General features: G+C 32.7%; 14 protein-coding genes and 1 pseudogene across 27 annotated transcripts; 10 read left to right on the forward strand and 5 right to left on the reverse strand.

Annotated features, from left to right (window-relative positions):
- Positions 1-5,255: 5,255 nt before the first annotated feature.
- LOC7486817 (autophagy-related protein 8f) lies at positions 5,256-7,767 on the forward strand. Of its 5 annotated transcripts, none has more exons than XM_052447260.1 (6): positions 5,256-5,455; positions 5,586-5,639; positions 5,723-5,773; positions 6,446-6,498; positions 6,740-6,858; positions 7,454-7,767. In XM_052447260.1, exons 2-6 carry the CDS (start codon positions 5,631-5,633, stop codon positions 7,555-7,557), a joined length of 336 nt encoding a protein of 111 aa, XP_052303220.1. In that variant the 5' UTR covers positions 5,256-5,455; positions 5,586-5,630; the 3' UTR covers positions 7,558-7,767. The 5 variants fall into 5 exon arrangements, with proteins under 5 accessions (XP_052303220.1, XP_052303219.1, XP_024440223.1 ...); XM_052447259.1 differs by having other exon boundaries at positions 5,265-5,455; positions 5,565-5,639; positions 5,718-5,773; XM_024584455.2 differs by having other exon boundaries at positions 5,267-5,455; positions 5,718-5,773.
- A 6,089-nt stretch (positions 7,768-13,856) lies between these two features.
- LOC18105186 (root meristem growth factor 10) lies at positions 13,857-15,046 on the forward strand. Its single transcript, XM_006375225.3, has 2 exons — positions 13,857-14,325; positions 14,429-15,046. The coding sequence occupies exons 1-2, from the start codon at positions 14,194-14,196 to the stop codon at positions 14,741-14,743; spliced, it is 447 nt and encodes a 148-aa protein (XP_006375287.2). The 5' UTR covers positions 13,857-14,193; the 3' UTR covers positions 14,744-15,046.
- Positions 15,047-24,372: 9,326 nt separating this feature from the next.
- Positions 24,373-27,539, forward strand: LOC18105187 (scarecrow-like protein 6). Of its 2 annotated transcripts, none has more exons than XM_024585456.2 (3): positions 24,373-24,719; positions 24,917-25,638; positions 25,729-27,539. In XM_024585456.2, the coding sequence occupies exons 2-3, from the start codon at positions 25,041-25,043 to the stop codon at positions 27,228-27,230; spliced, it is 2,100 nt and encodes a 699-aa protein (XP_024441224.1). In that variant the 5' UTR covers positions 24,373-24,719; positions 24,917-25,040; the 3' UTR covers positions 27,231-27,539. The 2 variants fall into 2 exon arrangements, with proteins under 2 accessions (XP_024441224.1, XP_024441223.1); XM_024585455.2 differs by having other exon boundaries at positions 24,373-24,662.
- Positions 27,540-43,618: 16,079 nt separating this feature from the next.
- Positions 43,619-47,985, forward strand: LOC18105189 (uncharacterized). Of its 3 annotated transcripts, XR_002977602.2 has the most exons (7): positions 43,788-44,442; positions 46,074-46,169; positions 46,276-46,383; positions 46,483-46,543; positions 46,916-47,040; positions 47,629-47,794; positions 47,869-47,985. XR_002977602.2 is itself a non-coding variant. In XM_024584515.2 (6 exons), the coding sequence occupies exons 1-6, from the start codon at positions 44,092-44,094 to the stop codon at positions 47,165-47,167; spliced, it is 801 nt and encodes a 266-aa protein (XP_024440283.2). In that variant the 5' UTR covers positions 43,619-44,091; the 3' UTR covers positions 47,168-47,557. The 3 variants fall into 3 exon arrangements, 2 of the variants coding, with proteins under 2 accessions (XP_024440283.2, XP_024440282.2); XM_024584515.2 differs by lacking the exons at positions 47,629-47,794; positions 47,869-47,985 and adding an exon at positions 47,108-47,557 and having other exon boundaries at positions 43,619-44,442; XM_024584514.2 differs by having other exon boundaries at positions 43,790-44,442; positions 47,629-47,985.
- Positions 47,986-50,431: 2,446 nt separating this feature from the next.
- LOC18105190 (probable plastidic glucose transporter 1) lies at positions 50,432-55,892 on the forward strand. The gene is made up of 12 exons (XM_024585084.2): positions 50,432-50,828; positions 51,229-51,429; positions 51,582-51,681; positions 51,996-52,108; positions 52,445-52,538; positions 52,628-52,784; positions 53,044-53,190; positions 53,285-53,358; positions 53,568-53,656; positions 54,873-54,987; positions 55,259-55,493; positions 55,565-55,892. The coding sequence occupies exons 1-11, from the start codon at positions 50,560-50,562 to the stop codon at positions 55,454-55,456; spliced, it is 1,557 nt and encodes a 518-aa protein (XP_024440852.2). The 5' UTR covers positions 50,432-50,559; the 3' UTR covers positions 55,457-55,493; positions 55,565-55,892.
- A 611-nt stretch (positions 55,893-56,503) lies between these two features.
- Positions 56,504-60,014, reverse strand: LOC18105191 (vesicle-associated protein 1-2). The gene is made up of 8 exons (XM_006375230.3): positions 59,587-60,014; positions 59,429-59,499; positions 59,264-59,345; positions 59,037-59,152; positions 58,775-58,939; positions 58,613-58,663; positions 57,574-57,651; positions 56,504-56,865 (listed from the first exon to the last, which is right to left on the reverse strand). The coding sequence occupies exons 1-8, from the start codon at positions 59,636-59,638 to the stop codon at positions 56,755-56,757; spliced, it is 726 nt and encodes a 241-aa protein (XP_006375292.3). The 5' UTR covers positions 59,639-60,014; the 3' UTR covers positions 56,504-56,754.
- Positions 60,015-62,793: 2,779 nt separating this feature from the next.
- Positions 62,794-64,926, reverse strand: LOC18105192 (uncharacterized). Of its 2 annotated transcripts, XM_024585382.2 has the most exons (3): positions 64,766-64,925; positions 64,548-64,621; positions 62,794-64,152 (listed from the first exon to the last, which is right to left on the reverse strand). In XM_024585382.2, the coding sequence occupies exons 2-3, from the start codon at positions 64,548-64,550 to the stop codon at positions 63,097-63,099; spliced, it is 1,059 nt and encodes a 352-aa protein (XP_024441150.2). In that variant the 5' UTR covers positions 64,551-64,621; positions 64,766-64,925; the 3' UTR covers positions 62,794-63,096. The 2 variants fall into 2 exon arrangements, with proteins under 2 accessions (XP_024441150.2, XP_024441151.2); XM_024585383.2 differs by lacking the exon at positions 64,548-64,621 and having other exon boundaries at positions 64,766-64,926.
- An 11,568-nt stretch (positions 64,927-76,494) lies between these two features.
- Positions 76,495-77,466, forward strand: LOC127904276 (uncharacterized). Its single transcript, XM_052447019.1, has 2 exons — positions 76,495-76,631; positions 76,742-77,466. The coding sequence occupies exons 1-2, from the start codon at positions 76,495-76,497 to the stop codon at positions 77,454-77,456; spliced, it is 852 nt and encodes a 283-aa protein (XP_052302979.1). The 3' UTR covers positions 77,457-77,466.
- Positions 77,467-78,127: 661 nt separating this feature from the next.
- On the reverse strand, positions 78,128-86,700 carry LOC18110175 (SPX domain-containing protein 3). Of its 5 annotated transcripts, none has more exons than XM_052446772.1 (4): positions 86,331-86,700; positions 84,791-84,956; positions 84,269-84,339; positions 78,128-78,453 (listed from the first exon to the last, which is right to left on the reverse strand). In XM_052446772.1, the coding sequence occupies exons 1-4, from the start codon at positions 86,574-86,576 to the stop codon at positions 78,262-78,264; spliced, it is 675 nt and encodes a 224-aa protein (XP_052302732.1). In that variant the 5' UTR covers positions 86,577-86,700; the 3' UTR covers positions 78,128-78,261. The 5 variants fall into 5 exon arrangements, with proteins under 5 accessions (XP_052302732.1, XP_052302730.1, XP_052302729.1 ...); XM_052446769.1 differs by lacking the exon at positions 78,128-78,453 and adding an exon at positions 79,573-79,910 and having other exon boundaries at positions 86,331-86,699; XM_052446771.1 differs by lacking the exon at positions 78,128-78,453 and adding an exon at positions 79,594-79,897 and having other exon boundaries at positions 84,255-84,339; positions 86,331-86,699.
- A 1,909-nt stretch (positions 86,701-88,609) lies between these two features.
- On the reverse strand, positions 88,610-91,530 carry LOC18104755 (protein ALP1-like). Of its 2 annotated transcripts, XM_052447184.1 has the most exons (4): positions 91,459-91,530; positions 89,735-90,399; positions 89,392-89,623; positions 88,610-89,301 (listed from the first exon to the last, which is right to left on the reverse strand). In XM_052447184.1, exons 2-4 carry the CDS (start codon positions 90,395-90,397, stop codon positions 88,847-88,849), a joined length of 1,350 nt encoding a protein of 449 aa, XP_052303144.1. In that variant the 5' UTR covers positions 90,398-90,399; positions 91,459-91,530; the 3' UTR covers positions 88,610-88,846. The 2 variants fall into 2 exon arrangements, with proteins under 2 accessions (XP_052303144.1, XP_052303143.1); XM_052447183.1 differs by lacking the exon at positions 91,459-91,530 and having other exon boundaries at positions 89,735-90,512.
- A 624-nt stretch (positions 91,531-92,154) lies between these two features.
- LOC127904277 (L10-interacting MYB domain-containing protein-like) lies at positions 92,155-93,225 on the reverse strand (annotated as a pseudogene).
- Positions 93,226-98,511: 5,286 nt separating this feature from the next.
- On the forward strand, positions 98,512-99,353 carry LOC7455377 (uncharacterized). The gene is made up of 2 exons (XM_002320209.4): positions 98,512-98,606; positions 98,789-99,353. The coding sequence occupies exons 1-2, from the start codon at positions 98,563-98,565 to the stop codon at positions 99,237-99,239; spliced, it is 495 nt and encodes a 164-aa protein (XP_002320245.2). The 5' UTR covers positions 98,512-98,562; the 3' UTR covers positions 99,240-99,353.
- Positions 99,354-106,673: 7,320 nt separating this feature from the next.
- Positions 106,674-107,571, forward strand: LOC112323984 (uncharacterized). The gene is made up of 2 exons (XM_024584262.2): positions 106,674-106,778; positions 106,914-107,571. The coding sequence occupies exons 1-2, from the start codon at positions 106,735-106,737 to the stop codon at positions 107,338-107,340; spliced, it is 471 nt and encodes a 156-aa protein (XP_024440030.2). The 5' UTR covers positions 106,674-106,734; the 3' UTR covers positions 107,341-107,571.
- A 4,918-nt stretch (positions 107,572-112,489) lies between these two features.
- LOC18105198 (uncharacterized) lies at positions 112,490-113,425 on the forward strand. Its single transcript, XM_024584223.2, has 2 exons — positions 112,490-112,621; positions 112,809-113,425. Exons 1-2 carry the CDS (start codon positions 112,578-112,580, stop codon positions 113,089-113,091), a joined length of 327 nt encoding a protein of 108 aa, XP_024439991.1. The 5' UTR covers positions 112,490-112,577; the 3' UTR covers positions 113,092-113,425.
- An 11,255-nt stretch (positions 113,426-124,680) lies between these two features.
- LOC18105197 (uncharacterized) lies at positions 124,681-125,609 on the forward strand. The gene is made up of 2 exons (XM_006375237.3): positions 124,681-124,788; positions 124,924-125,609. Exons 1-2 carry the CDS (start codon positions 124,745-124,747, stop codon positions 125,381-125,383), a joined length of 504 nt encoding a protein of 167 aa, XP_006375299.3. The 5' UTR covers positions 124,681-124,744; the 3' UTR covers positions 125,384-125,609.
- Positions 125,610-132,173: the final 6,564 nt, after the last annotated feature.

Raw genomic sequence — 132,173 nt, forward strand, 5'->3', positions numbered from 1 at the left:
TCTAGAGGCAAAATCCAGACTAGAAAACTAATCCCACCTTAGAACAATTCACACTGCTAGCAAGAATTCAAACCGCGTTCGTCTGACGAGAAGAACTAAGCAGTTGCTGCTAGACCCAACCCTCGCTCGTCCTCAAGGGGCAAATTAATACGTGACCCTGTGAACAGGCAGTGCAGTGGTCAACATGTGGGTCAAATAATATAATGAAGAAACAGTCCTTTTATAGGGTGGGACATAATTCAGAGCACAGGTAGACTTTGAATGTTTTCTGTATCTTTTTCTAGAACCATGCTTCGACACATTATAGCTAGCCTCATCAACATGTTAATTTTCATCTCAGCGTTGTTTTCAATTTTCTATGTTTACTCATTTTCACTCCCTCCAGAATTCAGAATAGGTCTGGTCCAAATTTGTAAAAAGGGGCACGTTCAATCAATATAGTGTCACTTTCCTCATCCACCCATGTACTTAATTGATAGTTCCACACGTATACAGATCATGAACATGAAGGAGGGCATGATCACGCTGAGACAATAATAGGAACCAGTACTGCGGGCATTAAAGGAACTCGAAGAATTAAGGGAGTAGTTTTATTGTCTGGAGAAGATTGCAGTATTTGGGTGATGAATTGGGAAGATAGAGGGGGGCATGCTTAGGTTTGTCAAGAATTTTTTAGGGCAACCATGATTTGGACATGTCAGGAAGAAGGCTTAGTTTATCCTTTCCATCCCATGTGAAGGCTCAACAACAACCTCTCTTCTTCCTGTTATGAAGTGTAAAGTGACCCCTCAACTCACTTTGCTTGCCTCTCTCTTCCCTCGTCTTAGTTTTCTATTCAAAATTTTAAAATTTTTTATATCCCTCTCTTTATCTTTCTCTACAAATTTTGTTTCTTTGTTTGCCAAAAAGGAAGGTGGTCGCAAGTTCTCTCTCTTGTCAGGACACCCCACGCCTCAAGCAAGCGAAAACACACAAGAATATTTGCCTGCCCTAATCCACCACATATAGCAGAGCTAAAAGAGCACTTTAAAGTTCAAAGCCCGATACTTTTTCATTGAGCAATATTAAGAACTTGTTACTATTGTTTCATCGAAGGCTCCTCGTCGTCGTCATGCTAAAATCATATATATGTAACAAACGTATTTGTTAGGCTAGCCACATGCTTGGTTGATCAGATTGCTTTGAAGTCTAACCAGCCTGGGTCAGCACGCAAGGGTTGGGCACAGTGGTCCTGACTGGGTACGAGGGCCTTGTTGTTCCAGGCTCTCCTGGCGTGGTGGAAAATCAATACCTCGCTATCTTATCAAACAAGAGAAAAACCAAGATCAAATTGGCAAGATGTATTTTTAAAAAAATCTAAATAAAGAGAATTAGCAGTGCAAATGGTATAACTTTCATATTTCAATCTAAAAAACCCCATAAATCTCAGAATCAATTTGAGCTATAGAGGGCACTGTAAATGAATGCCTCCTCAGTTCGAACAAGATTTATTTCAGGGACATGAAATTAGGTGCACCCAAGAATATCATTTACCTTATTTAACACTAATACCAATGTTTTTTCTTACCAATTTTTAATTCTATAGTTGGCAGGCCATGATTAGAGAACAAAATTTAGATGGCCGGCGGCACTCATAGGCCACGAGATCGATTAAGTGTAACTGCTCAATAAAATAGAAATCGAACCATATATATACACAATGCATGCATGCATTTGCAAATGCATATATATATTATTAGATGTGCGTTGTCTTTTGACTTCTATTTCTCCATTACTCTTATTATGGACAAAGTCTTTTATCAGCAGCTGTTTGTATATATTCTATACTGGTAAACGGTGCTTTGCATTTATTTTTTTTGGTGATGGTTTCTATTAAAGAAACTTAAACTTGAGGTCTCCATGTCTCCATGTCTTCGTGTTTTTGCTCAATTAAAATATTAAGCAAGTAGAGTTCAGGACGGCGAGAAAATGTAGCCCTGCTATATAGCTAGAAGTATTCGGTTTTATCTTTGATTGCAGGTCCAAATTTCAATAATGATTTTAATGAGCTTTCAAAATCATTTCACCCTACATATTTAAGTAATAATAATAAAAATCCAATCAGTGCTCTAGTAATAAAAACGTGAGATTAAAAGATTTGCTTCTTTTATAATTTTAGGTTCGAGCCCTGTAGTTGCTAATATAATGGTCACTGGAGGTTTATATGGTCGTTAACTTCAGGATTCGTGGGATTAGTCGAAGTATGCACAAACTGACCCAGATATTTATGTTAATAAAAAAAAAATCTATAAAATCAATATTAATAAATTTGACGTAGCTTGATGGGTCAATTTCAAAACTCCATCCAGCCAAGATTGAATCTAAAATATTAGAGTTATTCAATTAAACTTATATAGTTGGATGGGAATTTAGTTTGATTTTTAAAAATAAAAATAATATTATTTTATTTTTTAAATAAATTTTTGAATGACATTGTTTTGTTTTGAATGGTTACCGGCAAACTTAATTAACTCACCCAACTCATAATTCAAAAATTATATCAGATCATGTTTAATAATTTTATGGAGTGAAAAAAAAACGACAGTCATTTTTGCTTATTGATGGTCTTTCAAAGCCCAGTTTGGCGCTCAATCTGGTCGGGCACGTGCCAAGCTGATGGGCCAGACTTAATTAGCCCTTTTACGAGAAATTGTAGGCCTGGGTTCATAATACATGGGCCGCCTGCAAGATTGAGTGTAAACTCACAATACATGCCCTGATTTGTTTTGAATTCCAAGACAACCAGTGAGGTGGAAAAATGGATTAAAATTTTGAAACGTTGTAGCAATTTTGTGAGTTTAATCCCATGTACAACGTTACAGTGAATACAAGCAAGAATTCAGTTCAATCATCTAGGTGGTAGTACAATAACAAGAGCTTGAGATTAAGAGGTTTAATTTTTTTATGGTTTCAGGTTCGAGCCCTGTGGTTGCTCATATGATGACCACTAGAGGCTTACATGGTCGTTAACTTCAGGGCTAGTGGGATTAGTCAAGATGCGCGCAAGCTGTCCCGGACACTCACGTTAAACTAAAAAAAAAAATGCAGTTATTTTACAAGAAGATATAGCAGTCAAATTTTAAATTTATTTTCTAGAGGTTATCAGTTCGAGTCTCATAAATCTCAGGACCACTAAAATCTTATAGAATAATTAATTTTAGAGTCTGTGAGATTAATTAAGGTACACGCAAATTAGTTCATACATCTATATTAATGATAAAAAAAAAAACAATCTTTTTAGCTATATTTCATTTCCAGCTGTTTTCAACAGTTGATTTTTATTTTATTACGAGATTGACGTGACATAATCCCATAAACTTCCAATTCTTATGTTGAAAATGACACTATTTCAACCTCTTCCTGGATAATGACATCGCCCATAAAAGATTAAAGATTATACGTGTATTTAGAAATGTGATATATATGATATTTTTTTTTTATAATATCAACACGTGAAAATCATCTAAAACAATTAATTTTGATTTTTTTTTAATCAAAAAACATAGAAACAAATACTCGCTTCCTTGGATGTTACGCGGATATTAATCATACATGTAGTTCAACTCAAATTCTTAATAGCTTCATGATTGTTAGCCTACAACTTCAAGCACTAATCCAGGGAAAAGAAAAATTATATACCTAAAAAGACAGGGTGATTTAATAGGGTTCCATTGTTATTAAACATGAACCGGACTGGTCCGTCTAATTATAGGTTTGATGGCCTAGTCATCCATAATAAATTCAAAAAATTTAAATTTTTTAAGAACATGATTTACAAAACGCATTTCCAAACAATTTCTAAATATTAGAACCCTATGAACTGGTTCGGGAAAAAAAGGTTATGCCTTGCTAGGTTTGACCTCGATACCTCCATTTTTTAAAAATATATGCTTATCACTTCACCACTTCTTATTTATATTATATATGTCGTAATGCATATAACCAATCCAATTATTTAATTCGGTGATTTAATAGCTTGACTAATTTGTTATCAAAGTCGAGCTTCAAAATATTGAATAGAAGCAGCGATCGGCAACACTGGAGATGGCTGGAAAGGAGATCTGGCGCCATTCAAGGATAGAGATCTGGCGCCATTCAAGGACAGAGATCTTTCTTCTTCTTCTTCTTTTAAAATGCTATATGGCTTAAACATACATGTGATGAGAACATAAAGAGTCCCTGCATTTTTTTCAAGACTTAATTTGATATTGTAGTAATATTTATTTTTTAAATACAAAAATATTTAGAACATATTTATTTTTGTAATGGATTTAAAAAGTATTTGGCAGTGTGGTTGCGGTTGCTTTTCAAATAACTTTTCGTGTCGAAATGCATGCTAATGATTTTTTTTATTTTTTTTAAAATTATTTTTAAAATCAGTACATCAAAACGATCTAAAACCTACAAAATATATTAAATTTAAAAAAAAAATTTAAATTTTTTTAAGAACAAGATTTGCACGCGTTCCCAAAAGTATTCTTAATGTTTTGAATGCACCACAGTTTTGGTAGAACTGGTGGGATTCATCTTGAGTTCCAACATGAGATTCACAAAAAAAAAAAAAAAAACATCTAATACCATTTTACTATGAAGTTCACGTGTTAATCTTTTTATTTTTTTTTAAATTATTAATAAGGTTTTTTTAAGAGTGTGGTTCAGTGATTGTAATTGTTTTTTAAAGTGTTTATCACTTGGAAATTTATCAAAATAATTTTTTTTATTTTTAAAAAATTATTTTTGACACTAACACATTAAAACGATCTAAAAACATCAAAAAATATTAATTTGAAATAAAAAAAATAAAAAAAAATAAATTTTTTTTTAAAATATTTTTAAAATATAAAAACAATATAGTTGTTACATATTTTTATATTTTTAAAATATAAAAATATTTCAAATTAATATTTTTAAAATATTAATTTAAAATAAAGAAAAAAAATCTCAATATAGTTGTTACATAGAAGAGAGAGCAATAAAACACTCAAACTAGATCTGTTGTAGAGCACAAAACAAGATACACCACAATTATTCTGTTTCTGATAATTTGTTAATAGATATCGTTTCACGTTTATAAAGTCATGAATACTAACTTCAGGAAGAAAACAGCTGGCCACATTATTCTACCCCTTCTCTCTACGGTGATTGGCTCTCAAGTTCCTTCACTCAACCAAACACACAAGACCACGTATCCAAAACTCTACTTCCCCCTCCATCTTATTCACGTGGCAATCACTCATCGGCATACCTTTCCTTCACTCAACCAAACACACAATACCACGTATCCAAAACTCTACTTCCCCCTCCACTTTATTCACGTGGCAATCACTCATTGGCATACCTGACACAAATTAATTGGAGAGGAACCGAAATTAAATAAAATCATCACTTCAAACTCCAAACAACAAAATCGGTTTGTGTAAGTCTTCGTCAACTTCTGTTTGGTTGCCGAGGAAATTTAATTACTTCTTGGATTTTGATATTCTCGTCCTTTTGATTCTATTGATCGATTTTAGTTTCGTAATCAGCGGATAATCTTGTGTTTGCAGAATTTCTGATAAAAATTATGACTAAGAGCCGTTTCAAGCAAGAGCATGATTTCGGTATTTTTCTTGTTTTTTTTAATCATGCCTGATTCTGTGTTATTACGAAACCCTAATTTTCGATTTCTTTTTCTCTAGAGAAGAGGAGGGCTGAAACTGCGCGAATCAGGGAGAAATACCCGGACAGGATTCCGGTAAGGATGTTTTTTTAATTGTTGCTCATTAGTTGACGGAGTTCGGGCTAGAGTTATTTTTGCTGGTGCTGAATTTTTTTTTTTTGATGAATATTGGCATTGTTGTCAACGGGGCTTGAGTTGTTCTCGCTACTTAGACATGATGATTTATGATGGTTGTTTTTGCATCTAGCGATTGATTGAAGCTTCTATCTCTACTCTGTGACTGTTGATAATAAATGTGGGCTAGGTCGATTTATTAATCTGATTGAACTTCCTAAAATTTTGCTGTTCATTCTGGAAAGCAGAACACAAGATCTTGCTTGCCTTTTATTTCTCTTGTTGAAAGAAGCTTTTTGCATTTTGAAACAATTTAGGTGGTAGAACATGCTTTAATTTTGTACATATTGTATCTGTTTCGATGTGGGTTTTATGGTGCTTTAATAATGCGAGCTTGCTTGTTGCATTGGGCTGAAATCCATGATCATCACACCATTTACCCATTCAATTTTAATTACATGTGTTCAGGATTGATGCATGGTGCTCCATTTGCACGTTGAATGATATTATTTCCTTGAATTTTGTTACTGTTTAAGTTATATATGTTCTACAATGGATAACCTAATTTCAATAAGGGGTAAAGTCTTTTGGCACCTTTCTCATCCCAGTTAGCCTCTATTACTTACCAACTAGGTCATTGTGGAGAAGGCTGAGAGAAGCGATATTCCCAACATTGACAAGATAAAGTAAGAATCGCTTTCATACTGCAAATGTTTTCTCCCTTGGTTTCGTACATGATATGGTTCGGGTCTTCCTTTAGTATTGTTAGTTAGAGAATGCATCTTTCTTGTCCTCCAAAAATTCAGCTGATGGGTTTTTTCCCTTACAATTCAAATTGCATCATATGGTTGTTTATGTCCCGTACTTCTGTTTATTTATACATTTTGAAGTGCAAAAGATAATATTTATTTGGTTTGAGTTTTACAGGTACCTAGTCCCGGCTGACCTGACAGTCGGTCAATTTGTTTATGTGATCCGGAAGAGAATTAAACTGAGTGCAGAAAAGGCAATTTTTATATTTGTGGACAATGTCCTCCCACCAACTGGTATCAATCACTTTCTCTCTTCCCCCTCCTAATGAAATGTGCATAATACATCTATGAACTCATCAAAAATAGCTTGAATCTCAAACTAGTCAGGTTCACTGATACAGATATGTATATTTATTTTATATATATAATAATGACTGTGGGTGTGAAATGGTTTTTAGATACTGCTATTAAACTGATTTTTTGACAATGAATCTCTACTGCATGGAATAACTTTTCCTTTAAAACTAACCAATTGAACTAGTCCATCACAAATTAAATGGATCAAGGAAATGTTTTTTCAACCAAAACTAAATTATCAATTAAAGCATCCAATGATCATTTTGTTTACTGAAATTGTTAAGTTGCTCATTGAAAATGCACGTTCATGAAGATGCACGAACATTAATTTCTATAGAAATCTAAACTTTGTTTAGCACAAATTAGTTCATATGCAGGGCAACTGGTGTGTATTTAATCTCCGTGTTTGCTTGTTGTATAACTGGCGTGTTCCCTTTAAAATTGTGGATAGTTTTATAATAGCGGGCAAAAGTGTTTTAACATTTTTCAGAAACCTGGGAGTAATAATTGTGTAAATTCAAACATATCGCAGGAGCAATAATGTCGTCAATCTATGATGAAAAGAAGGATGAGGATGCATTTCTCTATGTCACATACAGTGGGGAAAACACATTTGGGTGCCAGATGTTGCCATAGCCAAGTTCTTTCAGTGTCTTCCATTCTTTGTCATTACGAGTTAAAATCTATCTCTCGTTTCCTAGGACTTGAACAGTCCTGGTATTATGCCCTGTGATTTATGGCCTTGTTGTCTTTCTTGTACATGTGTATAGCTCTTCGGAAATTGAAATGGTGTCAACTACTGAAAGTAATTAAAAATTTCGAAACATGTTTTCTTTTCCTCGCTTACTACTTGTCTATTAATTGGTTCTAGTTTTTGCCTCCACATAAATGCGGAGCAGGCGTCTTGGTTTACTTTGGAGTAAATCTTGAAGCTTGCCTAGAAATATTACTGTAAAGTGAATGCAGTGGTAACAAAATGGGAGAGAGTGAGGATTGGGTATATCTGGAGAAAAGGTTGAATTGGCTCCCAATGTGGGACACCGCCCATCTCAGGTTTGGAGAGTGAGAAGCTCTCAGTAGTAAAGGAAAAGGGGAGAAGAGGGAGATCCATCGAAGTGGTATCAACGGATTTGAAATTCTCTCAGGTTTAGAGAAGCAGCCTTGAAAGAAAAACTGCATCTACGGCACACAGGGAGGGTAAAATCAATCCATAGTTTATATCAAAAGAAAAACATTTCTAACGAGGTGATTGCTCAATCAGAACAATAGACAGTCAAGCCAACCCCATGAAATCTCTATCAAGGCTCTTGACTTTCTAAGTGGTGGTTTTGTTGAGAAATCAATTTAGACCTCAATTATTTTTATACTTCACATTCCATTTATCGAAAAGGCATCTCTTTGATTATGTAAAGGCTATTATAAGGTGTTGAAAAATGTTGAATCTAAAACTTTACAGATATGAAATTTCAAATTTCACCATCAAACCACCTAAGCCTCAGCCCTCTACAGTTCGAAATGGTCTTCAGAATTTAATAATTCTTTCACATAAGCTTTATCTTTTTCTATACAAAAGCCCCTTTTAGATAAAAGAAAGTGACATTAGTTCAAAATATACAGCCATTTTATACATTTTTTTGTGTGTGAATAATTTTTCATTGATAGAATATGAATTCATTTAACATGATAGTTGTAAAATCCAAAAGAAATCGACTTGGAATAAAACCGGTTACGGGTTAAAATAATTAATCTTTAATTTTTTCTAAAAATAAAAAAAATAATATTGTTTTGATAAATATTTTTTTTAAAAAAAATCAACAATAAAAGCTGGATCCTGATCAAATTAGACTCGATCAACCTGAATTTTTAATAAAATTAAGCAAGGTTTGTTTTTTTTTTAAATCCGGATGGATTCAGGATTAACTGTATAATTAAGTGGCATTGACACGGGAATGATGGGGCATTTGATTTCAGATACAGAGAAGAAGTCAAACTGGACTGTTTATGTTGGAAGTCTCAACATAGAAACCATTAGTAGCTTTCAGTATTAACTTCTACAACCGACCGACATGGTCTAACCGAACTTACTCTGACATTATTAATTCTCGTAGATATTGGACCGCCTTCACTTCGATAAGCCGATGATGCGCAGATTAAGCGAGGATGCCGTGGGGACAACTGAGCGAGCCGACCGAGACTGCTCTGCTTTTACAGGACACAACCAGTTGAGCTGGCTGTCAACGCCAAGCCCGAATCCCTAGCCATTTTTGATAGCCGAGCCTGTCGCGCCGTCGATCATATCCACCATAAACACTCCACGTGAGGAGGCCATCAACGCCTACAAATTTACACGGGGAAGCTACAACTCGCCAAACCAACATACAAACAAACAGGAGAGTCGAGTTCGTGCTTGTGATCTTCTTCCCATTTCATTTTAATATATTTTTTTTAGAAAAAGCATATATTTCCGAATCAATTTTTATATATTATAATTGCTTAACGAAAATCTTTATTAAAATTAAATTTTAAAAATACAAGTGACAAATCTTTTGATAAATTTTACTAGATTTTAAAAATACATCGAAAACATCATGTCCGATAACCCATACATATTAGATAAATTTTAATTTAAATTGGGTAGAAATAGGAATTAAATCCAAGACAAACATTTGGTCCCAAGTACATTTTGTACAATCTCTTGATTATCGTATAAACGGTTGGATGATTGTAATCCATAGCCTAAAATTATTGGTTCAAGAGACCATGAAGAAATCACTACATTTAGTCCAGAATCAATCAGAACACATTTAGTCAATTTTTGTCAATTTCAATAAAATCATTGCATGTAGTCTAGAATCAAATATATGAACTGTTTTCATAGTCTATAAAATTAATTAAAACTATATAAACTGCCCCGAACATCTCTCTCTCTCTCTCTCTATATATATATATATATATGAACTGTTACATAAACTTCATGGAGCATGGAGTTTAGTGATTTAAAAATCGGTACTTTGCAAACATTTTATTGTGCTAAAAACTAATTTAAAAGAAGGGAAGAAAAATGCTACAAACCATTTTAGAGAGTCCAAAACAATTCCTTCATTCAAAATCTCTCCCATTTCCATTTTTTGTCGTCAGATTGAGTCACCATCAACGGTCATCCTGGGCCTTGGCGATCACAATGCCCGCACCTGACCTATGGCGTGTTTTTCTTGGACCACCGGGGCATCAATATGGGCAAGCCTTTGGCGGACATGGTTGTAAAATCTGGAGGGACTTCATGGGTTGACTTGAAATCCAGATAATTTAAGATCTTCGCGGAGTTTTACACATCAAAAAATCAAATCTATAATTAAATTATTTAAACCTAGATAATCGAGTAATTACATAACCTAAATGATCTTGTTCGTTTGTTTTTTTCTCTGTTTTTTTTTTCAGTAACTTTCATGGCACCTTGTGCCTTCTCATTTTCAGTAATATTTTTAGGTTTTGGTATCTTTGAATATATATATGTCTATTTCCAGCAAGGTCCTTGGTGATAAAGATACATCTTTGCATCTTGATCAGATCTACTTCTTAAAACAAACAAGAGTAAATGGAGTAATTAAGAAGAATACTACCCATGAATTAAATTGAAAAGAGGAGGCGATGAAGTGGATACAGAAAAAAGAGTTCTGATATGCCTTGGAGACAGTGGCGGAGCCAGAATTTTTTAAATGAGGGGGCAAATTACTAACAAATATTATATTATGCAAATATATATTAAAAATCAATTCAAAATATATATAGTAATTTATATGTAAAATTAATTTAAAAATACTTTAAAATGAAAAAACTTACATTATAATTGTTCTCTTCGAGTTTTCATATTTTGAAACCGCTTTATAAAACTTACATATCTATATGCATATAATAAGTATGTTAATTAAATTATACTTGATCATTTCTAGACATTTAGTTAAGGAACAATGTCTAGTGTCTCTGTAAGAGGAACAATGCTTGAAAAACATGTTTTCTACTTGATATTTTACTTACAAACAAATCATGTGAAAATATTAAATTTCAATAAACTACTCTACCAATGCAAAAGATGCCAAGAATAGTGATTTTGCATGAATATTAATTTATTTTTTTATAATAAGAAAAAAAATATTTAATTGATTAAACTAGCATATTTAAATATTTATTTTGAACATATTCATATCAAAACCTTTAAATTATCATAAACCCTAATATTTTTAATAACTAATTATAAAAAAATAAAATTAAAATTAGACAATAAAACAAATAAAAAAATGAAGAAAATTTACCTAAAATATAAAGCAAAAAGTTAAAAAAATTAATTATTTAATTGTACTGAAAAAAAAATTGTATATTGAAGAAAGCCAAGTAACGAGCTGGACACACACACACACGAGAGAAAGGCAGGGAAAGCAAAAGAAAAATTTGTATAACTAGGGTAAGAAAAAGAAAAAAATGAAATATCAACCATTCACTACATTATTATATTAATATAAAAGTATTAAAAAAAATATTAAGGGGGCAATTGCCCCCTTTTGTACCCATGTGGCTCCGCCACTGCTTGGAGAAGGTAGCTGGTACTGTGCCGAAGATTTTCCTTCTCTTGTAATGGTGAACCAGGGTTTAATTACCATGTTGGGATACAGGTGCATCGGACATTTTCCACGTGGCAGTTGAATGAATCACATGGGTGTTCTCCACGTGTCCTGTATGGCCGGTGTTGACGGTTAGGACACTCTTACCTGTTCCTTGTGAAAGGTACAGAGAAGGGGCGAGTTCATGCACCAGTGTCCCCTCCTGTCTCTCTCTCCTTCGTGTCCCTGCTTTTCATAGGGCCCACCTATGTTTGGCTGATCATGTGGCTACTAGTCAACGATCGATGATCAGCCGATTAAACTGTTTTAGGATTTATTCGTGTTTTAACTTTTAAGATTTCATAGAGAGAAAATCAATTCTTCGTCTGCAACATGTACAATATCCTAATCAAAGATCCAAAAAACTCACATGAATTTTCTGATTTTAATTTTTTTAAAAAAATTCACGAAATATTTTTTTTCAAATTGAATTTCTCAATAAAAATGCACACAATATATAATTATAGTTCTCTATAATCAAATGGAATTTAATTCTGAAAACATAAATAAGAGAGTTCTTGTAGTTCTGATAAAAATTAGATTATTCCAAATCGAAATCTAACTTCATTCCTTTTTTCATTTAGAAGAGTACTCTCATTGGATTTAAAAAGATTTTTATATTACTTTTGAAATAATTTATTTTATTAATAAACACATATTTACATTTCTCTGTTTAGTTCTTTATTTGGATTTGAAACCTTTAGGCGTTTCATATGTCAATTTTTTATGACTGGGATAAGACAAGTTCTTAACCAATTTCACAAAATAGATTCTGAATTATTATTATTATTATCACCATTGATTAGAATATTTATATTGGGAACATTTTGATTTCTCGACAAAGACTTTAAAGTATTTGAAATCGTGGTGCATAATAGTTTTTTTAAATAATTTTTTATTTTAAAATATATTAAAATAATTTTTTAATTTTTTTTTATATTTTTAATACCAACACATCAAAACTATAAAAAAATACTAAAAAAAATTAATTTAATATTTTTTTAAAATAAAAACACCTAAAAATAAATATAAAAATCATGTCAAACATCCTTTTTTAAAAATTACACAACCAAGAAGCCTAGCTCACGTGGTCAAAGCCCAACAACTCCTTTTTGTGTATTTTTATATATATATTGTTATTATTTTTTTCTTCAATATTTTTTAAAGTACTCCTTATACACAATAAATTTTATTATACAATTCAATATATAAAATATTTAAACCTACACTTTTGAATGGACGAATAACCCGCCAATCAAGCATTTTTTAATTCACAAGGTAAGGATTTGTTTAGCATAGAAATCACTTTGCTGGGTAAGCTATAAATAGCCTTTAGCCCTCTAAATCTGACCTTTGTCTCGGAAAAGTTTAAGTCTTTTATAAGACTTAATCACTATCAAGAGGTAAAAAGACTCTCATTTCCTGACCACACATTAAAAAAAAAAAATCATCTATTTCACCAACTAAAATAATTTGGAACTTGCTTTTCCCTTCAATAATAAAAACTTAAAAACTGAGAATTATTTTGCAGATGATCCACCATCACAACTCTCGTCAGGACAACCCCATCCATTATTAGCAGCCATTGAGATTTTTAACCCACTTCGTAAGACTTGTGAAGAAATATGAGTGGAATATTCCCATCCCGGTGCCCACCTATTTCTCATCGGAAAACTACTGAAAAGACATGTATCAAAAGGCACATTGCGTTTACCAAGACTTTCGAGGACTGATATTTCACGGTTCTTCAAATTTAATTGATTCTTGGTACTTCAAAAAATGGTGCACGCATCGAACAATGTCATGCATGTGCTTCTACCTTCTTCTTCTTCTTCTTTTTTCCCCTATATATTAAGGTAATATAAAGTATAATACACAGATTGACAAACAAGGAGAGAAAATATAAGAAACACAAGCTAAAAAGGTAACCTACTTTCAATAATATATGACTCATAAAATATTCATAACTAGTTTTTCAAGGTGAAAAAAGGCAGGGAAGGCCCAGGGGCAAGAAACAAGGAAGCAGAAACTATGCAATAATATATGACTTCTTCATTGAGTTTTTCCTCACTTGACACACAAGTGAAGATTTAACACAGACAAAGAATGGAGTTCTTCGGTAGAAACAATGAGGGGTGCGCGCACTTTCTCGAATTTGTTTAATGTTAATTTAACGTTGCATATTAATTCCAGCACCCCTGCTTCCATTTGCTTCGTAATTATATATTGTGATATATTTTAAGGAAAATCTCTCCTTTGGACTCTCTCTCTTCTTCTCTCCCCCATATATATATCTACAGGAAGAGTTCTAAGCTTCTTCTCTTTCCCTGGTGGGGACTGTGTCATCCAATCGATTGAATTGTGAAAGAGAAGGGACAAAAAAACAAACCATTTCTTTTCACTTTCCCCTTTCTTTTCCCCACCCATACACTTGCATGTTCTGCAATACAAAGACTTTATACTTGCATTTAATGCTCTTCCTACAAATAACACCATTGCTACTGCCCTAACCACTACCACGCTACTCTCCAAATCTCCAAGGAAGCTTTTTTTTTTTTTGTTATTTTTGAAACCTTAAAACACTCTTTCTAGCTAGCTAAAGCTTGTCTTCCTTAATATGTCAGTGATCACATATTCTTGCTATTTTCTGCTTTCAATTTTATGCATTTCCTTGCATGCATGTAATGCCAGACCACTTGCTGATATTGATAAGAAACCTGAGAAGAAATTTCAGATAATTTCTAATCAGGTTGGTGCACCCAGTTGCTAGTTTTTCTTGTATTTTTAAATTCCATTTGCTTGGTATAACATGGTAGTTGTTTTTAATAACATATTTCCTGGGTTTTGTACAGACTAGTGATCAGAAGGAGATTTCAGTTACCATAGTATCCAAGGCCGATTCCTCTTCGTCAAATGAATTTGGAGCGGCAAAAGAAGATAGCATTGCAAAGACTGATCAGTTGGATGATAATGCTCAGAAGCTGAAGGACTCGAGAGCCAAACAGAAGTCAATGAGTGACGAGAAAGTAAAAGATTCAGGTGCTGCTCTCAAAGAGTCTCTTGTTTCAGTTTCTTGGCCTGTGCCTCAAAAGAAACGTGGCGAAACGCATCCTGGTTTCAACTTGGATTATTCTCCACCAAAGACACACCCTCCTTCCCATAACTGAATACTTACCTTTTTCTAGGTTATCTTGTGAACGTATTTCTCTTCTTGTTTCTCTAATCCTTGAGCGCTTCAACCAAAAAAAATAATTTAATTGCCATATATAGAGCAATGAAGAATATGAAGTCAGATGGAGTATTCATGACTATCAGAACCCTAGGGTTCTAACAATCGCTGCATTTTGCATAGCTATAAAGTCATATATTATATCACATGGCACAGGCTGCTAGATTTACTGTACTGGCAAGAGCCTCTCTCTATCTTTGTAGCTGTTGTACAATATCAAAATGTAAATTTGCTTCACTAACTTACAATGTCATGATCATGGCTGGCCATCTCTTCTTATATTAGACATGTTATTTTTTTTTTTGTCTTTTTATCATTTTCATGCTAGCATCTCCTGCGCGGGGTAATTATTGCACCGACTTATTTGGTCAGCTAAGTTAGATTAGTTTGGTGTTGTAATTTAAGTGTCTAATTAATTCATATATGCCAATTATATATCTAGGTGATGGATGATCAGTAATTCACTGCAACATACATATATTTACTTTGTCGTCATTGATCAATTAATGTCTTCATCTTTATGCACGCAATCACTGAGGTTTCAGTGGTTTGGTGTAGTAGCTTGATATATAATTATTAATATGTGCAAAAAATGTTATGATCGGAGATTCATATGATCACCAGGGAGCACAAACACAAACATCAAAATGGTTCATCTCTAATTTCACACCAATTAGATCTTAATTCGGCGACTGTCACGATTCATCGCATGCAATCCAAACATGCATCTGTAGCTAAATGTAAATGCAGTGTGTTTGTTTAGATAGTAGCGAGATATAGCTAGAATATATTGGACAGAGATATGATTTCTTGTTCATTTTCATCCAAGTCAATTTCTATGCATATGAATTTACAAGTTCAAGGGTATTTTAAACGAACCATTGATATAAGGGTAAGTAACCAGACGAGGTATCATATTTGTGAGGAATGGTAGTTGATCTCTTCATAAATGAGCGGCGGCTGGTTTATCTTCAGTCGCTACAGTTACAATCAATGTTTGAAATTCTCCCCTCACATGGTATTTGGTATTTTGGTCGCAAGCAAACGAATTTCTTTATCTTCGCAATGAATGAGGGGATTTAATGTTTTTGTATGACTGACTGCTTTTTGGAAACCTTGGCAAGTCATGCGAAGTTAAATTGACTTCTTTGATCCATTAGACCAACCTTGGCTAGTCCCCTCACTTGTTTTCTTTTTACACAGCAATTTAGTTCGTATGGACATGGATATGAATTTGTTTCGTGAAAAGTATTTCTCATATATATGGTGAAGAATTAATTTATGCTCATCACTCGTCACCAAAAAGAATTCCCTGCCCTTAAAACTTGGATTCATACTCAGAAAACTCCCACAGGCAAAAGAAGATACAGTCAAAATACATGAACTAAATGTCGTTTATTTATTTAATCATGTCTTTAATGACGGTTGACCAAGTCGTTTCTTGTTCTTAGAGTAATTTTGACATGCATGTCAAAGCAAAGCCAATAGGTATCTTCATTCCCATTTTCATGTTCTTTATGAGAAACTATCCCAGACTGCATTCCTTCCTAGCAGATAGATTTGGGTTAATTAATTAGCAACAAGCTAAATGTAGGCGGGTTCACGTACGGAGGCAGGCAGGCTCGGGACCTAACAAGAGACATAAGATGCATCAATTCCTAGATTGTTCCCAAAAGAAATAGACTCCACACTAGTAATTTGGACCTTACTTTAAAATCCCAATAAAGAAGATTTAGAAAAACAACATAAATTTTCTTGCTGTAATGGAAACAACAAACATCCCATAGTTGAAACTTTAGCATGAGCAATATTGTGCCGGCGAATGAAACATTTTCTCATGCAATCGAAGGGATGGAATTGCACTCCAACTAGTTCCCACTTCCCAATTGACAGCCATGTAAGGCTCGGTTTTCTTTGATTTTAGTTTAAGATGGAAAGGGCGACCCTCATTTCAAAATGGTTAAAAAATATCCTAATTGGTCCCTCTAGGATCGTATTTTTGTTGATCCAGCCCCTCATCAATTTAATATGTTAAATGCAACCCTCGTATTAATTTCATGATTTTTTTGTGACATGATCCTTCTATCCATTTCAATCGAAGTCAAAGATAATTTTGATTAAATCTGTCCACATATATATCAATAAATTGCGCAAGCGAGTTTTTGGCCGATACAAAGAGATGTGAAATTAATTAAAGATGGAAGGGATTAATAAGAAAAATGGAGGGTTGCCGTTTATTAATTATAAAAGCCACGTGAATCTCTTAACGCACATATTTCAAGTAGTTCTTCCAATAAACCTCCCTCATAATATCGAATCTTCTTTCTGTAATTTATGCTCGATGTAGCTTAATTACATGCATGAAAATGTTCCTGGAAGAATCTTATTATGTGATTAATTATATACGTTGATGATCATATATAAGTTGTTGCTGATTGATTAAGGCAGATCATTGGCTGTTCATATAGAACAGAAAAATAAAACATACAATAACATGCCGAAACAACATAATATACACCAACAACAACTTGATTAAGGTTTGGGTTGTCAGGTTTTTGACAAATTGATTTGATTTGTTTTTAGTGAAAGAAAAATTATAAATCTGTTTAGTTAAAAAAATTCTACGTACTTACATAAAAAGTAGTTACAAATTTGTGTTAGAATTTTGCTTTAATGAAAAAATTAAAGTTTTTAACCTTTAACTTTCTCATTATAACTTACACTCTCTTTTTTTTTAAAAAAAAAAACTTTATGAGATAGGTTTGGTTGTAAAGAGGATTCATTGCTTGTTTAACTTTTTTAAATCTAATTTAAATCTTGAGATCAATATTCGAGAGAATTTGTTTTAAAAATGCATTAAAGAATGTAACTTTAATTAACATACAAGCAGATCAAATGATACTACAAACACTAGATATCAAAAAAAGAAAAAAAAACCTACCTTCCTTTTATACATAGAGAAAAAGGGTTGCTTGAGTTAGGTTTTGCCAATATATATCCTCCTAATTTATTTTATTATCATAAAATATGATGAAAAATAAGTTTTGAAATATAATATCAAGTAATAAATGACCCATCACATTCAGGGACGTGGTAATGAAAATTAATTACTAACCCACGTTTTATTCATTCATCTTTAATTTGGGCATAGAGTACGTATAGTCCTGCTTAAACTTGATCATAGTAGTAACCTTGCAAAATGTTGATTATTGGAGCCCAATAAAAGTCCAGTCTCTCTTTCCTGATGATCTGTTGAACTTCTAAAAACCATATTGGCTGCACTCAACTCGGAAGGATTCCGTTGGGATTCTGGAGGTTCAAGTCTAATCATGAGACAATAGAGCCACCTTCATCGTACCCCGCTGCAATCGGCATTAATTCTGTTGCTTGCTGTCAAGATGTAATAAACTTCTCCTCTTCTGACAAATTTGAATTAGCTTCTCCTCTGGTACCCTATAGGTTTTCATGGTCTGGTTTAATTTACGCCTACAAATCCAACTAAACTGAGAGTAACAATTTCTAGAAATTTGATGATGATTGAACCGAAAATTGGTTCAAACTGAAACAGTTCGGTTTAATCTGGGTTATGTTTTTGCTTCAAAAACCAATAACTCCAATAAAATTACACAATTACCCCAGAAGATAACTTGGTCCATTATAAGGAATAGATGCAGGGAGAGAAGATAGCAACAAGAAAACAAAAATTGCAGATAACTTGGTCTAGTAGAGCAAATCGAATAAACACCAGCACCAGGCTTTGGATTACCCGGAAGTTCTCGCTATTGATCGAAGCAGAAACTCAAAAATCAACACTTTGTACTCTTAAATCCAACACTAAATATTAAATAATTACAAGCAAGTCATTAGAATTTGGTATTCATTTAAACATTTTAAGAAACAAAAACATTTTTACAAAGCGGGGAAAATCCGAAAACGCCTAAAAATTCAACGAAAAAAATCCAAAACGAAGACCAAAACAACAAATGATTTCTTACTTTGAAATCCTAAACTCGTTTTGTTATTAAAACAAAAAGTTAAATCATTGAACCCACCTTTTGACTTTGCAAGAGAGCAAAGACTACGAAGGGGAAGAGTGAGGAGAGAAACGAGCCATGACAACTATTAAGAGAGAAGAATTACATGAAATAATTATGTTAGCCGTGAATCACAAGAGAGACAGAGAGAGAAAGATGTTATATTAAACATGTTTTAGGGTTAAATTAAGGTTCTATGTATATATATTTTTTACTCCTTTTAAATTTGATTCAATCAGTTTTAGTTTTCTGAAATGGAATCTGGATGATTTTGATTTTTAAATCAATTTTTTTTTTAATTTTTTTCTCCCATTTTTTCAGTTTTTATATATATATATATCCTTTTCAGTTGGTCAATTTTTTGTAAACTCTCAGGTACCACTTGTTATATTATTTAAAGCAACCCAAATTTCAGTTACATTTTTTTTTTTCAATTTCATTTCTTTTTATGTTATCTGCTGTCCAAGAAAGATGCAAAAATTTCTGCCTCGTTTGCTTCCAGGCCTTTGAACCACAGGCCCACAACCTTAAGGCTCTGTTACAGAGGACCTCTGAAACGACAGCAAATCGGCCATCTTTGCTTAACCCACCTGGTAACCTGATTTCGTAGCAATACCGTTACTTGTTTTGCTTCTTGAACCATATTATAACGGCCTTCTAGTCGTGTCTCCGACGAGGAATGCTTCATTGAATTGTCTGCAAACAAAGAATTTAAACATAGACATATTTGATGTGTACATCAAATGAATATGTCGACTGTCAAGTTCACCTAATTATTATTCTAAGAACAAGAAAACCATCTGGTTATTACATAAATGAGGTTTAATTATGTGTGGTTAATTTGTCATAGAATTACTCTACAAGGGACTGAAGGGGTAATCATACGGATAATTACTTTAAATTATTAAAAATAAAAAATCATTACCCGACCTAATCTTCTTCTCTTTTACCTAAATCTGCTTTATCTAATTGGCTAATTAATCTGGATATCTTATTCTTTGTATGGTAGTATTAGACAAACGAGATAAGATATGAGATAGTTGATTTGTCCCATCCATGCACCAATTGTATCATTCAATCATATCTAATTTCTTATATTAAAAGGGTACTGTTTGTCTAATAAATATTCAAAAAACATGTATTATATAATTTCTGTGGCGTAACTCATAAACAAATACTCTTTTAATGCTATTTTAATATTACTTTTTTTTAAGATAATTTGCAATATATATCTTGCTGATTAAGAGGTGAGTGAAGAATCAATTAGACTAGCAAGATAAGAGCTATGATAATGATTCTATCCGATATACAAACGTACTGAACATCAATATAAAGGAAATTGTTCTAATCCAGCATATCAAATGTTATCTTAGTGTCTCTTTTTTATGATAATTTGATTATTAATTGTTGATTATATGCAGCGTCTTGGAGGGAACTCATATTCTTGTAGTTAGCATATTTACTGCTGGTGTGTTTCTTGGAAGCACGGCATGAGGTTGCTTAGGAAGCTAAACTTGGATGCCGTCCCACATCTCATCTTGAAACACATAAATTGTTTGAGTTTTGTTAAAAAAAATTATTATATTAATGCTTTATATTTATAAATTATTAAAAAAAAAACATAACATCAACGTTTTAGATTTAAGATTTTTTAAAAATAAAACAATCAAAGTTTTTATTTATAATATATTGCTAAATAATATCACGGGATTATAAAAAATATAAAGAAATTGTTGAGCAGTGCAGTCCTATTTTTATGTTTATTGAATTGACTATAAAAAATTAAAAACAATAATTTACAAATTTTATGAATTGTTTTTTCTCTATGGTGTTTTGGTGTACATTTAAAATTAAATGTTCTTCTGTAGTGATGTTTGAAAAAGAAAGAGTTTATAAATACTATATATATATATATATATATATATATATATATATATATATATATATATATATATATATATATATATATAAAAAGTTAGATAGAAAACGCGTGTTTAATATATTATATAGAAAGCACAATTTTGAGTATTGAATCAGAAAAAAAGGAAAAAGATAGAAAAATTAGTACAATAAGAAAAAGGAAAAAGAAAACTCCACAAAAAGCACATACTAGAGAAAGTGAAAAAAAAGTTAAAAGGGAAACACGTATTCAAAACAATTATATTAAAAATATATAAAAAACATACATTTATTAATTAGCACGAAGCTGTTAATGAAGCGGGGAGGGAACGCGCGCTTTGGTTTTTTCTTTGCTTTATGCAACGAAGCTGTTATTTAAATGAAATAATAAACAGGAATGAAGCATTTAGGCTCAAATAAATTGAATAAAATACAATTTCATAATGCTTAAACTCTCGTCTAAATCCTAAAAACTCTATAAAAAGTTGAAAACGAGATACGAACCTGTACTGATATTAACATAACGAGTTCGTCGCAATCCAGGCGTGTTGGTCTTCTTCAACCATCCCAACATTCTTAATTTTTTCTGGTATCCGTCTTCCTTGTCCTTCAGCCCTCAGAATCGCTTCACTTAAGGAGGGAGAGAGGAAAGAGAAACAAGATCTCCACTGTGCTGGATACAACTATATATACACACCCTCTAACAATCCCCTTGTGACCAACGTTCGCTCACCTTGATTACTCATTGAAGCTTGTAGTGCATTGAGTTTTTACCTTATGGTTTTTTTGTGGGGTGTGGCGCTAGCAGCATGAAGATATTCGGCTGACAACAGCTCCCAAGCCCAAATCCAAATCCTTTTGCTGATCATCGAATTCACTCGTCATCATATGTTTTATACGTTGAACCAGCAAAATACAGGTTCATTGGAGACCTTTTGTCAGATTGGGGACATGTCTCGGAATCATGCATTGCATCAGAGCTCCTCATGTGTAGCTGATCCACACTAGGGATTAGGGGCGTTCTTTTCAGTTTTCCTCGATGTTGCTCGGCCTGGGTTAACCCACATTCCTGAAGCGGATCACGCAAGGTTCAAGCTATATGTACGTAGTTTTGATATTTAAAATACATATAGTTATTTTCATGTCAACTCTTGTATTTCCAGTCCAGTTATAAATAAACTATTGATAAAGAAGTAGAGAAATCATGATTTTTTTTAAAAAAAACAAACAGAAAACAGTATACTCTTTTTAAGTGCTTTAACCATTAGAGAAACCCTCCCACCGAGCTTGATTTGCCAATTGCCAATCATTTCACAGAGTCGTTTCTAAGGACTTGATTGCGTTATTAGAAAAGCCATTTTGTTTCTCGGATATGAAAAATCATTTGTTGAATTGACCAGACATAATAATTTTTCCTGCGTAGTTCCAAGCTTTTTTTAACATTTTTACCAGCAACAAGAAAGGGACAGTCCATCAAGAAGCCATCGCTAAATCAACTCAGTGTGCTGGTACTGCATTTTTTTAAAAAAAAATTTGAAAAAATTTAAATTTAAATTTTTTATATTTTTTTTTGTTTTAAATGGTCTAATATCAGTAAAAAAATATTTTAAAAACTTTAAAGAAACATCCCAGAACTCGGAACCCGAAAACTGATTTTTCTTCTGTCTTGTTCCTATTTGAGCCAAAAACAAGTAAAAAGAAAAAAGAACAGAAAGTAAGATCACAGCCACCCATTTTTAATTCCAACAAAAGATCATGACCGTTGAGCTTGTCTCGATATCTTCCAAACCCCACACAGAGCCTTCACTCATTATCTCGCGACGTCAGATTCAGTTTAAGAAATCCTGGCCAGAAGAACCTGTTTTGTCATGGTTACTTAAATACCCCTGTACATGCCTATCTGTCCTCGTAACAAAAAGATTCAGGAAAGGGTACTATTGGAAACTATAATAAATTACAGAAACAATCTAGCTAGATTACCTTTCTCTATCTCACTGGTCGCTGTAAAAGGAAATTGTTAACGAAGGAGCACTCAGAATGAGAATCTCACGCGCTTCCATTGAGCGTATAAACATGCAATACCTACTACCAATATCAGTACAAAAAAATTAATTTAACTGTCAATCTAATTTTGTTTTTGCTGGTGTTGTTGTCTTAATGGTTATATTTTCTCTTATAATTTTCATACATAAGAAATTTAAACCAAAATATATTAAAACTAGACAGTAAATTTAAATCATTACCGGGTGTTCTTCGTTATAATTTTAGCCGTGTTGTTTACATTAAATTATTCTATTTATAAGAATTTTTTTTCATTGTCACGTATATTTAAATCTATAATAATAATGTGTTGCGTTTATCACCCAAATAAATATGTTAAAAATAAAAGATAGAAATACATACTGCAGCAAAATATATTAAAACTAATAAATAAATGTAAATATATCAGGAATTTATTTAGTTATATAAATATATCAACAACAACATGAGTTATTGAATCATTTTTTAACATTCATGTTATTATTTTGAATGAATAATCAAAATGCTAGAAAGATAGTAATTATAATAACATGTATCTTTTTTTTTTTGCATTGATTACCGTGGTTTTCCTTTTAACTGATGAATACATCTCTAAGAATTTGATTAGTTATTTAGTTAGTATTTTACTGTGAGTCGGATAATACAAAAAAATAATAATATTAACATATTTATTTGACTCATTTAATTGCAAATCTAGTAAATTTTTTCTAACATGAATAAATTAATTTATAGATGTTATTAATATATTTTTTGACAGTGAGTAAAAAAAATACAACTGTAAATAACAAGAATGATATTTACATATAATAAAAAGTATAAAGAAAAAAATTTAAAAAGAATAACGATAAGAACAAAAAAGAATAATATAAATAGGTCAAATGTATAGTAATAAATAATGCTTATTTATTACAAGAAACTAGATAATTTTTTCTAGAAATAAATAAAATCAATTTATCTTCCTACAGGTGCTAAAAATAATTATTTTATAATCTTTGAGATATATACAAGATTATATTCTTTGTTTTATTCTATGTTTTTTTTTTATTAAAAAATATAACTTCATTGATACGTAAAAAGAGTGAAACAACATCACAATTTTCATGCTATACGAAACAATAATGAAAATTGAGCCTAATTGAAAGAAAAAAGACTTGACAATTATAAATAGCCTTCCAAATAGCAAATATTTCTTCACTTTATATATTTTAAAACATTTAAATTCCCTTTATTGAGAACTATAACATGTTACCACAAATCAATGAAGAAATAAGCTTCGTTATTGTATTTTATTGTTAGAAGAAACAAAGATTTAATTCGTTTAATAGAATATAAATTCAACTATGTCAAAAATAAATTCTTAATATTTAGAAAATAGAATAGATTGTATCACGTGGCAACCAAACCGGTACTAGTTTTTTTTTTTTCCATGCAGTCATATATTCATTTTTGTTTTTTTTTTTTTGGGAAAACTAACATTCTTCTTTCACACCCGCCATGGAAGTGAGAGTGGGATAGCGATCAACAAAAGAAAACCCTCCAAGAGAGATAACTCCGTCTACAGACAAAAGCCACATAAAAAAAAATACAATTATAAAATTGAAACAAAAAAGAAACTATAGAGAGAGAAAAAAAGTGGGGAGAGAGAAAGAGAGACAGCAAGACGAGAGAGAGAGGATTGAAGAGAACTTCACCACTTTTACATTCTGCACGCATCAACAGCAGACACATAGGAGGAGGACAGGGTACTGCAAAGCCACAATAAGAAGGCAAGAGTAGAAGAAGAAGAGAAGACGCTGAGAGAGAGAAAACACACACAAAAAAAAACTGAACGAAGTTAACTAGCTTGGAAGAACCATGGAGATAAAAGTTGGTACAAAAAATGAGGTAGCTAGCTAGATGAGTACCCAAGAAGAAGAAGAAGAGCTCTTTTATAAGCTTTCTGTGTGTTCTAAAATGGGATTTTTTCCCTTTTTGCCAGACCTCTCTCTTTGTGCATTTAACAACTTGTCTCCCTCTGAAAATAAAATTGATTTTGATTTTGGAAGGGTTTTTTTTTTTTTTTTTGTCTCTTGTTGGAAGTGCCAACTTCTTGTTTTGTTATATATTCAAACTAACCCCGTAAATATTTTGTCTTTCAGTTACTTGCTTCTGCAAAGCATTAAACCTTGACGGGGGTAGTGGTGGAGGTGGTTTCTTGATTTTCTTTAAAATCAACTGGAGATATTCGGGTTTCTTGAATTCTTAGTTTCTTGATTTTGTTAAATGAAGGCCATGCCCCTACCCTTCGAGAACTTTCAAGGGAAGGGGGTGTTAGATTTCTCTTCGTCTACTACTTCCTCTCCAGATTCACTGCATCTACACCACCAGAAGTGGCAGAACAACAACAGCAAAGAAAGTTGTGGTTTTTTTTTGGGCAGTACTGAGCCCACATCTGTGCTTGATACAATAAGCAGACAAAGCCCACCAACATCGTCCTCAACACTGTCTTCTTCTCAAGGCGGAGGTGGTGGCGGCGGAGGAGCCTCCACCGACACCACCAACGGTGTGGCAGCAGCTGGTGGAAGCAACCCTTGTGTAGATGAAAAATGTGGACAGCAACTTGGAATGGAGGATTGGGAGAGTGTGTTGCCAGGTTCTCCTAGTCAAGAGCAGTCAATTTTAAGGCTAATTATGGGTGATATTGAGGACCCATCCGTGGGACTTCACAAACTGTTACAAAGTGGAAGTAGGTCTGAAGATATGGAGCATGCGTCGGGTTTTGGTGTTGTAGATCAAGTTTTTGGCTTTGATGTATCCAGTATGAGTTCTGCAAGTGCCAATTTGGTTGCCAACAACAGCATTGATCCTTCTTCAATCCATGGTATTTAGCCTGATTTCCCTCTTGTTAACCACAATGTTACTGGAATTTCTAATATGTGCACTGAACCAAATCCTGTTTTGTTTAATTCAGGGATCAATCTTTTACCAGGGTTGTTTCAGCAACAACAGCAGCAGGCAGCATTTGATCAAGATGAGAAGCCGCAGATTTTGAATCCAGTGATGATAAGCAACCAAAATCAACATCAGTTTGTGCAAAATCCAGCTACGCCTTTTCCATTCTCATATTCGCAATTACAAGAGCATCATAATAACCAGCATTTCTTATCACCACCGCCGTCGAAAAGGCTTAATTCTGGGCCTGTTGGAGTCAATTATGTGCCAAAAGTCTTTGATTCGAGGCCTCCAGAGTTGTTTCTTCCACGACAACATCAACAGCAGCAGCAGAATCATCAGTTTCGAATGTTGCAGCAGCTGCAGCAGAGGCAGGGAATGATCACGAATCAGAAAATTGCAAGCGATGAATTGGCAAACCAGCAGCAGCTTCAACAGGCAATAATAAACCCGATATGTCAAGCAGCAGAGCTGATCGAAACTGGGAATCCGGTACTTGCGCAAGGGATATTGGCGCGGCTCAATCACCAGCTCTCTCTTCCAATCGGTAAGCCTTACCAAAGGACAGCTTTTTACTTCAAGGATGCCTTGCAGTTACTTCTCCATACGAGCAACAACAACTCAATTGATAATGCTTGTAGCCTGATTTTCAAGATCGGTGCTTATAAATCTTTCTCTGAGATCTCACCAATCCTTCAGTTTGCGAATTTTACTTGCAACCAAGTTCTTCTCGAGGCTTCTGAGGGTTTTGAGAGAATTCATATTGTTGATTTTGATATTGGATATGGTGGACAATGGGCTTCTCTTATGCAAGAACTGGCTTTGAGGACTGGAGGTGCCCCTTCTCTTAAAATCACAGCTTTTGCTTCTCCTTCCTCACATGATGAGCTCGAGCTTGGTTTCACTCGAGAAAATTTAAGAATCTTTGCAAGTGAAATCAACATGCCATTCGAGCTTGAAATTTTAAGCCTTGAATCCTTGGGTTCTGGTTCTTGGCCAATGCCTCTTCGCATGCCGGAAAAGGAAGTAACTGCTGTGAATCTTCCAATTGGCTCCTTTTCAAATGACACATCAACTCTTCCTTTGGCGCTTCGCTTTGTAAAGCATCTCTCACCCAAAGTCGTGGTCTCTTTGGACAGAGGCTGTGACCGAAGCGACCTCCCATTTGCGCACCATGTAAATCATGCCATTCAATCTTATTCAACCCTGCTGGAATCACTGGATGCCGTGAATGTGAACCTAGATGCATTGCAAAAGATTGAGAGTTTTTTGGTGCAGCCAGGTATTGAGAAAATTGTATTGGGTCGTCATCGTTGCCCTGATAGGACTTCTCCTTGGAGGAGTCTCTTTTTACAGTCTGGTTTCACTCCATTGCCTTTCAGTAACTTTACCGAGTCACAAGCCGAGTATTTGGTGCATCGTACTCCAGTTAGGGGTTTCCATGTCGAAAAGAGGCAATCTTCGCTTGTTCTTTGCTGGCAACGGAAGGACCTCATAGCAGCTTCTGCTTGGAGGTGTTAAGAAACGAGAACTAACATTTTGGATAAGGTGCGCCATGCTCCTAACACCGGGTTTAATTTCTGATCTTTTTGACTTTTGTATTGGCTCAGGTTCTCTTTCGCTAATTGTCTATGTGCTCTAGGCTTATTATTTCCAATCAAGAAACTGAACATTCTTGTAACCGGATGGGTGTACAGTTCTTATTTTCTGTCACTTTAGTTATTGCTGTGGTAATTGTTTGTTGTACACCTCACAACAAGGCAAAACAAGATGTGGAACACATGATTAACCCTTTTCAAATCAAGCCTCTGGGCTAATTTGCTGGCTTAAGTTTTTTTCCTCGTTAGTTTTAACAATCTGTCCCAAGTTTCCTGATACAAGCAGTTCTACTTGCAGCTACTCTTGTTTCTGATGTTCATAATTATTATATTCTTACATGCCTTGTTTTGAGGAAGCATTGAGAGTTGAGACACCGATTCTTGATCTCTATAGCTTATACACTTCATTTGCGTTGTAGTACCATGCCACATAATAATCAGCTCTGCTCTCAAACTACCACCAGAATCTCTGGTTAATGCTATAGAATCTTCCATGATCTTTAGTTAATGTTATCAGAATCTGAATGTTTTTTTTTTTCATATGGTATGCATCAAATCTCCACTTTTGATTAGAGATTTCACTGGACCGGACATCTTTTCATGTTGTGGTTAACGGTGACCTTAGCCTTCTTATAATTTAATGCAAGGCGGATGTGCATGTAAATTAGTTTCCATGTGTATTTATACAGCTTACCAATATGATATTTAGTTGATAAAATTATGTACCAGGTTCATAGATTTGTGTCATTGAAGGCCACAGAGGTTGGATGGTGGCCTAAATTCTCTCCAATGGATGCTTAACACAACTTTATCAATGAGTATTATATTATTCACCAAATGTCTGTTGTGACGGTGCAATTCATACTTAATTTAGTATTAAGGGCTATGATTTTTATTTTTTTATCATGATATTTATGTAATCATCCTAACACTTATTATTATACACTGAATTTGCCCTTGGTTTTTTATTCCCACCCCTCATGAAGTCACATGGGTCTTGTACCATTGGACCATTGCTTGATTATTTTAAGTCCGTTTCTTTTTCGTCATCTTCATTAACACGCAAGTTATTAACCACACTTTTTGTTGAACACCAATCACATTGCATGTTGCATTTGAAAAGGAGTGAGGGAGATGGTTGGACCCATTATTAATTTGGTATGTTACATTGAATTTTGTAGTTGAGAATGACATTAGTGTGCGTTGTATTTTTTTTTGTACATCATAAAAAAAAGTGACATCATAGATGTAATTTTATCATTTTATTAAATTACTTACAATCTCATCATATACATAATCCATTCAAGGCCTTCAGTCTTCTTGCCTTTGCGAACGTGGAACGATGTTGGTTAAAAAATCACTACGATATTGATTAAAAAATCACTGGAAATAAAATTATGATATTGGTTAAAAAATCACTGGAAATAAAATTAGGATTGCGATCCTATTCTATAAATGTCACATCTTCTTATAACTTCCTCCTAATATAATAGTATTGTGCAATTGATGTCACTACAATCTGAATTTGCGATTTGTAAGAATACGCTAGTGTGTTCTATAAAATTCTTCATTTTTGTTTTCATACTCCAAAGGCACATTCAATCACATTACATAGTGACAAGTGTGCATGATTGAATCGTTCTTCTTCCTGACTTGTTGATTGTCCTCGACGCTGAAAATCTTGTAAGTGATATCCCTCACCTTTATATGGACTTAGATATTCATACTCATTCGGGTATCCAATATCAACCAAATAATATTTCCCTTCGATAACAAGTAAAAAAATTGTAAGTAATTTTAAATAAACTTAATTTTAGTTAAAATAACACTTAATTAGTGTCATTTATTTACCTTCAGGTGGTTTCAAAAAATCTTATATGTTAATAAGCTTCATAAAAATATGAGTATCACGAACTATCTTCCCATCCTACCCAAACAAACCTGAATTGCATGTTAAAGTTATATGCAACCATTACATTTTACGTTGGTACATTTTTTTTATTGGCAAATTTTATTTGATTTTCTTGAGATACACAAGCACGCATGTGTGTGCCATCAATCGTACCAACAAAACTTTACTTGACAAAACAATAAACAACAGATCATAAATAAGAAATAAAATTTTCAAAATAATTTTTATTTGTCACTAATGACTCAAAACATCATTTTGTTGACCTTAAAATGAGGTATATATCTTGGATTTATCAATATTTCTCATGGAGTGTTTATAAACTCAGGGTCTTCTAGTTCAATAATATCCACTGCAAGTGAACAAATCGTCTTCAACACTTCATTTAAAGATCTATTAACATTTTTGCTGAAATGTTAAAATCTTTCATGAACTTGCCTATTTGAAGCATCTAAATGGACACTTTTTCAATAACATTCATCTTTTTTATGCTTTCAACCCATATTGCGTTTCTAAATCATAATATAGGTTTCGTAATGCTGATGTATCCATCTTAAACATGTCAAGACATCGTTTCTAGTATCCTCCTAATACTTCAGTAAACCATCTCATTCATGTGTTATAAGAAACTATACAAGTTTTTTTATGCATATAACTAACATAATACACGTGTAAAGCTCCAACTATGCTTACAAATAGTTTTTTACGATCAAACTCTCATTACCAAGATCAATCAACATCATCATCACTAGTCATCATTATCATCATAATTTCTATCATCATCATCATTTTCATTAGCACCATCTACATCATCACCAACACTGCCATCTCCACCATTACTACTAGCACCATCATAATTAATATGATCAACAACATGATTCAATACGACATCATAATTCTCATCATAATTTTCACCTAACATAGCATTAACTCATTCATTTTTCGTATCTACATGAAAAAATTCAATAAAAAAATATATAATCTATTATGATGTTGCTAATAAAAAAACCTTAAAGGTTACCACAACAAAGATTGTATATAATAATAACTTGTTTAAACAATTATTATAAAAAGAAAAGAGTAACAATATTTTTTTAATATAGGAGCTCCCAAGTCTAAATTTTGCCTGTAATAGTTTATGAAAACGTTCTTAAAAGTGATTGTTATATTAGAGTTACAACATGTGTTGTATAGGAATTTGAAAATAATAATATTACAAAATAAGTGGTATGTGCAAGTTTTGGCAAATTATTATAACCAAACAAATGACATATGAATTAAAGCCTGCCAACACTTGGCGTAAAAATATTTTTCATAAATGACAAAAGATACCCATACCATATGCGAGCTCCATTATGGAACTAACTTGACAATAATGCATATATATATATATATATATATGTTTTTTTGTTATCTTTTCATGCACTTAGTATACTGTTTTAAGGCCACTCTTCCCGTGTGTGTACAAGTCATCCCCTTGGAATTTAGTTATGTACAATCACCTTATTTTGATGCTTTGATGGGGTTATAAGGAATGCATTATCATTTTTTTATTCTTTCATTATTATTTTCATGACCTAAAAATAAAGGTTTCTAGCCAATGAGCTATAATTCAATTAATGTTCCTTTTTATTTGTTTGTGTAATTGGATGATGTCCTGAACTAGTAAAAGAAAGTTAATGGTTCATGTAGCTACAACAATGGTTCTAGTAAGCTAGTATGTAGATTTTTCTATTTTCAAGAAAGTTAATTAGTATCAAACACAAACATAATCATCAAACCTTTTTTTTATTTGCAACAACATTGGTCTTTATACTTTAACACCTCTACCTCAAGAGTTGGTGTCTAATTAGTCCAAACAAGTACTCTATTTGGCACCACCACAACACACCCATAACATTCATATGTTAGGGCAAATGTATATATAAAAAAAGATCAGTAAAAAGTTAGATAAACCATGAAATAAATGTTTTAAACATAACAATCATTAGAAGCATCAATAAAACAATATAAACCTCTCGGTCTAAGGTTTTTGATTTTGTATTACATTCTTTGAAGCCAAAGAAACTTCCTATCAATATCTTCAATTGATGCCCACATCTCTCTTACTCTTCAAAGACAAGTACTTAGTAGCAAAACAATAAGTCATCACAAAAAATAATTCTAGCCATAGAATGAAACTCCTCCATCATCTCACAAATGCTATACCCTTTCTTATCTTTACTACTAGAGGTGGAATCGCTCCTGGTCAAAATATTATCAACTAGTTGATCCTAACATGAAAGTAATTGAGCTCCAAATCCAGAAGGGTTTTTTTCTTTTCTTTCTACCTTGTCCCATCACATTAATTGTTCTCTTGTTTTTCTCTTTCCACTACTGTGTATGGTACTATTGTTTGACATATTAACTCCAACAACCAAGTTACAAACATCCTATGTATAATTAGTAATGTCATCCTCCTTTGTATCACCACTTTTTTCCTTCAAATTTTCATCACCATCAACATTACCATCTTGAGTGTCATGAACCCCAGTATCATCATCGAATAACACTTTTAAAGATGGAGTCCAGACGTACTATCTAGTGGCCACTGAATTGCTGAATATTCTTTCAAATTTAATACAAAGTGATGGTTTGATGCCAGCACGCCTAAACTTTTTGGACCCTCTCATAGGGGTGTGCAAAAAAACCAGAAAACCGAATAAACCGATAAAACCGAAAAAAATTAATCAAAAAAACCGAACTGAGAAAAAAAACTGATTAAACCGATTAGAATAGTTAGAAAAAATCCCGGTTTGGTTTGGTTTTTGGTTTTGTAATGCAAGAACCGGTTAACCCGGACCGAACCGAACCGGTTCAAAAAAAGGCTATAAATAGAAAAATTTATCCCCCCAGTAACCCTAGCCACCAGCAGCCCCCTCTCCCACTCCCTCTCCCTCTCCCTCCCCCTAGACTTAGAAGCAACCCCTCTCGCCTCTTTCTTTCCCTCTCCCTCCCCCTAGACTTAGAAGCAGCCCCCTCTCGCCTCTTGATCCTAGGATGAATCCGGGTGTAGAGGATCTTGATAGGCTTGGGTGCGAGAGGATGTTGATCTTTGTAGCTGAGGAAGACTATTTGACTGTTGCAGCTAAGAATTATTATGAGAAGTTGAAAAGGAGTAGATGGAAGGGAACTGTTGAACTTGTCGAGAATGAAAAGGAAGACCATTGCTTCCATTTGCTTCTGGGTATTCTTTAAAATGCAGGGAAGATAAGATTTATCTATATAAGAAGATTTGGGGTTTTGATTTTAAAAAATCGGGTTTGGATTTTTGGCATTTGGGTATTTGAAAAATATAGGAAAAACCATGTTTATTTTACAAGAAATTTAGGATTTTGATTTATAGCAGAGTTTTGGATTTGGGATGTTGATTTTATTGTTATTTTTTAATTGAAATCAGTGGTGTTGATTTTTGGCTTTTGGTTGTTTGTAGTTTGCACAATGCAGGGAAACAATATTTGTGAAAAGGCTACTGGCGAGTTTGAGAAGAAATATGAGCGTATAGGTTTTCTTGGTTTTTTGAAATCAAGAACCGAACCGGACCGGACCGAAACCGATCGGTTTGACTCAGTTTCGGTTCGGTTTCAGTTTTTTTTCAAAAAAAAACCGGCTTGGTTGTTTTTTATAGGTAAAAACCGAACCGAACCGAAAATGATCACCCCTACCCTCTCATTCCCTACATAAAAGAAATAGTAAATATCAAATAAAGATATCATATGAAACATGCTCAATCTTTAAAGAACCTAGATAAGACAATTAGGATTTTAAACAAATAATTTCTCAATAACTAACCTGAACTTTTTATTTTTCCACCATTCATCACTAGGATAAATAGTTCCCTGTTCACTATTCCACCCTACACCAGTTTCAGAAATCACTTTTTTCCCAAATCCTCAAGTTCTTTTTCGCACCATCCTAATTGTTTTTAAGTTAGGTCTTAGTGAAGGCATGAACGGTTTTATCTTTGAAGGCAACCATAACAAATTTTCAACCAAATTTATCAAAATGAGTGTTTGGTCTTCTTCATTTATCAATAGCTACGATACAAATATCACAAAATATATGCAACATGTCTTTAGTCTAAGGTGCTTTATCCTAGCTTTTAGGACCTTCCATTGGTTTGTTTCCTATCCTTATTCATAAACCATAAAGAGGCACATGAGCATTTAAGAGTGACAATAAATATTAAAGATGTGCATAATACACATCAAAAGATTGATACTAGTTAATATAACCAAATGAAAATCATGTTATTGTATTGGTACCATCTATATCCCTAATTGGTTTTTGAACAACCTTATGCTTTACATTTGGTTATTATGCAATCGGATATGTAACCGGATATGTAACCATGATCATGACATAAATCTGATTTTGGTACAACTATCCATAAAAATTAAAGATGATCAAGATGACCAAAACAAACACATATTATTATCTATATCCAATTTAAATAATGTCCTTATTATATGAAACCACAAAATGAGGCGATCAAGGTTGGTTTTGATAGCCAAAAGAAAAAAGAAACTAAAAACCTAGCATTTAGGAACGTAACTGATCCAATATAAACAAGGGATCCATCGATTTTGATGGTCATCAACAAGGTCTTCACAATTATAAGAGATACTAAACGGTAAGTAAGATCTATAGAAAAACTTCAAAACAATTTTTCTTCTTTATTGTCAAAATAGTTAGAAAAGCCCACCCATTCCTAAATACAAGTTTATCACCTAAATTATGCAATATGAATAAAGTGTATAAACTGAATTGTAGTTCTAATAGAAATACACATAAGCACACATGAAAGAAATCTTAATTTATAATTAATTTCTTAGAGTTCTGCAACATACAAAGAAGAAATGACAACCATTTACAACCATATTAGCAAGCATACAAAAAAAGATCCACATTAGCAAGTAATAAAAGTAAAAAAAAAAAAAAAAGAACTATAGATTAAAGGCATTCCAGCTTTGATGTAGAGGTTGTGCCCACAAAATCAAAATTGGTTGGTATCAGTCTTTAACACTTGATTACAAATGCAGAACAAGTGCTGGAAAAAATATAAAGCAAAACTGAAACCTAGAAATCTCTTAAACTACTACCCCAAAATTAGTTGGTGTATTAAGTGCACGGTTCACCATTTTTTCACATGAAAAGCAACTCAAAGATGCTTCTCATTAACGTAGACCAGACCTCAATCATGAGGTTCACTTGTTAGAAAATAATATAAATTATATCTTGTGACCTCACCTAATAGCTTAAGCTTTTGGGTTGAATTGGTCCTTTGACATGGTATTAGAGCTTTAATAATCAAACAGTCACGAGTTCAAATCTCATCATCCCTATTTATTTGATAAAAATCAAGCACAAGGTAGTGTGAGCCTGTGTAAGTTTCAAGCCTAAAAGACTATCACTTGAGGGGGTGCGTTAGAGAATAATATAAATCATATATTGAGACCTCACTTAACAACTTAAACTTTTGGGTTGAATTAGTTCTTTGACACTTCTCGATGAACCTGTGATTCAAGTTGTAACTAAACAATTAATGATAACTTATAGGTGGAAGAAAACACATAAGTCATCACTCTTCCAAACACCATTTTAATTGTGCACTTTGGTCAAATGTTCGAGGAAAGAGGTGTTCCAATTGGGAAAGCATGACTACCATTTCACCATAACAAGAGGGCACCCTATTATTAAAAAAGTTATGGGGTAGCCAGAAAAATCGACATAATTGCAATTTGCAAATATATAAGAGCACGCAACACAATTATACTAGAGAACATCCATACAAGTTCTGTTGTCTTTATTAATTATGAAAATGATCGAGACTGTTGTTTATCCACGTTATTAGCTGTTATGTGTGGCATGATAACTACACAATTGCTCTGGACAGAAGGCAATTCCTTTTCCAATTCCTTTAAAAAAACCAGAAACAATACTATAATTTGTGGAGCAATAAAATATTAAATGTCGTTTTTTTTAATCAAATGCTATAATGTATTTCCTTTCATCCAACCTTTCAGTTGATGGGAAACTATAATTTTTGTTATGTTATAAATTGAAATGAGTAAATGGAGAATTCAAAAGGACAGTTAAATTCCAAAAATATTAGTATACTTGCCTTCCAGAGTAAACTGAGCCAAACGAATGGCTTTAATAGATAGATTTATTCCTTGCGTAGCAAAGGCTGCCAAGTTACCTTCCATGCATCTAGCAAATTAGGGCCCGCTTTGAGCTAACATCGCCGCCCTATAAAAAAAAAAAGGGTTTTTCCTGTTCCAATCATCAATTAAGTATAGCCATCAGCCAACAATTTTAGAGTTTCCAAGATGGCTGTCTCCATTCTCCAACACTAACAATGCTTCCATTGCCAAGAACTTCAGAGTCTTCCTTCTTCTTTTTTGGCTAAAAAAAAGTACCTGAAATAGCTGGAATTGTCGAGGGGGTGTCTCCAACGGGCTCGGCTAACATGTGATATGCAAACAACACAAGCCTCTCCTAACAACCATCATTCTTACATGGCAAGCTTGTAGCAAAATAAAATCTAAAAACAAATAATACTTGTCTACGCATTTTCTGAATAAAATTAATCATTGATGGGGTGAAAGGAAAAGAAATCCACCACCACACCACCACCTAGATCTCGTATAATTAAAAGAAAATGACCATAGTCCTTCGAGAGTACCAAACATGGATCCAACGATTGTGACTCGTTGTCTCATGCATTGCCATTGCTAGGGGACAATGACATTGAAAAATGACAAGTGGGAAAGACACCTCCTTCGGTGAGCAAATCGGGACCCGGAAAAAGAAGAACGAATGGTCACAATCCTACGGGTGCCACGTGGACGGTGAAGAGTACATATGCTTTGATCATTAAAATCCAAAATCTACGGAGAAAAAAAAAGAAGGAACAGATTGTGGCTTCCCCATGTGCCTGTCCACCATAGTAGATTGAAGATGGATACATGTTCATTTTACAGTCCGACTACAGCTTTACCCCTCCATGGTGAAAGGTCACGATCAAGTGATCCTGACCAAATGATCTCTGCTGCTCTGGGATGGTTTTTGAAGGATTTTTTTCAAAAAAAAAGAAAGGGAGTTATGATAAATGCTATAAATAAATTTTGGACCAGAACCTCTCTGCTCCCATCTGTTAAAACTATGATTTTCAATCCCATTTCGGATACCATTCTAATTTCTGTTTTTCTTATTGATATACGATATCTCGTTGCCAGAGCATCTCGATGTTTTGTTTCGAGCTAGTTCTTATATATAACGTATAAAAAAATTATTAAAATAATATTTCAAGATATATAGTTTTCAACTCAGATCTAAAAGTAAACTAGTTTTGAATAACGAAACACAAACAAAATAATAATCATCTAAAAATAAAATTTAAAGTTTACAACATTCCTAAATGTTTAATAAAAATTAACATGTGGTCATACCGATTTGAATAAACAGTGTACTGAATAGTTAAAAAAGTTCATTAATTTTTTTTATATTTTGTGAGTTTGATAATCTAGAAGTAAAAATCAAGATTTAAAACAATTTATTCTTCTAAATATATCATACCGATTTGAAATATATTTTTGTTCAAAAAAGATATCTTAGTATGAATTGACATATACAAGATGGTTCAAGAAATAAAAAAAAATTAAGAATTATAACTTTATTTTTTTTCCAAAATATATAATTATAATTAAAGAATTATAAGTTTATTGTTTTATGTTAAGAATCTAGCCACCCGAATGCAACCCCCGTTTAGATAGCGGCTGGTTTGCAATTGAACACAGATTTGTTTTGTCCTTTTATTTTTCATTTGTCAATGTCAGGTGATAACAGCAGACACAGTCCAGCCATGTTTAAGCGTACAAGGTGACCTTTTTCCCTTTAGAAGTGGAAGGTTTGTGCTTCAGACAAGGATAATGGCCCTGACAATTTAATTTCCATAATTTCTCTTGTCCTCTTCATGCCCCATACGAACAAGAATGAGTTGGTTTCCTCTATGTTTATGTGGTGTACTATTTCCTACTAAATTCAAGTTTGTGGGTTTTTTGTTTTTTTTTGCTTTCTTCATGTCTTTGATCTTGTTTAAGTTAAACTAGGCGGTGTTTTCTAGCAACGTTCTCTTTTAGAGATTCCAATTTCTATACTTGGAAAAACTTTTAAGGAGCGGGTTTGGCCATTTGGTGCGTGTGATGATTTTTCTTTTGACATTTCTTCTTTCATCAACTCTGCTCGGTCCCAGTCCCAGTTTATTTCTACTGGCTATTCCCAAAAGTCCAAGCAAATGCTGAAGAAGATGGCTATCATTTTTCTCGTTTAAATTATTTTAAGTTTCTAATGTGACTAGTTAATTAGTTGACTTACAAACAGGTGGGGATAAATACATAGTTATTTGATGGATGGCATACTCAAGTGTATACTCTATGACTCATGATCAATATTCGATGACAGACATATATTACTTAATTAATTTCAATACCTATGTGTATACTCTTCCGATCACATACGAACGAGATTTATTTGTATTGATGATTTCCTACAAACATAAATTCGAGGGATGATCGTAAGGATATATGTGTGTGGTATCTCATAATTATCCAAGTTCTATCAGAAATTAAAACCAAGACAAATTATGTTAATTAATTTGGGGAATAATTGTTTAATTATGGCCGTAGCTAGCAACAAAGGGAATCATAATCCTGATAACTATATATCAGCAGGCGTTTAAAAGGCAATGTAGATTTTAGAGTTCGACTTCTTCCCAAAAAAGAAAAAGATTTTAGAGTCACTATCAGATTAAATAATGCCTTTAAATAGAGTGCTCGAAACAGCAGGAACCATCTCCCTCCGCACAATTCTTGCGCATCCCACACGAATTTTGATCCTAATTAGTAGAGTTTGATCATACGCAAAGCAAAGACAAGAACTTGTCCATCTTGTCCAATTAAACATTGATTAATTAAGTTTCCAACAAAAAAATTAAATAAAAAACAGTGATTAAGTTCAAGAAAAAAAATCATAATAAGTGGTTTTGTGAAGAGTCATGGTGGGAGAAAAATAAAATATCATATCATGCTCGAGAGAGTTCGATCAAAAGCTTAGAAATATCGAATCTATTTGTTATGTTTGGGTTAATTACTTTTGAAAGATTTTACAAGTTTTCTATACTACTACATATGTGGTGGTAATACATTCTCAATATTTCATTTTATGCTACAAAGATCTTTTAATAAATTAATAAAAAAATATTAATATAAGTTGAGCTACAACAGGAAAGCAGATGTCTTATAATCTTTGCTTGTATTTATGTTTTATTTGATGTGATATATATTATTTTCCATCAAGAAATGCTTGCTCTCTTCGTCAATTAGAAAGGTGGCAACGGCTCGTCCTCAAGTAGTAAGTGCAGCATGAGCTTTATGCATTGTTTTTTCGAGGCGTACGTGGCCCATTCAAGAGCAGAAGGGGAAAGAACATGGGAAAACGTCTATAAAAAAGGCTTTGCCCCTGTCATTCTCTCACAAAACCAAATTCAAAGTCCCCTTACATGGACCTCTTAAGCAGTGTTGTGTCTCGGGTCACTTCAGGAGCTGAAAGCAGATTCGGAGGCCAAGGGAGAGAGCACCATGAGAGCATCTTTTAGATATGGAAGCCTAAAAAAGCAGCAGGCTTTTTCGAAGTTCTAAATAAAAAGGAGAGAAAAGAAAAACACCCTTCCTATAATGAAAAACAACTTTTCATTAAGGAATTGAGGTAAGCACTTTCGTCTTCAAGAAGCATCCTCGGAGGTGAGAGAATGATCAGCTAATAAATTTGAAGAACAAAAATATGCCAAAGACACGAACACAAACAACTTTTGTTCTCCTAAAAAATTGTTTGGTGGGTCATTAACCAAACCCTCATTGGACATCCATTTTTGATTCATCTAAAAGCACAATCAGCATAACCCTTTATGCCCAACAAAAATCACAAAAAAAAAGGATCCCATATATGAAATTATTATAATTAAGTACAAAAACACGGTTTCAGTTGAATCACAAATCATAATTATAATTACTCATAGATCTACCCCTTTAGAAATGCATTCTCATCCCTTGTAGATTTTTTGGGTATTTATACATAATTAGTGAAGGCTCTAAAATTTCCTAAATTTATTTTTTCCTCTAGAATCAAAGTTACGATTATGATCTTTACTTTCTTAACCTCTTTTTTTCACAGAGGTTCCTTGAGCTAGAGCTGCACTACCTGAATCTTATCCTTCTCCCTATCTATCTAATTGATCGAGAACTTATTATCATTATTTTCTTGGGGGTGCTGATGAGTATCTGTTAATGGTACCACTAGATTGTTCCGTTTTGCATCCGGCCAAACGTTTATCGACTGATGAACTGTATATACACAGAATGCATAACATTAATATTCTGGCTTAAAAAATTTCACAAAGGAATTCATTGTCATATATTCCTTATCGGGCATAATAATAATTGCAGCCTTTATTCATATATCTAGCTAGTAATACTATTTGTTACAATCATCACTATATTTCCGAGACAATTTTCAAACAATCATTTGCGTTTAAATAAGGATATATATATTCACGAGAAATGTTTAATCACATCCTTTCCCTCTAGTCGAGTTCAAAATCCATTTGGCCTATACTAGTTTTATCTCTTGCCAGCTAGTGTAGTTATGTTGGGATTGAGCTCCCCAAAATGAATAGCATGATAAATCATGTTATAGCTGAAAATCTCATCAAGCACGCGGCAATTTATTAAATTCGTTGGATAAATCCAAGACCTCTCTATAGAATTTCTCCGTTTTATTTACGAGTCTTGAGGTGCGTATGGGTGTGCGTGTGCAAGAAAAGTTCATGCAATTTTTTCCTTGTCTTTGATCTCTTTCTATACTTTTATAGATGCTTGCCAACCATATCTTCCCAAACTCTCCTTTAAGTTTCCTTCGCTGTTTTTATTTTCACTCTTTCTATCCTTTTCTTTGTGCAGCTTAGAAACAACGCATTCTTTGAATCCCACACATTTTCTTGTTATATTTTCTTTTTCTTTTTCTATCCAAAACCCTAAAGTAAGCACTCATACTTGGTAGGCCCTCCAATAACAGAAACCCAAATGATCTTATTGGTCTCCCACCTCTCTTCATGCTCAAGGCTCTCTGTCTCATATATTTGGTGGAGATTTGGCTCCACGGGGACTTTTGCATGGATTTGTTGGCTAGTTTCAAAACCAAGGGTTTTAGTTTTTCTTTCTATCCCTATCTTCTTCTCTTGTGGCCGTCCTTTTGATTTATGGTTGTCTCATCAAGGTCAACTCAACATCACTTCTCATGTCTTTTTCATAATTTCTTGCTTTTTTTCTCCTCCTCCTTGCCGTTTGTCATTCTTAATTTCTCCTAAAAAATAAAACTTGGTCAAGTATGGTTCGTTCTAATTGTTTCTTCCTTGTTTTTGCCAATGCCTTAATAAAATCAAAGGGAAATGTACGTTTTAAACATTGGCGAGGTCGTCTGCATGCATCCAAACAAAACTTTTGTCCATTGCGATTCGTAAGCTTGCTTCCGGGATTTCTTTTTTATTCTTTATTTTTGTGAAGTGAATGCACATTTTTTTTCTTTTCAAATACATGACTGGAGCTTTGGAAATTAGTTAGCTATATGTCAATCCCTTAAATCAATGCAAATTGCCACGCCCACTATCAAATCTTGTCAGGTCTCTTTTAATAAAAATAAAGAAAAAATTGAGAACATATAAAGAAAAAAAAAGTATCATGAGGATTCAGTACTAAAACATGCATGTGTGACAATTCTTCCAATATCTCAAAAGAGTTGATAAATTGAGTCCATAAAAAACTAACAGGAGCGTAAGCCAGCTAGTGCAATGAACCACTGGGTTTTGGAAGTCTTTTGTTTTGTGGCCAAGTTTTAAAAGTAAAAAAAGAGAAAGAGAAAGGAAATAAAAGGATGCAGACGACCATGCATACCGTGGGTTAGACATTCCAGGCATGCCGTGTGTTATCTATTATTGGATAGAAGATTAAAAGCAGAAGCATCCAAAAGGCCAAGAAGGAGAAATTACACAAACAAGTCCACATGAAATCACAAGAACTTGCAAGTACTCTCAAACCTCTTTGGACCATGTCTTTATGTGGTGGTTGCCCTTGAGAAATAATTGGATAACTATGGATTATTATACAATTTGAACTCTTTCGGCTATGGGATAAGAGATCAAGTCATCATGACTTGGTTTTCCTCACTTTTATGATAGTTCGGACGGCACTAAAAGGTTGAAGTAGCAATGATATTGACTGCATTTTGCCACTGAAAACCACTAAACAAGTGCTGGTTGGTGGGTTTAATTTCTTTTTGCGTTTGTCGTTCCTGGGCCTCTTTAATTTCTTCCTGGACTAGTTAAGTTTGGCGTTGTTGAGGCCATATTCTTTAAAAGAGAAATGTACAGCATAACAAAAAATTGATGGCCAACAGCTCGAAGCTGAGTGACAGTGTGATATAACTGGTGTAATTGAGGATGGGGCCGACGCCATAGTCGAATGGACGGCATGGCCTTGTTCTGTTTTGTCAAAGTCATTATCAAAACCATCTAGATAAGAAAGAGATATGTGCATTAATTAAACCATAATTATTATTACTATAATAGGTATAAGATAGTTACATAAGACCATACTTTTAGGGTTTGGAGCATGCCCAATGTATTCTTAGACCAGTTTTCTCACGTTAATATTAAATTCCATCACAGTGAGCTTTAATCATTTACATAGCTGTATTTATGAGGATTTGTTTTTTACCATCTCTTTTTAGGTTTGAATCCTAAGACAAAAGGACGGACATAAGAGAAGTGAGAAGTGATTACACCATTCTTTTACATGTCAAATATTGTCAAAGGTAGAAATAAGTACTGGTTAGGTATGGATTGAAATAATTAGACCCATGAGAGTGAAATGTTTAAATTCAAAGAACGACAACGCAATTTCTTGACAAATGAAAACTAGTAGGTTTATTTTATTTTTTTAGATTTGATATTCCATCAACGTTATACCCACATTATTAATTACCAATGAAAATAAAAATATCGATAGACAATAAATCCTGAATAAAATCTTGTTTGACGATGTGTTTCCATCAATAAATTCATATTATCAATATAATGATGTTTACTTGCCGACGAGATATTCCATCAATATGTTCTAGTAATGTGTTGGACCATCCCGCGGTGTAGAGAAGTGAGAGAGTCATCTGAATATCATCTTCACAATAATTACTTGAATTCAACATATTACCTTATCCGAATTTTTATTGATTATCATCTGGATTAATTGATGTATTTCATATGACATAATTTCTAAGCTCCTGGTAAACTAGTGCAGGAGTAATGAACAAGAGAATTGAAATTCGATTTTTCAGCTGGAATATCCCCTTGAGTTCAGATATGGACACCATTTTGCAGGCTTCCAGTTCATTATTTTAAAGAACATCAAATTAAAACCAATCAGCAGATGAGTTCACTGTTCATATGAGTATGAATGGGGATGTTGATAATTTGAAAATGCAGCATAAATTAACGTAGCATCATGTCAAATGGCAATGGTGTTGGGCCTACAAGATTGAGTGGACTATGAACTTCATCGTTGCAAAGCAACACCAGTAAGGCCTGACATGGGCCTTGCATGAAAAAATATAAATTCCCAAGTCCAAAAATGACTCTTTTCCTCAATTAACTTGCTCTCCGCTGAAGCTGTACTGATCTGGGGAACAGAATCCTTTTTTCCAATTGAAATATAATAACTTTTCTTGATTCCCCACAACATAACCATTTCAACAATTCCATTTCACCTCTCACATACAAGCAAAATAAGAACAAAATAAATAAGGGTAAATTTGCAAATTTACTTTCAAGTATCTTGAAATTCTGACTTCACTAGTTTCTTCTTAATCCCAATACATCATCATCTGAGTTTAATCAAATTAATTGGATGGAGATTTTAATTAGATTAATATTTCAATTGATTTAATTAAATTTTTATCTTGGATTAGAACTCGAATCTTGAAATTATCAAGTTAACACATTGGGATAAACTGAGCTTGAGGATTAAATCATACTTATTCATTGCAATGCTAAGTCATGATGAACAAGAATAAAAAAATCAGGTAAAAAATTGAGAAGAATGCTGATATTTTTGGAATTTTTTGAGAGAGAATGATAGCAGATGGAGAACTTTTTTGGTTTTTATACGTGTTGGATTGTTTGGTAGAGATGGCGGGTCGAAAATGCTTTCCGTGCCCGCGTGCCGAGTAAAATCCAAAGTTTAGTTCTTGGGCAAACCTAAACAAGAACCCCCCAACTATAGAGATGGTATTAACTGAGTCTTCAGATGATTATTTCTTTCAATTGAGTTCCCAAGGTATTCAGACATCATGAGTTTTGAGTTTTCCGTCTATACTCTTCACAATTTCGTAAGAGATAACCTCAAGTTTCCCAAAAACGATGTTGTTAAATTGGATTGATTTATGTTCTTTGGCAGGATTGAATGGCAGACTCAACTAAAGTATTTACAAAAACCTTTTGAGAGACTAAAAATCCTTTTAGGAACTTAAGCGAGACCTTTTCTATAATTGGGGGACTTGTTTAAGCTTTGCCTCGCGGCAAGTTCGAAAATATCGTTAACGAGTTGCCAAAACGGCGGTTTTTTTAGGGCAATTTTTGTCAATGGGAAAAAAACTTCAGCAAGTGCACCCTAAATAAACCCTCGCTACGCCTGTGGCTGAGATCTTTAACAGAGAGTTGAAAATCAGAATGGCGAAGCGAGATTTGTCGGGTTCGGAGCCCGATGAAAGCGAGAATTCAAGTTCGGAAGAAGAAGGAGAAGAAGTGGGGAAGCTGAAGGGGATAACGGAGTATGAGAAACAGAGACTATCGAGAATCGCGGAGAATAAAGCTAGAATGGAGGCTCTGGGTCTTAATAAAATGGCAACTTCTTTGATGGGTTCGGTTCAGAAGTCAAGGCAGCGAAAAGGGAAACAAAAATTTGTTGATGACGAGGAATATAGGCCAATTGATGAGACTGCTAGTGATGACGATGGCGATGATTTTGATGACGAAGATTTTGTGGGAGGTCAATCTTCTTCGAAGTCTCGGAGAAGTAAGGTATTGTGAATTTCCCTTGATAAGAATCGTTTCAAGTTTTTATTCACATTTTCTTGATTTTAATGTTAATGTATGATATTGGGACCGTGGAGGGTGAAAATGGGAGCTGTCCTTTTTCTCATTGATAGTAAGAGAAATGCAAAATGGGCCATTTAACCAGAAGTGAACACCAACTCGAGTAGAAGAGGAATGCACACTACTTGTTTGAGAAAAGTCTTAAAAAATGAGTGAAAATGGTAACAAAATTTAGAAGAAAAAATTATTCTACAAGGAAAATGAGTTGATGCAGAGACTGAATAATGAGACCTACAACTGACTGACAGAGTAAACGGGTCAACATCTTATTATCACTCGACTTTTAAAGTGATGGAGGGTGAGAAACCAAAAAAAGGGAAGGGGTGACTAACACAAGATTAGTCACGTGGTGGCATATCAAGTGCGTGTTGAATTATTAGGTACGAGGTAATCATAAACATGTGTGGCACTTGTGAAAAGAGGCTCCGGGAATGCATGTTTGGGCTTATGCATACTCTGTGCAGTGATGAGATGCCTTGGTGCTCAATGAGTTCCAATAAATTGGATGGATCATCATATGTTAAACCATCTTGTAATTTTGTTTAATCTGTGCATGTTTGTGGAACAATCTATTTTTTGTTTGAGACATGCAGGCAATACATTGGTGCCTCACAAGTGATTCTATTTCTTATGCATTCTTAGCAGTACGTTGATATTGTATGAAGTGGATCCATTTTTGCCTCCTTTTAATAACAAGGCTAGTGTGATGCCACCCTCTATTTTCATTTTTTGATTGTACACCCTTGGAAGAAAAAATCTACGAATTTAAGAATGTTCTAATACACCCTTGAAAAAACACAGCTTACATATCTCATTTAAGAAATGAAGAGCACATCACCTTGTGAGACATGCACCCACATGTCTCATTTTGAGGTATGAACTTCTCAACTTGAGATGAGCAGTGGTAGGTCTTTATGCTTTCGGTGTGTGCCTCACTTCATTTATCTTAAGTACATTTTTTTCTACGTTTTGCTACTACCTACACTTACCTTTGGAGGCTTTTCTCCGACAGATGACATGTACTCCTCCTCTAGTAAACATGGTGTGTATCTTTTTTCCCACATGTAACCTCCCTCTTTCCTTACAATAATAATCTATAAGTTAAAATGAAATGGTCTTACATTTAACTCTCTCTTCATATCAAAATAGTTTTGATGTCACAACATCCTATATTTATTTGTTTTTTTTCTTACTCCCAAGATCGATCATTTCAAAATTTATTTGCTTACAACCATCCGTGCGCTTTGTCCTTCCCATTCAAGTACATCCAATCCCAATAACAATTAATATTGTCCACTTCTCATCTCACTCCTCGTACTAATCTATCTGCCTCTCTATCTGAGAGTTGTTTGTACACAACTCTACCTCAGTACCTCACCCTAATATACATAAAAGAACCTGCATACATTTCATTTTTCACCCTTGTCAGAAACTATTTGATTGTGTTGTCTAGCGTGTTTCAGGTTTAGATATGCAAGGCCATGACCTTTGAGCTTTCCCTTGAAATACTTTGATTCATATGTTGGGAACTCTATTTGCTTATCTTTTTTATTCAGGATAAGAGGAAAAGTTCAAAACCTAAAAAAATTCCTGTTCAGAAGCATGTTAGTGGTGCAGATTACATTTATGGGGATGATGATGAATTAATGCAGGTAAATTTTGATGAGTATGGTGGACTTTTATTGCCAGGTTATACTATTTCTGCTTCACATTATTGTAGAGATGGTGGTAAATTAACTCTTCAGCGCTCTTATACAGGCAATTGCTCTGTCATTGCATGATTCTGCAAATGATGCAACTCCCAAAGAGAGAAAGGTAGATGCTCAGGTTCAAGAAGATGCAGGAAGGAAGAAGAGGAAAAAAGCGGTTTGTTTTCACTCGGATTGTTGTTTATGATGAGCAGATTTTTTTACTTATTTCTCTTTCCTCTTATGTTTCTTCTTTATTTCTCTTTCGTGTCAGCAGTTCAGTAGTCGGGTGCAGATGACTGAGGATGACCTTATCTTGCATTTCTTTCAGTTTGATGGTAATTTTGCGAACCTGTCTTCTGTGTGTGTGGATTGTAGGGGAAGGGAGAGGGATAAACCGAAAGTTGGGAATTTTATTTCTTTGTGAGTTTTGACATTAGCTTTGGAAGAAAGGGGATTGAGATAGAGAGGAACAATCTGGTTTAGCAAGTGTTTACATTATCATCACTCCAGAAGGCTTGATTTTACAAAGATGCCTCACTCCTTGTAAGATGACTAAGCTTCTGGACCTTAAATCTTTTATCAGGCCACCCTTGTTTAAACTTTAAAGCTTTATCACTTTAATGTTTTGAAAGCAATATTCTGTCTGTATTATTTCTTGATATTCTGAAAGAGTCTTGGAGTGATTTAGGTGGATAATGTTATTGCAGAGGCAGGAAAAGGGGCAATAACGATGAGAGATCTCCGAAGAGTAGCAATTGCTCATGATTTTACATGGACAGACAAGGAATTGGCTGATATGATACATTGCTTTGATGGTGATGGAGATGGGAAGGTCAGTTCTTGCAGTCTTCATTCTTTTTGTTGTGAAAAGGGGCTTAAAAGTATGTGGTTGTGGGCAGGCACAAGGACTCTTTCCAAATGCCGTGGCACTTTTTGAGTGTTTTAGTTTGGAACTTTGAACAGTTTGCTGATCTGTTGCTCTAAGTGGATGCATTGTGAGCCAAGGATATTCATGTAATTGGAAACTTGTCTTATTATCAAGTACTCTTATGCCGCTCACTTTAATCTTGAATCAATGATCAAAGAACTTCTTTCCCTTATTTGTTAATTACATTATCTAGGCCTAGCGAATCACTTGATAACTTTCTACACATTCCAAGATTGCATTTTGCATGTGACTATTTCCAGAGCTTGATTCTCCATCTGTTCAACACTTGCTTCAAAGTGAATTATACTTTGCTGTCATGGCTTTCTTATCATTGTTTCATCAAAACTGCCCAATACATTGGTGGATGAGGTCTCAATTCATATGTTAAACTTTCCATATTTACTTGTAATGTTCTCATGCTAATCGATGTTGTTTGAAGATTTCCAATTGAGTAGCATGATGCTTATCTATTGTTAACTGGCTCCATTGCAGCTAAGTCTTGATGATTTTCGAAAGATTGCTGGTCGATGCAACATGATTCAGAGTTCTGAAAATCAATGATGGATACAATATTGGCATCACATTCATTGTGGAGATATGTGAGGAAGTGCATCTCTGACTCTTCATAACTTTCTGAGTTCTTTATTGTGTTTCTAAGGTACTTTCTGTTTTCTTTTTTGTCTTTGTAAGTGATGGCTACTTTAAGAATTTGTTCTGATTGGCCTTTTGCAGATACAATCTGCATCTGGGCTATGTATTAAAATGTGAAGAATTACCGTAGCTTCCCGCAATGTTGTATATATATGATGGTATAAATTTTCTCTAAAAGCACGTTGTTTATATTTTCAATTTTCTCTGTAAGCAAAGTAGATGGAGTGAGTTTTCCAGTTCGGTAGGCGTTTTAGCGTTTTGGTAGACTGACTTTTGGCAGCTAAGAGTGCAAGCATTCTCCTTCTGTATACAACAGCATCAGCTGCAAACCTATAATACAAAGCTGATCCTTGACAATCTGCACGCTGTGCGTGGCCCTTTCAGAATATAGTGCCTAAGCTTATCTGAGGAAACAATCTCATGCTAATCACTTTTGGGGACCTTGTTTATTGTGAATGTGCTGTCCTTGATTGAATGGTTTCGATATTAGCTTTATGAAAATAGCCATAGGTGTTTTAGGGTGGTGCTGGTTTTATCTGCAACAGCTAGGTTAAGCTGTCAAATGCTGCTGCTCTAAAGCCAAGCCAGTGCAACCGCACCAGGTTTATCTGGTTATTTAACAACTCAGGAATAACCCCATTTCACGATCCAATGAATGAGCTCCTTGGAACCGAAGGAGGCATGTACAAGTGATTCTGTCATTACTGTTTCAGGTGTTTCAGTGGTGTCGTTCGTAGCTCCAGTAACTTGCAATGACATTAGGGCCGTGTTTGATTGCAGGAAAGTGAATTCCTGGAATTCACTTTCCTTGTTTTCCCATGTTTGGCAGCAATATAAGAAAATAGTCAACGGAAACTGAATTCTGGTCAACACAGAAAACATAACTTTAACAAAGGAAAGTGTTTTCCTTTTGAAAAGAACCGGAAAACACTTTCCTTTTCTTTTATTACACATATTTTTCTCTTCTCACGTTCTCTTTCTTTTCATTAGAAGCAGCAACAAGTATTTATCAACCAACCCAAATTTATCAACCAAGCCATAAAAGCACATGTTTTCCATTCTTCCTCCTGCAGAACCGGCAGAACCAAACAAACCATTTCATCAAATCAAAGCAAAATCCCTACCCTTAAGATTACTGTGAATCAATCAAAGCAAACTGCCCAAATTTATCAAGGAATTAATCAACCATATCAAGGAATGAATCAACCCTTGCTCTTTTTTTTCAAGTCCCAGTAGAAGTAGTCGGGGGAGAGAGAGAGGAGAACTGGGAAGGAGGAGCGGGAAGGGGAAGGGGATGGCAGAAACCTGGAGAACCCGAACAGTGGAAGGGGAAGGGGATGGGAGAAACCGAACAAGGAGAAACCGAAACCAAACAGGGGAAGGGGAAGGGGATGACAGGGGAAGAGAGAAACCGAAACCGAAACCGAAACCCAACAGGGGAAGGGGAAAGGGAAGGGGATGAGGGAAACCGAAACCGAACAGGGGAAGGGGAAGGGGAAGGGGATGATAGGGGAAGAGAGAAACCAAAACCAAAACGGGGATGACAGGGGAAGAGAGAAACCAAAACTGAAATCGAAGGAGGGGAAGGGGAAGGGGATAAACCGAAACCGAAGAAGGGGAAGGGGATGACAGGGGAAAAGAGAAAAAACTGAAACCGAAGAAGGGAAAGGGGAAGGGGATGACAGGGGAAGGGGAGAAACCGATACAGGGGAAGAGAGAAAAAACCGAAGAAGGGGATGGGAAGGGGATGACAGGAGAAGAGAGAAAAAACCGAAACCGAAGAGGAAAACTCAGCACAATTGATAACACTAAAAATTGTTTAATAAGGGGAATTAACATAATCAAATACAAAAATGTTGATAACACTAAAAAGTATGATTTTTTTGCCACAATTATTGTTTTATTTTGCTATATTTATACATGCTTGTTTTATTTTGCTTTGATTAATTCATGATTAGTGTTTGATTATAAGTTCTTAAAATTGAAAAAAAAATATAGTAATAGGTTTTACTTAAAAAATATTTCACAAGCTTATTTCTATATAATATGATATTACATATATAGTTATATTTTATAAAATAAGCTATGTATGCATATATATATTATAATAAAAAAATTCATCATTATATTTTTTAGATTTTATTCTTTTATTGTAAGTGATTAAATATTTATATTAAATATTTTTTATATATTAGATAAACTTGAGAAAAAAATTAATTCATTAATAAATTATTTTCCAGTTTATTTTTCATAACACAACCAAACACTGGAAAGTGTTTTCCAGTTCATTTTTTATAATATTACCAAATACTGGAAAGTGTTTTCTAGGAATTCACTTTCCCCGAAATTCACTTTCCAAAAAAAAACAATTTTCCTGCAAACAAACGGAGTCTAGATTCATGACTTGGTAAACCCCCCGGGTCAGGCCCAACACATAAAATTAGCTCATATTAAATGCATAATAATAATAATAATAATAATAATAATAATAATTCCAAAAGTTATTATTTTTCAAATAATATTCAACTAGTTGGTGGTTGGCGATGATTTACTACAACGACCAAGATATTATTGAGAAATTAATTTTTTATTAGGATATTTATGATAGATGAATGAGTATCTTGAAAGCTACAAAATTGGCACACATTTCAACTTTTCATCCAAAAAAAGCCACAGAGATTTAAAAAAAAAAAATCTGAAAAGAAGAGGAGTAACCCCGTCCTCACACTCACTCTCTAATCCTATGTGGGTGGCTACGGTGCTTCCTAACCTATGTGGGTGGCTACGGTACTTCCTAAACCGGTTCCTCCGGTTCTTTCCGTTCTCACTTCTTCAAGAAACCCTAAACAAAGTTCTTTTCATTTCCGGTTCTCGTATCGACCTTTAAACCTTAAAGTTTCAGCAACAAAGCAGCAGCAGCAGCTTCCCGAGCCGAAGGCTGATAAAAAAAACCCAAGTAGTTCTGATTTAGGATGGCTCCCTGCTTTTCCTCACGTCTTGATTGCCTCTATGTCAAATTTTCTATTTGGTTATCATATAGGGTTTGTATCTCTCTCTTATCATGTTTTACAATATTTATGCTCAAATTATCTTGATGATGGGACTAGACTGGATGAGACAGCACAAGAGACGGGGCAGTTGTTCCGTTCCATTTGCAACCAAACACTAGTACAAATGAAATTTGCTTGTCCGTTCATGTCCAGTTCCTTGTGCCAAATCGTCTTGTTGATCAAGAGGTGACTGAAGATTGGACAAGACGGGACAGGATAGGATAGGAGAGTTAGGACAGTGGTTCTATCCAATGTACACACCAAACACCAACACAAAGAATGAAAATGTTCCAGTCTAGTCCCGTGTGCCAAATGTTATCTTAATCTCGCTTTTTGTGATGATTTGCATTATATATGATCAACGGTCTTGATTGTTGTTGATTACATGCAGGGTAATGAATGGTCCTATTGTTTCTGTTGCAAAAGAGTTGGGTTTTGAAGGAAATTCAACTCTTGAGGGTCTTGTGGTTAGCATTTTTATTGCTGGTGCATTTCTTGGAAGCGTGGCATCAGGTTCACTAGTTGATAAACTTGGATGTCGTCGCACGTTTCAGCTTGACACAATACCATTAATTCTGGGTGCACTTGTCAGGTAATGATTTGTATGTGCAAATAATTTGATGATGAAGATATGACTACCATTTGCAGATTGTGTCATGCTCGAAGGTTGTAGATTTTCTGATCTTATAATGTACATAATTCTAAAACTTAGTCTAATCTATGACACTTTGCATGATGTGACAGTGCGCAAGCGCACTCTTTGGATGAAATACTCTGGGGAAGATTTCTTGTTGGGCTTGGGATTGGTGTGAACACTGTTCTTGTTCCAATCTATATTTCGGAGGTACTTTACTTTCAATGCGCTACATTTACTGATTTCATTTGTTAAACTCCCAGTTTTTTATGTTAGTTACAAGGGTTGGTCAATTCAAAGGTGTTGAAGAAGTGAGAGGAAAGACTTGGGATTTATCTCTTTATCCAATCTTGAGAATATGAGAACAATGTTCTTTCAAATTTATTTATTCATTCATTGAAGCTTGTAATATATTGAATTTTTCTATTATGGTTTGTAGGATGTGGCAAGAAGATATGTTATTGGTGTTGACAGTAACTCCCAATCATTGTTGCTCATCTAACTCCTCATTATATATGTTATAGGTTGCGCCAACAAAATACAGAGGTTCATTGGGAACCTTGTGTCAGATTGGGACATGTCTTGGAATCATTGCATCATTGTTCCTTGATATTCCTTCTGAAACTGATCCACACTGGTGAGTTTCTTTTCCTCTTTGGTCCTTGTTGGTTCCCGGCCGGGGTTTGATTGATGATCTACTTTCATATGCTTGCTCTCTCTCTTAATTTCATGTGCAGGTTTTCTTTTAGCGGATGTCATTCTTTAGAATTAAGTTTTATGATATAAAGTAGGAAGCCAATGAAAGTCAGTTTTGCATGATTTAGCAGGACTTGGCGTCTGCAGTTTGCTTTTTAGCCTTGCATTCATAGGCATCTGCTTGTCTCATAGATTTTCAAAGGAGGCATTATTATTCTTTTACTTGATATGGAGGAGGCTTTGATCTTTCTTGCTTAACAAAATATCTTTTTTTCAGGTGGAGGACAATACTCTACATTGCAAGTGCTCCTGGATTTATTCTTGCACTCGGTATGCAGTTTGCTGTGGAAAGCCCCCGCTGGCTATGTAAAGTAGGGGTCTCTTTCTTTTCTGTGCAAACATCTTTAGATGTTGCTTCTTGTCATTTCATTCCTGAAGCTTTTATGATTTGTTTGTGTAGGTAGGGAGGCTAGATGATGCTAAAACAGTTATTCGTAATATTTGGGGATCATCTGAAGTTGAAACGGCAATCCAAGATTTCCAATCAGTCATCAAGAATAATGGCGTTAATGTGGGTAGTGGATGGTTGGAACTCCTGGAGGAACCACATTCTAGAGGTTGTATGACTATGAAGGTTGTTCTTGGATATCTCATTCAGTTATATTTATAGTGAAATACAATATGGGTCATAGGACTTGTTGTGTTAGTGTTACAGTTTGTGTGATATACTTTCTCTAGAAACATTTCAATAACATTTGTACTTCATGCATTTTCTCTTCCGCATTATTAAATAGCTAGATCATTTCATATTTCAATTGTGAGTCTGTGACACACAAAATTCAGTCTGTAGACATTGATGTAGTTGTGTTGTTGCAGTTGCATTTATCGGAGGTGCCCTTTTTGTACTGCAACAGTTTGCTGGGATAAATGGAGTCCTTTATTTTTCATCGTTGACTTTTAAAGATGTCGGTATAACAAGTAGCAGTTTAGCAAGCTTATTTGTTGGACTTGCCAACTTTGCAGGTTTGAAATCTAAGGCTATTTGTCTTTGTCTTTTGTATATTGAGACATGTTTCTCATTTGAGTCTGAAGTTTTTGAGTTGGTGGTCATCTTCAGGTGCACTTTGTGCTGTATACCTAATGGATAAGGAAGGGAGACAAAAGCTCCTGATTGGCAGTTACTTGGGAATGGTGAGTGTGGATGATATATGCCTGTACAAAAGCTAGTGACTGGAAAAAATAATATCATCATGATCATTGTTCTTTATCTTCTTTTGAGGTTTGAAATTTCAGCTATATTATGGTATTATTAGTTTGTTGGTCCACTGATGCACCAAAACTTACAAAAAAAAGATAGCAGCATGGATTATCTAAGTTATGAATTATTTTTCTTTATGCAGGCAGTTTCAATGTTTCTTATTGCTTGTGCTATCGGTTTTCCAGTAGATGAAGAACTCAGTCACAATTTGTCAATACTAGGAACTCTGATGTAAGTAACTTTTCCCTAGAATCCCCACATAATTTTAAAATCTGGGAAGAGATTAGACAAAGGTTTAGCCCATGGTAGTTTTGCAAGGAGAAAACAGTTCCATTTAACTGACTCCAATTAATTTAAAGTTCTTTGAACGGAGCAACATAGAGAGCTGCCTCGCTGTTTACTTTTGCTGCCTCTCCATATTTAGCAGTTTCATCTTGTTGGTCAACAGGCTGTGAGTTTTGAAAGCCATTGCATTTAGTACTTAGTACTACCCAATTAATTGAAGATTTAGCCTTTGCTTGGTTTATTTGTCACTTTCTAAATTAGTTAATAAGTTTGGCATATGAAGTGAACTTGGGCCACCTATGACCAGCAATGCTAGATTGATATGACTCAAGAAAAGGCACTTTTGTGGCTTACAGATATGACCTGATGAGAGAAAAAGATTCCACCTGATTGCTGGTTATTCAGCGTGACTTTTATTTAGCAATTTTCTTATTTCAAAAGCTCATTATTCTACCTTAATGAAACTATGAAAAAACCCACTGCATATTTGAAACCCTGCATTTTGTTTGCATGCCTTTTCAACATGATATTGTGATCCAAATAAAAGCTGAGCTACAAGTGAGACATATAGAACTATGCTGAACAGCCATATATTGCTTGCATCACTATCAACCTATCAACAAGTGAATGTTATATTAATAAGGCTATGTCATGGTTATCTTATCCATACATATAAGCATTTGGAACATGTTATAACCTTTTCCAGTACATGCAGTATCTTTTTTCGATGTGCAATTGTTCTGGATGCTTTGCTTCATAGCATCATATAGTATGGATATGCATATGTAATAATTCATGCATAAAATATCTACTTGTATTCCCTTTTAACAGACATCCCAAGTGAATCTGTTGTCCTCCAGAATACAACTCTACCTTCAGGGTTTGCTGCATTCATTTCTAGGTCGATTTTTGCAATAGTGAGTGAAAACTTGAAATGAATCTTGCATTGATTGCTTTTGAACATGTACTGCCCTTTTCTCTTGAGAATTAGAAATGAATCGCTACGCGACGATGTCAAAGCATGACATATAGCACCATCCTGATATTGCTAGACACTAGGGTGTTTTAAGGTGTGCAAAATCCTTTCCTACTAATCTGGAATATAGGAGTATTATGCATTAATGAGATCTTCATTGATAACTCTTTTGGCTCTTGCATATAGGTACATTTTCACATTTGCCATCGGAGCTGGCCCTGTAACTGGTCTCATCATACCAGAACTGAGCAGCGCCAAGATGCGAGGGAAGATTATGGGGTTCAGTTTTTCTGTTCATTGGGTAGGTACTCAAATCATTTTCCATAATTTATTCCCCAGAGAAAGGAAAAGGCAAGTTCTGCCAAGTCTTGTTGATGTTTTGGTCAAATATCTAGCATTTGTACTGTCTGGCCATTTCCCATGTTTCTAATTGGATTTGGAAGAGAGAATGGGAAAGATATAGCACCATTGCTGTTTCCATTCTTATATATTTTGATCTTCGAATCATGTAATTTCAGCTTCTTTACACCCCTTGTGAATTCACCTTGGTCATTTGATTTACCTTCTTTCAGGTTTGCAATTTCCTGGTGGGTCTATTATTTCTCGACTTGGTGGAGATTTTTGGAGTTGCTCCTGTTTATACCGGCTTTGGCAGTGTGTCCTTGTTAGCAGCAATATATGCCAAGTATTTCTTAGTTGAAACTAAAGGACGCTCTCTTGAAGAGATTGAAATGTCTCTGAACCCCGATTTCTCTGTCAGAGACAAGTGACCATAAATTGATTTCAAAGCTAGGACAGACGGCAGAAGACGGGATTGTAATGCTAGGACGGGATTGTAATGCTTGGACAGACGGCAGAAGACGGGATTGTAATGCTAGGACGGGATTGTAATGCTAGGACAATTGCACAGATGTTTCTTTGGAAGGTTGTGATTGGTGATCCTTGATGCTAAGGTAGTGTAGTTGTGTTCGAGTAAACTCTAATTTCTGTGTACGCAACAGTTTTACGCACCACAAGTGACCAGAAGAAAAATCATCTGGTTTTCTTCTTTCACATTTTGCCAATTTTGTGCAGGGAGCTCGTTCATGTAACATCAATCAAATTTCATTTGATGCCAACTTCAGTTTGCTTAATGTATCACTTCTAAACTGAAAGTGTATGAAACCTCTACCTGTCCTATTAGTAAACCTTTCTCCTTGTATGATTTATGATTCCAAATTGCATATAACATGTAGATGGCAATCGCATGTTCTTGAGCATATAACGAGTTTATGCATAATATATAACGGGAAAAAAACGGTACCCAACTTTATTTCTTTCTGGACAATTTCGACCTGTTAAGGGCATATGAAAAAACAGTTATAACTAGTTCAGCTTTAATTCTCTACGAGCTCTTAGATTTATGGTGTTTGAAAAATTGTGCAAATCGTACTTTTTTAAAATTTTAAAAAAAAATTATTTTTTTTTTATTTAAAATAAAAAAAAATTTTGTTTTAAAATTGTTTTATTGTAAAAAATAATTTAAAAAAATAAAAAAACTTCACAAGATGTAAATCACGTTTCATATGTTAAAATAATATTAAAAATATATATTTTAAATTTAATTTTTTAAAATAATATTATTTTAATATATTTCTAGAAGCTACCTCATCGTAACCAGACTGTTTTGGAGCAGTCTGAAAAGTCGAGGATCAATATTATCTCGGCTTTACTCATGTTTAAAACCCAAAGCATTTACCTCTAATTCTTTGTGTTTTTATGCACCGATGATTGTGGTATGGGAGAGAGTTTCCCATGAGGTTCCTCGAGACAGAAGCTGGTCACACAATCGAGCAATCTAGGAGTCGGCAATTACAATCAATTCCTTAATGTCAATTTCTGGTGCGGGTAATTAAAGGAACAGCAGCTCCCTCTCACCAGTCACATTTGACATGTGCTCCCTAGGGTTTGATACAACCAATAAAATAAAAAGGAGTAACATCCTATCAATCACACATCTAATGTCTTCAATATTCTACATTTCAACCCAGGTACGCGAGGCGGAAGGATTGACAGGCTGATCCACTGGTCATGTCCTTTTCATGAGGTACCCCAAAATGATGCCTACCAAGGCAACAAGAATGGTGTATATGAAAGGGATACCTCCTCGACTTCTGCTGGAATGATGCCTCAACAGCTCCTGCATACAATTGCGCACACATTCATTTTTAACACGGGCTCCGCTGATACCGCTACTAATGTCATCCTGCAAGGTAATCTATTTTCTATAACAGAAACTATTGCCTGTGATTTTGTTTGTTTTAGTTTTTTCATTTCTATATTGGGTTGGGGGGGGGTAGATATAATGATGATAAACAGGAGAATACAAACTTTATCATGTTTGTTGCCTTTCATATAACATTTCACAGGTTGAATGTGAGATAGAATAAAAAGTGTTGGATTATGCAGATATTTCCTCACACAAGAAATGACGAGGTATCATGCTTAAGTACGAAATTGTTTACATAATGAGAAAAGTGCATGAAAAGCAACAAGATCAAGCATAACCACTTAAAAAAACTCACTTATAATAGCCAGGCATGATTGAACACTATATTCACCGTCTCCTTTTAAATAAAATTTACCTAGCAAATAGCAGCTCAGGTAATCAAGTGATAAAGGTCATGAAACTATTTTTTATTATTGTATAATTTGTAGCATTTGCCAGATATGTTTCCTCTTACTTTCCCCGACTGCATTCATCTAAGAATATGGATTTCTTATAGTATATTTTTTTCTCAGCTCCTAATATTTCTTGCAGTGAGAGCTGATCTAAAAGTAAAGGGTAGCTCTAAAAGCATTCCAGCACACACACTAACATGCTATATTCACATACTGAATGCCTTACCAGTTCTTTCTGAAGTTGCCTATTTTGCTGAACAGCGGAATTTTTCTCCTCAGTCAGCTTGGAAATGAGAGCCTTTGCCTGAAATCAGAATTATCATTTCAAGAATATGACCAAGTGTCCCAATCAAATATCTTAACAAGAAACTCTAAAGTCTAGTCAATGTCAAGGAAACAAAATTACAAACTTATATAAAATTTTGATTTTTGTGCATGTGATGCTGAGATAACACCCAAGAAGAGGGTGTCTCTGTGATATATCCCATGATGTGGTGAGTCTTAAGTGTGCAAACTCACCAAAATCATCCAGAGGTTGTGTAAGAAATCAAGAATAGTGGCCAAATCCTAGTTACATAATTGTCAATGAGTGGGGAACATAAGCAGCTGAGAAGTTGACTTTCATAAATGGCTTGGCTGAACATCTGATGGCTAGGTGTTTTAGAATCTAATTCGAGGTAGGACTACGTAATTATTAAAAAGGTTCGAACTGGCTTGGCTGAACATCTAATGTCATGCTTTTAGAATCTAATGAGGCAGGACTACCTCATTATCAAAACTGGTTCGAACTACAGAATAGATGGGGAATCTGAGTGGCTCCGACATTCATAGGGATTCACCAATCAGCCAAAATAAGAGGATTCTCTCCCCCTATCAAAAGGAAGTAGAGTCCCCCTTTCTAATAACAGCAACATTTTTTCATCCTAACACATCCACCCCCAGTCGGGAGATACTTGAAAGTTGATGCAATTGAAAAACAAAACAAAAAAAAAAATTCAAGAATTGGGATTAAATAGGAAAACAACAGTCAGGGTAGGAATGCTGCCAAAAATAGCTGCTTCATAAATAAAGGAATCTATTTTTTAAATATAATGACACTCGTCAAACAGAAAAATAAGAAAAGTGACCTTATTAGTCTAACAGTGCTTGATAAACAAATGAAGCCAGGGATTGCACATTTAGTATGTCCAACCAACCATTCATCACTAAGTTTTTCCAACAATTTGGGTTCAAAATTTATTGACAGAAGAAAAAGAATGACATACCTCAGGTGAGTTATCTTCAGGCTGTGGTCTCTGGACATTAGACCTTGAAACCTACAAAAATGATCACATGATAGAGAAACAATCTATTAAACCTAAGAGGGCAAACATAAAGACAAAACCTGAACATAATTCAATTCAAAGACCAGGGCATCAGACACTCACAGCTGACTGTTCGGAAGTGCTAAAATTCCCATTATCTGACACGGAAGCTCTAGGAGAAGAACCTTCCTCTGATTCTTCACGCACCGGTGACGGTGGTCCAGCTGGAGCAACATAAACAACCCTCAACTTGCACTCTTCAACTGCATGCCCCGCCTCCTTATTAAACTGCAAAACACAATACATTGAAAACCCATTTGCATAACCCATAAAATTAAACCAATTAAACCAGAAACAGGAATACTCAGCAAAATTATATCACTACCATCTCTGGAGTAATATCCTTGGCTGTAGCTCCAGGACTTGTAATTACACTCTGAAGTAAAAACTTGTCCTTGCATTGCATATCAAGTGGCATCTCCTTTTGTGCTTGCATCGTGACTAACATGAACAAACAGCCCGTCATTAAATTAACACAAATTTAGCAAGATACGAAAAGCGAAATTAATAATAATTAAAGCACAAGAATTGAAGAGAGAAAGAGAGAGAAACCTATAACATCACAGGAAAGCCTTGGCAACACAACTCCTGTGTTAGGCCTAACACAATACTTCTTTGGATTTGTTGTCTTGACCTATAATAATTAAACATGCAAATCAATTTTATTATACAAACCCAGTTATTATAAAAAAAAAATTGAGATTAACTAATCATTACCTTAAAAGCAACATAATTGTCACTTTTATTTCGCAACTGTAGAGAACACGAGATCTGCTTCTTTAATTCAACTACAAAAATCATAAAAAAGTTAGAAGAAAAAAAAGATCTTCAAAGAAAAGGAAAGAAATATAATTTCTTTCCAAGACGATACGTACAAGGGAATTGGAGCTCTTGAGGCTCGATGCTGAGAAGTTCGTCGGCAATCATTTTGATGGGATCGGCGAGAGTGTCACCGGAGATAGAAGCAAGAGTTAGTGGTTTACCGTGACCTAGAGGGGGGGGGGGGAACAAATGAGAGCGAGAAAGAGATTAGAAGACCAGAAGTAGAAATAGTAAAGTAACAGCGTTTTTTTACTTTCCCTGTTGCTTACAGCCGGTGGGTGTTTGGTAACGCCAAATGGGAGTAATTTTCCTCGGAAATACATAAATTTGGTGTTTGTTTTTTTTAACTTGCATGCACTTTGAAAAACATTTGCCGTTACGCCATACCAAACGTTGCCGTTAGGTTATTGCTACCGATGGATACAACTCCAATGCGTCTGCCATTCTGCATTGTATATATCATTATTGTAATGGCGGATTCGGATATTCATCCTGAAAAGGGTATGAATTATGGATCAACTAACTTGTATATATCATGTTAATTATTATTTTTAAATAATTTTATTTCAAAAAAAAAATTTATGTTAACTTAAACAAGTTTGGATTGAGTTTGATAAAATTAAACCAAATTATTAAAAATTTAATCAGATTTTATCAAATTAATATTTTATAAAATCCAATTAAAAGCACGATCTAAGTTAGATTTTGAAACTGAACTCTTTGTAAAGTTGATAAAACCAAGTCCAGTTTAACAATTATGTTATATATTCAAGTAAAATGTAATTTAATAGGTTATTTATAATTGAAAAATAATATTATGGTTTTTTTAATAAAATTGTCTGTGTTTGTCTGGTATTTAGGTGTATTATACATTTATACTTTTTAAAAATATATTTTTGATTAAAAATATTTTAAAATATTATTTTTAAAAATATATATATTATTATTTTTACATCAAGGCATGAAAACATAAAATAAAACTCAAAATAATATCACTTTAATATCTTTCATTCCAAAAATACTTTTTTTAAATAAAAAAAACAAGATAATGCATTACCAAAAGGTTCCTCTATAAAAGATTCAAAAAGCCTTGGGAAAAGTTTTTCTTATCGATAAAGGAGAATGGTTGGTGAAATAGTAAACAAGCTCAAGAGCCCCTTTAGTCCTTTACTTCTTCGATTCAGCTGAGGGTGACAGAACACCCGTATCTAACCAGCCTGCCTGGAAAAATATCCTCAGCTTTGAAGTGAATTTGAGCAAACCTCCTCTGAGGAGTATTCTAAACTTGGAGGCAAAATATTCTGTTTTCAGAATTCCATCCTTGTTATTTTTATTCTTGTATTTTTAATTTGATCAATTAATTTTTATGTATTTTTTTTAATTTACCTAGTTGATTCTTGTATTCTCATGCTTTACTTTGTTAATTTAATAACTAACTTCTATCAAGTATAATTTTGAAACATGACCCGGCCTGGTAGGTCGATCCGGGGCTGGAATTGAACCGGGTTAAAAAAAGTAAAAAAAGTCATGACTCGGTGTAACCCGGCCGACCCGGCAAGTTGACCCGGCAAAACCTAAACGTCTTGATTTATATATATCTTTAATGTCTCAAGATAATTTATTTGATGGTATAAACCCTGTTTATCATCTCATAAATAAAAAAAAGATATTTAATAATGCCACTTTAGCATGCATAATTACTATTAAGATTAAAAGTTAACTACTTGATTAACTAAACAGATTTAGAAAACACAATGGTTATCTTGACAAATTTTTAAAACACGCCTATTAATTAATCAAATTAAAAAATACAGGATTGTAAATAAATATTTTTTAATAATATTTGAAATAAATAAATGACACCAGAGGATAGGTAAATTTAGTTTTATTGCCTTGAAGAAAGCGTCGTTTTGGTCCTACCCTCTAGCTAGTCTTTAAGTTGATTGCGGATGTGGACCTAAAAGAATGGTATGTTATTAATAATACATGCCTCGTTGCCTTCCCCATTTTATTTTATTTTTATTCCGGAAACTGGAACAATAAAGACAATAATATAAAGTTGAAAATCATCTCTATCAACACAGTGAAAATAAAAGGGAATCATCACAATTAAAAAATAAATAAATGTTGAGAATCATTGCTCAGGGATGATGGCGTAGGTGTGTGTGTTCCGGATAGCGTGCAAGTTTTATAAAATTTTGAATTTTTTTATTTTTTTTATTTTAATATGATGTTAAAAATAAATTTTTAAAAAAATAAATTAAATTATTTTAATATATTTTTAAATAAAAAATATTTTAAAATACAATTTTTATCACTACCACATGCACCAATAGTAAAAGCATGTGAATCCTGCGAATATACAGGACCCACACGCATATATCTCTCGCCTGTACCATAGTTTCATAAATTTGAGTTAATTCTCAAACCAACGCGACGAAGGAACCTTAGTTTTAGCTGGACCTCACCTAAAAATTTTAATTTTTTTTAGGTGCTTTATACCTTTATTTTCCCAACATACATAATGTTAATGTAGAGGCATCGGCTTTTAAAATTGTCTGATAATTTTTAAAAAAAAAAATTGGGAAATTATCTATAACTTTTTCATAAACCCTTCTTGTAAGAGAAAAATAGAAATTATGAATTTGACTCGAGTAGAAAACTACAATTGAAATTAATTCCAACATTTAGGAGGAAAACGCGGCTATATTCCTGAAAGAAGATGACCAATTATGTAAAAGTTACTCCATCTAATACCTACTTAGTTAGCGATGAGTCAGTAAATATTTTAATATTGTTATTTTTATTGTTTTCCAAAGTATTTTTTATTTAAAATAATATATTTTTTATTTTTTAAAAAAGTTATTTTTACATTTAAAATCAAAATCAAAAAACACTAAAAAGTAAAAAAAAATTAATTTTTTTAAAAAATATTTTTAAAATGCAAAACAAACATATCCTAAAAATAATGCCATCAAGCATAAAAATCCTAGAAACTCGAGCTCAAGGAAAAACAACATAGAGCATCTGTAGCGAGCCATATGAACATGGAATGAATAACAAGAGCTGTTGGGTATCTCGGGTACGAGTGGAGGTGGAAACAATGTCCTGCTGAGAATTGCTTGTCCCATCCCAAGTTCACTGCTCCAATATCTCGAATCCCTATTTACAGCTGAACTTGTTTGTCCCGAGTCCATTACTCCAAATATACAAATCTCCCTATCCATGTCAATATCTAATTACTAATCATGTCAAGCATCTAGAAAGTGGAACATCGCCTACATAGATATCCTCTGTATTTATTTAGTTCTGAACGATTGACATCTTACAACTAATGTATTCACATATTTGGCAAACAGTTATAAGTTGAGTGTAAAATTAGCAGCCCATATTAAGCTGCCAGAGCTAGGAGCTCAAATGTACATAGCTCGCTACAGATAAGAACACACATTTACTGTGAACAGAGAAGAAAACGATGCCATTATACCAGGAATTATTTGGTCATGTATGCTCCCAAATACGTATTTGAAGCCACTAAGAGTCTTCGGTGGCAGTGAATGATTCTAACCACCAGAAGCAGCAGGAGAGTGTTGCTGCTGAGATCGAGCAGCGAAACCGGCAAACCAAGCAACACTCATGAGCTGAACACCAAGGATTAGAATCCACCAAGATACCAGCCCCCTAATCATATGCAACATCCATGTTGGAGCACTGAGCTCAGCCCCAAGCTTCAACCCCCTCATCAGCTGTAACAGCCGATAAGACTCATACACAACTGGGGTTACCAACCATACTGGTGACTGCCAGTGCCAGGTCAGCAGCTCAGTCAGAATTTGTACAGATAAAAGCAGCATGTAAGGACCCAATAGAACTGCAAATGGGATAAATGGCAGCTGGGGTAGGAGGGTGCCCTTTTGAGATCCCAATAACGCCATCAAGGGAATCACAAAACCAGATACAGTTGCAACCACGTTCCAAAATTTGTAACTCAAAGGAGGCTTGCTATTGCAGGTTTGTGCCTGGTTTTTGGACCGAGAACAAGAATCAGCCATTAGAAGAAAAAGGGTAGCACCAAGATTGAAGATGCAATCCAGTCCAATCAAGGAAAGAAGGCTGGCTATATTGGGACCAAGGAATACAGAAGATAGAGGCAGCCATAATGTTGGTACCATGCCTGTAGTCAGGAGAAGAGAAGGGCCCAGAAGCCACATCGGCCATTTAAGAAACTGAAATTGCACCAATGACCGATTCTTTGTATCTGTAAGCTCTTCACTGTTGGTTGCTGGTGCTTCAGCTGTGTCTTCAGACTTCAAGGTTTCAAATATGTTGCTAGTTTTCTTCAATAAGTTACCAGAAGCATCAATGGTAGGAGCATATGTGACAGGTGAAGGTTCCCATGGAGTCAATTTAGCGCAGCAAACAGTGGTGTGATTAACATGAATTCTAGGAAATCTGAGACCATGATGCATGTTTAGGTTGCTTAGCAATTTTAGCTTCCTGAGATGGACTTGGTGAGCATTAATAGTAGACATTGTAGGAGGAGCTTTAACTAGTGATGCCATAGCTTGATTTGCAATCGAAGCTTTACCAAGTTTACATATACGATATGGTCTCAATCTCTGAAACACGGAAACAAAGGCCATAAGAACATTTGCCAGATCAAAGAAGATCACAATTCACAAACCAGTGAGTTCTTTGTGGTTTAAACTAACTGCATATTTGTTTACAAAAATTTCCTATACAGCCACCATAACTTCTTCCAGATAACAAATTATTTTAACATCTCCAAGCAGCTTAATCACACAGCAACCATATACTCCAGACACCACAGCAATTGACTCTCGAGAATTTTACAAGACAGTAACAGATTACTCATTACAGTGAGTTAATATAGAATCATTTGAAAATAAAACATTGCCAAAATTTACAAAACAGTACCACCATCAAGCTCATCACAACTTGAGCTATTAAACTTCAAAATCAGAAATTAATGACAAAATTCAACGATACCCACCATAAAAGTTAGAGAATTGAAAGCCCAATAAGAAAACAGCTTCCATATCTCAACTCACCAACTTCAACTACACTCTACAATACAACTACCATAAGCGCTCTAAAAACTAGAAAGAAACAGATTTTATCGAATAATAAGCAATCGTTGAAAAAAGAGACATCTAAAAAGTAAAAACATGTAATCAAGATAAAGAAAAAGAAAAGAAACTTGAGGTTTACCTTCTGAGAGAAAGGAAGAAAAACCTTGCTGTGCTGATTATGTAAATGTGCAGTAGAGTTTTTTTTTTTTATGAGCTCAAATCTCTGAAGGACCGAGTTTCTGGCCTGACTAACTCGTGAAATGAAACTTGGCCGAGACAGGGTTGATGAAAAAATCCGATTTTGGTTCGCATGTAATTTCAGATTTTTTTAAACAAAAAAAAAAAAATTAGTTTGGGTCAGCCCACTTGACTTACGACCCAAATCTTCATTCGGATAGATTGTGGTTTCACGGAGTTATACCATGCTTTGCTTCTATTTTGAATAAATATAGCCTACATGTAGAAGTTATTGAAAAAATATTATTATGTAATGCTTGGCGATCATATCGGTACTTTTTGAAAAGAGGGATGATAACGTCAAGAAATTTTGAACTGTAAGATAGAAGGCGAATATTGATAAATATTTATAAGAAAAAAAAATTAAGTTCACTCTTTTTCACTTTCATCCCTGTATTCGATAAGCCGACTTTAATTACATTGCTTTGGTCAGTTTCATGAAATTTATACACAACTAGTTAGTTGGCTTTTAACAGGAAAAAATGAACGTGCAAGCAATTACATAGCTTTTTTATATTAGAAATTCAAATTGAGAAGTTGATGTATATATTTAATTGATTTATTTTAAATAATCTCAAATAAAATTAAATATTTGCTACGCTACGAGTCGGATAATCTTTTTTATAACCATAAAAAAATGATAATACAAAGCCCAAAATTTGATACATTCTAGCCAACAAACTTTAAAACACTAAAAATATCCTATATTTAATGATATAATTTTAAAAAGTTATTGAAATAACAACATATTATATATATGTTAAGATTAATTTTGGTTAACTTGCAAAACTTGTGACTCAAATAATTAAACTATAATAATCTTATAAAACACAAATCAAAAAAAATTATGAAAGCTAGTTCTGATCAACGAAATACCAAAGAACAAGAATGAAAATAAAAGAAAAAATTAATTTAAAAAAAACATTTAAAAAACATGAGTCAACTTAAATGAACTAGTCAAATTCACAATATAAATTATGATACTATGATGACTCGATACAGGATAAATTAAAAAAATAAAAAAGAAGCTTCTTTTAAATAAAGCCAGTTGATGAAAAAAGAAGAAATTCTATCCCAAAATAAATTTTTTGGTGTATAGGTTTTTTTAAGAAAAAAAACAAATTCTTTTATTTTATTTAGATGAAATTTTTAAAAGAATAAAGGAAAGCCATTTTAAGACAACGCTAAGAGTTCGGATATGGTGGATCTATTATGAGGCCTAGAATCAGGGACGAGCCAGTGAACCTGTCATTTTAATTTTTCGTCCTCCTGACAATTTTTTTTTCCAAATGACGTGTACATCAAATCTCTTGTGAACATTCTCTTCGGCAACTACAGCCTCGTTGAAAATTTATGGTAAAGGTGTTTGATGTTTAAAAATTAATTTTTAATTTTTTTTTAAGCTAAAGCTCTTGAAAAAAAAATATAGAAATCTTGATAAACTTGTTTTTAACCTTAAACAACTCAAAAATCAATTCAAAATTAGCTCAAATCCAAAAACTCACCAAGTTCAAATCTACAATCTCATGCAAAAAAAAAAACCTTAGATAAAACTCTTTTCATCGAATGAAACTAATTAACACCAAGATCAATATTTTTCATGGATACCATTAGTATCAATTGGAACTTTCTTTTCTTATAACCGGAATTCAAAAACTCTCTCTTTTCTTTTTCAAACTAAAAATCTAAAAATAAAACAATTAAAGTTTTGAGTCAATATTAAATTTTAAAAAATTTAAGGAACAATAAGTTTATAACTTGAAAATCAAAGGGATGAAAGTAAAAATTTCTCTCCAATTTTAAAATCACCACCCATTTCCTTCATTTTTTCTACTATGATCATTTGTCTTTCAATCTTTCCTTTTCTCAACAAATTTACTTAATTTTGCTTTTAATTTGGTCTTACAGAGGCAAGTTAAAAAAAATGAAAATTAGGATGGAAAAAAAATAGCATTGTAATTTTAGTCCACATTGCTTTTTACATCATTGAGCTTAATGTTTTGTATAATAGTCCACACTATTTTTGGTGTATAAATTGAGCAAGCAACACACAAAATAAAAACAAATGGTGAATTAACATAGCAACAAAAATTTTTATTGAAATAACATATTTTTAGATGTCGTGGTTCTAAACTGCAACATCGATTAAATCCAGAATTAATTGGTCGATCAGTTTGTAATGATCAGTTAAACCGGTCAACTAATTTAAAAAAACAATAAATAAAATCACAAAACTATCAAAATTGGTGCCCGAGATGATTTTTGAAATCTAAATATTTGATGGTCGGAGTAGAATATTTGATGATCGAAATAGCGATTTCATGTTTATTCTAAGGAAAACGGTATTCGAAAACTCCTGTAAAAATTTAAGCATAATTCAATGATCAGATTAAAAGTTATGACTCTTTAGAGTCATTATTATGATATAGCGCAATTAAACTTTCTCTTACGTTTGGACTTGTTCTACTGGTTCACATATTCATTTTTTAATCCATCCACGTAACATATATGTAGCATATCCACATATAGTTGTGTTAGACTCAAATATAATTGTTCAGAATCATCCGTTGTCACAAACTCAATTACATCATTAACACTTATAAGACATGTTTGAAAAAAATAATTCACAAAATCATAGTTTTTGTATTCAACGATCGATCGGTTCACATAATTAGATCAACGAGGCTACATGTTAAATTATTACTGTTTTTAAATGCAATAATTATATTGTCTCGCCTATGAATAACGACATTTAGTAAATGTCATGTTTTTTAAGGGCAACAATGTAAAAATATGTTATTTTATGTTTTTTTTAAATAATATTATTATGCCAAAACTTTCAAATATATGTTAATACAAAAAAACCTGCATTTTACACTACACAGCACCATGTTTTCTATAATTAATAAGTGGTATGTATATTACATACCAAAAAAGAGGTTGGTGTCTTAGGGGTTGGTGATGTGTTGGCCATGGGCTTCCAAGTGCGTGTGTCGTGTGTGTATTTGGAATTAATGATGTATTTGGTCCCTCACCTCCCATTTCACAACTCATTTTTATTATCCTACTGCACTCAATTTTTATCCCCCACTTTATTTTTTTTATTACCGACAGTGTCAAACCCCCCGGTCAAAGACCACCATATTCCTTCTTCGCAGGACCAAGCCACTTGTTCCCGACCCAGCAACTAAAAATCTTGGGTTTTGAAGCAGGATTTAAGTGAAATGAATTTAGATCGGTTTGATTTAAAATAAAAAAAGTGAATTTCAGAAAAGTATTTTCTGATGTTTGATAATAATGAAAAATAAGTTGGAAAATACTTTCCAGTGTTTGGTTATGTTATAGAAAATAAACTGGAAAATAACTTATTAATGTTTTATTTTTTTCAAGTTTATTAAATAATGAAGAACAAATCTTACAAATTAAAAAGTTGAATGGGAATGAAATTGAAAAAAAATATAATTTTATAAATTATCTCAGATAAAATAAATAATAATCAAAATAATAGAGATCAAATAAAAAATAAAAAAATTAAAAGATGAAGAAATTAAAATAATAATAATTAACATTTCATAAATTATTTCAAATAAAATAAGTAACAATCAAAAGAATGAGAACCAAATTTGATAGATAAAAAATTTCAATAAAAAAATGATAAGAAAAAAACAAATAGCAATTATAAAAATAAGGACCAAAGTTAATATAAAAATTAAATTTTAAGAGATTAAATTAAAAAAAAATATATTCAAAAAAAAATATATATATATAGCAATCAAAAGTTTGAGGATCAAATTTGATATAATCAGCAAATAATAACATTTCTAAATTTTTCACAACTTTCAGAAAGTGTTTTCCGCCCAAATTTTAGGAAAACACTTTCCTGAAAACCAAGCCAAATTTTCCTTTGACTGGAAAGTGTTTTCCGTTGACCAACTTTTCTATTGGCAAACAAACACATGAAAGTTTGGAAAGTGGTTTCCCATAAACGACTTTCTGAGAAACAAACATGGCCATACAAGATTCAAAACCAATTGATTCAGTACTTAAGAGAATTATAATTTAAATAGTAATATTTATATCATAAATAATAATATTTTTTATTAATACTTTAAATTATAATAAAAATAATTATATTTATAACACAAATAATTATATTTAAAAACCCAACAATATTTTTAACACAAACAATAATATTTTTTAGATGAATATTTAGAATAATAATAATAATAATAATAATTATATTGAGAATTTCAAAAATATTTATAACACAGATAATAATATTTTTTATATTAATACTTCGAATTGTAATAAAAATAATAATATTTATAACACAAATAGTATTACTTTTTATATTAATACTTTTAATTATAATAAAAAATAATATTTATAACACAAATAATAATATTTTTTATATTAATACTTTTAATTACAATAAAAAAATATTTTTAATACAAATAATAATAATTTTAATATTAATAATAATAAAATTTAAAATATTTATAATACAAATAATAATATCATTGTATATGGCTGCACAGTCATACCTAAAAATATTGGATCCAGTTGCCCAGTCAAACCCAAGAACGGTGGGTCTGGCTGGGCAGCTAGACCCAACATCTTTTTGTAGTGTTTGGGGTTTGGTCGAGTGACACTCAACATTATTGGGTTCTGTTGGGTAGCAAGACCCAACACTGGTGGTTCCTTTTAAAAATATTTTGGGTTTAGCTTGGCAGTCACATTTAATTTTTTTTTTTTATGAAAATAATAGGAATAATTCTTAATCATTGGGATGGCTTTGATGACATCAAATAAATTTATTTGTACTTGAAAAATCATAATTTCATTTTTTTTTCACATGAAAAAATCACATGGATCATTGAAATTTCATTTCCATCTATAAAACATATTTTAACTAGGCTAAAAATTTAAAATCAAATTAAATATATATTGTTTCAAGCCTCGATCTACTCATACAATATTATTAAAGGTGGAAACACCTCCATTAAATTTCTTTATTAAACATGAATTCATATACACCAAAAATAGAGTTATTAATTGTTTATCTTTGAATCACATATGAATATTTATATATATTTTGATGATAACAAATAAATAAAAGTGAACTAATGATATACTTGATTGAGAATAAATTTAAATAGGTTTCATATGAAGTCAACATCAACAAGCATGAAGAATTGAATAAAAAAATTTGATCAACAAGTCCAAGACGCAAAATAAATGAAGACGTAATTTTTCAATATTCATTTTATTGTTGATTATGTAAATTTACGTATCTCACTTGATAGCACAAATTAAAATGAACTCACACACTTCACATTACATACATTACAGGATTCATATATATTTAAACGGTTCAAGATTCACCAAGTTTAAAACTGTCAAATTTGGGTCTTAAGGTGAACTGGTCGACCACTTGGCTATACCAAGTAAACCCGATCAACTGCTTGTTTATTAGGGATGAAATTCTGGGAATCTGTAGGAATCGGTCGATCGATCGATTGGCTTGACCTATTTAAACCAATCAACTGTTTAAGTTGTCAATGGGGTTCCAAAAACTAATTTTTTTTTAGAAACTTATGAACAACTCTCATTTTTGCAAAAATAAAAGAGGGATTCTGAACATATAATATATAAATACCATTTCAAGAACAAAACTAAATAGAAATCATTAATCCTAACATGTTCTAAAATTGTGCTAAATTGAACTTTTATAACCAGCATAGGGTTATAATTATCACACTCAGCACACTAACACTCTTTCAAACATCCGAAGTCCTTTGAGCGAGTTATAGAAATATAAGATTTAATTGTATTATCTAATAATATAAAAAGTATTGTTTAATTTCAAATAATTATAAATCTTAAAAAGTTTATAAGATATATCATTAAGATGAAAAATCTTGAAAAAAATATTTATTCAAATGGCAAAAAAAAAAAATTGACAAGGATTCATCAAATATATTATAATAATGAATTTGAATTATTAAAAAATACAATACTTAAGTATAGTTGATATTTAAAATGTTAATGTAGACTTACTAAACCATATTAAAAATCAAGTTTATAAATTTTTTATCTATTTAATTTAAATATTTTATCATATTATCAGTTACTGGTAAAAGCAGCCCAAGTCAGCAATGTGAAACGAGAAGGAAGAGGTAGGAAGTTATCACGTAAGGACCTTCGAGGCTAGGAAAATATTTGACAACTGCTTTTTTTTTTTAAAAAAAAACATCGAAACTCAAAACCCAAAAACTGATTTTTCTTCTGTCTTATCCTATTAGAGGCAAAAACATGTAAAAGGAAAATAGAGGAGAAAGTAAGATCACAGCCACCCATTTTTAATTCCAACAAGAGATCATGACCGTTGAGCTTGTCTCGATTTCTTCAAAAGCCCACACAATGCGGTCAGTCATTATCTCGCGACGTCTGATTCGGTTTAAGGGTGTTTTTGACTGTTTGGGTGGTATTGTTTTTTTAAGGTATACCTTTTAAAATATACACCACACCTCCTTAAAATACATACTTTTTTATTGAAGAAAAGCCACTACACCTCCCACGGAAACACTAAAAAATCCGTGCGAGAAGAACCTGTTTTGTCATGGTTACTTAAATACCCCTGCACACGCCTATCTGTCCTCGTAACAAAAAGATTCAGGAAAGGATAATCCGAGAAACTAACTATAACAACTAACCAGACCAGATGGAAGTCATCACGAAAGTACCTTCATCCTGGAATATTTGACACCTAGACAGCGGATTGAATGAATAGGGATTTACGATAAGGGGTATAAGCAGGGGCGGAGCAAGAAAAAAAATTAAAGGGGTCAAATTAAAATAATTATTTTAAAAGGATAAAAATTTTAATTATTTTACTACTAAAATTATAAATATTATCAAGAAAGAGGCTGGAAAAAAGCATTTGGACCGGAAAAAAAACATTTCCTTGCAGCCCACCCTTCAGGAGTAGGAAACATTTCAATGCCCTCAGGAGGAGGAAACTAGGGGTGATCATTTTTGGTTCGGTTTGATTTTTATCAAAAAAAAATAACCAAACCGAATTTTATTTTTTTGAAAAAAAAACCGAAACCGGGTCAAACCGACTGGTTTCGGTTCGGTTCGGTTTTTTTAGGGCAAAAACCGGTTCAAACCGGTTTGGCTCGGTTTTTTCGGTTTTGGCTCGGTTTTCTTGATTTTGGCTCTGTTTTTTCCGGTTTTGGCTCGGTTTTTTCGGTTTGGCTCGGGTTTTTTTCCGGTTTTTTGTCGGTTTCGGTTCGGTTCGTTTTTTCGGTTATAAAACCAAACCGAACCGGCCGGTTTTTTCAAAAATTTAATCGGTTTAATCGGTTTTTTTTTGCGGTTCGGTTTTTTTGATTATTTTTTTTTCAGTTTTCTCGGTTTAATCGGTTTCCCGGTTTTTTTGCTCATCCCTAAAGGAAACATTTCCTTGCAGGGCCCACCCCACCCCTCAGTGCACAAAAAAACATTTCCTTGCCCACAAAAAACCACAAAAAACAAAATTAGCATCTCCTTGCAGGGACACCCTTCAAATATAGGGGCCCACCCCACCCCTCAGTGCGCAAAAAAACATTTCCTTGCCCACAAAAAACCACAAAAAACAAAATAACATTCCCCCCCCGGCCCGGGTCACTGTATACCCTCTTTTAGTTTATAATTAATTTGCTCTCGTGGAGAAGAGGCATTATACACTGAGATGAGGAAACAGCGGGGCTCTGGCTATCTAGTTGGAAGACCTGGCAAATCCTCCCAAAGAACTCGCAAAAGAAAAGAACAAGGCAAGCAAAACTTCGGCTGTAACTCTGATGCTAATCTTTGCCGCTGTGAGGAAAGGTTACATGCACCTTTACTAATCTTTCTTCCACTTTTATCGCTTCATACGGCAAGATGTCGATGTGCATTAAGATTGTAAGACATTTTGATAGATAAGATTCTTCGGCTTGCAAACCCAAACAAAAAGCATCGTGACGTTTAACATCCAGGAAATGGGTCCCCAAATCTACTTCGCAAAAGAGATGTCAAGGGGGCCAAATCCCCACCAAACCAAGTCCTCTTTGCAAAAAGTCCTCTCAAAGTTCTACATGACATCGCATTGGCAACTTCATCAAGGTTAATTATATAAACATGTGGTCTCGAAACATTATTTACAATCGTGGAGAAGAGGCATACTACATTGAGATGAGGAAACAGCGGGACTCTGGCTATCCAGTTGGAAGACTTGGCAAGTCGTCCCAAAGAACTCGCAAAAGAAAAGGACAAGGCAGGCAAAACTTCGGCTGTCACTGTGATGCTAATCTTTGCCGCTGTGAGGAAAGGTTATATACATCTTTACTAATCTTTCATCCACTTTTATCGCTTCCTAAGGCAATATGTTGATGTGCATTAACATTGTAAGACATTTTGATGAGGTTACGTTGTTTTGCAGTTTGCAAGGGTTTATTTTCTCAGCACCATGCCATGCTGTCTTTGCCTTTCTCAATCCCTTGCTAATTGCTGTCATTCAAGTTAAGTTCCAAGGCACAAATCAGTCTCCATTTCAAACAAGCTTTCCTTCATCTAATGATTTCGGGAGACATAAAACCATCCATAGGGAGTGATGAAGGCCTTTTTCATATGGGAGAAAATATAAATGTAAAAGGATAAATTCACTAAAAAGACATGGAAAAAAACACTCGATATATCTCGATAAATAGATTAATTAACCCTAATCAAGATAAGAAAAATGGTTAATAATAATCTAACCAAACATTCTTTGAACGCTAAATGATTGAGATCAGAATTTATATTGAGCCAACTCTAGCACCCTAACACGTTGACACTGGACTGGTGGTTCACTGTTCATATATATGAGCAGTGACCGCCATTCTTTTTTTTTTTTTTTTTTAATGTTCTATGAATCATTTGCCAAGAAACTTTTCTTGCCGTATGAGTCATTTTAGTTCCGATCAGCATGCCCGCTTGACATCGCTGGACCATTTTCAAAAAACTTTTTTTTTTAAAGTAATTAAATAAATATTCTTAAGAACTCTAATGATTTAAATTATATATAGAAACGTATTTATTCCATCAAAATCTTTTTACTTTTTCATCATTTTCTTTTTTAATTTTGGTAGAAGAATGATTTTTTTAATTGAAAGAGTGGTTATTTGAACAAAAACTTAAAAATTTTAAAATAAATACCCTTGAAAACGCAGATAATTTAAATGAAGCTTGAAAATATGTACTTATTTAGCAAAAACTTCATTTTCTTTATCCATTAAGTTCTTTTTTAATTTTTGAAAAATTTCTATCAGAAACATGGTTATTCAATAAAAAAACATATCATGAGTTGTAAAGCAATTTAAAAACAAGAAACAAAAATAAATTTTCAATTATTTTTATGCACCCATATAAAAAATAACAAAATAATCACTTCGTTGAGGTTGAAGGAAGGACAAAGGAAGCGCATTTGAAAAGGTATCTAAGGATTAGGCAGAAATGGAAACACTTTGAAGAGGAGATCAAACGAGCAGACGACAACTGGCATGGGGAAAAAGAGAGACTAGCTCAAGCCGACCAGGTGGCGACTTCTCAAGGAGCTTTCCAATTTATAAGGGTTGGATTTCAATTCATGTAACTTTACTTCGATTTTCCCTTTCGTATCAGAACTTCCCTCAGTCCTCTTCATTTGGCCAACAAAGAAAATAATATGAAAAACAACAAAATATATATTTTAGTTTCGTTGAATATTCATGAGATATGTTTTCAAGAACAAGTATACATTTGTTTCATATATAATAATAAATAAAAACAAGTATTAGGATGAAAAACATCAAATATTATTTAAAAACCATTTAATAATTGAATAATTTTTTAAAAAAATTATTATTATTAATTATCTAAACAACATTTTATTTTAAAATGCAAGACCCTAAAATAATAGCACAAGTCTAGGCTTCGTAACCTTTAAAATCCAATTTCCTTCCTTTTCTATTCTGTGGACCCATCAAACGTGTGCGTGTCCGTAGGGTTATTGAAAGGTTCTCAGTTCTCACAGTCATTAATGTATTTTGAAAATTTAAAAAACCTGCAGTCTTACAACGTAGCAGCACAGCACTAAGCACAAAGACATACAATTAACTAAATTCGGATTAAAACACTAAAAACTCTAAAATTTTATTTTATTTATGAAATCACAATCTAATCAAGTCTACCTTCTATGAAGGTTGACAATATTTTTTATAGGCTAAAAAAACCCAACTAGATTAGAAAACAAAATTAGAATCCTAACACAAAGAAAATTAACATAAAATCTAAGAATAAATAATAATTCCAAAAATAACTAGAAAAAAATAGTAAAATTAATCCAAACAGAAATTTTTGGATATAATATTGAGAGATCTATCAATCTGATAAGCGACATAATAATCTTTAATAGGTATAAAGAATTGAACGAAAAAATCTATCAACAAATTCAAAATGCAAATTAAGTGAAGATTTGGTTTTTCAGTATTCATTTTAGTGTTAATTATGTAATCTACATATCTTACTTGATAGCACAAATTAAAATGAACTAGAACACCTCACATTGCATGCATTATAGGATTGATGTACATTTAAATGGTTCAAGATTCACTAATTTTAAAACTATCAAATCTTAACCCTGAGGGGTGTAGCTCAACTGGTCAGGCCCTAGGTTTGAGGTTTACATGGTCATTAACTTCAGGGCCTATGGGATTAATCGAGGTGAGCGCAAACTGACCCAGACACCCATGTTAATAAAAAAAACTGGCAAATCTGAGTCTAAGTTGAACTGGCGACCACTTGGTCATACCAAGTGAATCCAATTAACCGTTTGTTCATTAGGAATGAAATCATGAGAATCTCTAGGAATCGGTCAATTGATTAGCTTGACCAATCTGAACTGATCAACCGTTTGAGTCATTAGTGTGGAGTTCTAACAGCTAATTTCTTTTGAAAAAACTTACAATAGCTCTTATTTTTGCAAAAATAAAAGACTATTTTACACATATAATATATAAAGATAATTTCGAGAGCAAAACTAACTAGAAATTATTAATCCTAATATGCTCTAAAATTGCGTTAAATTGAACTTTTATAACCAAGTACAAGATTATAATTATTATACTCACTACATATATACTTTTTCAAACATTTTAAGTTTTATTAAAAGTTATAGAAATATAAATTTTAATTGTATTATAAGAGTATTATTTTATTTTAAATAATTATAAATTTTTAAAATAAATTTTTAGTTGTTGGTAAGGTTTATCATCTATGAAGACAAAATATTTCTTTAAATGATAAAAAAAAAAGTTGATTAGAATTTATCAAGAATATTATAATAATTGATTTGAACTATGAAAATAATTCTACACTCAAAACAACACCGGGTGACCCTAGAATGTGAAATCAAAACGAAATTGAGACATGTCAACTATCAAGTACCCAGACCCTGGATTTTGGTCACGAGTGCCATCATTAGAATTACTTTGGTAAAGTCACTAAAGACTAAAGTATGTCGAGACTTTACGATAGATGATCAGTGCCTCTATATATAACAATCGCGGAGAAGAGGCATAATACACTGAGATGAAGAAACAGCAGGGCTCTGGCTATCCAGTTGGAAAGCTTGGCAAATCCTCCCAGAGAACTCATAAAAGAAAAGGACAAGGCAAGCAAAACTTCGGCTGTCACTGTGATGCTAATCTTTGCCGCTGCGAGGAAAGGTTATATACATCTTTACTGATCTTTCATCCACTTTTATCGCTTCCTAAGGCAATATGTTGATGTGCATTAAGATTGTAAGACATTTTGATGAGGTTACTCTGTTTTGCAGTTTGCAAGGGTTTATTTTCTCAACACCGTGCCATGCTGTCTTTGCCTTTCTCAATCCCTTGCTAATTGGTGTCATTCAAGTTAAATTCCAAGGCACAGCTCAGTCTCCATTTCAAACAAGCTTACCAAGCATGTGGGCTTTTCTGCTGGCAACAATCATCTATTGCTTTGCATTCGCTGCCAACATGAGATTTAAGTGCACTTGGTACTCTCGACTTTCAGGTCATGTTGCTTTCTTCGCAGGATCTTTTTCATCGATCTCATTGGTATCGGTCCTGCTCCCAGCCCTGCTAGGGCGTCTTATTTTTGCTGTGTGGATTATTTTGCCTATCGTGGTTGCTCGTAACTTCGTCCAATTCATATATCTGTGGATCTACCAAAGGATCATGACGTTAATATTCAAAATACTTGGCTTTTGGTATCGGTTCCTGGATGACATGTCGGTTGCTCGTAACTTCGTCCAATTCATATGTATGTGGATCTACCAAAGGATCATGACGTTAATATTCAAAATACTTGGCTTTTGGTATCGGTTCCTGGATGACATGTCGGTTGCTCGTAACTTAGTCCAATTCATATGCCTGTGGATCTACCAAAGAATCGTGACGTTAATATTCAAAATACTTGGTTTTTGGTATTGGTTCCTGGATGACATGTCGATTGAGGAACAAGCAGAGTACCCTGTGGAGAATCTGGAGATTATTATTGCCAATTAATTGTGTTCCAAGGTAGAAGCTCTACTTTCCGATATTACTCCAAGTTTTTTAAAAAGCTTCTATTTTCTTCCATACTATCAAATAAATTAATAAAGGGCAAGAGGATTGTCCTATTGCAAACAATCCTATATTAATACCATTTTTTTCCCAAATGTCGATCTAATGAAAAAGGGTGAGGAATGGAACTGTATGGATGCCATTTCTCTGAGTGTTGGGCTGACAAAGTTAGCTAATTGCTAACAAGCTTCTCCTTATTGTGGAGCCCGGGACTTGACAAACCTCTGATGAGTTCAAGTTCTGGACAAACCGGAAAAACTAAGAAACATGTTAAAGCAGCACATATGTCAAATTAGCACACCAAGACAGGGTTTTCACGTAAGCCCCAATCACAGGAGCTTTCTTCGGTCATTTATTAAGTAGGATTGTCAAGATGACTCAGTTTATCGTCTATTTGCAGTACAAATTCCTATAACAAAATATATTTCCTCAATAAAATAAGTATATGGTCCAAATCTCCTCAACTTAGTGTACCAACAGACTCATAATTGAATCTGAATTTGTTAACCATCATTAGGAACTGCATTGACACTATTGACTATGACACTTGTATATAAAAAAAGAGAGAAATAAATTATTAATCAACCATCATGTTGTTGTGTAACTATGACAGTATAAAGTATTTCATAAAATCAAATCTTATAAGACAATGGGTATAGGAGAATTGAGCTGGAGTGATTGAATAAGATCAGAATCTGGCAAGTTCAGAGGAGACAGAGAGAAATGGCTGTAAGTAGAGCTGCCTCTTCTAATTTCTTGCATGGTCATTAGAGCTGCAATTGTGTTCTTGAAAATCTCTTCTCCCGCAACCGTTATTGCTTCTCTTCCTTCTTTCACTCTCTCTTCTTCCTCTGCAGGGAATACTGTATCTATCATGTATTCGCATTGCTTGACAAGCTTTGATACTAGATCGGTAATAAAAAAAAGATTGCTCCAACACCTTTTGAATGAATGGAAGGCGCAATAACCCACCTGTTCTCTCGTCGTACTTCTTCAATATCTTGGCCAATCCTACATTAAAATTTGATTTCAATTTTAATCATATTCCATAATTAACACATGAACATTTCAAGAACTTTTAGAAATAGATAAATAAAAGTTTGTTATATATATTGAGAAAGATATTTTTAATGAGACTAAAAATAAAATAATTATAAAGCAGTTTTAAAATATAAAATCTCGAGGAAAATAATTATAATATAAGTTTTTTTTTATTTTAAATATATTTTTAAATTAATTTTACATGACTTGAGTTGGTACATATATTTCAAATTAATTTTTTTATATAACATATATATCTGTATAATAAATAATATCAAATATTTATTAGTAATTTATCTTTTTATTTTAAATTTTTTTACTCTGCCACTGTGTTGATCTAATGAAAAAAAGGGTGAGGAATGGAAATGTATGGATGCCATTTCTCTGAGTGTTGGGCTGACAAAGTTAGCTAATTGCTAACAAGCTTCTCCTTATTGTGGAGCCCGGGACTTGACAAACCTCCGATGAGTTCAAGTTTTGGACAAACCGGAAAAACTAAGAAACATGTTAAAGTCAGCACATATGCCAAAGTAGCACACCGAGACAAGGTTTCGACGTAAGCCCCCAGTCAATGAAGTTATTTTTAAAAGCTTGTTTGAGATTGTGAATATAATTATTTTTTAAAATATTTTTTATTAAAAAATATGTTAATAATAATTTTTTATTTTTTAAAAATTATTTTTGACATATCAAAATAATTTAAAAATATTAAAAACATATTAATTTAAAATAAAAAAAATAAATTTTTTTAAAAATATTTTTAAAATATAATGACAAACAGGCTATAAATAGAATTATCAAGATTACTCAGTTTATCGTCTATTTGCAGTACAAATTCTTATAACAAAATATATTTCCTGAATAAAATAAGCATATGGCCCAAATCTCCTCAACTTAATGTACCAACAGACTCGTAATTGAATCTGAATTCGTTAACTATCATTAGGAACTGCATTGACACTATTTTATATTAAAAAAAGAGAGAAATAAATTATTAATCAACCATCATATTGTTGTGTAACCACGACAATATCAAGTATTTCATAAAATCCATTCTTATCAGACAATGGGTATAGGAGAATTGAGCTATAGTGACTGAATAAGATCAGAATCTAGCAAGTTCAGAGGAGGCAGAGAGAAATGGCTGTAAGTAGAGCTGCCTCTTCTAATTTCTTGCATGGTCATTAGAGCTGCAATTGTGTTCCTGAAAATCCCTTCTCCCGCAACCGTTATTGCTTCTCTTCCTTCTTTCACTCTCTCTTCTTCCTCTACAGGGAATACTGTATCTATCATGTATTCGCATTGCTTGACAAGCTTTGATACTAGATCGGTAATAAAAAAGGGTTGCTCCAGCACCTTTTGAATGAATGGAAGGCGCAATAACCCACCTGTTCTCTTGTCATACTTCTTTAATATCTTGGCCAATCCTACATTAAAATTTGATTTCAATTTTAATCATATTCCATAATTAACACATTAACATTTCAATCCTTAATGCCTAAAGGGGCTAAGCCGCTCAGGGACAAGGGGGACGGAATTAATAATGTATTTGGTCCCTCACCTCCCATTTCACAACTCATTTTATTATCCTACTACACTCAGTTTTACCCCCCCCCCCTTTTTTTTAATTACCGACAGTGTCAAATCCCCCAGTCAAAGGGCACCATTCCTTAAAACATGTGGGATTCAAAGAATAATGATTAGAAAGTAAAGGGACTATTTTGGATTACAGTAACAAGAGGACTAAATTATAACAAAATTAAGAGTATGGAAACGTAATGCACCATATCCGTATACTGGATATACCCCTGTACTGTAAGTTATTCGGATGAACAAATTTCTATGGTTTTTTTTTCATTGATCCAATTACATCCTCCTTTCTTTGATAAAATGCAAATAGACCCCTCTATTAGGTCATCCAAATTTTCATTAAAACCCACACGCAAGTCAAGTTTTTCCTTACAAAATAATTGAAAATCATAAAACAAGCAAGATAATCAAAGTTACACAACTATAACTTTTTGTTAATTTCTTTTTTTTGTGATTATTTATTATTTATTAATCACGTGACTTGTAAATGAACATAACAGTGAAAGATAATTATTATCAATGAGTTCGTAAAAGAACCCACGTGGAGTAACAATTCCTATTACGAATGAAACCACAGCCTCCAAGATCGGCCACCAAACCAACAGCCTCATTAATTTCTTGGCAGTGGCGGCACTAATATTGACCACCATCCTCTCCTCCTTTCTTCCTCCAACGAACATAGCCAACCACCTTGATGACAGCTCGCCCCGCCACTAAATCAGTCTCAACTTCACTCACTAACACCTCATCACAACACTTGTCAATTATCACAATAAGAAATCAGATTAAGAAAGCAAATACCCAATTCCACCCGCTCTGCCCAGATCTATCATTTAAAATATTGTACTCAGATGATAATCAATGGCCGTAAAAGCATCGTCACAGAGACCCACCTAGCGCGGGAATGAAAAGAATCGAGAGGAGGAAAATATTGAATATTTCTTTTCCAAATGAGGTCCAGAAAGGCTTACAACACAACACTTCTAAACAGAGACAATTTACTGGGCTACCAAAAATGACCCAAAGACCATTTCCATGGGCTGGCCTCTAGCCCACAATCGTGCTGAAAAATGCGTCATTTATTGGCACTAGGATGATGGATAAAACGAAGCTGAAAAGGGCTAACTTCCTGACATTGCGCTGCTGGTTGAGCGGAGGAAGGCATACTGGTGGTTCACTGTTCATATGAGCAGCGACCGCCATACTTTTCTTTCCTTCTTCTTCTTCTTCTTCTTCTTTTTTTTATGTTCTATGAATCATTTGCCAAGAAGCTTCTCTCTTTGCCTAGGTAGCATGGGTCATTTTAGTTCTCATCAGCATGCCCGCTTGACATCGCTGGACCATTTTCAAAAACATTTTTTTTCTTGAAGTAATTAAATAAATATTCTTAAGAGACATCTAAGAAGTAAAAACATGTAATCAAGATAAAGAAAAAGAAAAGAAACTTGAAATTGAGGTAAAAGCGTCTTCACAGATCTATTATTTAAAATATTATACTTAGATGATAATCAATGGCCGTAAAAGCGTCGTCAACGGAAAAAACACACAAAAAACCGTGCAAGAAGAACCTGTTTTGAACAAAAATGAAGTTTTTGCTAAATAAGTATATTTTTTCCTACCTAATTTAAATTATTTGAGTTTTCAAGGGTATTTATTTTATTTTTAAAAAAGTTTTTGTTCAAATACCCATACTAAACAGGTTCTTCTTGCACGGATTTTTTAGTGTCTCCCCGGTTCTTCTTGCACGGTGTTTTTGTCAAATATTCCAGGATAGTGACACGCAAAGACACTAAAAAATCCGTGCAAGATGAACCTGTTTTGTCATGGTTACTTAAATACCCCTGCATACACCTATCTGTCCTCGTAACAAAAAGATTCAGGAAAGGATAATCCGGTAAACTCACTACAACAACTAACCAGACCAGATGGAAGTCATCACGAAAGTACCTTCATCCTGGAATATTTGACAACTAGCGGCGGATTGAATGAATAGTGATTTACGAGAAGGGGTATAAGTAGCCTGTAGCCCCTCTTTTAGTTTATAATTAATTTGCTCTCGTGGAGAAGAGGCATAATACACTGAGATGAGGAAACAGCGGGGCTCTGGTTATCCAGTTGGAAGGCTTGGCAAATCCTCCCGAAGAACTCATGAAAGAAAAGGACAAGGCAAGCAAAACTTCGGCTGTAATTGTGATGCTAATCTTTGCCGCTGGGAGGAAAGGTTATATACATCTTTACCAATCTTTCATCCACTTTTATCGCTTCCTAAGGCAATATGTTGATGTGCATTAAGATTGTAAGACATTTTGATGAGGTTACTCTGTTTTGCAGTTTGCAAGGGTTTATTTTCTCAACACCGTGCCATGCTGTCTTTGCCTTTCTCAATCCCTTGCTAATTGGTGTCATTCAAGTTAAATTCCAAGGCACAGCTCAGTCTCCATTTCAAACAAGCTTACCAAGCATGTGGGCTTTTCTGCTGGCAACAATCATCTATTGCTTTGCATTCGCTGCCAACATGAGATTTAAGTGCACTTGGTACTCTCGACTTTCAGGTCATGTTGCTTTCTTCGCAGGATCTTTTTCATCGATCTCATTGGTATCGGTCCTGCTCCCAGCCCTGCTAGGGCGTCTTATTTTTGCTGTGTGGATTATTTTGCCTATCGTGGTTGCTCGTAACTTCGTCCAATTCATATGTCTGTGGATCTACCAAAGGATAATGACGTTAATATTCAAAATACTTGGCTTTTGGTATCGGTTCCTGGATGACATCTCGGTTGAGGAACAACCAGAATACCCTGTGGAGATTATTATTTCCAATTAATTGTGTTCCACGGTAGAAGCTCTACTTCCGGATATTACTCCGACAAGTTTTTTAAAAAAGCTTCAATTTTGTTCAGACTATCAAATAAAAAGTTAGCTTTTTCATATTTTATTTTTTCTCACTCCTCTCAAATCTCCATACCTGTTATAATATCCAGTAAAAAACTTCAAAGAATTCAAGAAAACAAATCCAAATGGTAGCTTATTCAATGATCAGGACTAAGTTATTACTTTTTTAAAACTAGAAGGGTGATTTTGAGAAATTCTAAACTTGAAGGATAGAAGTTAAACATTGATGAATCTTTAGGGGAAGAATTGAAGTTTACCCAATAATCAAATTATACAATTACCTTATGGATAACTCATCCGCAAGCTTCCCTTTAAGAATCCCTGTGCATAACCCTTTGCAGCTATGCATAAAATTAAATTAATAAATGGCAAGAGGATTATCCTATTGCAAACAATCCTATATTAAAACCATTTTTTCCCAAATGTCGATCTAATGAAAAAGGGCGAGGAATGGAAGTGTATTGATGCCATTTCTCTGAGTGCTGGGCTGATAAAGTTAGCTAATTGCTAACAAGCTTCTCCTTCTTGTGGAGCCCGGGACTTGACAAACCTCCAATAGTTCAGAGTTTTGGACAAAAAAAAGTAGAGAAACATGTTAAAGGAGCATATAGGCCAAGTGGCAAACCGAGACAAGGTTGTCACGTAAGCCCCAGTCACAGGAGCTTTCTTCGGTCATTTATTAAGTAGGATTGTCAAGATTGTCTATTTGCAGTACAAATTCTTATAACAAATATATTTCCTGAATAAAATAAGCATATGTCCCAAATCTCCTCAACTTAATGAACCAACAGACTCGTAATTGAATCTGAATTCGTTAATCATCATTAGAAACTGCATTGACATTATTGTATACAAAAAAAGAGAGATAAATTATTAATCAACCATCATATTGTTGTGTGACTACGACAGTATCATGTATTTCATAAAATCTAATCTTATTAGACAATAGATATAGGAGAATTGAGCTGGAATGACTGAATAAGATCAGAATCTGGCAAGTTCAGAGGAGGCAGAGAGAAATGGCTGTAAGTAGAGCTGCCTCTTCTAATTTCTTGCATGGTCATTAGAGCTGCAATTGTGTTCCTGAAAATCCCTTCTCCCGCAACCGTTATTGCTTCTCTTCCTTCTTTCACTCTCTCTTCTTCCTCTACAGGGAATACTGTATCTATCATGTATTCGCATTGCTTGACAAGCTTTGATACTAGATCGGTAATAAAAAAGGGTTGCTCCAACACCTTTTGAATGAATGGAAGGCGCAATAACCCACCTGTTCTCTTGTCATACTTCTTCAATATCTTGGCCAATCCTACATTAAAATTTGATTTCAATTTTAATAATATTCCATAATTAACACATGAACATTTCAATCCTTAATTAATGCCTAAAGGGGCTAAGCCGCTCAGGGACAAGGGGGACGGTAAAGTTTCTTCTCTCTCTCTCAGTTTTTGTTTTTTTTTTGTTGGACAAGTTTTGTTAGGGTTTTTTTTTTACATAGAAGTGAGACTCGAAACTGAAATCTCACCCATTTTACATATGTAAGAGTAACTCTGAGCCACAGGCTCATTGAGTAAGAGATCGTAAGGATAAAGTTGGGCAGCCCCTTCGAAATTAGCTTACAAGAACGGATTCTGTTGGTATAATTAATTTATCACAATTGCTCATTAAATCATATGTTATGAGGCTGTTTCCAGGAATATAGTCGATCTTTCAAAAGTGGGGGGTGATCACTGCGTAGCTTTGTCAGGCTAATCAAGTACCTGTGTAATTGATGTTGCTGTAATTCTCCAGAAGCACCATTTCACCGTGGAAATTGACACTGTTTTTTCTAATCTTTCTCATCTGCTCTTTGTACTCTGCCTCTGAAGGCTGACTTCCACTTGGCCCCCAAGTATCAATCACTTTCTGAATCCTCTGCTTTAGCTCCTGCGTATACATATACCTTCTTTGTTAGCTAGTTTTAAAGACATGGTCAATACGTGCATCAGCTTTGCTAATTCAGAGTTACCTTCTTTGTCATCGAGTATACGAGACTAATTTATGTTATTACAGTACCTTACATTAGTTTTTTCATATCTGTAATTTCTCTCTTCCATCTATATTTTAAAGGAGAAATAGGATTTGAGAGAACAAAGTAGCAGTATAAATTACATCCTATAAAATGCAAGCCAACAATGCTAGTTCGCGCGTGTCTTCGTGTAAAAATATCTGAAGCAAGTAATTTTTTAGTTCTGTTTCATAATAAATATTAAATTCATTTTCTTATAAAATTTCAAAAATAACAAGTAAGATTCGGAAAAACAATGATATCGTTCAAGTTAAAAAAAAATAACTAAGATTCCAGAAAAAAAATGATCAGAATACGATGATTATAATGATTTTATAAAAATATTATTTAATCACAATGTTACACAAAGATTTAAAATTCAAAATCCATATTTGTGAGTTTTCAAGAAATGCTTCATGTTTCGCTAATATTACTGATAATATCATCACATGTGACATGAAATTATCATTTATGTAAATAAGCACACTTGTGTCAAGTACTTAAGGAAGAGATTAATAATAATAATAATAATAATAATTTTGAATTATACACATACACTTGTGCCATGTACTTAAGTAAGAAAATAATAATAATAATAATATTACCAAGTGTTGATGTTGTTATCTATTTTTGACGCCGCATATGTACTATTACATGCTCTTGAATTTTATATATACACACTTGTGTCACGTACTTAATTAAAAAAATAATAATAATTGTCGTATATATGCGGCGTCAAAAATAAATAACAATAACAATAATAATTTTAAATTCTCTATATACAAGCTTGTTTTCGGTCATCAAATATATTCTTTAAGAGGTAAGATTCTAAATAACAATTAAGATTTGGATATAAAAGAAGTACAAATCATACCAATCTTGTGTGAATGAGATCTGATAATTAATTATAAAAATTACATGAAATTTTTATATAAGACCACATTTTCACGAGCATTGCTTGTGAGACTATTATTTCTTAGTTTGATCGACTCAGCTCATAGTCCATTGTGTCAAGCAAGTAGAGTAAGCATTTTTTCTTCCCTTTTTGACCCCATTTTAGAACCATAGTTGATTACCAATTTAATTATTTAACCCGACAAGTCAAACCAGTATGCTAGCTTTTGACTCAAATTGTTTTGCCTCCATTAATTACCCACCAAAACTAGCTTGATCAAACATCATGCTCTCTATCAAAGTTCATTCAGTCTAACAGGCAAAAAGGAGGAAAAACTGCGAGAAAAATAAAAGCATACCTCATGCCGAATAATGAAATCCTCTTCTTGTTCCATGAAAAAAGTATTAAACTTGTCAATTTCACTGTTCAGCAGACGCACAAACTCAGCCTCTGCCTTTCCATACTCAACTGATCCATACGAGAAAGGTGGAGCCGATGAGATCAGACGAACAAGCTTCTTCAATTCCTTGTAAGACAAAAACTTGTCACGCCAATCTGGCAAGGTTTCTTGAACTTGTTGCTTCAATCTCTTGCCAAACTTCATTGGTATGTCCGAATACTATGTTTCTCAGAAAAAATCAACCTCTAACAATTTCTTGCCTAAGTTACAAAGAAGTAAGGCCAAAAAAATTGGAATTGTAAAGATTGTGTAATGTGGGAGAGAAATGAATTAATGGGGGGATTTAATAAGAAAAGGTTAGTAGAATATTAGAGGGCATATGCTTCGCGTGATGAAGTGGCAGTAAGAAAAGCTATAAGAGAGTTGTTGAAGTAAGAGAATTCCTAAGCATATTCGGTTACTCTCGTCTTACCGAGGACCAAATTTATGAAAAATGACTTTATGGTATAGTTTTGCATTAAATATTAGCAAGTGGGGTAAATGGGCCTTCGGGCTGTCTAGTTTCACGTCCCTGTGGGGTTATACACGATTTGAATCGGTGTCCGTACAAATCCTGAAGTGGGTCCTACATCCTATCTATTGGTGTTTTGAGGAGTGGGTGAGTGACTGCCAGTTACTATAATATTGTAGTTATAGGAGAGGATATGGGGGGAGGAACATTCCAAGGAATCTCCATAGAATCTCCTGCTGGAACGGAGATTGTATATTACTAAAAAAAGGGAAACGTGAGTTCGGACATGTTTTTGGCGGTGAACAAACAAGCGAATATTTGATCTTCGAACTAGAAAATCCTCTGCTGCTTTTTGTTGTATTGGGCCTCAACCACGTCTCCGAGCAGACCATTCGATTAAAGCCACATTAATACCTGTTATGATCCGACAATTGATGTCATTTTTTTATTATTATTTAGGGAATTTGCTACAGTTGAGCATAAAATAATATGCCATCGACAAGAATTTCGAAACAGGTATTTTTTTTTTTTGTCTGTTGAAGAGCCAAATTTATATCCCTGGGCTCATCATGATCATATACTAGTTTCTACTGCCTCTAACAACTTATTATAAATAATTACATGAATTATGCTATGCTCTAATCTGTAAAACAGCTCATATGACAGATATTTACATGTTATAATGGATGGGCTTCCAGGCTATTAATGAAGACATTCTGGGATGACAAGCCATTAGCCCATAATCTCCACAGTCTTAGATGTTGAAATGATCATTGTACAGTGCATACCTTAAATGGGCTGGCTCCATTTCTATGTTGGGTTTCCTTGACTTTTACCACTTTCTCGATTTCTAGCACCCACAGGCCACAGAGGTTTTTTTAATTTATTTTTACACACACACACACACACACACACACACACAACACAACCCCTCCACTCCACTCCAATCAATTTCTGAGACTCGGAATTATTATTTTTTTTCAAACAATCAATAGATTTCCCTTTAAAAAATAAAAATGAAAGTTTGTGGATTTGGTTTCTTCGTTGTTATTGTATTTGTTTTTATTTTAACTTTTTTTTCCGTTTACTTCTGCAGATTGAATTAAATTTTTTTTATTGAGTTCTTAACAAAACATTCACTCTAAACTAGAATATATTAATCAGATTTTTTCTCATGATCTACTTTAAGATTTGAACCATAAATAATAGATGATAACTTAAGAACTAAATTTACAACCAACCCTAAATCTTATATTACAGGAGGAATTATTAAATATACCTCCTTCTTCATATTAGCATGGAGATTTATTTTTTTAACGAAAAAAAAAGTGTGGCATTCTCAAGCAATAAAAAAATAGAGAAATTATAAGGTAAATTCCTCTATCATTTCACATAAACCAATTGAATAATAAAACATTACATGTAAAAAATAAATTGGCCCTACAAGATCATTCATGAATCCACTTACGTTACTTGTTAATATATTTAAATAGTCTACGAGTGATTTAACAGAGTAGGTAATAAAGTATAACAAACAAACAGACAGATAACTAGATATGCCGTTAAGAAAAAACCCGGCAATGGAGGGGAAGTGCCTCATTTTTATTTTATTTTTTAACAGTAACGATGCAGACTGCAGTACGTCCGTGCGCTTCACGAGTAAGTGTGTGTTTGGTATTGCGGTGGCTGTTGTGGTTGTGGTTTAAAAAAAGTAGTTTTATAAAAAGTGCTTTTAGTTGTGGTTGGTCTGGATTTTATATATGTTTGGTTAAAACTGTGGTTGAAATTGAGGTTGAATAAAAAGTAGTTTATTGTGTTTGGTTAAAAATTGTGGTTCAATTTGATGTTATGGTATAATTACCTAAAAGGACTTCATTCATAATATTAATGAACAATTACATAAAAAGTAATCTTACAACCATTAAAATTTTGCAAAGAGACCTAAACATATTAGAACAATAATTTATAATTGTGTCATTAAACTTGCAGCAATCCCATCACGTACGTAATCCATTTGCGAAGGCCTGTGGTGTCCTTGCATTTGTGCACGTGGAGCAACATCAGTTAGAAAATCATCGGGCACAAAATCAGGATGACGATCGAACTCCATAAATGCCACATCTTGCATTGAAGTTCTTCTAATGTAGTTATGAATTGCCATGGATGCGACAACAATTCGAACTTGTGTCTTGTAGTTAAATGATGGCATATTCTGTAGGATTCGCCATCTTTTTTTCCAAACTCCGAATGTACGTTCTATCACACAACGTAATGAAGAGTGCACACGGTTGAAAATTTCTTCATGATTTTGTGGTTGTCCTCGCCTCCTAAATTCTTCCAAATGATATCTCTGACCTCTATATGGACCTAAAAATCCATATTCATTAGGATATCCCGAATCAACCAAGTAGTATTTCCCTGTAAATACAAATATTTTTTTGTAAATTAAAAAATGAAAAAAAAAACATTAATTATCACACACACACACACACACACACACGTTACTACCTTCTGGTGGCTTAGGAAATTTTACACGTGGATTGTCAATTGCCTCGAGAAAAATTCGTGTATCGTGTGCACTGCCTTCCCAGCCCGCCCAAACAAATGTGAATTGCATGTCAAAGCTACATGCAGCCATAACATTCTGGGTTGGCACACCTTTTCTTCCGATAAATGGAATTTGGTTTTCTGAAGAAACACATGCACGCACATGTGTACCATCGATAGCTCCTACACAATTCTAATATACGAGAAACCAGCAACAATCATCAATTTGAGCAGACTAACAAAATAAATTTTGCAAATTCATTTAATACGATGCGCTATCAATAAATACGATTAATGACATTACCTTGAAATGTGGCATATACCTTGGATTGTTCACAATTTCACACGGTGTGTTTACAAACCTGGGATCTGCAGGTTGTATTAAATCTGCAGCGAGCGAACAAACTGATTTAAGAACTTCATTAAAGTACCTACTAATAGTTTCTCCTGAATGTTGAAATCGCTCCTGAACTTCTCTGTTGGAAGCACCCAATGCTATTGTATAAAGAAATATTCCAACTTTTTCATAAACACACATTCTTCTAGATGCTGTTAACCCATATTGGTTTTCAAGTTGAAAGCAAAGACTTTGAAATGTCGTCGCATCCATCCTGAACATGTTTACACAGCGGGTCCAATGTCCATGTAATATTTCGTTCAACCATTGCATTCCAGTGTTGTACGAATCCATACAAGGTTCCTTATATATATACGTATTGTAATATAATGCTAGGGCACCCGCCGTGCATATAACCAATTTCTGATGATCAAACTCTCTTTCCCAAAACAGCTCGCCTTCTTCATCTGACGCGTCGTCGTCGTCGTCGTCGTCATCATCAGAACTTTGATTACCACTGGAATCTCCATCGTTAACAGAAGAATTACTATAATTAACGTAATCGGCTATGTTATTGATTACATCATCATAACTCCCCTCAAAGAGTGCTGAAAACCAGTGCGAATCCATATCTATCATGACATGCACATTTTTTGTTAATTATTAAAAATGTTAAGAGTTGTTAAAAAACACTATTATATGGATGTTACTGTTGTCCTTAATTCATTAAATTCTGATGCAATAATAAGATTTCTTTCAATGTATATTTTGGAGTCCCACAATGGCAATTAAAATGCCCAAAAATTTCTTACGTATTCAACTGCAATTTTGTAAATCAAATATAGAGGAATTTTAGAAATTCCCCTTACATTGTCAGCTCCAACATTCAACTCCAGCATATGATAATACTTCAACGCAGAGTGAAAACACTCAGTACTCATAAATGCATCAGCAACTTTAGTAATGAATTCAGGATGAATGGAGAAATTCTCCTGTTGTAGTGCACTAAAGTGAATCTAAAAATTAAGAAAAATGAATCAGTAGCAAGAAGAGAATCAGTAGCAAGAAGAATACATATGCTCCAAACCATTAAAACTACAATCGCACCCAACTGGATTAAAATGGTCGTATTAGGGTTGACAAGATTAAAAATGTGGTATGAAAGAAAGAGATTGTAAGAATGTCTTTCACAATACAGATTCACAATACAGATATATAAATACTTAAGCAAATAAAATAGTTTCTGTGGTAGAACTAGAACAAGTTATCAAGGCCTCCAAAGCATCTATATCTTTCTAACAGGATCGAACTAAGTAACCAGATACTTGAATGGCTTCAATTGTCAAATTCTTAAAATTGTATTTTGCAGCTATTTCTTAAATAACATACCAAAAAAAATTAAATCAGAAGTTTAGAAAATTAGCACAAGAGACTGATAAAGATTTAACAAGAAAATTTCATCAAGTAAACTGCATTTAAATTCAGTATCCTCTTGGAACTTGAGCAAGTATTATGCCAAACAAATGGACCCTAAATCTTCCAATTTACAGATATGTTTGTTATTTTAGATTCCAAAAAGCATGAAGATTTTATTAGGTTTCCATTGTTGAGCCTAGCAATTTTGTTTATAATGAATTGCATGACATTGAAAGCAATCAACTGCAATTAATAATTAATAAAATGCAACTTACGTATTCCAGATTGTTCACAATACCAACAATGTAGCAACACCACCAATTACACCACTAATTCTTCTTGGAAAGTGACAATATAAAAGTGAAAACCTTCCTATAATTGCTGCTATTTATATAGAAATACACAGGGAAGTAATATTACAAAACAGCAACCTAACTTTCAAAAGCAACCTAACATTCAAATGTGGCATACACAAGCTGAAAATTTTGATTTTACCAATCTAAACCTACCATTCAAGAGCATGTAACCTAACATTCAATGTTAAGAATCCATACATTCAAATTGTAATAACAAGAAGCATCAATCTTGGTTTCCATGTAGTAACCAACCATTCAACATCAAGTAGCACAAACTGAAAATTATGATTTCAACAACCTAGACCTAACATTCAAAGTTAAGTATCCATACATGAAGTCAACATTTTAGAACTCATGAAATTCTAACCCAACAACAATATTCAGTGATACATATGTCAAAACAGACATGGTAATGGTGTTGTAAGTACTTGGTTACGCAAAAACACAAAAAGGTGGGCAGAGAGTTCAATTTCCAGCAACAATGACAGCCCAGGAAGCCTGAAAAAACGGTGGAAAAGATTTCAGAATACTGAAAATGTTACTGGATTATAGAATTCAACATAAATAACAAGACATGAATATGTTAAAAAGTTCAAAAGACCTGACCTTGTCCATCTAAGTTTTTCTTTGTTGGTCAAACATTATTTTCAGCCATGAAATTTTTCTATCAATACAACCCATTGCAGCCCACATCTCCCTCTTGCTCCTCGCACAAAAGAATTGAGTTGCAAATGTATGCAATGCACTACCAAAGGTAACTCCATCAATAGAATGCAGTTCTGCCATTACCTCGTCAATGCTACAACCTTTTTTATCTCTCGAAGGAGTTATGCTCTCTCTCGGCTTGGATACAGTCTGAACAAGTTGATTCATACACGAAAATAATTGTGCTCCCATTCCAGTTCCCTTTTTTTTTTTTTCCGCTTTGAGGTGTAGTGTGATGTGCACCCTTTCTCTTTGCACTGTTGGGGTTGCTGCTACTGTTTGCCACATTGCTTCCACCAACCATATTGCTAACGTCATGTATGAAATCAGGGATTGCATCCTCTTCAGAGTCGCCACTTCCTTCTTCCATATTAGTTTTCTCATTGGTTGTATTTCTCATTCCAGCAGCATCCCTATCATCTTCATCTGATAAGAGTCCTTGTGAGGGAGTCCAAGCATATTCTCCCGTGGCCACTATGTTAGCAAACATGATATCATACTTGGCACACAATGAGGGTTCTATGCCGACATGTCTAAACTTTTTTGCTCCTCTCATTTCCTGTGTAATTAAAGCTGGACGTACTTAGCAATGATAGTTCATTAACAAATAATACAATATGACAAATAATTTTGTGAGGCTATTGATAATGAAAACATAACCTGAATTTTTAATTGCCACCACTCATCAGTTGCTGAGATAGTCCCAAGTTCAGTTGACCAACCAACTCCAGTTTCAGTTATTAATTTTTTCCATACCCTCCAGTCCTTTTTAATCCCATCCCATTTGTTTTTAAGCTGAGCTTTTGTTAATGAAAGTCCTGTCTGATCTTTGAATGATTGTATGACAAATTTCCAGCCAGCTTTGTCGAAATGGGTGTTTGGTCTCATGCCTCTCTCAATTGCTGTAATGCAAATGTCACAAAACGTGTGCAACATTGTCTTGGTCCAAGAAGCTTTATCATGTGTGTCAGACCCATCCATTGCTTAATGGATGACAATACAAGGAAAAATTAAACAAACAATGAACTATATAAATAAGATATTAAATGCTGATAAGGGCTGAAATTAGATACTAATAGAACAGGAAATTACATTTCCAGCAAAAGGTCAACCAAAAAATAACAAAAGATTTAACGTTGACAAGGGATGAAAAAATAAATTAACAATTATCTATAATAGCTTGGTTTACAATGCAAGAAAAATTAAACAAAAAATTAACTATAGCTGACAAAAGATTGGTCAACTGTTTCTTGACAGGGGAAAGAACATGAACAACTAACTATGGACAAATGAAACCATTAACCTTGTGTCATCAATTATCAGGGGATGTTAAATACCCCACCCTCAAAACCCAATTGATGCAAATAAGAAAAGGTTGCTGAATTTTATGTATTCAACAGCAAAAGCAACAGGGACATCGATCCAAAAGCATTCATAACCAGAAGGATTCATAAAACCTACCCAACCAAAATTCAATTTCTGCTCTGAGTGATCAAAGAATGGAAAACGTTACTTTACATAAGCAGAACTGAACTGAGCAGAGCCACCACTGTGAAAATAAAACTTGAACCCCAAATGTGTAGTTTTATACCTCACTTTACAATATCCATTCTGTTAAGCTAGAAATTACTAAATCCCAAGAATGGAGTTATTAATCTAGACAAGAAGATTGCAATACACCCTCCCCACCACACCCTTTCCTGCAGCCTTGCAATTTTTGATCATGTGTGTAAACAACTCGGCATTCATTGGAGGGACATTCATGGAACTATTAATGCTTTAAAGTTGCAGAGAGTAGTTTGCTTTCGGCCTCAATTACTACAGGTTTAACATGGCATCCCAACACATACATAACTACCCATGAACAACTACATCTAGTTTAACATTGCAACCAACACATAAATAATAATGGAGATAAAAATCCTCGGGAATAAACAGAATGAAAAATAATCAATTATCACTGTCAAGATTAAAAAAACAAAAGATTTTAAAAAAGGGAACAACAGCTCAGGTTTCACTAGAATCAACAACAATTAACTTAAAAATACTATACAAGGGGACCAGTGAAGTAAGCAAGCAAACCCGTTGAAAATTGCAGCTTTGGTGTTTGAATGAAGCAGGATGTTGAAATCTTTTTTGGGGTTGTTGATTGCAGGAACACGGTTTGCTCTTCTTCTTTCGTTTCTGTTGATAAAGAGAAATGAATGAAACATTTGCAATTTAAACTTTCAAGAGTAAAAACAGTTGATTTATCAAAGGAAATCCACAGAGTGAGGCGTCGTTTGTTGACTGCACACCACCCGCTGTTTTGCTAGGTTCTCATTTCGATGAGAGACCCGCGGAAAGTCGTCACGGCCTCAGAAGGTTCAGCCGAGGGATTGGAGGGGGGGCTAGCCAGGTTCAGTGTCAAAAGGACATATAAATTAACTAACAGAAGATCAGAGCAGTGAAGACAAACTAACCCGTTGGGAATTTCAGCTGTGGAGTTTGAATGAAGCACGCCCAATGTCCATGTTTAGGGGTTGTTGATTGCAGTAAAATGGGTTGCTGCTGTTCTTGTTTTTCTGTTGTCAAGGCAAAAAGAATGACAACCGAATGTGAATAAAGAGAGACAGCCATCACTTTAATTGTTGGTGGTTGTGTAGCAGTAATTGTTTCCTGAATGGTTGTTGTGCGCAATGAAGAGAAATGAATGCAAAGAATGGATGAGAAGAGCAATAACAGAGAAGAGGATAAGTCGGTAATTTCTCATCTCTGTTATCTCTGGAAGTTTCAACCCGTGGTTGAACTTGCAAAAAAGCAGCAAATTACTGCTTCTCTAAAATCACGGTCCTACCTCATTTTACTGGTGGGACCCACGTTTTAAATTTTTGTAACATGTGGTAACCAAACACATGTTTCAGTGCGTTTTTAAAAAACGCAAACGCTACCGCTTAGACAAACGGAGCCTAAGACGTCTCCCTCGTATTTTAACTTTTTCCTTTTTCTGTTTTTCTTAAATTTTTTTTTTAAAAAAAAAAAACGCCTTGTTTGTCTGAAGACTGACGTCTGAGCTCTAAATGGGACCCTCTCACGGGCAACTTATTTGTTTATCTTCTCATTCTAATGTTGTCTTTTTACATCTGCATTTACTTGTCGAACCTGGCAAAAAATTTATAACATAGGGAGTTAATACGGATAGATTATTTTTATTTATTGTAATAACCACTCAATTTTAGTGGGTGTTTTACAAGCAATATAATATTTCTGTAAAAGTATTTTTAATTAAAAATAAATTAAATGCTGTTTTTTTATTTTTTTATATTGAAATATCAAAATATTCGAGAAATATCTACAAAATTAATTTAATATTTTTTTAAATAAAAAATAATTTTAAAAAAACTTCAAAAAATGGATTGAATAATAAGCTCACCCTTAATTAAATTAATTACAGTGTCTTCTTGTTCAAATAACATTAGAACAGCCGAAAACATCTTCACTTTCATCCTCAATTATCACACGAGCTCACACTCACTGATCCTCCTTCATCATCGAGTCACCAATAAGTAACTCATCAAGTTGATGCTGAGTTGCGAAATGAGATCGTGGTTCTTCTCCGAGGATCGACTCGTGGCGAGGAAGCACAGCAGAGTGTTGGTATTTAAGCAAACAAATTAAAGAGGTAAAACTTACTATACTGATTTTATTCAGACAAGGTTAATCCAAAGTGTTAGAAGAAACGGATGAATTAGCCGCCATTTTTACTTGTGACTCACCATGAAGATATTTTGGTGACTTTTTCGTTTTCAATGATAATTTTGTGGATATTTTTTTATGTAGCACTAAAATTAAACAGGAATTAGGTGTAACGAAACGTAGGGGTGGCTTTGACAAGTCATGAGCTATGTCACTCGGTAAGGTAAGTTGATTCTGTAAGTTTATTATGTAAAAACAAATCATAAAATACTCTCAAAATAATGATAGCTTTTGAAAAGCGACTCAAATGTTGTTTGGTGAATTTTTGGATTGTTTTTTTATATTAATATCAAAAAAAAAATTTAAAATTTTTTTTTAATATATTTTAAAAAACATATTTTAAAAAATAATCACATTAACAATAACAAACATTATAATTATGACAAGAGGAAAAGCTATTTTTTAAGCCATTTTTTAGGATGTTAAAAATAAATAAATAAACCAAAAAATAAATAGTTGATTCTGTAAGTTTATTATGTAAATAAATAAATAAATCATAAAATACTCATAGATAATGGTAGCATTCAAAATGTTGTTCGGTGAAAATTTTTAAAAATATTTTTTATATTTTTAAAATGTTTTTATTTACTAATTTCAAAAATAAATTTTTAAAAAATATTATTTTAATATATTTTTAAACAAAAAATATTTTTTAAAAAAACTGTAATCATAATATTAAACACGATAATTGTGACGTGACTAGAGGAAAAGTTATTTTTTAGGAAGGGCTGTGCTAAATTCACAGGGCATATTAATCATTTTAAAAAGTTAAACTTGTTAGTGAATATAACATCGACTTTTTAGAAGAAAAAAGTCTCACTTGTCGTGTAATTTTATTTTTTATTTTTTTGAAAAAGTGCATATAAGTATCAATAATTTTATTCTAATCATTTAAAACTAGTAAGTTTAACTTAATATTTTATCTTTTTTTTTAAATCACACATATTTTCCACTTCATATACTTAAAAAAATAATCCATTAATTGTTTTTTATCTTTATTAATAAATACTTTAATAATAAATTTTTTTAATATCATATTTCTCCACCTGTGAAATAGTTTATAGCTATAATATTTTTTATATCATCATTATTTGTGAATCTTGATTATATCAAAATCAAGTTATGATAGTAAAATAGAGAAAAGTATTCTTCATATTTGTAATTAAATCATATTTTTTAAAATATAAAATTTAATGTTCATTAGCATAATTAATGCGTGTCTTGGAAATCTTCTTAAGAATCATAACAATTAACAAGAATAAATCTGGACGATAACAAATCTTTGATTTAAAAAAATCTAAAAAACATTAGGCAAAAAATATAGTATTAAAAAGGTTACGTAACAAAACTTATTATAAAGTATTTTGTAATAAAAAAGATAAATGACAAATTTTTAAATGTATTTTAGAATCGTTTAGGAAAATATAACAAGACATGAACTTATTAGAAAGAAAAACTTAATAACTAAATTTATTGGTTTAATAAAACTTAATGGTCAATTATCTTTAAAAAATGGATTAATTATCTATATTTTTTCAATTTTTTCCAAGGACGGTAAAGATTCTATTAACTTCTAAGCTAATTATTTCTTTGATCATAAAATATTCTTTTATTATTGACTTAATTTTTTAAAGTGAGCCAAACACAAAAATGAAAAATATTTAATTGTAAAATATTTTTCTCCAGATAAATGAAGGCTAATTCCTTCAATAAACTTTTCTTAAAAGAAACGAAAGAAGGACGAGAAATAAACACGAAAGATATGTGCATTGCACTGCTCACCCCTGCACACAAGCCACTATCTTTCTTATGTTTCGTCTCTCTATAGTTTCTCAAGCATACAGTCAATCCTTTAAAAGAAAGATTGTTAGCGAGGTCAAGCTCATAATTGGGATGGAGTGGAATGATGCTAACAAGTACTTACCATAATCTTCTTTCGTCTTGGTTTTTTTAGAGAGATTGTGATTGCGGGCTTGTTGCAATGAAAAATGAAGGAAAAAAAAGAAAGAAGAAAGAAGGAGAAACGATGCTTGAATATATATATAATAGAAGAAGAATGAGAAATCTTCATTAAAACCATATAGTTGTATGGTTTTGATCGCAAGCAGAGTAGAAAGTAATTTTGTTGCCTTCAAAGTATTATAGCTAAAACATGTCACGAGCTGACTGTTTACATAAGCACATTTTTTCAGACGAACTTTCTTATTGTTCTTGTAATTCTGTGTTAGAAGACTTTGATTGACCTGCTTATATTTTGATGAATGATTGCAAGTTTTCTTACTCCAGGAACTGATTTGGATCCTTCTAGTGAGACACAGGGATCAGAAATTGCGTCTCTTGACAAAATTGAAGACGTATTTTGACTTGGGGACATTTTATTGGTTATCCAAGCTTCCAAGAAAGGCCCCACACAAAGTTCCACCAATCAGAAAATACCGAAAAGGTCAGCCTGAAATTCCCTCTCCTCACCGTATATAAAGAAAGCCCCTCCCTCCATCTCTACCAGCAAATTCAGCATAAACACTTGAAAGTTGAAACCCATTTGAGCTTCATTATCTGTGTAGAGAAATAAAGCAGAGCATAATGGCAGAAAACCACAGGCCAAATCCTGCTTTCGAAAAAGAAAGGTTAGTCTAAATTAAATTTCTTTCCTTTGTTTACTTTTTTTTTTTAAAAGTCCATCACTTCCTCTTTCTTGTATTAATGCTTCCTTCACTTTAAACTCTATTTTTCCAGGCAAGGAATTAGCCTCTGAAACTGTCCTTAATTTTTGCGTACTTAGCGATTTTAATTGTTGTTGTGATGACAGCATTATTATGCAACATGGAATATTTGCCCTCCTGGTTGGGACGCTAAACAATCAAATCCAAGTGAAGTACCAGTCAATTAAAGGCTCTCCATTCGACAGCCACGACGTTATTATGTCAGTTTTCCTTGTTGCTCTGTTTATATATGCCACGGCATCGGTGGCCGAAGTTATGCTCCGAGCTCGAGAAGCAACTTACTACACACTGGTTGGCAATCTCCGACTCTTTGCCAGTGCCCTTGCTGCGATATTGCTTCTTGCTATTCTTGCTCCAATTCTGGGGTGCGTTATTTCCGTCGTATGGGCCTGTTTATTTTTGGGAGTCGCATATGAATCAAGCCGAGAGATGTCCAACATTTTAAGCCAGTTAACTAGTAAGTTGCATGACATGTTGTCCAGGCTAATTGCACGCGTGAGGAGCCGCAAGGAGGAACCAAATCAGCCACGTGTCTAGTTCACTACATGTCCTTAGATAGAGTAATTGGCACAGGAAAATACTTGTTTGTAACTATTTCCTGTTGTTCTCCTCCCCGCCCTCTCTGTTTTTTTTTTTTCTTTTAAAGAAATCTCTGTGTGTTTGAAGAGGAAGAGTTGAGAAGAGTTTGATTATGAGGAATTTACCTGGCATGCAAAATAATAAAATGAAATAAGATTTTTTGTTTTTTATTAAAAAGGACTGGCAGATTTTTTATTTTATTTTTTTATCTCGACTTATGGTCAACACGCTAACAAAAAGGTTGTGCCTTCAAGCTTGGTTAGGGGTAAATACAGATTTCGTTAGCCAATCAAGTAAGAATATTCTTCACCCTGCATGGTACACGTCGGAACATTTAGTTACCCTTACTAGTTTATAGCCCACACTATCGGTGTGGTGTGGGTTGCATCTAAATTTCTTGGAATAAAAATAATAATATTTAAATTATTAAAAATTTAAATTTAAAATCACAATTTAACTATTTGTTTACATCAAATTTTAAATTAAATCATATAAAAATTATTCTAACATGACTTTGTTCACTCAATAGATCTAAAGAAAAAAAATACCATATTCACCGTAATCAACAGCAAAAACAAGTTAGATTATAATATTTATTGAATTGAATTGATTTTTATGTTTTATAATATAATAAAAATATAAAAACTGATTTAGAATCAACTTATTATTAAATAATAAAATTTACTAAAAACCTCTAGATTATAAATTCCGTTGGGTTTAACTAATTTTTTTATTTTATAATATAATAAAAAATATAAAATTAATTCATAATTAATCTAATACTAAATAGTAAAATTAGCTCAAAACATAAATGATAGGATTGAAAAGAAAAAAAAAACATAAGTTGCAATTAAAAAAAAAAAAACTCATTCTTGCATGAGCTGGGCTAGGCCTGTTAAAAATCCCAGGCATATGGTAGAAGACAGACCCATGCGCCCCCTACATTAAAAACCCGCGACCTCAACAATATTCTGCACATTAACCATTAAAAATATATTAACCTGATCCACTCTTCAAAAAGTAACCGATTTCGGTTTTTGTAGTTTTCGTTGGTGGATCCTTGGCTCTCTGCTCTATTTCACGACTGGAGTTCTTATGAGACAACAGATTTTTTGTTCTTCGGTTGAGTTTACCTTTTGATTTTTTCTTTCAAGTTATATATATATAAAGAGACAGAGAATGGGTTATATAAACCAGTTATTTGACCCATCTTTATAGGGGCGGGTTAGAATTTGTTTTTCAACAAAAAATAAAAAGTAAAAAAAAATAAAGTTTATACATACATGTAATCAAATAAATTGAGAATTATGCGTGTTAATAAATAAATAAAATCATAAACAATAACTAAAAATAAAATTAGAAAATTAAGAAAGGTGTAGATCAAGATATTTAATTTCGCAAGATAAAATATTTACCCGGGTGTATTTGCTAAATTTGTTCATTAAAATAATTTTATTTAATCAAAAGATAATAAAATAAAATGAAAAAAAATACTATGCAAGACTACAGATCTTAAAAATATTGTTTGAAAACAAATATTTTTTTATTTTCAAAAATAAATTTCATTTATACAAAAGATAAATAAAAATTTAAAATGAATTAGAAAACCCTCTTCGAAAATTAAATGCATACAATTTTTTTTAAAATGTCATTTGAAAGAGACTCCGACCACTGTGATACCTAGAAAATCAGAGCTGGAGATTTTAAGGCCCGAAAACTTATTTTTCAATCCATTTTTTTTTACCCAAAACACCTAGAAAACATTTTAGGAATCGTGATAAACTCATCCATGACCATAAAAAAAACCAAAAAAACATCTCGGAACCCGAAATAAACTCAAAACAAAAAATCTTCCTGGCTCATATATTTTCTTCAAACATTTTCAAGGTATTCATCAAATAGAACCACTTGACACAAAAATCGATTGTTTAAGTGGATAAAATCGGTGTCAATTATATTTTTCTCTCTCTACATCAAAATCTAGTGACCTCTCTCTCTTCTCTCTCAAACCAAGGATTGAAAAATAAAAATAAATAAATTTTTGTATCAAAATTGAATTAAAAAAATATTAAGATACCGAATATATATAGTTTTTAAAGTATGAGGATTAAATGAAACTTTTTGTATGAACTTTAAAACTATCATTTATTTGTAGTGCCTTCTATACTTTGGTCCTATATCTTTCAATTTTATTATTTGTCAATGAATTTAATTCAATTTCCCTTGAATTTGGCTAAAAAAGAATCTCATTGCACAAAAAAAATATTAAGGATTAAATTAAAAAAAAAAAACTTTAAATAATATATTCATAATAAGATGTGAGAGGTTTAGCAAAACATTCTGCTGCAGGGGACACATTTTAGTTTCTTAATTAATTAATATATACTTGAGCCACCGTCCGTCCACATGTTGGCTCAAATCTCTTAGGAAGCTAGACTTGAGCCGGCATGTGGACGCATCTAATACTTAGCATGTGATCCATTGATATCTTACGAGGATAATTAAAACAGAATTGTTCTTGACAGCTGATTGAGTGATTTAATACATGTTCACTGTTATGGAAGGTTGGATAAAAAACTATAGTATCATTATTCATATTAAATCCCACACAATGTGTGAGAATTTCCCTCTTCTAGACCACACGAATCTCCAACTAGATTTATGAATTTTGTTTCAACTACAATCATATCGAGTAGGTTATGCAATTGTCTGAATTGTTCTAAAAACTATAAAAACAAATTTATCACTGTAAAAAAAAAAAGACAAGTGATTTACCCAAAAATAAATTTATTGCAATTGTATAGGGGCTACGGCAGGCTCATTTAATTTAATTTTATAGAACGTGTTTAAAAATATAGTTATGGTTGTTTTTCAAAGTGTTTTTTACTTGGAAATGTATCTAAATAATATTTTTTTATTTTTTAAAAATTATTTTTAACATCAGCGCATCAAAATAATCTAAAAATACACAATAAAAATCAATTCAAAAACACTTTTAAAATATAAAAACAAACAATTCAAGCACTTTTTAAAAATACACATAATAAAGCAGACTACCGAATCCGCTTGTATATATGTTGTGATGCTGCAAATGGAATCAAGATTTTGGCATGATAGTTGGCAGGACAACTGAATTTATAATGTGAAATATTGGGAAATGAATCTAGGTAAGCATTGGGATTATTTTCATATGGTGGTTGCATATGAAATATTGGCAAATTACACAATATAACTAAATAAGCTCAAGTGTTTGCTTTGCTGTGCACCCACTCTTATCTCACAGCTCACACTTCTATTCATGGACTTTTTTTGTTTTTTGGCCAATGAACTTTATTTATTTACAATTTCATCATTACAGGCCAAGTTACGTGAGCATGCTTTTATGCAGTGGTATCATTTTTTATTTACATGCTCTTGTTTCAAAATCTATATAATTTTTTTTTAAAAAAAAAACAATCTGCATCAGTTGTGTCAAAATTGAAGCGCAAGTGATTATGGTGATTTTTTCATGGAGTGCAAAAAAAAAAGGAAAAGGAGAAATGGGTTAGGGCTAGTATCTGGCCCAACAGTAACAAATATATTAACCCACGCACCTAACCTTGCTTTAATTTTTTATTAGAGGACGGGTGACATGTCATCCTGAATGAAAATATTACATGTCTTAGTGTTCAAACTCATGACCTCTTGCTTCAATACCGTGCGCCAATTAACTAAATTACAATACAAAGTTGTTATTAATTTGATGTCGAAATAAAAATTAATTTTACAAGATAGAGTTTTAGAATATTTCTAAAAGATTGAAAGATGAAGGACAAATTTAAATAAAAATCGTATTCTTTCACTTAAAGCATGACAAGCTTCAATTTGGACCTCCAAGTATTTTTTGCTTTTTTAGTTCTTGTTCTTTTAGTTATTTATATTTTGATTATAAATTTTATTTTTATCGCATTTTAATATCTGAACTTTTATATATGCGAGAGAAAGCTATCATGAAATGAAGGCGAGAGATAAAATATTTGATAGATCATATTTTGACTATAAAAAGAACAATCCTGGTGCTAATGAATTATTCTTTACAGTGAGAGTTTAATGTAGATGGTGTCTATGCATCAAAATGTATACGGAGCACGTACATATTTTTTTATGATTTTAAAGTGTTTTAGTGTTATAAATTAAGAAAATCAAAACTTGAACCTTGCTTCTTCTTTTTTTATCACGAAGATAATTAAAAACAATAATGATTGACAAATCTCCTATCAAGACAAATAACATGTCATCCAATCTAATAAAAAAGAAAACAGAGGGATCTAAGGTGGTGGCATAAGAAAAATACAAAGCAAAACCAAGCAAGTGGCCTCAGGCTTTTTTTTTTTCTCTTAGGCTGTGTGCGTTCTGTTAGAGAATAATATAAATCATATTTTAGAATTTCACCTAACAGTTTAAGTTTTTAGATTGAGATGGTTCTTTGATATGGTATCAGAGTCTTGATGACCAAGCGGTCACGAGTTCGAATCTCATCATCCTCGTTTATTTGATAAAAAAATTAAGCACAAGATAATGTGGGTCTATACAAGTTTCAAGCCCAAAGGACTTTCACTTGAGGGGGTGTATTAGATAATAATATAAATCATATCTTATGACTTCACCTAACAGTTTAAGCTTTTAGGTTGAGATGGTTCTTTGACACGTTCCAGGACCATAATGCCTAACTTTTTTATAATTGGTTTTATCTTTTATTTTATTTTTTTAACTAATATCTTCTCCCTCATTTCTTGAATTTTTTTTGTTTAACCATTATTTTTGCAGGAATTAACATTTTAAAAGGGTTTTTTACAATTTCATAACACCATAAACAAATTATTATAATTTATCTTTTATTTTTTACCTTATGAAATCTTAAATAAATTACTAGTGTGTGTATATTGTGCATTAATAATACCAAGAATCATATTTACTAATTAAAATAAATCATGGTGATAAATACAAGAAAATATATAAAATAAAAAAGATTGTTGATGTAAAATGTTTGTATTTTTACAGGTTTCTTTTTACTTATTGCTATGAATATCAACTTTTTTGTTTTAGTTTCCAATTAACATTTGCAAAGAAAAATTAATTTACTATCTATCAATTGTATCGGACAAATATATTGTTTTTTCCATTTTTAAGGTAACAAATTTTATAATGCTATAAAACATATTGATAATATAAAGATTATTTTATATCATATTAAAAATTACTTTGAATCCTGTTAGAGTGCAACGCGAATAGATTAGACTGGTTTGCATGCTTGTGCTATGCTATGAAAATTATAATTTCTTAAAACATTAAAAAATATCCAAGTTTTAGAAAATTATTTAGCATTATTGTTAAATTTAAAAATATAGTTAATTAACTAGTCTTAAATGAAAATATTGTATGACTCAACGCTCAAACTTATGATCTCTTACTTTAATCTCATGTGCTAACTAATTAAATTATGATAAAAAATTGTTATTACATGTATTAAACAAATAAATTAATTTGATTAATAGTTATACGAATAGTAAATCACTATAAGCATCCCAATATTTTATAGTTTAATAAGTTTAATAGTTTAGTTTCATTTGAAGTAATTAAGATAACTGCAATAAACTATTAATCCACCAATGGAATGGATAGAGGGTTTCATTGACCTTACAGAACTCAACGTGTCAATCCCTAAACCGTCGATTCAATCACCCTTGCACCTCCATTCATTATGTTTGCTTATTAACAGTTCAGTACAGCTCGAGGACGTCTCGCCCGTTTGCCATTCTAGAAGCCTCCAGTCATACGCAATCATTTTCATCCTTTTCCGTTGCTTTTTATTATTATTTTTTAAAGTTCCCTCTTTAGCATATCCATTAAATATTGTATGCGTCTATTCATGAAATTTCATTTATTCTTGATTTGCGTTAAAAAAATATAAAAAATATTATTCATAAAAAATATCAAATAAGCGTTGAAAATATCCATTAATCGTACTATTAGCATAAATTTATTAGCCATCTTTAATTACACACACTAGTTTCTTGATAGGTACTTCAAACTTGTATTATTTAATTAATCTATATCGTTTTTTCTATTTTCTAATAGATTGTTAAATATTTATAAATGAATAAAAATTTAATGTTTAATAAATAAACATTTTTTTTAAAATAATTTCATAAAACCTTGATAATTATAATTAAATTAATCTATTTAAAATCTGAATCGTATAAAATATTTCTTAACTTAAGTGAATTAATATTAGAAACATAAATTGAATTATCTTTCAGAAATTAACAATTAATAGTTAGGTTAAATATATATAATCCTTAAAAATAACAATTACAAAACAATTTTCCCTTGACATTATATTACTATGAATCTTGTTTATTTTAAATATTTATTTTTATTCATGTAAAATTGAATATAAATTACCAATAAATACATGAATAAAAATATTAATTAATTAAGTAGTAAGAAAATATTGATTTTTAATACTATTAGTATTTGTCCAGAAAACCAGAAGCAATGTATAGAAAAATTAACTAAGAATTCAATTTAACAATTTGATGTAATTTAACTATTTTCAAATTTTTATACTTCATATTTCTTATTAGATTATTTCTAAGCCTTTTTAAAGTTATCATAATAAAATTAAAGTATCAATGTAGCACTGTACAGTTACCAATTTATCAATTGATTTCTTTATTTATTGATAGAATAATAGAGGGGAAAATTAATAATTTTTTTAGTATTTCAGTCTATGAAAAACTAATTTTGGTGGCTTAAAATGACTTATATCAAAGAGAAAGAGAGTTAGAAAGGGAGTTGATATGTTTTTCCTTTTATTTTATCTCATGTGCAACTCTTATAGTATCTCCCAGCTATAATATTAAAAATAATATTTTCAAATAATCTGGGAGTTAAAGCAAAATACATGTCGATTTTCCTCACTTGCAAGGAAAAAAAGGACTCTTATTCTTCTAATTTTAAATTGTTAGAAAATAAAACTAGAATTATAGCTTTTGCTATAATTCGTTGAAGGCATTTTAATTGTATTGCTTTTTATATTTAATATTAATAAGATAAGAGTACAAGTTTGTAAGAGATGATTTTTCATATATATATTTCGTGACAGTTGCAACGATTCTTTTTTCTCTTTTTAAATTAGCTTTAGCTACGAAGTTGATATTTTAGCGAGAAGCTAGGATTAATTAATTTCCCACGACGCCGGCTTTTCAAAAATACGTCCTTGACAAAATTGACAAAACGAAAGACGTCTTTGAAGACCCCACCCATTTGTGGGGTCAACTATGATTCGAGACTTTAACTCTTTTCCTCTCCTATAAAAGGCCCCGTCAATGAAGTAACGACACCTCACCCATTTGTCTAGAGCTCCAAAGCCCAAAGACAACGTCTCTCTAGCAAAAGAAAGCTGCAGGAAATGGCAGAAAGTCACTCGCTTAATCTTGGTTTCCAAGTAGACAGGTTACTCTAAATCCTCTTGCCTTTAATTTATTTTTGCATAAAGTTCACAGGGATTCAAATTAAATTCCGTTTTCCCTTTATTTCACCGTCTTCAAATCTTGTGTTTAAGTAATTTTAATTTTGTTATGATGACAGCATCGTAGCGCAGCATGCCATTTTTGCCCTGTTCGTGGACACGTTAAGCAACCAAATCCAAGTGAAATACCAGTCAATGCGAGTTTCTCCATTTGACACCCACCAGAGGGTCATGTCAACATTTTTAGCTGCTCTGTTTATATACGCCACAACATCAGTTGCAGAGGTTATACTCCGGACGCAGAAATCAGTCCATCAAAGACTTGTCGGCAATATTCGCCTCTTTGCTAGCGCCCTTGCTACAATTCTGCTCCTGGTGACTCTTTCCCTTATTGTGTCCTGCATCATTTCTGTCCTGTGGACCTGTTTATTTGTAAAGTTAGCGTATGAATCATGTCAGGATCTCTGCCAGTTGCTAAGCCAAACAATTGATGAGGTACTGCGCCCGTTGAAAAAGCTAATTGCAACTGTGAGGAGCCCCAAATAGAAACCAAACCAGCCGAACGTGTAGGTCCTTACAGGTCCCGAGACAGAGTAGGATAGTGTTAAATCATGGACTTGTTGCTCCTAGCCGCTTTTTGTAATTTACGTTGTGATATTGTTTTTCTAACGCGCTAGAGAATTAGATAATTGAAGGACATGACACTTTTTTTATGGGCCTTTTCTTTTTTTTGTTTGTATGAGGAATGAGACTTGCAAAGTTATCTGAGCTAGATTTATTTGGATTCGGCTATCATTTTGATTTTGTTAAGCTTTGAATGGACTTCATCTATACTGCAAACAAAAAAAATCTTCAGAAAATATAAAATAAAAAGTCTAGTTTAGACTATTAGTTCATTGCATAGGGCATGGATTCCCAGTTAGACAAAACAGTCCTCGCGGAAACAATTCGGCCCGGTCTACTTTTTGACACTAGATCGGTGTCATTAATAAATTTTTTGTTATCATTGTTTTTTTTTTTTTTTAATGAACTGGCTTATTATTTTTGCAATGCTCTGTTAGAAGACTTCACTAACCCGTAGTCAACCTGTCTATAAAGTATAGGCTTTGCACCCATTTTGTGTAAAAAAAAAAAGAGGTTTGATGAATGATTGCAAGTTTTTTTTTTACTCTAACTCAATCTACTATGAAAGGAAATGATAGGTTAAAATACATCTTGAATAAAATGAAAACCTTTTTTTTTCTTTTAATTTTATTAATCACCTATATATATTTAGATAATAGTTATCGTATGATTGAAATCTCAGTTCATGGATTTATCGGATCAATTACAAAATAATAATGTTTTAATTAACTCAAATAATATCATTTTAGATAAAAAAAAATTATTAAAACCATCTTGCAAGATCGCTATTAGACAGCAGAGAGCCCTGGGCTTTGCAAATCTTACCGGGTCCACGTGGCAGTCACCAAGCCGTTGATGCCTTAAACGGATTCCCACCTGTCTCTCACGCGTGGATAATTTAATGTCTACGGAGCATCGACTTTGAAACGTGGTGATGTGAAAAGTTGGGGAGTATTCGTCTTTGACTATAAACAGTGCAATACGTCCGTGCGCTCATATCCAAGAGGACGTCCCAAGCGTTTTTCCATCTTTTTTCCCCTGCCCCTATAAACCAATACCAAGACCCCTCTTTGGTCTCACACCCACGTCTCCTACACATCTCTCTCTCTCTCTCTCTCTCTCTCTCTCTCTCTCTCTCTCTCTGACACACATATATTTAGGAGTTTTTGAATAATCTTTTTTTTAAATAAAATTTTAAAAAATAATAATATTATTATTTTAACACTTTTTCAAAAATATCAAATTATATTTTAATTTAACCAGTCTAAGGTTGTTGTTCAAATAATTTGAAGATGTTATAATTAAAATATTAATCTGGTCAATTATAAAATTTAAAAATAATAGAATAATTCTTAGCTATTATCAATCTAGCTTTGGTATCTGCTCGTATATTTTTATCCTTTTCCCTTTACTTTTATACTCGCGTATTGAAATTTGGAGGAGAAAAAAAATCATGAATAATTGAATATACAAATTTTATTTTATTTGATCCTATTATGATATTTTTTTATTAATATGAGTATTCAGGTTAGTTTATATGTATTTCAATAAATTTTATAAATTTTAAAATTAATAATTATATAAATTACTAAAAATTTATAAAAATAGATTTTATTATGTTTTTTTTAATTTGGCTTGTAGTCCGGCATTTAATGTAAAAAATAGGCACGGTATCTAAGAAAAGAAGGTGAAAACTTACTGGTTCCCTACTTCTCTTGTAATAAACTTGTATTTCTTATGAACATGCCAAGCAAACCTATAATTAAAATCTCATTTGTTTGCTGGAAAGTAGTTTTTATTAAAAAAATAAATTTACAGAAAAATAAATTATTTTTTGATATTTAGTAGTGTAATGAAAAATAAGTTGGAAAACACTTTCCAGTGTTTAGTTATGTCATGAAAAATGAGCTGAAAAATAACTTATTAATGTTTTATTTTTCTCAAGTTTATTAAAATAATGAGGAACAAATCTTACAAATTAAAAAGTTGAATGAGAATGAAATTGAAAAAAAAAATATAATTTCATAAATTATCTCAAATAAAATAAATAATAATCAAAATAATAGAGATCAATTCTAAAAAATAAAAAAGATGAAAGATGAAGATATTAAAATAATAATAATTAACATTTCATAAATTATTTCAAATAAAATAAGTAACAATCAAAAGAATGAGGATCAAATTTGATAGATAAAAATTTTCAATAAAAAAATGATAAGGAAAAAACAAATAATAATTATAAAAATGAGGACCAAAGTTAATATAAAAATTAAATTTTAAGAGATGAAATTGAAAAATAAATATTCAAAACAAAATATATATAGCAATCAAAAGTTTGAGGACCAAATTTGATATAATCAGCAAATAATATGACATTTCTAAATTTTTCACAACTTCCGGAAAGTGTTTTACGCCTAAATTTTTCAGGAAAGCACGCCTAAATTTTTCAGGAAAACACTTTCCTAAAAATCAAGCTAAATTTTTCTTTAACTGAAAAGTGTTTTTCGTTGACCAACTTTCCTAACGACAAATAAATACAGGAAAGTTTGGAAAATTGTTTCTCAGAAATCACTTTCTAGAAAACAAACATAGAATAAAAAAAAAAAAAGGTTTTAGAAAACAATGCAATTGTAAGTGATTCAACTTGGAAACATAGAAAAGGTAACCCTTCACTTTTTTTTTTCTCATTTTATAAACGGCTGCTTCTAACTTCTAAGTGATTCTCGGTGAAAAGAACAGTGGAGATAAAGTTTTTATGAGTTACATTCCGGTTATAAAAAATATATAAATTTTAATGGAGATGGGTTTATTGTTCATATGAGTTTTTTTAAAGGAAAATAAATGCGCTATCCTACATGTTGAAGTTTTTTTATTGGTAAGGCACATGAGCCTAGCAATCCAGACCCATTGGCACCTAGTTTCTATAGCATCTTCTCTCTTTTTTGATAAAAAAATATTAAAATAGAATTATCTTTAATTAAATAATTACAATGGTATTTTAAAAATCACTCAATTATATTATTTTTTAAGATAAATTATAAATTATTATGGTTATATTTATATTTATTTATAATCATATATGAAACTGCCATGCATAATATTTTAAAACAAAGCACATGAATATTGAATGAGAATAAATATATTTTATTAATTTTTTTACTTTCAATTCTTTATGTTTATTCAATTATTTATTTTTCATATAGTCACATAAAAATCATTGGTCAAGAGATCATGATAAATCTTTATATAAAAAAACAGAATTCAAATAATTTTTTTTATCAGAATAAAAATAAATGAATGAATAACGAAGAGAAAGGAACGGGTAAATAAACAATTTTTTCATCTTAAGTTTAAATAATTTAAATCACTATAATTTTTTATTTTAATTTTTTATTCATAAAATTATGTTGTTTATAAAAACGTTGTCATATAAAAATAAAAAACCTTAAAGAAAAATAGAGAATTTTAACTAAAAAAATACATCTTTTTCTCTAAAAAATAAATTATTTGAAATTCTTTGAAGTAATTTTATAATCACTGTGAAATTAAATATTAATTGGTTTTAAAAATTACCCGATGTCGCTTGAAAATTAAAACCCGAGTGGATTTCTAATCATTCTTGTCGTCCGGTCAAGTTTGGTGACGAATGCCCTTTTTTTAACGATTGCTTCTAAGTGATGTAATAAAATGTTTTCGAAGTTGTTTTTTGATGGAAAGGATAATGGAGATAAAGTTTTTATGAGCCACATTAAGGTGATAAACAATACCAATTTTAATGGAGATAGGTTTATCTATAAAAGAAATAATCAATAGAAGTAATCAATAGAGGCGGTTTAGATATCTAGTTATGTAAAAAAAAATCATTGTTTGGAAATATTTTTTTGATTCAATTTGATTTTTAGTCTTTAGACTAATAAGAGAGTGATTTTAAATTTTAGATAACAATAAGTTGAAGTTTAGGGTTTTTAAATTAAAATATCTTAGATCTTGATTTCTCGCTTAGTAAAAATAATTAAAATACCTTAGATTACATGTTATTTATTTATGTTTTTAAAAATAAAGATAGACTTGCAAACTTGACCTTCTATGTCTATACATGTTGGAGTTTTCTATTAGTAAGGCATGTGAACCCAGCAATTTAGGCTCATGCGCACCTCACCTCTATAGACTTTTTTTTTTAAAAAAAATATTAAAACATAATCCTCTTTAATTAAATAATTACAATAATTTTTAAAAAATCACTAAATTATGTTATATGTTTTTAAAAAGATTATAATTCTTTATGGTTATATTTATATTTTTTTTATAATCATATATGAAATTACTATGCATAATATTTTAAAACAAAGCACATTAATATTCAATAAGAATAAATTTTTTTTTGTTTCTATACTTTCAATTCTTTATGTTGTTTCATTTTATTTTTTATATAGTCACATATAAATAATCGGTTAAGAGATCATGATAAATATTTATATAAAAAACAGACTTTTAATAATTTTATTTTATCAAAATAAAAAACAAATTGAAAAGAAAAGACTGGTTAAATAAACATTTTTTTCATCCTAAGTTTAAATAATTTAAATCACTATAATTTTTTATTTTAATACTTTTAATTTCTTATTCAAAAAATTATGTTGTTGATAAGAAATTTAATGGCTTTGTCATATAAAAATAGAAATGCATAAAGGAAAATAGAGAATTTTAACTAAAAAAATACATCTTTTTCTCTAAAAAATAAATTATTTGAAATTACTTTAAGTAATTTTTTAATCACTGTGAAATTAAATATTAATTGGTTTTAAAAATTACCCGATGTCGCTTGAAAATTAAAACCCAAGTGGATTTCTAATCATTCTTGTCGTCCGGTCAAGTTTGGTGACGTGTGCTGTTTTTTTTTAAACAAGTAGACGAGGTTAGAATTTTAGCGAACGCTAGGATTCTTTAATTTTTATTTAGCTCAAGACGGGTTTTGAAAATACGTCTTTAGAGTTTAGACATAGCTAAGGAGTAAAGACGTCTTGAGAACCCCACTCGACTTTACTAGGCACCTCCAGCTGTGACTCGCCGCCTATAAATAAAGGAAGCCGTGCCCCTCTTCGCCCATCTTGGAACCTCGACCTAGCCAGCTTCTCCGTAGCAAAAGAAAGAAGAAGAAAATGGCTGCAAACCACAGGCCAAATCTTGGTTTCGAGAGAGACAGGTTCTTATAAATCTCTTTGCTTTCTTCTTCATCTTCTTTTCTTTTACTTAATTATTTAATCAAGGTAGTACGAATTTCCTTTTCTTACCCATTAACTTCCTCGACAACAGAACAAAAGTTATATACACACACACTGTTTTGTAATATGATCTTGCTGCAGCAATTTTAATTTTGTTAATGGTGACAGCATCGCTGTGCATCATGGAGTCTTCGCTCTGCTCGTGGACACATTAAATAAACAGATCCAAGTGAAATACCAATCCATGCCCACTTCTCCATACGATACTAACAAGTGGGTCATGTCAGCATTTTTGGCGGCTCTATTTGTATACGCGACAGCATCGGTGGCCGAGGCGATACCGCGGAGCCAGGAATCAGTTTACCAGAGGCTTGCCGGCAACATCCGCCTCTTTGCCAGCGCCCTTGCTACAGTTTTCCTTCTGGTGCTTCTTATCCCAGCTTGGGGGTAGTGTATCATTTCTGTTCCGTGGATTTGTTTATTTGTGTCAAGAATTCTACCAATTGCTAAGCCGAGCATGTACTGACATGCTGGAAAAGCTATTTGAAGGTGAGAGGAGCCGTAAAGAGGACCCAAGCTAGTCAGCAGAAAGTGTAGCATTGTATTAAATGATTGCCTTCGATTCACTTGCTTCCGCCCACCCATTCTCTTCACATGTATTCTTAGATTGTCAAGATACGTTGTATTTGTTGTTGTACAAGAGAATTGAATAGAGAAGAGGTCACTTTTTCTGTGACCTGTGTATTCTTTTTGCATATATGGGACTAGCAAAGTTTTCTTAGCTAGATTTATTAGCCATGGTTAACCTGCTAATCACTACCAAAAGCTTTGATGGTCAGCAAGCTTATAGAGAGGAGCTAGTTACGAAGTTTGTGCTGGAGCCCCAACCTCAAACGTTCCTCATCCTTAAAAATGCAACGTTAGCAAATGGCAAGACTTGGAGTCCTGGAGGTTTCTATCCTTTAGTGGTTGCGTGAGAGAGATGTTCTACTTATGGGCCGGGCTTATATTTTGATTTAAACAAACTTTTAAATGAACCTCAGGCTCAGCCTGTGAACAATATAATTTAGATTGAGTGCATGGGGCATGGACCTCCTGGTGGACCACAAATCCCACCTTGGTGCCATGCTTACTGTTAAGACATAGAAAGATATCCACATTAGAAAGCTAGTTGAAAGGCTCATAAAATAATATGCCATCAGCAAGAATTTCGAAACAGGTATTTTTTTGTTTGTTTAAGAACCAAATTCATATCCCTGGGCTCATCATGATCATATACTAGTTTCTACTGCCTTTAACAACTTATTATAAATAATTACATGAATTATGTTGTGCTCTAATCTGTAAAACAGCTCATATGACAGATATTTACATGTTATAATGGATGGGCTTCCAGGCTATTAATGAAGACATTCTGGGATGACAAGCCATTAGCCCATAATCTCCACAGTCTTAGATGTTGAAATGATCATTGTACAGTGCATACCTTAAACGGGCTGGCTCCATTTCTATGTTGGGTTTCCTTGACTTTTACCACTTTCTCGATTTCTAGCACCCACAGAGTTTATTTATATATATATATATATATATATATATATATAGATCCCCCTCTCCACTCCAATCAATTTCTGAGACTCGGTATTTTTCTTTTCAAACAATCAATGGATTTTCCTTTAAAAAATAAAAATGAAAGTTAGTGGATTTGGTTTCTCGTTGTTATAGTAATTGTTTTTATTTTAACTGTAAATGTTTTTCGCTTACTTCTGCACATTGAATTAAAAAAAAATATTATTGAGTTCTGAACAAAACATTCACTCTAAACTAGCATATATTAATCAGATTTTTTCTCATGATCTATTTTAAGATTTGAACCATAAATGATAGATGATAGCTTAAGAACTAAATTCACAACCAACCCTAAATCTTATATTACAGGAGGAATTATTAAATATACCTATAATTATACTTTTAGATTTCATTAAATATATAAACTATCATAAGATATTATCTAAGAACTCGATCCATTTTTTATGAAAGAAAAAAAATGTAATTTCAAGTATAGGAATGACCCCTTCATATTCGCATAGAGATTTATTTTTTTAACGAAAAAAAAAGTGTGGCATTCTCAAGCAATAAAAAAAGAGAGGAATTATAAGGTAAATTCCTCTATCATTTCACATAAACCAATTGAATAATAAAACATTACATGTAAAAAATAAATTGGCCCTACAAGATCATTCATGAATCCACTTACGTTACTTGTTAATATATTTAAATAGTCTACGAGTGATTTAACAGAGGAGGTAATAAAGTATACAAAAGATAACTAGATATGCCGTTAAGAAAAAACCCGGCAATGGAGGGGAAGTGCCTAATTTTTATTTTATTTTTTAACAGTAACGATGCAGACTGCAGTACGTCCGTGCGCTTCACGAGTAAGGACGTCTCCCTCGTATTTTGACTTTTTCCTTTTTCTGTTTTTCTTAAAAAAAAAAAAAAAAACGCCTTGTTTGTCTGAAGACTGACGTCTGAGCTCTAAAGGGGACCCTCTCACGGGCAACTTATTTGTTTATCTTTTCATTCTAAGGTTGTCTTTTTACATCTGCATTTACTTGTCGAACTTGGCTAAAAAATTTATAACATAGGGAGTTAATACGGATAGAGTATTTTTATTTATTGTTATAACTACTCAATTTTAGTGGGTGTTTTACAGGCAATATAATATTTTTGTAAAAGTATTTTTAATTAAAAATAAATTAAATGATTTTTTTATTTTTTATATTGAAATATCAAAATAATTGAGAAATATCTATAAAATTAATTTAATATTTTTTTAAAATAAAAAATAATTTAAAAAAAACTTCAAAAAATTAATTGAATAATAAGCTCACCCTTAATTAAATTAATTACAGTGTCTTCTTGTTCAAACAACATTAGAACAGCCGAAAACATCTTCACTTTCATCTTCAATTATCACACGAGCTCACACTCACTGATCCTCAATCATCGAGTCACCAATAAGGAACTCATCAAGTTGATGCTGAGTTGCGAAATAAGATCGTGGATCTACTCGTGGCGAGGAAGCACAGCAGAGTGTTGGTGTTTTAGCAAACAAATTAAAGAGGTAAAACTTACTATACTGATTTTATTCAGACAAGGTTGTCCAAAGTGTTAGAAGAAACGGATGAATTAGCCACCATTTTTACTTGGGACTCACCAGGAAGATATTTTGGTGACTTTTCCGTTTTCAATGATAATTTTGTGGATTTTTTTTTAAAATTAAACAGGAATTAGGTGTAACGAAACGTAGAGGTGGCTTTGACAAGTCATGAGCTATGTCACTCGGTAAGGCAAGTTGATTCTGTAAGTTTATTATGTAAATAAATAAATCATAAAATACTCATAGATAATGGTAGCATTCAAAACGCAGCACAAATGTTGTTTGGTGAAAATTTAAAAAACAAATTGATATTTTTAAAACGTTTTTATTTATAATTTCAAAAATAAAATTTTTAAAAATATTATTTTAATATAAATTTTTTAAAAAAATTTTTTTAAAAAAAACTGTGATTATCGTATTAAACACGGTGATTGTGACGTGACTAGAGGAAAAGTTATTTTTTAGGAAGGGCTGTGCTAAATTCACAGGGCATATTAATCATTTTAAAAAGTTAAAGTTGTTAGTGAATATAACATCGACTTTTTATTTATTATTTTTTTGAAAAAGTGCATATAAGTATCAATAATTTTATTCTAATCTTTTAAAACTAATAAGTTTAACTTAATATTTTATCTTTTTTTTTAAACCACACATATTTTCCACTTCATATACTTAAAAAAATAATCCATTAATTGTTTTTTTTATCTTTATTAATAAATACTTTAATAATAATTTTTTTTAATATCATATTTCTCCACCTGTGAAAAAGTTTATAGCTATAATATTTTTTATATTATCATTATTTTTTAATCTTGATTATATCAAAATCAAGTTATGATAGTAAAATAGAGAAAAGTATTCTTCATATTTGTAATTAAATTATATTTTTCAAAATTATAAAATTTAATGTTCATTAGCATAATTAATGTGTGTCTTTGAAATCTTCTTAAGAAACATAACAATTAACAAGAATAAATCTGGACGATAACAAATCTTTGATTTAAAAAAATCTAAAAAACATTGGGCAAAAAATATAATATTAAAAAGGTTACGTAACAAAACTTATTATAAAGTATCTTGTAATAAAAAAGATAAATGAAAAAATTTTAAATGTATTTTAGAATCGTTTAGGAAAATATAACTAAATTAATTGGTTTAACAAAACTTATCGGTCAATTATCTTTAAAAAATGAACTTATCTATATTTTTTCAATTTTTTCCAAGGACGGTAAAGATTCTATTAACTTCTAAGCTAATTATTTCTTTGATCATAAAATATTCTTTTATTATTGACTGAATTTTTTAAAGTGAGCCAAACACAAAAATGAAAAATATTTAATTGTAAAATATTTTTCTCCAGATAAATGAAGGCTAATTCCTTCAATCACCTTTTCTTTTAATGCCCTGTTTATTTGTTGGAAACTAACTTTAAGTGAATTCCAGAAAAGTAAATTATTTTTCGATATTTGGTAGTGTAATAAAAAATAAGTTGGAAAACACTTTTTAGTGTTTGGTTATGTCATGGAAAGCGAGCTGGAAAATAACTTATTAATGTTTTATTTTTTTCAAGTTTATTAAAATAATAAGGAACAAATATTACAAATTAAAAAGTTGAATGAGAATGAAATTTAAAAAATATATAATTTCATAAATTATCTAAAATAAAATAAATAATAATCAAAATAATAGAGATCAAATTTAAAAAATAAAAAAATTGAAAGATGAAGAAATTAAAATAATAATATTTAACATTTCATAAATTATTTCAAATAAAATAAGTGACAATCAAAAGAATGAGGACCAAATTTGATAGATAAAAAATTTCAATTAAAAAATGATAAGAAAAAAGCAAATAACAATTATAAAAATAAGGACCAAAATTAATATAAAAATTAAATTCTAAGGGATGAAATTGAAAAACAATTATTCAAAACAAAAAATATATATAGCAATCAAAAGTTTGAGGATCAAATTTGATATAATCAGCAAATAATATGACATTTCTAAATTTTTCACAACGTCGGACTTCCGGAAAGTGTTTTTTGACCAAAATAAAAGGAAAATACTTTTTTAAAAATCAAGTCAAATATTTCTTTGACTTGAAAGTGTTTTTCGTTGACCGGAAAGTATTTTTCGTTAATCAACTTTTCTAATGACAAACAAATACAAAAAAGTTCAAAAAATAATTTTCTAAAAATCAGTTTTTAGAAAACAAACACAACCTAAAAAAAAAAAAAAGAAGGATGAGAATTAAGCATGAAAGATATGTGCATTGCACTACTCACCCCTGCACACAAGCCACTATCTTTCTTATTTTTCGTCTGTCTATAGTTTCTCAAACATACAGTCAATGCTTTAAAAGAAAGATTGTTAGCAAGGTCAATGCTAACTAGTACTTACCAAATCTTCTTTCGTCTTGGTTTTTTTAGAGAGATCGTGGGCTTGTTGCATTGAAAATGAAGGAAAAAACAGAAAGAAGGAGAAGCGATGCTTGAATATATATATATAATAGAAGAATAATGAGAAATCTTCATGAAAATCATATAGTTGTATGGTTTTGATCGCAAAAAGTAGAAAGTAATTTTGTTGCTTTTAATTTGGGTTGTTTAAGTATGTAGTTGCGGTTGTTTTTTAAAATATTTTTCATGCTGAAATACATCAAAATAATATATTTTTTTAAAATTATTTTTGAGATCATCGCATCAAAACGATCCAAAATATATATAAAAAGAAAGATTGTTAGCGAGGTCAAGCTCATAATCTTTTTTCGTCTTGGTTTTTTTAGAGAGATTGTGATTGCGGGCTTGTTGCAATGAAAAATGAAGGAAAAAAAAGAAAGAAGAAAGAAGGAGAAACGATGCTTGAATATATATATATATAATAGAAGAAGAATGAGAAATCTTCATTAAAATCATATAGTTGTATGGTTTTGATCGCAAGCAGAGTAGAAGTAATTCAAAGTATATTATAGGTAAAACATGTCACAAGCTGACTGTTTACATAAGCACATTTGTTCAGACGAACTTTCTTATTGTTCTTGTAATTCTGTGTTAGAAGACTTGATTGACCTGCTCATATTTTGATGAATGATTGCAAGTTTTCTTACTCCAGGAACTGATTTGGATCTTCTAGCGAGACGCAGGGATCAGAAATTGCGTCTCTTGACAAAATTGAAGACGTATTTTGACTTGGGGACATTTTATTGGTTATCCAAGCTTCCAAGGAAGGCCCCGCACAAAGTTCCACCAATCAGAAAATACCGAAAAGGTCAGCCTGAAATTCCCTCTCCTCGCCGTATATAAAAAAAACCCCTCCCTCCATCTCTACCAGCAAATTCAGCATAAACACTTGAAACCCATTTGAGCCTCCTCCAGTACAAACTACAAAGACAGTATCTGTGTAGAGAAGAGAAATAGAGCAGAGCAGAATGCCTGAAAACCTCAGGGGAAATCCTGCTTTCGAAAGAGAAAGGTTGGTCTAAATTAAATTTCTTAGCTTTGTTTCCCTTAGGGAAAAGCCCGTCACTTTCTCTTTCCTGTATTAATGCTTCCTCCACTTTAATCTCTGTTTTTCCAGTCAAGGAATTAGCCTCTTAAATTGTCCTTGATTTTTGCGTACTTATCGATTTTAATTGTTGTTGTGATCACAGCATTGTTACGCAACATGGAATATTTGCCCTCCTGGTTGGGACGCTAACCAATCAAATCCAGGTGAAGTACCAATCACTTAAAGGCTCTCCATTCGACAGCCACGACGTTATTATGTCAGTTTTCCTTGTTGCTCTGTTTATATATGCCACGGCATCGGTGGCCGAAGAGATGCTCCGAGCTCGAGAATCAACTTACTACACACTGGTTGGCAATCTCCGACTCTTTGCCAGTGCCCTTGCTGCGATATTGCTTCTAGTTATTCTTGCTCCAGTTCTGGGGTGCATTATTTCGGTCATATGGGCCTGTTTATTTATGAGAGTCGCATATGAATCAAGCCGAGAGTTGTCCGACATTTTAAGCCAGTTAACGAATAAGTTACTGGACATGTTTACCAGGCTAATTGCACGCGTGAAGGAGGAACCAAATCAGCCACGTGTCTAGCTCACTACATGTCCTTAGAATTTAGATAGAGTAATTGGCAGAGGAAAATACGTGTTTGGGACTAGTTCTGGTTGTTCTCCTCCCCGCCCTCTCTGTTTTTTTTTCCTTTTAAAGAAATGTTTGAATGTTTGAAGAGGAAGATGTTGATTACGAGGATTAAATAAGTACTTACAATTTTATTTTATTTTGTCTCGACTTATTGTCAACACGCTAACAAAAAGGTTTGTGTCTTCAAGCTAACAAGCTTGGTTAGGGGCTAAATACACATTTGGTTAAAATATTCTTCACCCGGCACGGTACAAGGATGAATCGAATACTTGGCACGTGATCCATGGATCTACTACAAGGAAAAACAAAATATCCTCACTACAAAGAAAATCAGATGCAGTTAGAGAAGAAATTAATATTTAGGTAAGTATTGGGATTATTTTCCTATGGTGGTTGCAAATTACACAATATAACTAAATAAGCTAAAGTGTTTACTGTGCATGAACTTTTTTTTCGTGGTAATTAACTTTATTTATTTACAGTTTCATCATTACAGGCTAAGTTACATGAGAATGTTTTTACAGGTTAATCTTGATGATAAATACAAGAAAATAAAAAAAAATTGATGTAAAATATTTGTATTTTTATACGTTATTTACTTATTGCTAGAATATCAACCTTTTGTTTTAGTTTTTAATTAACATCTGCATTTTTTTAAAATTTACCATTTAATAAATTTTTTAATTAATCGTATCAGACACGTATATTATTTTTTTCATTTTTTAGCTAACAAGTTCTATAATACTATAAAACATAATGATACTATAAAGACTATTTTCTATTATTTTAAAAATTAATTTAAACCCTATTAGAGTGGAGCGCAAATAGATTAAACTAGTTTGTATATTCATACTATGCTACGAGGACCATAATTTTTTAAAAAGTAAAAAAAATGAGGTTTCAATAAATTATTTAACATTGCTATTAAATTCACAAACATAATTATTCTGGAATTGTTTTTCATTAAGATAATTTTTTTATGAACATATTTCTTATTTATCTTACCAAATACAACGTTCTTAATTAGAATTGTTGTTCCAGTTAAAAAAATATTTATGGTCATTAAAGCAAGTTAACAAAAAATATAAAAATAGTATCTTCATAGTTTACGTGTGGTTTAAAAATAAAATAAAATAAAATATGATAAAATTTAAAATCTATATAATTTTTTTTTTAAAAAAAAACAATCTGCATCAGTTATGTCAAAATTAAAGTGCAAGTGATTATGGTGAATTTTTCATTGAATGCAAAAAAAGAAAAAAAGGGTTAGGTATAGTATCGAGACCAACAATAACAAATATATTAACCCGTGCACCTTGCCTTGCTTTAATTTTTTATTAGAAGGCGGGTGACATGTCATCCTAAATAAAAGTATTACATGTCTCAGTGGTCAAACTCCCGATCTCTTGCTTTAATTCCGTGTGCCAATTAACTAAATTATGATATAAATTTGTTATTAATTTGATGCTGAAATAAAGTTGATTTTACAAGATAGAGTTTTAGAATATTTTTAAAAGATTGAAAGATGAAGGACGAATTTAAATAAAAAACGTATTCTTTCACTTAAAGCATGGCAGACTTCAATTTGGACCTCCAAGTTTTTCTTTTTACTTTTTCAGTCCTTGATCTTTTAGTTATTTATATCTTGACTCTAAACTTTATTTTTATTGCATTTCAATCTCTAGACTTTTATATATGCAAGAGAAAGTCATCATGAAATGGAGATGATAAAGAAAAAATTTGATAGATCATATTTTAACTATAAAAAGACGATCCTGGAGCAAATGAATTACTCTCTACAACGAGAGTTTAATATTGATGGTGTTGATGCATCAAAAAGTAGACAGAGCACATAAATATTTTTTATTTAATTTGATTTTTATTTTTTAAAATAATTTTAAATTGTTACCTAACAACCTTCATTTCTTTTTCTTTATTGCTTCTCAGGTTTTTTTTTTTTTTTCTCTTAGGCTAGGTGCGTTCACCATAATGCCTAACTTTTTTTTATATTTGGTTTTATCTTTTATTTTACTTTTTAACTAATATCTTCTCCCTCATTTCTTGAATTTTTTTTGTTAAATCATTATTTTTGCTGGAATTAATATTTTAAAAGGGGTTTTTACAATTTCATAATACCATAAACAAATTATTATAATTTATCTTTTATTTTTTTACTTATGAAATCTTAAATAAATTACTCGTATCTGTATTATGCATTTATAATACTAAGAGTCATATTTACTTAACAATTAAAATAAATCATGGTGACAAATACAAGAAAATATATAAAATAAAAAAGATTGTTGATGTAAAATGTTTGTATTTTTACAGGTTTTTTTTACTTGTTGCTATGAACATCAACTTTTTTGTTTTAGTTTCCGATTAACATTTGCAGAGAAAAATTAATTTACATCTAATATATTTTTTAATCAATTGTATCCGACAAATATATTGTTTTTTCCATTTTTTAGATAACAAATTTTATAATACTATAAACATATTGATAATATAAAAACTATTTTATATCATAATAAAAATTAATTTGAATCATGTTAAAGTATAGCGGGGATAGATTAGTCTGGTTTGTATGCTCGTGCTATGTTATGGAAACTATAATTTTATAAAACATGAAAATACATCCAGGTTTTAGAAAATTATTTAATATTATTGTTAAATTTAAAAAACAGTTAATTTATTCTTCAAATATTATATATCTCAACGCTCAAACTCATGATCTTTTTCTTTAATATCTTGTACTAACTAATTAAATTATGATAAAAAATTGTTATTACATGTATTAAATAAATTAATTAATTTGATTAATATTTATACGAATAGTAAATCACTATAAGCATCACAATATTTTATAGTTTAATAAGTTTAATAGTTTAGTTTCATTTGAAGTAATTAAGATAACTGCAATAAACTATTAATCCACCAATGGAATGGATAGAGGGTTTCATTGACCTTACAGAACTCAACGTGTCAATCCCTAAACCGTCGATTCAATCACCCTTGCACCTCCATTCATTTTGTTTGCTTATTAACAGTTCAGTACAGCTCGAGGACGTCTCGCCCGTTTGCCATTCTAGAAGCCTCCAGTCATACGCAATCATTTTCATCCTTTTCCGTTGCTTTTTATTATTATTTTTTAAAGTTCCCTCTTTAGCATATCCATTAAATATTGTATGCGTCTATTCATGAAATTTCATTTATTCTTGATTTGCGTTAAAAAAATATAAAAAATATTATTCATTAAAAATATCAAATAAACGTTGAAAATATCCATCAATCGTACTATTAGCATAAATTTATTAACCATCTTTAATTACACACACTAGTTTATTGATAGCTACTTCAAACTTGTATTATTTAATTAATCTATATCGTTTTTTTTCTATTTTCTAATAGATTGTTAAATATTTATAAATGAATAAAATTTTAATGTTTAATAAATAAACATTTTTTTAAAATAATTTCATAAAACCTTGATAATTATAATTAAATTAATCTATTTAAAATCTGAATCGTATAAAATATTTCTTAACTTGAGTGAATTAATATTAGAAACATAAATTGAATTATCTCTCAGAAATTAACAATTAATAGTTAGGTTAAAAATATATAATCCTTAAAAATAACAATTACAAAACAATTTTCCCTTGACATTATATTACTATGAACCTTGTTTATTTTAAATATTTATTTTTATTCATGTAAAATTGAATATAAATTACCAATAAATACATGAATAAAAATATTAATTAATTAAGTAGTAAGAAAATATTGATTTTTTAATACTATTAGTATTTGTCCAGAAAACCAGAAGCAATGTATAGAAAAATTAACTAAGAATTCAATTTAACAATTTGATGTAATTTAACTATTTTCAAATTTTTATACTTCATATTTCTTATTAGATTATTTCTAAGCCTTTTTAAAGTTATCATAATAAAATTAAAGTATCAATGTAGCACTGTACATGCAGTTACCAATTTACCAATTGATTTCTTTATTTATTGATAGAATAATAGAGGGGGAAATTAATAATTTTTTTAGTATTTCAGTCTATGAAAAACTAATTTTGGTGGCTTAAAATGACTTATATCAAAGAGAAAGAGAGTTAGAAAGGGAGTTGATATGTTTTTCCTTTTATTTTATCTCATGTGCAACTCTTATAGTATCTCCCAGCTATAATATTAAAAATAATATTTTCAAATAATCTGGGAGTTAAAGCAAAATATATGTCGATTTTCCTCACTTGCAAAGAAAAAAGGACTCTTATTCTTCTAATTTTAAATTGTTAGAAAATAAAACTAGAATTATAGCTTTTGCTATAATTCGTTGAAGGCATTTTAATTGTATTGCTTTTTATATTTAGTATTAATAAGATAAGAGTACAAGTTTGTAAGAGATGATTTTTCATTTTCATATATATATATATATATATATATATATATATATATATATATATATATATATATATATTTCGTGACAGTGGCAACGATTCTTTTTTCTCTTTTTAAATTAGCTTTAGCTACGAAGTTAATATTTTAGCGAGAAGCTAGGATTAATTAATTTCCCAGGACGCCGGCTTTTCAAAAATACGTCTTTGACAAAATTGACTAAACGAAAGACGTCTTTTGAAGACCCCACCCATTTGTGGGGTCAACTATGATTCGAGACTTTAACTCTTTTCCTCTCCTATAAAATGCCCCATCAATGAAGTAACGACACCTCACCCATTTGTCTCGAGCTCCAAACCCCAAAGACAACATCTCTCTAGCAAAAGAAAGCTGCAGGAAATGGCAGAAAGTCACCCGCTTAATCTTGGTTTCCAAGTAGACAGGTTACTCTAAATCCTCTTGCCTTTAATTTATTTTTGCATCAAGTTCACAGGGATTCAAATTAAATTCCGTTTTCCCTTTATTTCACCGTCTTCAATTCTTGTGTTTAAGTAATTTTAATTTTGTTATGATGATAGCATCGTAGCGCAGCATGCCATTTTTGCCCTGTTCGTGGACACGTTAAGCAACCAAATCCAAGTGAAATACCAGTCAATGCGAGTTTCTCCATTTGACACCCACCAGAGGGTCATGTCAACATTTTTAGCTGCTCTGTTTATATACGCCACAACATCAGTTGCAGAGGTTATACTCCGGACGCAGAAATCAGTACATCAAAGACTTGTCGGCAATATTCGCCTCTTTGCTAGCGCCCTTGCTACAATTCTGCTCCTGGTGACTCTTTCCCTTATTGTGTCCTGCATCATTTCTGTCCTGTGGACCTGTTTATTTGTGAAGTTAGCGTATGAATCATGTCAGGATCTCTGCCAGTTGCTAAGCCAAACAACTGATGAGGTACTGCGCACGTTGAAAAAGCTAATTGCAACTGTGAGGAGCCCCAAAGAGAAACCAAACAATTTGGTCCGGTCTCCTTTTTGACAATAGATCGGTGTCATTAATAAATTTTTAGTTATCATTGTTTTTTTTTTTTTTTTTGCCGAGGTCATGCACATAATTAAAACGGAGTAGAATGGTGCTTGGTAATTACCAAGTCGTCTTCTTCTTCTTCTTTTCCTTTCCTATTATATATAACTGTCTCAATATATATATATTTTTAAAAAATATTTGAATATTTAATAAAAGAGGAATAAGAAATCTCCATAAATGACAGATCTTCTTCTTACATAGTTTTGATTCCAAGCAGTGGAAAGTAATCTTTTTTTTCTTTCCCATTTCTATTCAAATGAGTACTTCAAAGTGGTGTAGCAAAAACTTTTGTAAGACTATCTTTTAGTTTTTTTTTTTTTTAATGAACTGGCTTATTATTTTTGCAATGCTCTGTTAGAAGACTTCACTAACCCGTAGTCAACCTGTCTATAAAGTACAGACTATGCACCCAATCAAAAAAAAAAAAACTCTCAAATCCCACATGTACCCCTTCCCACGGCAATTAACAAAACTAAGTGTTAGATTAAAATTCTCATAATGTTTTTGTATGCTATCACTGATCAGCTCGAGGAAGTTAGAAATAAGGAGTACATTGCACGAATGCTAGTTAATTAATCAATTAAATAAGTTGGTTAAATAAAGTAATAGACCATTTGGGAATGCGATATTCCTAAAAAAAAAAAACTTATAGTCATTAACATTGGCAAAAGGCTAATAATAAAAAACATGTAAGCAGAAATTAAAAATAAACCTAACTCGGAATATTACCCAAATCAAACTACTTAACCAAGAGTTTAATAAATCTATCTTGTAATGTTTCGAACATAGTTATTAAACCCGGACCGGCCCGACGAGTTAAGTTGATGGTTGGACCGGTTCGGGTAAGACAAAAGACCGGCCAGTGTAAAAACTGGCAAAACCCGGTCGACATATAAAATATTAAAATTTCAAATGTTTTTTTAAAATTTTTTTGAGTTGACCTACAACCCGGTCCCATGACCAGGTCAATATTGGGTTTGATAACTATGGTTTCTGAAAGCAATTCCACGGGTTGATGTATGGTGGATCTGTGGTTCACGATGGGCTGCTAGGGACCAAGACATTTGGTGGATGTCTTATCCAAAACGGGGAGGTGCAACTTGCGGCCCGTTCTCTCACTAGGTTTCAATCGCTATCAGACAGCAGAGAGCCCTGGGCTTTGAAAATCTTACCGGGTCCACGTGGCAGTCACCAAGCTATTGATGCCTTAAACGGATTCCCACCTTTCTCTCACGCGTGGATAATGTCTACAGAGCATCGATTTCGAAACGTGGTGATGTCAAGCTGGGGAGTATTCGTCTTTGACTATCCAAGAGGACGTCTCAAGCGTTTTTCTATACTTTTTTCCCCTGCACCAGTAAACAAATACAAAGACATCTGTCTGGCACTACACCCATGTCTGGCAAATACAAAAATATATATATAAATTAATTTGATATAACGTAGTGAATTTAGCAGATCCAAAAAGAATTTAAATAATCAATGAAAATATAATTTAACAAAAAAATTAAAATATCATTTTATTTGAAGTATATAAACAATAACATATGAGATGACATATAGTTTAACTGAATCCATTTACGTCCCTTGTTAATAAAAAAACCCGGCAATAGAGGGGAAGTGCCTCCCTTTTATTTTATTTTTTAACATTAACGATGCAGACTGCTGTACGTCCGTGCGCTTCACGAGAAAGGACGTCTCGCGTATTTTAATTTTTTTCTTTTTCTGTTTTTCTTAAATGTTTTTAAAAAAAACGCCTCGTTTGTCTGAACTCTAAAAGGGACCCTCTCATGGGCAAGTTATTTGTTTATCTTTTCATTCTAATGCTGTCTTTTTACATATGCAAATACTTGTCGGACTTGGCTCAAAAATCTATAACAAAACTGTATTATTAAGTGATGGAGTTAATACGGAAAAATTACTTTTATTTATTGTTATAACTACTTAGTTACATACTTTTGTAAAAATATTTTTAATTAAAAATAAATTAAAATGATATTTTTTTATTTTTTAAATTAGAATATCAAAACCTGTGATAAATATCTATAGAAATTATTTTGATATATTTTTTTAAAAAAATAAGTTTAAAAACAGTTGAACAACACAAACAAGCATACTAATTAAATTAATTACAGTGTCTTCTTGTTCAAACAACATTAAAAGAGGTAAAACTTACTTTACTGATTTTATTCAGACAAGGTTATCCAAAGTGTTAGAAGAAACGGATGAATTAGCCACCATTTTTACCTGTGACTCACCATGAAGATATTTTGGTGACTTTTCCGTTTTCAATGATAATTTTGTGGATCTTTTTAAAAATTAAACAGGAATTAATTAGTTGTAGCGAAACGTAGAGGTGGCTTTGACAAGTCATGAGCCATGTCACTCGGTAAGGTAAGTCGATTCTGAAAGTTTGTTATGTAAAAAAAAGAATAAAATACTCTCAAATAAAGATAGCATTTGGATACGTGACTCAAATGTTGTTTGGTGAAAATTTAAAATTGTTTTCTTGTTTAAAAATAATTTTTTATATATTTTTTAAATATTTTTATATATTAATATTAAAAATAATTTTTTAAAAAATATTATTATAATTTATTTTTAAATAATTTTTTTTTAAAAAAATAACTACTACTACTATATAAACGAAGCAATAACAAACACTATAATTATTACAAGAGGAAAAGCTATTTTTTAAGCCATTTTTTAACGAAGCAATAACAAACACTATAATTTCTAAGCTATTTCTTAATCATTTTAAGAAGTTAAAAAGTTGTTACCGACTTTTTAGAAGAAAAAAGTCTCACTTGTTGAGTAATTTTATTTTTTATTTTTTGAAAAAGTGCATATAAGTTTATTTAAAAAAAAAAAAATAAACTATCAATAATTTTATTCTAATCTTTTAAAACTGATAAGTTTAACTTAATATTTTATCTTTTTCAAAAAATCATTTTTTTAACTGTGCGACACATATTGTCCACTTCATATACTTATAAAAATAATCCATTAATTGATTTTTTTAATCTTTATTAAAAAATACTGTGATAATAATTTTTTCTAGTATCATATTTCTCCACTCTTGAAATAGTTTATAGCTATAATATTTTTTATATATATATTTTTTTAATCTTGATTATATCAAAATCAAATTATGATAGTGAAAAAGAGAAAAGTATTCTCCGTATTTACAAATTATATTTTTTAAAAATATAAAATTTAATGCTCATCAGCATAATTAATGCGTGTCTTGGAAATCTTTTTAAGAATCATAACAATTAACAAGAATAAATCTGGACGGTAACAAATCTTTGATGTAAAAAAAATCTAAAAACAAATTGGCAAAAAATATAATATTAAAAAGATTACGTAACAAAACTTATTATAAAGTATTTTGTAATAAAAAAGATAAATGTCAAAATTTTAAATGTATTTTTGGGATGGAGTGGAATGATGCTAACTAGTACTCGCCAATCTTCTATCGTCTTGGTCTTGGAGTGGGATGATGCTACTTGGTCTTGGAGGACGTTTAGCTCGAGACGTCTCGCCCGTTTGCTTTCTTACTCGTTTTAAAGAGAAAAAAACCTCTTCCGCTTATACTGCCATTCTAGAAGTCTCCAGTCATATGCAATCTGATGTAGAACAGTCTACAGGAGGAGAGGAAGAGCAGATGACAGGAAGCAGAGCAGATTGCAGGATATAATATAATTGCAGAGAAATCAGGAACTGCAGTTACTATTGGAGTACCCCTTCCGCCAGATTTCCTCCTTATTTAGGAGTTTTAATTAATGTCGTAATATCAGGATTTATTTACTTTTCCAACTGTAGTATTTGTTTTCCTTATTCTAGTTATTGCTTTCCTAAACAATTATATTCCTAGTTGAATTAGGATTTGCAGCCTATATAAAGGCTGCCTCTCTTCATTGTAAGGCACTTTTTGAATTGAATAAAGAACTTTCTCTTGGAGAACTTTAACTTCTGCACTCGTGGATTCGAGTGAAACTTTTGGTTCGAGGATTCGAACAAATTCACCCGGAAACAGGCGGTGTCCTATTTCCACAGAAGCTTCCGCTACGTCAGTTGGTATCAGAGCAGGCTTAATCCTGTCAGATGGCAAACCCACGCAACGAAAGCGAAACCCTTGGCGGCGGTGACCGCGAGGACCATTTGGTTACAGGAGCTGAATTCAGAATTTTCCAGCATGAGACACAACAAACCTTACGTGACATCCAAGCAGCCCTTGCTAGGCTGACAACAGGAAATAATCAGGTGATCAACAATCCCCCGGGTCGTCAACATCACAGAGAAAGGGTTGAAACTTGTGAACGCCCTCCAGGAATCCTACGAAGGCAACCAGTCTATGAGGACAACCTAAGTGAGGATGAAGAAGAAGCTGAAACTATACTTCGGGGAAACCGGAGAGGATACCAAAGGGAACCAGACCGACAGATGTTTCGAATGAAAATGGACCTGCCCAGTTTTAATGGACAACTTCAGATTGAGGGGTTCCTTGATTGGTTGGTATTAGTCGAAAGGTTCTTCGATTATATGGACATTCCTGAAGACAAGAAGGTGAAGTTAGTCGCATATAGACTATTGGGGGGAGCTTCTGCCTGGTGGGAGCAACTACAAAGTACCCGGCTGCGACAAGGGAAGGGGATGGTTCAAACATGGACTAAAATGAAACGACTATTACGATCCCGTTATCTACCACCAGACTACGAGCAAATTTTGTTTAAACAGTATCAGGAATGTAGACAAGGAGCCAGAACTGTTGAGGCTTTCCTGGAAGAATTCCATAGGCTGTCATCACGAAACAATCTGCAGGAAACAGAGGCACAACAAATTGCCAGGTTTGTTGGAGGTTTGCGTTGGGCTATACAGGATCGTGTGGCAATGCAAACAGTTTACACGCTAATAGAAGCTGTTGCACTGGCTATTAAGGCAGAAACCCAACTAGATAAATCAAAAGCAATGGTTGGGGCCAGGAATCCATTTGATAGAGCGACAGTCAACAAGGGAAAGACCCCGATGACCCCGACAACTTCAACAACCCAACCCTCCTTCTCTAACACTATACAGGGAACAAGCAGCAGTGGAGCACCAACAAAGCCTGCCAACACCATCCCACCCGAGGTGACGCCCAGAAATCCTTATGCTCGTCCAGGATCAGATAAATGTTATAGATGTGGACAACCAGGACACCGTTCCAACCAGTGTCCAAGAAGGAGTACCGTGAACTTAATAGAGCCAGAAGTAGAGTGCCCCTTTGACATAGAGAAAGAGGATAACGAAGCAGCCTATACGTATGAAGAAGAAGAAGTAACAGGAGGCGACGAGGGAGAACTATTGTCGCGGTCTCTTGTAGTTCAGCGGCTACTGTTGGCACCAAAACAAAAGGAACCCTCTCAACGGCATAATATATTCAGAACCAGGTGCACCGTGAATAAGAGGGTTTGTGATATTATCATAGACAGTGGCAGTAGCGAAAATATAATATCAAAAGCAATGGTTACTAAATTGGGATTGCAAACCGGGAAGCATCCTGCACCGTATAAAATTGGCTGGATTAAACGTGGCACTGAAGTAAAGGTAACAGAAGTCTGCCACATTAAATTCTCAATTGGGAAGAATTATGCAGATGAAGTTACCTGTGACGTGGTGGAAATGGATGCCTGCCATATAATTTTAGGACGCCCCTGGCAGTATGATGTAGATGCTACTTACAGAGGCCGTGACAACGTTTATATCTTCATGAAGGGGGACCTGAAGGTCGTTTTAGGTCCTATAAAAGAAGAGTTCGCAAGCATTAAACCGAAGCCACAAGGAAAACCAGTATTGCTAGTGGACGGGGGCAAATTCATGGAAGAGACTAAGGAAGCCAGAGAGATTTTTGCCATAGTAGTAAGAGGAGAAGTTGGCAGGGATTTTATTAACATTCCACCTACACTGCTACCATTACTGGAGGAATTTCAGGAGGTTATACCGTCAGACCTACCCAAGGGGTTACCTCCTGTACGGGACATACAACATCAGATCGATTTCATGCCAGGAGCTAGTTTGCCAAATCGCCCCCATTACCGGATGAATCCCAAGGAAAGTCAGGTTCTGCAAGCACAGGTAGAAGAACTGATTGAGAAGGGATTAGTACAGGAGAGCATGAGCCCTTGTGCAGTACCAGCCTTGTTAGTGCCAAAGAAAGATGGTAGTTGGCGCATGTGCATCGATAGCCGAGCAATCAACAAAATCACTGTTAAATACAGGTTCCCCATCCCTCGATTAGAAGATATGCTGGACATGTTATCCGGGGCCAAAGTCTTTTCAAAACTCGATTTGCGAAGCGGGTACCATCAAATTCGGATTAGACCAGGAGACGAGTGGAAAACTGCTTTTAAAACAAAGGAGGGCTTATATGAGTGGTTAGTAATGCCGTTCGGACTTACCAATGCACCCAGTACTTTCATGCGGTTTATGAACCAGGTATTAAAACCTATCACGGGAAAATTTGTGGTGGTATACTTCGATGATATATTAATCTACAGCCAAACCCAATCTGACCATGTCGCACACTTGAGGGAGGTACTTCAAATTCTGCAGCAAAATAAGTTGTACGTTAATTTGAAAAAGTGCAGCTTTATGACCAGTAGCTTGCTATTCCTGGGGTTTGTAATAAGTGCTGAGGGAATTAAGGTAGATGAAGAAAAGATTTGCGCCATTCGTGATTGGCCGACTCCACAAACAGTAA

This window comes from Populus trichocarpa, chromosome 14 (assembly GCF_000002775.5).
Source record: "Populus trichocarpa isolate Nisqually-1 chromosome 14, P.trichocarpa_v4.1, whole genome shotgun sequence".
Lineage (NCBI taxonomy): Eukaryota > Viridiplantae > Streptophyta > Magnoliopsida > Malpighiales > Salicaceae > Populus > Populus trichocarpa.

Bases quoted from the DNA above. Each gene is read 5' to 3' on its own strand.
- LOC7486817 (XM_052447259.1), top strand. From the start codon at position 5,603: ATGACTAAGAGCCGTTTCAAGCAAGAGCATGATTTCG. The intron at 6,499-6,739 runs GTAAGAATCGCT...TGAGTTTTACAG, and splicing joins CCCAACATTGACAAGATAAA to GTACCTAGTCCCGGCTGACC. The intron at 6,859-7,453 runs GTATCAATCACT...AACATATCGCAG, and splicing joins CAATGTCCTCCCACCAACTG to GAGCAATAATGTCGTCAATC.
- LOC18105186 (XM_006375225.3), top strand. From the start codon at position 14,194: ATGTCAGTGATCACATATTCTTGCTATTTTCTGCTTTCAATTTTATGC. The intron at 14,326-14,428 runs GTTGGTGCACCC...GGTTTTGTACAG, and splicing joins TTCAGATAATTTCTAATCAG to ACTAGTGATCAGAAGGAGAT.
- LOC18105187 (XM_024585456.2), top strand. From the start codon at position 25,041: ATGAAGGCCATGCCCCTACCCTTCGAGAACTTTCAAGGGAAGGGGGTG. The intron at 25,639-25,728 runs GTATTTAGCCTG...TGTTTAATTCAG, and splicing joins TGATCCTTCTTCAATCCATG to GGATCAATCTTTTACCAGGG.
- LOC18105189 (XM_024584514.2), top strand. From the start codon at position 44,092: ATGGCGAAGCGAGATTTGTCGGGTTCGGAGCCCGATGAAAGCGAGAAT. The intron at 46,170-46,275 runs GTAAATTTTGAT...GCTCTTATACAG, and splicing joins ATGATGATGAATTAATGCAG to GCAATTGCTCTGTCATTGCA. The intron at 46,384-46,482 runs GTTTGTTTTCAC...TCGTGTCAGCAG, and splicing joins GGAAGAAGAGGAAAAAAGCG to TTCAGTAGTCGGGTGCAGAT.
- LOC18105190 (XM_024585084.2), top strand. From the start codon at position 50,560: ATGTGGGTGGCTACGGTACTTCCTAAACCGGTTCCTCCGGTTCTTTCC. The intron at 52,785-53,043 runs GTTGTATGACTA...GTGTTGTTGCAG, and splicing joins GGAGGAACCACATTCTAGAG to TTGCATTTATCGGAGGTGCC. The intron at 53,191-53,284 runs GTTTGAAATCTA...GGTCATCTTCAG, and splicing joins TGGACTTGCCAACTTTGCAG to GTGCACTTTGTGCTGTATAC.
- LOC18105191 (XM_006375230.3), bottom strand. From the start codon at position 59,638: ATGATTGCCGACGAACTTCTCAGCATCGAGCCTCAAGAGCTCCAATTC. The intron at 59,500-59,586 runs GTACGTATCGTC...TGATTTTTGTAG, and splicing joins TCAAGAGCTCCAATTCCCTT to TTGAATTAAAGAAGCAGATC. The intron at 57,652-58,612 runs GTATGTCATTCT...TTCTGATTTCAG, and splicing joins CTGAAGATAACTCACCTGAG to GCAAAGGCTCTCATTTCCAA.
- LOC127904276 (XM_052447019.1), top strand. From the start codon at position 76,495: ATGAAGAAACAGCAGGGCTCTGGCTATCCAGTTGGAAAGCTTGGCAAA. The intron at 76,632-76,741 runs GTTATATACATC...TCTGTTTTGCAG, and splicing joins CTTTGCCGCTGCGAGGAAAG to TTTGCAAGGGTTTATTTTCT.
- LOC18110175 (XM_006388416.3), bottom strand. From the start codon at position 86,576: ATGAAGTTTGGCAAGAGATTGAAGCAACAAGTTCAAGAAACCTTGCCA. The intron at 84,957-86,330 runs GTATGCTTTTAT...ATGTATACGCAG, and splicing joins ATTTCATTATTCGGCATGAG to GAGCTAAAGCAGAGGATTCA. The intron at 84,340-84,790 runs GTACTTGATTAG...ATTTTAATGTAG, and splicing joins CAGCAACATCAATTACACAG to GATTGGCCAAGATATTGAAG.
- LOC18104755 (XM_052447183.1), bottom strand. From the start codon at position 90,406: ATGATAGATATGGATTCGCACTGGTTTTCAGCACTCTTTGAGGGGAGT. The intron at 89,624-89,734 runs GTAATGTCATTA...CTCGTATATTAG, and splicing joins GGTATATGCCACATTTCAAG to AATTGTGTAGGAGCTATCGA. The intron at 89,302-89,391 runs GTAGTAACGTGT...TTGTATTTACAG, and splicing joins ATTTCCTAAGCCACCAGAAG to GGAAATACTACTTGGTTGAT.
- LOC7455377 (XM_002320209.4), top strand. From the start codon at position 98,563: ATGGCAGAAAACCACAGGCCAAATCCTGCTTTCGAAAAAGAAAG. The intron at 98,607-98,788 runs GTTAGTCTAAAT...TTGTGATGACAG, and splicing joins CCTGCTTTCGAAAAAGAAAG to CATTATTATGCAACATGGAA.
- LOC112323984 (XM_024584262.2), top strand. From the start codon at position 106,735: ATGGCAGAAAGTCACTCGCTTAATCTTGGTTTCCAAGTAGACAG. The intron at 106,779-106,913 runs GTTACTCTAAAT...TTATGATGACAG, and splicing joins CTTGGTTTCCAAGTAGACAG to CATCGTAGCGCAGCATGCCA.
- LOC18105198 (XM_024584223.2), top strand. From the start codon at position 112,578: ATGGCTGCAAACCACAGGCCAAATCTTGGTTTCGAGAGAGACAG. The intron at 112,622-112,808 runs GTTCTTATAAAT...TAATGGTGACAG, and splicing joins CTTGGTTTCGAGAGAGACAG to CATCGCTGTGCATCATGGAG.
- LOC18105197 (XM_006375237.3), top strand. From the start codon at position 124,745: ATGGCAGAAAGTCACCCGCTTAATCTTGGTTTCCAAGTAGACAG. The intron at 124,789-124,923 runs GTTACTCTAAAT...TTATGATGATAG, and splicing joins CTTGGTTTCCAAGTAGACAG to CATCGTAGCGCAGCATGCCA.